Source organism: Medicago truncatula, chromosome 5 (assembly GCF_003473485.1).
Source record: "Medicago truncatula cultivar Jemalong A17 chromosome 5, MtrunA17r5.0-ANR, whole genome shotgun sequence".
Taxonomy (NCBI): domain Eukaryota; kingdom Viridiplantae; phylum Streptophyta; class Magnoliopsida; order Fabales; family Fabaceae; genus Medicago; species Medicago truncatula.
In genome coordinates this window covers 13,927,074-14,063,119 of record NC_053046.1, presented here as the reverse complement: position 1 = coordinate 14,063,119, position 136,046 = coordinate 13,927,074, and the positions used below count along the sequence as shown (strand labels likewise).

The 136,046-nt window shown below is 32.0% G+C and overlaps 8 protein-coding genes across 8 annotated transcripts; 3 read left to right on the top strand and 5 right to left on the bottom strand.

Moving 5' to 3' along the window:
* Window positions 1-21,836: 21,836 nt before the first annotated feature.
* LOC11411965 (BTB/POZ domain-containing protein At1g67900) lies at window positions 21,837-25,826 on the bottom strand. Its single transcript, XM_003613055.4, has 4 exons — window positions 25,308-25,826; window positions 25,134-25,203; window positions 23,600-24,874; window positions 21,837-22,544 (listed from the first exon to the last, which is right to left on the bottom strand). Exons 1-4 carry the CDS (start codon window positions 25,364-25,366, stop codon window positions 22,038-22,040), a joined length of 1,911 nt encoding a protein of 636 aa, XP_003613103.1. The 5' UTR covers window positions 25,367-25,826; the 3' UTR covers window positions 21,837-22,037.
* A 10,731-nt stretch (window positions 25,827-36,557) lies between these two features.
* LOC112422036 (uncharacterized) lies at window positions 36,558-39,459 on the bottom strand. Its single transcript, XM_024784749.1, has 3 exons — window positions 39,448-39,459; window positions 37,336-37,801; window positions 36,558-36,613 (listed from the first exon to the last, which is right to left on the bottom strand). The coding sequence occupies exons 1-3, from the start codon at window positions 39,457-39,459 to the stop codon at window positions 36,558-36,560; spliced, it is 534 nt and encodes a 177-aa protein (XP_024640517.1).
* Window positions 39,460-41,994: 2,535 nt separating this feature from the next.
* Window positions 41,995-45,566, bottom strand: LOC11407073 (protein YELLOW LEAF 1, choloroplastic). The gene is made up of 5 exons (XM_003613054.3): window positions 45,406-45,566; window positions 44,975-45,054; window positions 44,700-44,851; window positions 43,612-43,693; window positions 41,995-42,559 (listed from the first exon to the last, which is right to left on the bottom strand). Exons 2-5 carry the CDS (start codon window positions 45,030-45,032, stop codon window positions 42,357-42,359), a joined length of 495 nt encoding a protein of 164 aa, XP_003613102.2. The 5' UTR covers window positions 45,033-45,054; window positions 45,406-45,566; the 3' UTR covers window positions 41,995-42,356.
* Window positions 45,567-46,963: 1,397 nt separating this feature from the next.
* Window positions 46,964-51,517, bottom strand: LOC11426312 (protein DETOXIFICATION 27). Its single transcript, XM_003613053.4, has 8 exons — window positions 51,242-51,517; window positions 49,309-49,850; window positions 48,788-48,874; window positions 48,616-48,672; window positions 48,022-48,260; window positions 47,798-47,916; window positions 47,275-47,364; window positions 46,964-47,185 (listed from the first exon to the last, which is right to left on the bottom strand). Exons 1-8 carry the CDS (start codon window positions 51,515-51,517, stop codon window positions 47,126-47,128), a joined length of 1,470 nt encoding a protein of 489 aa, XP_003613101.1. The 3' UTR covers window positions 46,964-47,125.
* A 6,047-nt stretch (window positions 51,518-57,564) lies between these two features.
* On the bottom strand, window positions 57,565-62,544 carry LOC11415540 (protein DETOXIFICATION 27). The gene is made up of 8 exons (XM_003613051.4): window positions 61,978-62,544; window positions 60,968-61,509; window positions 60,745-60,831; window positions 60,515-60,571; window positions 58,726-58,964; window positions 58,495-58,613; window positions 58,298-58,387; window positions 57,565-57,826 (listed from the first exon to the last, which is right to left on the bottom strand). Exons 1-8 carry the CDS (start codon window positions 62,251-62,253, stop codon window positions 57,764-57,766), a joined length of 1,473 nt encoding a protein of 490 aa, XP_003613099.1. The 5' UTR covers window positions 62,254-62,544; the 3' UTR covers window positions 57,565-57,763.
* Window positions 62,545-77,989: 15,445 nt separating this feature from the next.
* LOC112421964 (elastin) lies at window positions 77,990-78,890 on the top strand. The gene is made up of 2 exons (XM_039834539.1): window positions 77,990-78,767; window positions 78,802-78,890. Exon 1 carries the CDS (start codon window positions 78,322-78,324, stop codon window positions 78,739-78,741), a length of 420 nt encoding a protein of 139 aa, XP_039690473.1. The 5' UTR covers window positions 77,990-78,321; the 3' UTR covers window positions 78,742-78,767; window positions 78,802-78,890.
* A 6,414-nt stretch (window positions 78,891-85,304) lies between these two features.
* On the top strand, window positions 85,305-87,738 carry LOC11410947 (esterase OVCA2). Its single transcript, XM_003613046.4, has 6 exons — window positions 85,305-85,566; window positions 85,649-85,747; window positions 85,831-85,872; window positions 86,837-86,981; window positions 87,131-87,232; window positions 87,356-87,738. Exons 1-6 carry the CDS (start codon window positions 85,351-85,353, stop codon window positions 87,433-87,435), a joined length of 684 nt encoding a protein of 227 aa, XP_003613094.1. The 5' UTR covers window positions 85,305-85,350; the 3' UTR covers window positions 87,436-87,738.
* A 43,497-nt stretch (window positions 87,739-131,235) lies between these two features.
* LOC11405810 (zinc-finger homeodomain protein 1) lies at window positions 131,236-132,542 on the top strand. Its single transcript, XM_003613044.4, has one exon. The coding sequence runs from the start codon at window positions 131,459-131,461 to the stop codon at window positions 132,275-132,277; it is 819 nt and encodes a 272-aa protein (XP_003613092.2). The 5' UTR covers window positions 131,236-131,458; the 3' UTR covers window positions 132,278-132,542.
* Window positions 132,543-136,046: the final 3,504 nt, after the last annotated feature.

The window sequence follows — 136,046 nt, the reverse complement described above, 5'->3', positions numbered from 1 at the left end:
CTATTATATTCTTAACTATTTATTACTCTTTATTTTTTCAATTCTTTCATTTATCTTTCCCATATCATTTATTAAGGATAATTTTGTAAAACAACTCATAATATCTATTTCCCACACAATATTAATTATATTTCTTAATATGTGTGAAATGCCCAAAACGTCATACAATTTGGGACGGATGGATTATAAGCAAAAAATTACATTTTAGGTTCATTCATTTAATGATATATGTGGTCTATAATAAAGATCATATGCATCATTAAATGAATGAATATAAAAAGTAGATTTTTGCTTATAATAGTGACCAGATGGTGTAATTACTATGATTGAAGATTTCAGATTTTTACCGAGCTGCGGTTAATTACGAGTAGTTTATCTAGTACTCCTACTATTCCATTCCATGAAAATGCAAGGAACAAGTTTAAGGAAAGACGAGGGAAAAAATGTAGGATCCTGTAAAAAAAGAAAAAGGGAAAAAATGTAGGAGTACATTTTTATGAAAATAACGTACTCATTTTTAACCATAGTTTTATTATTAAGAGAAATTTCAAAAATAAAAATATAAATGAACTTCAAATATTATTCAATTCAAAATGGTAAAGTATGAATTCTAATTGCTTGTTTTGTTTTTGTAAAAAAATACTTATTTTATGAAAAATGATATACTTTGACATTAAAATTTTGAAGTCAAATATGATGTCATCTAATTTTAATTTGTATTTTTAAAATAAATTTAAGTTTTAAAATCTTTCCTAATGAATATAAGAAAATTTGATATAACCACGCGTATCAACTTTTTAACACTCATTTTTTTATTGAATAAATTACATGTTGTCTAAAAACTTTGAGAGTAGATCCCATATAAAATATCAGAACTCGTATATAGAGTATTAATCCAATAAAAAGGATGGTAGATGTTAAAAAAAATTATTAAAATAAGTGTTGTTAACGTTATTTTTTAAGCATGTTTGTATTTTAGAGCAACACTTACTTGGGCACAAACCTAAATAAAAATTATTTAGACACACACATCAAATTATATATTGTTTAATTATTTATAAAATGGAGAATGCTAAACAATGCCTTAAGGGTATTGGTTAAGTAACCAAAACAAGTAACTTTTTTATAAAAAGTGGTGTAATTATTACTTCATAAAAAATCTAAACTTTTAATTTTAAGATAAATTTTCTATTTATAATTTTCTTAACCATTGTCATGAGATCACCGGTTAGCAAAATCTGATACACTTTCTTTAATTCCTTTTTATTTTACTTTTATTCATTCATGTAGGTGTGCTTAAAACCTTTATATTTGAGTTTATGACGGAGTAAGAATTGACATGTGTTTTGTTCTTCATACAGTAGGTAACATCTATATGTAAGCCAACAAAAACCAATACTCTCTCCGCCTCAAATTAATGGGCAGCACTTTCGTGCCATTGATTTTTGGTATCATTTTATTTTTGTGTCTATCTCTCTTACTAATATATTTTCTCTCATCTAAATAATTTTTCTTTTTTTGCTTTCGCATAGGTTTTCGATCCATCAATGGTGGACGATTAATCCGGCTCATGGATAGAAGCATGCACACTGGCCAAGCGTTGTTCCCTATGAGAATCGAACCCGGTATTCCCCAGGTACATCATTGGAAGGAGCTCCTTGCCACTGGAGCCGAAACAATCTGGTTTCTAAATAATTTATTTTAATCATTCATTCATTATTATCTCTCATCTAAAATGAACCTATGTCATCAATGACATCAAAAAACTATGATACCCAAGTATTTTCTCAAATTAAGTGTCTCTTTTGAGTTTTATATGATTATTAAAAATATATTTTATTTACTAAAACACTTTTATTATAGTTAGTACTCCTTGTAAATATACATCTATAAAATACGGATTGAGTACTAATAAAGGCGGGAGATTTTCATGTTCAGCATGGTGTAGACGTGTAGTGATAAAGCTGCTTTTAGCTTGGTGATATGATATGTGATTTTTTTATTTTAAATTTAAACAAAAATAATTTTTTATGGGAAGTTGGAGAAGTCTTCAAAAATCCCCTGTGATTATCATTTTGAATGATTACACTGACGGCGCTCAGAAATTGTTCCTCCTACTTTGGTTTATTTTGGTTATTTACTTCAATTTTATTTACCATTTTAGTGAGGTTGATTATGCAAGTGTCAAAACATTTGCTGATTTACTTATTTATCTTTGCCTTATTGATGTTGATTTTGTGAAAACCAAGAATTTAAATATCACATGGACTTGTCTCATAAAAAGGGGTTTATATGAAGATATGTGAGATTATTTAGGTCCTGTTGTTGATAGCTATAAACTGAAAAGTTGTTACTGCTTGTACTATTTCAAATCAGAAAAAAAGGACTAGAATGAAAAACTTGGCAAGACTTCACACGATCTCACCCATTCTTACCCTCAAATTTTGCCTAAATTTGTTACTCCTTAACTGACTAATCTTTGCATTACAACTGAATTCTCTCAAACTAATGCCTTTTTAACATTTCCCAATTGATAACAGTTTATTACTCACTTTTCAAGTTCATCAGTACATTTTTCTAAATTAAGGCGGTTACCTTTCTTGTTGCATACCACTAAAAAAATTCACTTGGTTTTTCTATAAAAAAAAGAAAAATGCTATTTTTCTTAAAGTATTTGTTAAGAAATTTTAAAAAATTATCTTAAAAATTGATTGTTAAGAAGTTTAAAAAAATAAAAAAAATGCTAATACATTTAGGGTATTTGGCTTGTATATGCATTCAAACCGTTTGAAACTTTAAAAATTTATTATTTTTCTACAAAGAATACATAATTTAATTTCTTTTAGACTTCTTAACAAATGCAATCCAATAAAAAAATATTTGATTTTATTTTTGTGTAAAAGAATGAAAAAGAGTTTACTAGTATCTAAATTTGCATCTTAAATCAAAACCAAACAAGGAGATTTTAAACATAAGTTTTAACTAACAAGTCTTATGTGGTATGCAACATGTTTTAACCGTTGGATTTATAGGCGCACCAAATCTTGTTGTCGGAGTTGTATCGGTAACCATGTCTATCATCACCCTATCATGTGAGATCAACCCATGTTCTACATATTCCTATTTTTTTTTTTAAGGGAGTGGATGTTTGACCATGTAATGTCTTCCAAATTTACCTCGTTTTTATTTCTCTCTAACCATTTTCCTTATCAAGCAACGCATGTAAGAAAGTTGTTGTAAGCTACGATGGACTTGTGAAAAGCTCATGCTTGAAGATCCTCTATCGAACATGCACTCAATTGTAAGATGGCCCAAATATGCCTTCTCGCTTTGCGTATAGTTGTCGGAACAAAAGGCCAAAACAGAGGGCTCACTCCGATCCATCATCCATAAACAACCTAAAAAGAAAGGATCCCTTAGATATGTAACATCCACGATGATTCAAATATAACAACATTGTCAACTAAAATCATTGACATCATTGACTAATAACTACTTGCCAACCATTACTTCTATAGCCACATTGCCTATTGTGTAAAAATGTCCTTGGCACATACACGCAATTTTGCATTTAACTCGTCATTCTTTTCTTTCTTGCTAACTTGAACGTAAAAGTGATTATGGATACTTATCTCAACTCACATCTCCGCTGTTTGTCAAATGCCATCGTTTTGATCAGAATATATCAAAAATTAAAAATGTGAAAGAATTCCATGATTTCGAATCTCCCAAATGCCAATAATTCATGTGATGGGTCAGTTCATAAAAAGTTTTGCTCTAACTTCAATTGAACTTTTGTTAATGAACAATGGGATTGGTCCTCATATTAGTCGGTATTTTCTATTTTGGCTAGATAATGAATTTCAAAAAATGGGAAAGCAATATTAAAACATAAAATCAGAACCATCTTTATAGAACTCAACCAATAACAATGATAGTGTACTATACAAAAACAGTTGAAAAACAACTATTGTCAAAAATAGAAAAGCAATGGGAAAAGTAGTGGCTGCGAATATGTGCAGCATGGAAGAATGAATCTGTGGTGTTAATTGCTCCAGTCTTAACGGATCCATGTACTTTTTCTACTGTGGCCTTCGATTTTACTACACACAATACAAATAAGGCACCACAAACCCAGGTAAATGCGTGCAGGTGAATATATATCTTTTCGTGTACATATCTGTGTATAAGGGACTTACATGTGTTTGGTTTATTTTATGGCGAAAATTGATTAGGATTATATTCAGAGGCGGCGTCAGAAATTTAAAGTAGCGAAGGTAATATTTACATATAAATTTTTAAAATAAAAATGGAATAAAATAGGTGTTACAAAAATATATTGACAAGAACATTTTCTTTTAGAAAGAAAGAAGTATTATAATTGTTATTATTATTTCAAATAATAAATAAATCATATAATATTGGGGACTGCTAATTTACACCCACCTAAATACACTAACATGTAAATTACACACACTTATATTTTACTAAAACACCTTTTTGTTTCTATTCTAATTAAATTTAAATAGAAGGGCAATTTCTTAACTATCTTAAGTAAGATCCTTAAAAAAAGAAACAAAAAAACATGACATGCTTAAGTATAAAACATGTGATAGAGACAAACTTTTAAGGAAACAATATTCATAATGAGATGAAAGTGATAGTGTAAATTAGTAAGGTGGTTGTAAACAATTTGATAAAATTTATAAAAATGAGTGTATATAATCAAGTGGGTGTAGGTTGCTAACTTACACCTTAGTATTTTTAGGTGGGTGTAGCTTGCTAATTAACACCTTAGTGATTTAGGTAGGTGTAAATTAGCAGCACCTAGAAGTAATGTTACCGAAAAATGAAGCTAAAAAAAAGAAACAACACATAGAGAAGAGGTGCATGTATTATTTATAATATGCAATCTAGTTATCATACTATATCATCATATTTATAATATTGTGTATATGTATGTGCTGGTGCTGGAAATCTATGATGTAGTATTATATAGGATGGATATGAAAATTTTAAAATTAGTGGGGGCACTTGCTTGCACAAGAGCCAACATGGCTCCGCCCCTGATTATATTGATTTTTGTCGAATTAACTTTAGTAAAAGTTATATTTACGGTAAAATAATTTATGTTACAAAATATTCATACAAAAATGAGTTATCTAGTAGTGTAAATTGTCCTCGTCAGCCTACTCAATTATGGAAACATGTAGAGGTCCAAGTTCAAATTCTAGATTCTTCCCTTATTGATACTTTTATATTAAGGAAAATGTTAACGAGTGCATCCAGGACATTTGTTAAGGAATTATAAAAAGACATATTATCTTGGAAATTGTGTATTCTACTTTTTGAAAGTTAAAAATATTCTTTTTAATTCAAAATTTGACTTTTCTTTCTATTTTTAACACCTTAATTAATGCTCTAAAAACACTGGTTAACAAAACTCATATATTAATTCAAACACCATACACTATACACTTTTATATGATATCAAATATGTTTTCTGACTTTTACCACGGTTATGACAGTACAATTTTAAATATGTGAGTTACAATATTGTATTTCTACGTATCTAAATAACGGCCAATTCTTTCATAGTCACAACCTCAAATAAATTTTATTTACCCACACATAACTGATAATTTTAAAAAAAAAAATAATTTATTCACATCATTTAATATAATCTTTTAAATTTTTGTTATTATTGATGTGTGTTTGACAAATAAAATTTATTTGGAGTTGTGATTATGGAATAGTCAGTCCTAAATACTAACACATCTCAAATCCAATAGGCAATAGCTGTACACACACAGTGTACACTATACTGTCCAGTGAAGTTGTTGTAGAAGATCCAATTTATTGTATCATAAATATCCCTGCAATAATATTTCATTTGCAATTGTACACCATTTCTCATCCCAATAATGATGCCTTTTTTTCTCTCTTTCTATGTATTACTGTCTCTATTACAACAATTTCTATCAGGCAGCTTTTCATTAAAATCCTCTGCTACTGATGTTTCTCACAGCTTCAATTCGTGTGAAAATTTCTTCCTTCTGGGAGTGGGACCCATACTTGATAAGAATAGAAGAAAGAACATTGGAGACATGTTTTATCAAGCATGCACCAGCATATCCCGGTTCAGATCTCTTTTCAGGATACGCTCTCTACGGATTCTTCTATAAATCTAATTGCCACATTCTTTTCTACTCTACTGTACTAATACTATAGATAGATATATAAAATTTTGATATTATTATTCAAAAAATTAATAAAAATATAAAATGTATTGTACTTGCAATGTATTATGCAGTGGTTTTAAGTTGACCTCCTGACACCCATTTCAATTTTAAGTTACGTGAGAAGCAAAAGAAAAATTTAGTTTCTCATTTACTTACCATAAACTCATACACTTTAATCTTGCTTGTGAATACAGAATTATTTATTATACTAATAAACTTATAAAACACACATCTTTGTTCTTATTCTTTTAATTACAACAAAAATATATCCTCTTTTACGTTTGCCAGCCTTCACGTCCAACTGCCCAAGTAACCATCCATGAGATGATCCAACTACCATTCTATTCTTTTGTACTACTCACTATATATCCCTTATTACTTTCTCTAGTTTTATATATAAGAAACAAAAATAATTACATGTTAAATTTGTAGTTTATTATACATTCAATTTTATGTACTTGAATGAGTCTCAACGTGGATATTTAATAAGTATTTATTTGTGCGTTTGAGTTTTCAATAACTATTATTATTTCGTTTATCCGACAAAAAGAAAAGAAATCAACCATTTTGCATATTGGTTCAAACTCATTTGAATTATGGTTAGGTTTGGTCGAAGTTAAATCGGTTGAACCCTGCATATAGTTGTTTCAATAAGTTTTCTATTTCATTATTAGTTATCCAGCCGTAATTTTTTTTTTCTTTACAAAAAATGAAACTGTAGTTGACACTTGACATTATTCAAATAATTGCACGTGACACAAAAGTCTTGCAAATCTGATTTTCAAAACATTCATTTAAAGCAATTAAATTTTCACACATGCATGGAACCATTAATCCAACGGTAATGGTCATTGCAGTTTGATCTAATAAGATCGGCCAGATTCAATTCTCACTATAATGATTTTCAATATTATGAATAATAATAGTTGTCTAATTGTTGTCCATCACAACTACATTTTGTAATTACATCATCTTACATTCTCATAATGAATACTTCATAATTGAGATAGTGTGAAGAATGGGTTTGGTCCACATGCATGCGCATTTGGGAGAAATCGTTGGAGGGCATTTCCATTAATTAATAAATTCATAAGCAGTAGAGACAATTAGAGACAAGAATACATCGTTTGTATATGTCGTTTTATGTCAAGTTAGTAAGTAATTTTACAACGGATTGAAAAAAAATTATATAATGGAGGAAACAATAAGATACACATGTTTGGATTGATCGTGAGATATTTGTTAGAATTACGGTTAACAAATGTGATTTGGATACATGTCATTATATATGTATATATATGATGTTTTCTTTTCCTCCCATTTTCTTAGTTGTGCATTCGTCTCAACATCCAAGAAATGATGGGTGGGACGTTGAAGCAAGATGAATTTTAGAACAATATCTTAATGGTTTTGTTTATAACAATGTATAGAAGAATAATTGGCATAATGATATAATTAAATTTTGACTTTGAAGTCAACATTTTGGCCCTGAAAGTCAATTATATGAGCAAAGAAGAACAATTATAATGCTCAAGAGAAGCCGATGGCAAAGTTGTGATATGAAGATGAACAAAAAGTCAAAGCAATGATAAAGTATTTATCAAATTGTCAAGACAAAACTCTAATCTGAAGTCAATGGTCAACATTTTGACTAGGAGAATCCATTCGTCCAATTTGAAGGTTTTGCCGAGGAAAATTCATTGATCAGCTCAGATCAACATGAAACACCACGAAAATTTACCACTTTTCACTTTTATTTTTGGACCTCCCAAAAATTAACATTTAATTTTTTGAAAACAAAACCGGTTAAATAAATATCTAACCGTTTAAAGCATATTTTTGAAATATTTTCAAAATCGCAAAAAAAATCATCATGATTCAATTACAATTTTTTTCCTTCACATTTATGCTCACATTGACGATTAAAAACACTTTAACAAAGAACTTTAAACAACAAAGCAAGAAAAATCACATTCCATTCAATAGGGCTCAAACCATGGTAAAAAGAGAGAGAGAAAAGGGAGATATAGAGAGAGGAAAATTTTTAAACAAATTCTTCTTGCACAATCTTGCCTTTTATAGATATTGATTGAGTTTAAAAATAAACCATACTTGATTCACTAATGGTTCAAGACATACGTTATTGATAATGCTTTGTTCTTATTCTTCGACAATATTAACCCTCTTAGAATATTTTAAAACTATATGAACACTCGAAAACCACTACTCACATGACAATCTATTTTCTCGAAAAAACTCTCGTTCTAGAATTTCAAAAATATAACGATGCAAACACTATTTTGTTGGCGAAGGGCTACAATCACAACCATGGGTAACATTGGCTACCCAAAAGAAAAAAAAAAATCTTCAATATTTAACTTATGTATATATGTAGCTACCTCATTAAGATATTATTTGACCACTCCAAATAATTTTGTTGGTTAAAACATAGATGATATTATAAAAATATTGATAATCTATTTAGTTTAGTGTCAATAATTATGGATAAATTTGACCTCTAAAAACTCCTTAGAGCTTAACTTTTATAAATAAGTATTGTTAGCTTTTATTTTCTTTGTTGCAGTTTCATTAAATATGAGTAAAATTAATTAAGTTTCATATATTAGTATACCTTTAGTTTTTCTTCTTCTTTATATTTGGCTCCTTGTAAAAATAGTGCCAGCTTCGCCGCTGCATACAATCGATTAAACTCTAGTTATTTACTCATTTTTATCCATTTACTCATATGTCTTTATCTTTATTAATTTCTTAGCTCATGAGCTCAAAAACTCCAAAAACACTATATGTAACACTATTTGGGATACTTACAAAACTCATATATGAGGGACAACTTTCCCCCTTAGCACAATCATTTGAAGAAATAAAATAAAATCAAAGATAAAAGCTATCAATCGATACCCAAACTAAATCCTTAATTCCACAACAGTTTGTAAACTATTCTCATACTCGCTCCGGTCACTATTACAAGCAAAAACATTATTTTTAAGGTTCATTGAATAAGTGATGTATGTGGCCATTAATTTAAACCACATACATCATTTATTCAATAAACCTAAAAAGTAGATTTATGCTTATAATAGTGACCGGAGAGAGTAATAACATTTGTCAACAATGACACTTAGTTTGTATTTTATTTAGGGTTAATACCTCTTTTCGTCACTGTAATATTAACGAATTCCGATTTTAGTCCCTGTAAAAAAAAAGATTTAGATTTTGTCCCTGTAATTTCAAATTCTTCCACTTTTGGTCCCTTATTCCACCACGTCACCAGAATCTGCATACATGGCACGTAAAATGAGGGACCAAAAGTGGAGGAATTTGAAATTACATGGACCAAAAGTGGAAGGAATCTGAAATTACAGGGACGTAATTTATGCAGATTCTACTGACGTGATGAAATGAGGTACCAAAAGTGGAAGAATATGAAATTACAGGGACAAAATCTAAATCTTTTTTTTACAGGGACTAAAACCGGAATTCGCTAATATTACAGGGACGAAAAGAGGTATTTACCCTTTTATTTAAGGCTAAATTGCATTTTTGGTCCTTTAACTATTTAAGTAGTATTACTTTGGTCTCTTCATTAAAATTTAATTTATTTTGGTCTCTTAACTTCTCTCTGTTACACATTTTGGTCACTTTTGTTAATTTTAATTAAAAAATATTAGGGTTTCTCCATTTTCTTCTGGAATTTTCTTGGAATTCTTGTTGTTGAACGTTGATGTAGATGATATAAAGATGAAAAAGAGAAGAAGATGAAGAAAACCTAATGTTTTTGAATTAAAACTAACGGAAAAGACCAAAATGTGTAACGGAGAGAAGTTAAGGACTAAAATAAATCAATTTTAATTAAAAACCAAAACGATACTATCTAAATAGTTAAGGGACAAAAATATAATTTAGCCTTTATTTAATTTTTTTTATTATCGTTGTAGTTGAGGTGGCACCTTTTGTTTGCGTCCTACCTTCTTGGCCATACATATATACCTTTTCTAGATCCAAAAATAACCAAGCACCCCTACTACCCTAAAATCATGCTATCTCTGCTACGCTCCCCAACGAAACAAAATCCCTACCATTCTGCCAAACAAACTCACTGTTTTGGTCATCACTCCTTTGTGCAATGCGTAGTGCCTGCCTACTAGCAGCTACCCAGTACAACCTTTGGACTTTTAGTTTACAAGTTTCAGTAATATTTTTGTCTTTATTTTCGGTATTCCTTCCTAGGATTTAGTTTTATATATATCTAGTGAAAAAGAATATTTAGTTCCATAATGATCTGTATACTACTTTTTTTTTAAGGGAATTTATCTTTATACTTTTATCTTGAATCTTTAGATAAAAGTTACCGGAACCGGGTTGTATAAATTATTAACTTAAAAATTTTCCTAAAAAAAATAATGTTAACTTAATAAGTAACAAAGTGACTAAAATTTAAATATGCGTACATAGAAGTATAAAGGACAAAATTCTACATATATTTTATCTAAAATAAATAAATAAATTCTACATACATTATATATATATATATATATATATATATATATATATATATATATATATATATATATATATATATCTTCTTATATATTAAAGTTAACAAGTAAGCCCTAATTTTAACCTAAACCCTATTGCATAATTTTACTGTTTTAACCCTAATGTTCACACCTAATCTCCTATTTTCATGAACAATCCTAATGCTCTCTCCTAATCTTCTTATCTTCTTATATATTAAAGTTAACAAGTAAGCCCTAATTTTAACCTAAACCCTATTGCATAATTTTACTGTTTTAACCCTAATGTTCACACCTAATCTCCTATTTTCATGAACAATCCTAATGCTCTCTCCTAATCTTCTTATATATTGAAGTTCTTCTTATATATTAAAGTTAACAAGTAAGCCCTAATTTTAACCTAAATCCTATTGCATAATTTTACTGTTTTAACCCTAATGTTCACACCTAATCTCCTATTTTCATGAACAATCTTCTTATATATTAAAGTTAACATGTAAGCCCTAATTTTAACCTAAACCCTATTGCATAATTTTACTGTTTTAACCCTAATGTTCACACCTAATCTCCTATTTTCATGAACAATCCTAATGCTCTCTCCTAATCTTCTTATATATTAAAGTTAACAAGTAAGCCCTAATTTTAACCTAAACCTTATTGCATAATTTTACTGTTTTAACCCTAATGTTCACACCTAATCTCCTATTTTCATGAACAATCCTATTGCTCTCACCTAATCTTCTTATATATTAAAGGTAACCCGTAAGCCCTAATTTTAACCTAAATCCTATTGCATAATTTTACCGTTTTAACCCTAATGCTCACACCTAATCTTATATTTTCATGAACAACCCTAATGCTCACACCTAATCTCATATTTTCATGATCCCTAATTTTAACCTAAACCCTGTTGCATAATTTTACCGTTTTAACCCTAATGCGCACACCTAATCTTATATTTTCATGAACAACCCTAATGCTCACACCTAATCTCATATTTTCATGAGCCCTAATTTTAACCTAAACCCTGTTGCATAATTTTACCATTTTAACCCTAATGCTCACACCTAATCTTCTATTTTCATGAACAACGCTAATGCTCACACCTAATCTCCTATTTTCATGAACAAAGCAAACCGGCATCGCTTTATTTCCCCTATTTCTTCAAAACAAATCGCCCTATTTCTTCAACAAAACAAATCGCCCTATTGGAATAAAAGGGTTTTGAAAGATTATAGCAACACTTTTTTTTGTTAATATTACACTTTTCATCCAAATTAGAACTGAACTCTCTTTGTTAAATATTTACCACAAAATGCACCTGAATTTTGCAATCTATATAAACAGGTGGAAGAAACATTTCAACAAACAGTTAAAGGGTATCATTTACGGTAAAGGCCAAATATTCGATAAAAGGAAAATTATTTAAATAAAACATTTTACATGTTCAGGTTAAGAATGAACTATTTTTAGGTACATAATATAACATTAACATATAATTTTTACAAAAGAATGAAGTAACATTTTTTTAAAAAAAAAAGAAAAATATGAAGTAACATACCAATAATATAATATTGGCATATAATTTTAACAAAAGAATGAAGTAACACACGATTGATAAAAATTAATATTTTTTTGGTGAATAAGCGTGGTGTCTGAGGTTCGAATTCCAACATCTGCATATATTTGGGACCACATATTTCATTCTCTTTGATATGCATTGAGATTTGTTTTTGTCTACTATACGCACGGGTGGAAAGTCTAGTATATATATAAGACTACTAATTTACACCTACCTATAAATATGGAGTAAGTTAGTGATATGCAACTACTTAGTTTTGACAAAAAAACCAATTCTCACCATTTTATATCATTTGAAATTAAAGGATAGTGTGGTCAATTTCACTTTATTTTTCAAAAAGTAAAAACATATAACCTTTAAGTACACCAAAATTTGATCTGTTTCGTGTTCTTTTAAAAAAGGAAAATGTGTTCTCGTCTGCTTAACTTAGTTGGTGGAAACAATAAATAATATATGCAAGATTCGGGGTTTAAACCTTGACCACCACAAAAAAAAAATGTTACTTGTTTCTTTTTAAGTTGTCGTTTATTGTCGAAGTGCATTTTTTTTTACGTGAATTAATAAAACTTCAGTTAATTTTTCAAAATTCTTACTAATGTAGATACGGTGTTTTCACCACCGTTTAACAATAATTAATATCATCTAAAAAATCTGACACACAAGAGTTTGAACTTTGAGATTGAACTTCTTTTCACATGTTTAAAGGGTTAAAATTCCTTAATTATCACTATTTTTTATGCTACAATATTGTACATGTGCAACTGTAGAGATTAATCTTTAAAATATTTGAGATCCATTTAAAATTTGACATTTTCCAACCAATATTTTTTCATATTCACCGATGAGAGATCGAACCTCGACCAAATGATTAAGAAATCCAATTATATTTTCCATTTGTGCCATATTATGTAATTGATTTATGTCTTTTAAATTTTATTAATACAGGCATTGTACATCAACTATTGATTTATTTATTAATAATTGATATTTTTACTTTATTTTTTTAGAAGTAGATTTTTTATTAAACTCAACCTCATAATATGAATGTATAAAAATAAATTAGAACAACTAATTGAAATTCCAAATGTCATGCTAATTCTAATAACAAAATCATATTTTTTTTTAAATTAATGAATAAAATTATACTCCCTCCGTCCCTTAATACACTGTGACTCCATTACGCATTCCAATGCATAATTTTGAGTTTAAATATCTTGAATAATATGTTAGAAAAAATCATGAAAATTTGATATTTTGAAAATACTCATCGAGACGAATCTTACGACATCTTATATGATATTAATAAAAAAATATGATCAAAGTAAACTAGATCAAAATTGCAAATTTTCAATTAGATCATCTATTGCGGGACAGAGGGAGTAGTAAGTATTAAACATTCTTTTTTGTTTTGAAAAAAAAGAAAAAAGAAGGTTTAATACTTACTATATTTGACCAAATTAGAGTTAAATATTTTATATTTGACCAAATTAGAGTTAGATGTTAAATAAAATGAAATATTACTCAGACGACATAAAAATAATCGAAAATTTATCTAGCTTACCGATAAAAGCTTAGCGTTGTAATACAAATAGTTCAAGTTTTCTCATGATATCGTAAAATAACCATTAATATCAATTTAATTAATCTTGTTAAAAAAAATCAATTTAATAAATTTTTTAATTGTCTTCTTTATTTTTAGCTTTTTTAAAAATAGGATTAAAACAACTAAAATTTAAATAATTAAAACAACTACTCCAGTTAAATCTCCTCTAAAAAAACTACTCCAGTTAATTGTATTCTCTACCCTGTGTTATGGGGAAATACTTGAGTGTCATGTTTTTTTGTGTCATTGATGATATAGGTTTATTTTAGATGAGAGAATAATAAATAAATGATTAAAATAAATTATTAAAATGAGAGAAAATAAATTGTTAAGAGAGATAGACATAAAAGTGCTAATAATATATACCAAAAAACTATGGCACCTAAATGCTACCCGTATTATGGATATACTGGATAGCATCCAAATAATAATAGACACACTTGAATTGATAACTTGCAAGGATTACCGAGGATGGATGTATTAGAATTGATTGATACTGGTATTGATGGAGACTGCATCGTAAAAAGCTTTTAGATGAGACAAGTATCCCTGTGGTTGTCGGTTTCAGAACTCAGATACTGTGGTCTATGGAAATTAAAGTGAATCCTTCCTCGAAACTTACCACCTTACATAACAAGCAACTTTTTATTATTAGTAGTATGGCTCTTAAGAGGGCCAAAGGCCCAAACTCTCTATTATGGTTTTAACCTAATAAAAAAAAATTAAAAAGGTGAGGTCTACGTTACTCCTTATTAAATTAGAGGTAATTATTCTTAGGAAAATGCTAGATATTAAGAATGATTTTATAAGAAAGATTCAAGAATGACATGGCACAATAATCACCTTTAGATTTCAATCTCATTTATTAATCTTTCATAAAAAAAAATACATAACACCCACCACCCCATGATTTCCGATCAGGCTGAGATTTTATTGGCTAACATTAATTTCAGGACTATTTCTTGATAAAATTTAAGGGTGATTATTCTGCCATGTAATTCTTGAAATTTTCTTGATAAAATCTTTCTTGATATATAACATTGCTCTTATTATTAATGATAAATATAATTCGATTTTCAAACAAAAAAGATGAAGATTACATGTTGAATGAAAGAGATGAGAAAGTTTGATATTCTTAAGATGAAAATGGTAATTGATTGTAAGAATAAATCTATCAACGAAGCTTGCATTACCCGGTGATGAATTGAGGATAATTTTACCCCTAATGATAACTATAATTTTATATTTTTAATTAATTCAATGATGTTTAATAGGTGAAGTTTTGATTAATATTATTATTTATAGTGCTTGTGCTTGAGTATTATTTTGTTGTTGAGAAATTATAATATTGATGATGATTAAGTAGTATTAGAATTTAAATAAAATGAAGGGAGGAGCCAAAATAAAATAATATAGAGTCAGGGTGTAGAATATAAGTTTTAAATAAGTGGGGAGGGTTGGAGTAAAAGAATAGCGAGTAGAGGAGAAGATAATCTTAACAAGTGATTGACCTAAATATAAAAAGAGAGGTTAAGAGTTATAAGAGTCAGTATTGCTGAACGTGGAAAAGAAAGAAAAGAGGAGCACATGAGGAGAAACCCTAGTGACAGCAAGGTCAAGCCACAAACTGGAATTTTCGAAGGATTCGAGGTAAGGGGGACAATCTCTTTACTTTAGGGTATCTTATTATTTGATGGGAGGGTTGTCTTAAATCTTAATATGTTGTTGTTGTTATGCTGTGAATTTTGATGAAGGAATAATGATGAACAAATTAAAAGATAAAGTTGAAAGATGAGAATTGAGGAAACTAGTTTAGGTTTTTAAAATGAGTTTTTAGCCGTAAAAAGAGTAGATAATTTGGTAGGTTAATGAAGAATTACTGTTTGGATGATATGATAATCATGGGGTGACAATTAGGAACAAGTTTAATGAGTTTAAGGTCGAAAAGTGGAGTCGAGGAGGCTCCCATGGTGGAACATCGTAAAAATTTGTGATTTCTGCATAAACTGGTGCTGTTAAAATCACGTCGCTATTTTACAAATCATGTAGAGATTTTGAGAGTAGTAGCAAAACATCATTTTGGGAATAAAATCATGCCACGATTTGCATAAACATTACACGATATTGTGAGACCATTTTCATCGTACTTTGCTGTTTTTAACACCCCTTGACCATCTAAAATTGTTGTAGACTTGATATTAACATCGAATTAAGTTATGTGAGTACAATAATTAGGCGAGGGAAGTATGATTAAGTGTTGTTTAGAAGTGATACCTTTCGAGCAATGGTGAGTCTAAGATAGTTCATGGTAGTTAACGACGACAAAGATGGGTCTAAGATAATTGTGAGATAGAAGAATATAAGATTAAAATAAATGAAGAATAGGGTACGATCATTTAATATAATCAATGATGCAAAGAGAACTAGTGATGAAAGATGAACATCTTAATTTAAAATAAAAGAAGTGATCTCTAGGTAAGGGGGTATGATTGGATGTTAAGGGAAGTTTCCTTAAAGTCAAGATGAGGACTAACTAGAAAGATGTAGTAATGAAGAGAACAAATGACGAGAGTAGATTTTAAAATGCAATATTGATTAATGAAGGAATGGAATATGTATAATAATTGTTGAACGACGATGATGAATGATGTAATAAATGATGCATGTGAATGACGAGTAATGATGTTGTCATACCTTGTTTAGGGTGACGAGTGAATGATGAAGTGAGTTATGTTGTGAGTAGGAGTTAAAGCACTGTGTAAGGTAACACCCTCATTCCCGCTGATAAATATCAAATAATAAGAATTTATTTAATAATAAGGATGTTACAAAACTTGACATTATATAACAAAATAACAAAATAATAATAAAATGTTTTCTTTTAAAATAAAATCCATTGTTGAAGAAGAAAATCATTCACTAATCACATTAATAAATCCGTACTTGCCTTTCAACAATCATAAATAGAAAATAACAAAGTTTTCAAGATTCAACTTAAAATGTAATCAGAATTAAATCGTCAACCCCAACCCTAATGTAACAATACCATAGCTCGTAGCGACTATATGATTATTCAACAACCAAATAACAGGGCTAAACGGAGGGCATCCCTAATCTCCACCAAGTAGATTTTTGGGAAACATTTCTTTAATTAGTAGGGTTTTAAGACTTCATTTTTAAATAACTTTGAAATGCATGTGAATATATGTGAAGTATAAAATGAACCTATAAAAATATTGGTCTATGATGGACCAATTTTTTGTACCATTAGATCATATGAACCCACCAAATTTTATCATGGTCTATAAACACCAAATCTCACCCATTTTCTCTATAACTCTCATTTAATCTCTCTACTTTTTTTTTTGTCACATATTTTTTGATTTAGCAATACAAGTAGTTTTTTCTTACGGCACTTTGTATCGATTGAGTTTTTTTAAGTAATATATGAATTAATTTATTTTGTTTTGAAGGGATATGAATTAAATTTCTTAAAAAAAATAAGTAACATGAATTAAATAAGTATTCAATTGATTTTTTTTTTACGAAAAAAAATCTTGTTGTTGTTGCTTATGTTATTAAATAACTTCTTTTTGAATTGTTGTTGTTGTTCTTTCTTTAATATTTTTGTTTTTAATCTTATGGGTTTCTTATTTTTTGTTTTGTTTTTAAAATAAAATTGTATATTTAAATATTAATGAAAAAAATCAGATACATGAAAAATAAATCTTAAAACTGAAATATTATAAAAAAAAAACTGAAAATGATTTATTTAATTGAAATGAAATATAAAGTTTGAAATGAATCAAATTAAAAATATAATTTAGTCAAAAGAAATTAATTAAGTATTTTGACCAAAAAATTAAAAAATTAATTTATTAATATGTAAAATATATATTAAATTGATTAATTTAATTAAATATCTTAAATATTAATTGATTTACATTTTATAATGAATCACGAATGTTCTTTTATATCATTTACATTTTATTATGTATTGATGGGTTGTATTTGGTGTGGATGGACCATGATAAGAATTGGTTGTTGATTCAATCTAAAGGTTAAAAAAAAATTGGTCCATCTTAGACCAAAACTTCATGGGTCCAAGCTAAATGGCACCGTGAATACATATTCTTTTAATGAAATTGTTAGTGAGCAATGACTAATTTTTGTTTTCTACATAGTCTTTAAGTATTCTTAATATCATCGTGTATATTACTCTCCTTTGCAATTGTCATTTATTTGTTCCAAATTAAAATAGTACTTAACTTTCTCCTATCGTGGAACCGGGGTTTGGTTGCATGGGCACGTTATGAGGAATTGGTGGGAAAGAGGGAGGAAAGGAAGTGGAACTTCGGATAGCCAATTTGGAACTAGGGCTGGGTTGCATGTGGAAAGGAAAGGGAGAGTGGATTATTTTTTAGGGGAAAAAAGTGAAAAAGTTTAAGGGGTGGGGATATAAAATATGCGAGGTGTAGTTAACATTCCCCTAAGGTAGATAAGCTGCAAATTGGTGGGTTCGTATATTGTTGGGCTACACAAGAAGTAAGCAAAGGTCCAGCAGTCATGACTATTGAATCTAACTGCTATCAAAACATATTGACTGTTTCTTTTTCCACCCTACCAGTCTCTCACGTTTTACTGATTTTGAATTATATAACCCAAAAAGGGTAAAACACGTGAAAAAAATGCTCCATTTTTTCCGAAATTTATAACTCAAACTAAGGCGTGCAAGGAAGGTTTATGGTGTGTTTGATCTGCTAAAAATGAAGGAAACCTGACAATTCAAGCTGTACAATGTTTGATTTGTAAGGCTGTTTGAGGGACAAGGCAAGCCGAAGACAAGAGATAAGACAAAAACTGAAATTCTTGTCCCTAACTATAAGGCAACACAACTTTTTGTCTCACACATTGTTTAATATATCAAAATAGTATTTTGTCCAGCAAAAATTAATTGTTTCATGGGATGTCGTAAATTAGCATCAAGAATATAGTTTTAGAAGTGAGGGAAATGTTAACTAGTAGCCGGAGATCAAACCTTGGATATCCTTCAACCCTAGTGTCACGTATGGTCATCGACCCTAGATGCAATCAGCTAAAGTTGTTATCCATCCATCTTTATTGAATTGATCAATGTTGTCTTTTTCTCAAATTCTCACTAAAAAGATGCTACCATCTTATCCATTAAGATGTGCATATATGATATGCTACTATTAAAAATTGAGTCCCACACAAGAAACAAAATATATTTGATACCCACTCCAATGTATGCCATCACAGGTGTGGGTAGTGGGGGACCCTTTGCAGATAGAGCTTGTTTATTTTTACATCATGATCCAATGAAACTCCACAAGAAAAAAGAAAGATATATAATTGAACAGGGAAAGTTTAGTTGATGATATAATTTCATGTCCCTAAAGTGGTCAAAATGTTATTGAGGTGGGGGAATTAAATAGAGTGCATTTTTCTTACCCGTGACTTAGAAAAAAAGAAAACTTGAGTAGCATATATTTATAATCTTAGCCTTAAATCATTTTATATGTGCCATTTTATCAACTCTATCACCCAATTCACTCTCTGAAAAAATTTCTTCTTCCTTAAATTTCAAACCCTTTGAGACTCTTTTCAAGATGACAACAAAGGAAATGAAAGTTCAAATTTCATCAAGAAATGATGTGATTCAACAAGGTGGTCTTTTGAGACAAGCAAGTATGAACAAGAACAATTGTTTATGCTCTCCAACAACACATGCTGGATCATTTAGGTGTAGGCTACATCGTACACCTAGTCTCATTAGGACAAAAAGTATGGAGTCCTCATCATCTACTCATGGTTCTGTGGTTGATGCTAATGGTGATGCCAACAAGGATTAGATCTTTTGTTGAATTCAATGTTCATTAGCATGCTGCTTTTATCAACTGTTTACTTGTGTCACAATTAGTATTTTATCAACTATTTTCTCCCTTGTTGTTTTTATGACTGATAAATAGTACTCTCTCCGTCCCAGAATAGTTGACATATTTGCAAAAAAATAAAAATCTTGTGCGAAAATAATTGTCCCTTTTAATTTTCTATGCGATATTAGTTATATTGTTTCAACTGAACCTTTGGTTAATACTACATGCACCGGTCTCAATTCAATATATTCAATTTTGCATGTATGGTAATTATAAACATACAACTATGAGGATAGTGTAATAAAAGTACTATTATTGTGTGTGAAATAATGAAATAGGACCATTATTGTGGGACTGAGGGAGTAGCATTTTATGTAAAGCAATTTATCTAGTGGACTTGGAATGATTGTGAAAATCTGTCCCCTTAGTCAATGGTTTTGGGATTGTTACAAAACTCATTAGGTGTCTCTTTCTGCATTATAGGCAAGAATCACTTCAGTGAGCTTTTTGCACTTTTTCTTTCTTTAATTTTTTATTTCTGTTTAGGAAGAGTACCTGTAAATTATATCCTGCTAACATAAAGTAACAATCTGATTATGATTTGAGAGTTGTAACCAGTGAAAAGATGCAATAATGTGCCATGATGCATCAAAACAAGAGTTCACACCCACATTTTATAGACTTTATCAACATAGTTAGGGATATGACGGGTTAGTTTGGTTCGTTTTTTTTTTTAATATTGTGATCTGAACCGATTAATAATAGTTCGTTTGATTTTTGCGATATTTTTTAATGATCATGTTATACGGCCTAGAGCTATTGAGACTCAGGCTGCACATAATACACATTCACACAAGAAAAGACTATTTGCAGTGCAGATGATTAACTTGACCAACAATTCAGTTGCTGCATAGAACTGTGTTTGTGACTGTGTGTTTTGTAATGACAAAGGTTTTAAATCATGATTACAGTAACAGCTACATAACAATCTTGGACATTATAAAAAATTGTGGTCGAATACGGTTGATGTGTCTCAATCGCGGTTGTGGACTTTCTTTGAAAAACCCGACAACTATCAGAGAAATAGGACAGTTACAGTTAAATTGCAATTAGATTCATTTCAATTACATTTTGCACTGCTGAGTGAGCACCAGTGTAACTAACTGAATGCAGTTAGTTCACTAGAACAACATTGACACGTCGATGCTGGTAATAATTTGAAAGAATGAAATTACTGATTGTAAGCACATGTGTCAGCGTTGCATTGGACACCAATGCGTGGCTGAAGTCAGATAGAGTGTCGATACAGTGTCGCTGTCAACTCAATGCAAAAATGACTTCAAGGCTTCAATTATTGTTAGACAAAGTTATTCAGTGATGCTGAAAAGATTTTGCTTTAAATGGAACACACATATTTGACCTCATAGTACTTTTTTCTTGGTTTAGTCAATACAGATAAATAGGTATATCAAAGAGTTTATTTGACAGGAACCATACACAAGTCAAGTAGTTCAATTACACCATTAGGTTGTATTATTATTCATAAATAATGCTACTTAGAAGCAAACATATCATATCATAGCAGATCTTATTCTTTTTTTGTACCAAGATCGGATTTATATTGTACATCATATTTAATACTGATTTATCTTAGTAATATTTCAGAGTATGATTGATCAAGGAACAATAAATACATGTTGAACCTTAAATTTATGTCACCATAACACTTCAAATCTTGTTAATAATTGGATACATATTCCTTAAGGACGAAATTTTCTATGTGAATACAAATAAATAAGACAAATGTAATCAGATACTATTACAGTATTGAATTATTCCAGACACATGAAAATACGAAATTTTTTGGCAAGACACAAGTGTTGCAGATTTGTAGACAAATACAGCAATATTGGCCCCATGATTTGTCACTGACACCAAAGATTCCTATTCCTATATCAACTTTTCATGACATAAGAATTAATTACCAAAGAGATTTTCCCTCAAAATTATTATTATTATTATAGGTTACATCAACCATGCACATACATTAAAAGATTCTTGTGGATTTTCCTACAAGTTACAAGGCTTTTTGCATAAAACAAAAATAGAGTATATGTTAATAATACCCTCTAAATTACCCTTACAAACATGAAAAAACTAACATAACTTAATTCTTATTCAATTTTTTTCAGTAGCAGTTCTATTAGTAGACCACAATTTACTAAGCATTTTTTTAGGTTGTGTAGGAAGAGCACAAATGGACTTAAATTTAGAGTTTCTTCCAATTCCATCATCATTTACCAAACCATTTTCATCAAATTCATCATGCTCCTCAGCTAGCTTCATTCTTAGAGTTGAAGACTTTGATTTTGGTGACTTGAAACCAGAAACACTCCAATTATCCTCACCTTGAATACTTGTAGTAGAGCTTAACTGTGTTGTTGTATGTTTTGATGGATCAATCCCATGTGTTGTAAGCAATGCTTTGATATTGCTTTGTAATTCTGTTACTTTGCCACCAGATGATGCTGCTCTAGCTTGCTCAAAGAACAGAACTTGAACAACAACTCTTAATGGGAGTAGCTCATTTTGTGCTGCATGCATGCACGCTTCCATTGAGAGCTTTTTGCAGTCAAGAATTCTACATAGTCTTTTCCTTTCACTCTTGTTGAGTTCTGGATGAGCCTGCATGTTTCAAGTTAATCAACACATCAATTTTTAGCAATAATAATAATAAATTTGTTGCTGCAGTCACATATTCACGTATTCGCACAATCAGCATATCTGTAATGAAATTTTTTTAACTCTACAATAGTGAGCTTGAAATATGGACCGACGAATTTCGGTCCAACAGCTATCAATGCACTGACGGCGTGAATGCGTGGAATTTGTGACAAGAGTAAGTCCAAATCATTATAATAACGCCTCAAGCTAGAAATTTTACTTCCATAGCCTAATTTCTTTTAGTTCTATATTAATTGAACATGGTAGCTCGGTTGGTGAGGTAAGAGACACCGAATGAGATCTAAACAGAAGGTTCTGGATTCAATCCTTGAAAACTAACTTAAATTAAAATTTACTAATTTGTATAGCCAAAATAAAAATAAAAATAAAACTGAACTTGAAAGTACATGTTACATCATTAGAGTTCATTGAGTGAATTCATAAATGGACAAAATTTGTGATGTAAAATTGAAGAGACACACTATCAATTCATGTGAAGGACATAATACTGGAACTCTGTAACAGTTTTGACAAGAAATTTTTCTTCACGTTTTTAGCCAAATAAGTTATGAAATTATCTGAGTACATACTGCAACTATATCAGTCAAGATAAGGAGTCAGTCAGGCTAAAATTTCTGGTGGGTCAGTCCACACCTAACTTCTAATAAATGTTGAATAAGACAATATTTTAAGGTCAAGAAAGTTGGTTATCCACTAATTCTGTTTCATATCCTAGAATTTGAAAATGAAGTATGAATTATGTACAGCCACTTTTTTTCTTTACATGTTTTTTATGTGTGTATTTTTTTATAGGCAAATGTTAGTGATTAGTAGTTCGTTACGAGAGGGAGAAATTGTTAATAGAAGGGATTAAGCATGGAGCCTCTTTCTTAATACTCCTTCAGGGTCCCAACTCCTATCACTGAGCTACACCGTCGAAGATAGATTTTTATCAAGGTATAAAATGGAGTGACTTAAAAAAAATACAATAAACATTTTATAGTAATGATTTTTACCTTGAGATATATGTCAATGGCTCTATAGAGATCATCATGATCATATCTTGCAAATTCTGGTATAATATCAGCAAGAGCAATGAATTTTGACAATGAAAAATTCACATCTCTTGCAACTTCCTGAAGGTACCTATCCACAAGTTTTGCCACTTTCAATTTTGAACTATGTGATGCTGAAGAGGACCTCCTACTCTCTTGTAATTCAAAGTTAATATTCTCAGCCGAACGCGATCGCCTTCTTTCAAAAGTTTTCAACGATCTCGGAGGGCTAGTTGGTGGACTTTGTCCTTGTAACATGAACTGTTCCAATATAGTCATCACCAACTCAACATCATAGAGTGTATCATTTGTATAAGAAAGTGAAGGTATTAATAGATCATTCACTGTGGCTTCCTCCAATTGAAGTCCTACTCTTCTTGCTAATTCCATCTTTGAAGATGAAGAAGCATTGAGAATATTGGATGCTTTCAATAGTTTCAAAAGAAAGCTACAAGAAACAGCGCCTTTTTCGGTTGGAAGCAAGCTTACTATTGACTCCAATAGAAGCCTATGCTTTGAAGTTATTTCGCTGGCCGAGTCTGAGTTAGACTCAGACTCGGCTAGTGAAACATTCTTCTTTCTATTTCCGTTCTTGGAAATATTTGGTAACCATCTAGATGCATAAATTTTCAATGCATCGCCAATGAGATTTGAAGGAACCTTGCCACCAGATTTGATTGCTATCATTGTTCTCCAATAAAGGTCTATGCTAAGCTCTGCTAAATCTTCAGCCCACCATCCTTTACTTCCTGATTTGATTCTCAAACTTTCTGTATCATTGCAAGATATGTCATCCCTCACTCTTCTAGAATGACTATGCGACAAACTCACCTTTGTAGGGTGGCTCAAGACTTTTGAGGCAATAGTTTCAATGCATCTGCTGGTAATTCCCAAGTCTTCAGACCACAAATGCAACGCTTTTGTGGTCTGAAGACTTACTATGGTATCCTTCCAACCATGAAGGATGCAAGAATTAAAGAAAACCTCAAGCTTGTGAATCAAGTTTCCTTTTTCAACTTCTTCAGTCATTTGGAGATATTCAGCAGCACATCTTGCAGCTACAATGTTGTAAGGACTTAAAGTAATTTGGATTCCATAGCAGAACTTAGCACACAACTCAAATGCTTCCACTCCACCCGGAAAATCAGGAAGTTGAACTATTTGGTGATGAGATGAATCAGGAGGTGATTCTGAGCATAATCTTTGCAGGCATAGGCATTTGGATAGCAGGGGAAACTGAAAAATATCACCATGAGCTTCAGATAAGTTACCAAAGTAAAAATTATAAACTTATGACGAACGGACACAGACACAAACACGGACACCAGAGACAATAATGATACTGACACATTGATACAGATAATAATTTGAGATTTTTTTCTGAATGTCACAAATGTGCCGGCGTCGTGTAAGTGTCAGTTCTACATAGCAATATACAATTGAATAAATAAGTAAAAGAAATTTGATGAGTTAATTCTACTTTCAAGAAACATACCTTGTGAAGAAGATATCTACTTCCCCTTACTTGAATTATGAGATCACTAGAAACTTCAGAAGAGATTGTCCTGCATATACAAAGAAAAGAAATCATGTTACAAAATTAAACAAGCCAAAAAGGAGATACATCATCAAAGAACAAAGATGAAATTTATTTTTGTTAATGTCTTACCTTATAGCTTCTGAAGTGTAGAAAGTATCTGGACGAGATCCAAGTTTCATAAACTTCATGGCTTTAAGTTTCTTACCTTCTTCTAAATCATGTGTTAAACAAAACTAAGCCACTTGCATAATTCAGTGTAAAAGAACACAGAACAAGTGCACCTAACAGATAGTAAAAGAAAATAAGTACAACACAAATACCAAGATGAAGAATATTTATTATTTGCTAAGCAAAGCTCAAGTGGACACTAGATGATGGTGAACCGACAGTGTTCTCAGAGTGTATGAGGATTTCAAGAAAAGTTCAGAATTCTTAGAAATATAAAAGAAGAAAATAAAGCAAAGATAGAATTTCTTTGGTGGAGAGAAGAAGGTGTATAATTTGCAAGAGGAAAGGAAAGGTAAGGAAGAGGCTTTGTAGTTGTAGGAGCAAAAATAATAATAGTAGCTTAAATAGGTAGGATAGATGACATTAATGGTATGAAAGAAACATACAAAGATCAAACACACCTAAGTTATGTCCATTCAGTCAAATAGTTATAACCTTAAGTGATTTTGACTTTTTAAATCAAAATATCTTAGGGTAATGTAATTTTAGAGAATAGATTCTCTAATTATTTTTCTTATTATTCTTTTCATGTTTCCTAATTTTCACCTTTAACTCTCCTCTATACTTTTATTTCATGGTAGTATCATAAATACAACTAAGATTGAAAGAAATTGAAAAGATATTTAATATATTAGAGTGCAGATTCAAACCTACAATGTCTCATTTTAGATGTAAACTATTTAATATTTTATTTTTAGATGTAAATTCTACAAATTAAAAGACACATGCTAAAAAATATGTTATACAACACAAATTCTACAGTAAAAGAGCTTTTTAAAAGAAAAGAAAAAACCAAGCTGCAACTTTTCATGGCTTATGTGTTGGATCATGAGGGACCTAAAACAGTGGAGGAACATCACATTGGGATATGAACAAGCTTACAAGTAGAATGAATTTGAATACCACATCTTAATCAAAATCTTAAGATATCATGTATATGAGTCATATCATTTATATGATGTTTAACATCCATTTTTTTATCGGATGTGATAATTTATCCAATGATTTAGGATTGCTCCCCATCTGTTGAAGGTTCTTTCATCCAAACACACGACTACATTTTCAAAAAGACTTTCGATACAATAAGTTGATCAAAACTATCAGTTTTGATACGAGTGTTGGATCATAAGGGGAGACTAAAACACAAGAGGATCATTACATTAGGGTTTGAGGAACAACATAAGTAGAATTATATGGCATATCACTTATATAGTACTCAACAATTTTTTTTTTTGTGTAGATAGACGAAATGACAAAGCCATTATAAACTCGCACACACAAGTGGAGGTACCGGGATTCGAACCCCGGTCATGAGATCCGGCCTAACAATTTCAATATTTGTTTTCTATCCAATGTAGAACGGTTACCCACATTTCACATACTAACACCGGTGGACAAGACTCAATTTAATTAAGATGGACTATTTATGAATGGACTAAAAACCCCACGAGTTATTTGGAAGTATACTTTTAGATTTTTTTTTTTAAGAAGTCAAATGAACCCATTAAAATTAACATGGGAGAGAATCAAATTTGAGACGTTGATCACATTCTAAGATTCATAGTTAACACCACCAAATCAACCCAAACTTATATTATACTAAGGTCATAAATTGTCAATAAAAAAACTAGATGTCTTTTAACAAAATTATTTGAACACCTTTATTTTTTGAGTAGTGATATTTGAACAACTCTTTTGGTAGAGCTTTTGGGACAACCTTGATGTGTTCTCTTCTTATTGGTCAAAAACAATAGAGAGAAAAAGGAAAAGAGAGAATAAGAAGATAAAGTGAGTATGAGAGAGAAGGTTGTATAAAAGTTGCATAAAATTGATTGTACAAATATCATTTCCCTTATTTTTTAAGCTAGTTTCTAACAATGGGATCTAAGTTCCTAGGTAGATTCTTAAAAAAAAAAGTTCCTAGGTAGATCGTTAGATATGTATAATTTAACACTTTAATCTTATGGTCAGTAAGAGTATCCACAATAGTGGGTGCTTCATCTATTTAGCACAAGAATTAATAAACACCTTCATTGTGGAGAGAAAATGTTAGATGTTTATAGAGAAGGGTGGCTATATAAGCTCCCTCTCTCTCTTTAATTTTTGTGGGTCATATGTAATAAATTGTACACAAATCATTAAACTTTGTTGAAATACAATGACATTGAGTTATTAATAGGATCTATTTATTAACATTTTTCTGAGGTGCTAGGTTGGAGAGATTGACTGCTTATTAAGTAATATCATTGAAAATTTTAAAAAAAATAAAAAATGATGTGTACATGTATGACCCACTTAAACACTCAAAACGGATTGCTTTGTTGTAGATGGTCTAAGATCTTTAGTCATTTAACATTTACTACAGCTGCAAAACGTAAGAGCATCTGGAATTCTGAATGCTCTCCCAACACAGAAGCAGCCAACCATTCATCTAGAAAATCGTATCTTATGGTAAAACTATGCAACTTTTTTTTTTCTTCCAGCAAATCTTGCTTTTATTATTTCAAAGAAGAATATAATATGTTCGAGGATTTTTTTTATTTGCTTATTTATTTATTTTATTTATTTATGCAACTAGACATGCTAATGCTATTGGCAGCGTGCAATTATAAAAGCAGCTTACACGTGCTTATCCTGTGCCCACCTGCTTCTATATAATCTTGATTCTCATCATTGCCACTACAATATTGAAAATTTTCCAATTCCCTTATATTTACTTATGTGTATTTTTAATTAAATCCAGTGTACTGCAAATTTTATTTTAGTCAAACACTATTTTATTTTAAACCACCATCATACATCTAGAATATGTATCTCCCTTTCCGTAGGAGAATGTTTTAGAGATGTTTTACCTAAAATAATATATTAAAAGCGCAAAAAGAAAATAAAGAATGACTAGAATATCAAATGAAAATTTGAGAGCAACCTTGATGAGTATTCTACCTATCAAACATGAATTTTACAACGTTTTTTTTTTCTTTTTACACCAAAAAAAATAAAGCATTCAGTTTTTTTTTAAAAAAAAAATAAAATAAGGAACTTAATATAGAAATTTCGTAAAATATCACATTTAACTTTCAAAAAGTCAAAATATTTTTATTTTCAATATAAAATTACTATTTTTTATGTTCTTTAACATGTTTCCTTAGATTAAAACTTGATTATACTTAACCGAGGTTGGCCTAGTAGTTGGCTTGAGATCTTAGAGTTGAAGTGTGCTCCTCTCAAGATCTTGGGTTCGATTTCCTCTGGATCTGGTCTCAATTTCAATAGACAAGTTCATCCAGAACTTCGTTGTGGCTTTAAATGAGACCCACACAAGTGTGCGGTGAAATTGGTTCCCTCGAATTAATCGATCCTTGAATCTGATACCGATATTCTTTTAAAAAATAAAAACTTAGCTATACTGATATCGGATTGTTTCTTGCAACTTGATCATCTACAGCTGCACAAGTACAACGGTACATAATCATTAGGATTAGAAAATTCAATTGGTTTCTTTTTCTTAATGAATTGGGCATAAGTTTTGTAGATAGAGAGCATAAATCCAACATATATAAACAAGGCATAATGAATATTGGGCATAAGTTTTTGCCCCAAGTTAGATCCCAATTTAAATTGTATTATGGATCTATTTGACAAAATCAATTTTCGAGCATTTTTTTTTTAAGGAATCAATTTTCGCGCTTAAAAGCAATTATATGCGACAACCAAAATAAGCTACTTCAATACTTTTTAAGGGAAACATCTATTAATAAGAGGGACATTACTAATCAAATTAGGAAAATGCTATGTATAGCGAACAAAAACGTTCCGAAACTTGCAAGAATGCACTTCATTGGCTAGTTAACACCACTACGGGGTGTATTCCACTATTTCTGAAGATTTTTTTTTGGTGGTGGCCGGGATTCGATCCCCGAATCTTGTATATATTATGCATTGTCCTTACCAACTAAGTTAAGTTCACGAAGACTATTTCTGGAGATTAATAACAAAAACGGGTTGTTTATTCCTATTTTTATTTTTAATACTTGTTTAAGATATTACAATAAACAATGGTCACATTCTAAAAAAGCAATATGCCTTGTATCATGAATTTTAGCGAAAAATGATTTCACTTGATATTGCAACGCCCATCAAATTATAACTGTCTTAGGTGAGATTCGAACATCTTTAAAAAGAAAATATATGTTGAATTTGATTGGTATGTACCCTCCATCCAATCAATGAATGTCAAGTCAAATTTTTATATTAATTTGTTTTAAAATAAATTTAAATGTTGAACAAATTTTGTCTAAAAGGTAGTAGTAACCAACCAAACTCACTTCAATAGCTAAAAATTCTCCTAAACGAAAAAAATTTAAGATAATAATCAAATTTCCATTAAAAAAAAGGAATGAAGAATGCGATCAAATTTCAAGAAACGAAAAGAAAAAGATTGCCATAAAAAATTTCCATCAATAACATAACTGCCATGCCTTATCTCTTTTCAAGGTTTCTTTACTTGTGTGATGTGCATTCATCAACATTTATTGCAAATGGTCCATAAGATTGAAATTCTGCCTATTATTGGAGTGAAACAAAGAAACCCAAAGTTGCTTATTTTTGATTTGTTTGCGTTTGATTAAGTCATAAAGTCAATCTTTATGGGTGGACATTTACTTTTTGGTGCTCTAATGAAAATGGTTAAAATGTTTTAATCTGGCAGTTGACGGTCGTCTTCAAACTTTGTTTGGCTTTGGATTCTCACGATGCAATGACTTATGACTTGTGCTATTTATGAAAAAAAATTCCTTAACAATGAGACCAATCTGTGTGGACCCTATTCATTGATAAACTAGAAAAGAAAATTGGTGAATTATTAGAGTATTCACATTCATGATTGAAAATTCTATCATCTAGTTGTGCTTGTGTATTTTATACGAATTTTATACTTCATAATATAATAAAAATTCGTTGGTATAATTATATGTCAAGAAAAAGCAAGATTGGCAAAAAGAGGAAAGGGATTTAGGGTTTAATCATAGACTTCATCAATTTGGACAAAGCGTTAAGAAGCCCCTACATTGTTAGGCTCCACTATAAAGCATGAACAACATTTAGTTTGACGGTTGCTTTTTTGACATTCAATAGTTTTTAAAAACACATGTAAAAGACTAAAAAACTGAGTGGTAGTTAACTGTTGCCGGTTTTCTAGTTATAAGCCAGCGGTAGTTAACTACCGCTGGGAGTATTTTAGTATTGGGTCATGTTAATCAGTGGGGGCACTGGTTAAGGAAACTAAAAGAAGGAAGTTTTAAAATGAAAGTAACACTTTATATGCTTTTGAATAGTTGACAATCATATTCCAAGGTAATACTTACCACATTTGACTCCTTAACTCTTTAATATTTTACTTGTGTTTTTAGAAAGATTTTAGGTTAAAAAAGCAATTGTCATTTAGTTTTACATAGGTGCCACCAAATGGACATGATGGATTATCTCAACTCCTCAAAAGTAATCATAAAATGAAACAAAATAGAAAATTTAGCCCTACAAGTTCTACGAGTAGGGATCATATAGTGTTTTAACTATATTCTTGATTCTTCTACTTTGGTTTCAGACTTCTTTACACAAACAGCTGGAAAATTGCTCTTCTCATTTTTTATTTTGCTCATTCATTTAATTTAGAGTGATGTATCAAATGCTAATAAAGCACAAGAAGGTTCATCTTCTTTTCACTATACTTGTGAAAATAATATAGACCAGATTGCAATGTCAAAAAATGTTCATTGACAAATTTCCTCTTTGGTTCAAGAAGCATATAATGTTCAAAATGACAATGTAGATAATCATAACAAGTACAATACTCCCTCCAAACACTACGTATCTGACCAAACACTAGGGTGATGAAATTGAAGACTTTTGTATCACAACTTCAAGTGATAACACAGATTTTGAAGGAAAACGTGTTTCTGACTTCACACCGATTAGATATAAATTTTAGAAATATCACACGAGGTTGAATACAACTTTTGTAACATTTGACTTTCTGCATGATTTTGGTTTTTTATCCCCCAGGATGTTGTATATTATTTTTTTCCAAATACATATTCTTTTCACTTCAGCTAAATTTATTAAAAGAGCAAATAGTCATTTTAATATATGAATGTCTAGCGAGTAAGTACAATACTCTTTAAATGTATCGGAATTTTAAAATAGTTCATGATCGTATAATTCATTAGTCAAAATAATTCACGACGTTAAAATAGTTCTTCAATGTTGATAATAACTCTTTTTATAGACACTGATATGACAGTAATTACTTTATAAGGCTAATATGACAGTAAATAAGTATATCGAGCAATTGATATGACTGTATTAACAGAGCATTTTATTGTTATAGACTATTTTGATTAACGTAGTAGTACACAATCAAAGACTGTTTTAAAATTTTGACACAATAAAAAACTATCGTGGTCACTTGTTACACATTCAGAAATAAAAATGACTATCTATCTTTTATTCGAAGCATATCTGGTACTAAATATTGCATCTGATATTCAAACCTTGACTCGACATACTGTAAGAGTATGATATCTTCCGTTAGACCTAATCCAATGATTTTCTTCTTATTTAATTAGTCACATGAAATATTCAATAAATCTATGATGCAACCTAATATGTGTTACAAATGTTTGCAATAGAAAGGACAAGTTCAGTTATGAATACCGTTACCACTCGGGCAAGGAACCACACAAAACATCAAATTAAACCCATCTGACAGAATCAAGAGCTAGAACAAAAAATTAAGGACAAGACGATATAGTTTGACAATGGTGGGTACTTGGATTTATTATGAGAAAAAGAGTTAGTGCTTAAACTCCAGTACTTGCTCACCAATTGTAAGTATAGCCAAAAAACATAAGTGGTCATACAACACTACAAAACGACACACTTGTATGGTATTGGCACAATCAATGTCTGGTAGATACCCATACTTTAGGTCGTGTTGGCTCGATCAACGACTCGTGTGTTTTTTAATTAAGGAAAAGAAAGGGTCAAAAATGAAATTGAAAATGATAAGTGGGAAAAAAAGTTACCACATATATTTAAGAAAAAGAAAATGTTTGATTAAAGATCTATGTGGGGATGAGAAAGGAGAACCACAGAAGCTGCTGTTAACGTGTCTTTCTCAATGTGTTACCCCATGATACATCAACCCGACAACGTGGGACCTTATATACTTTCCTATCATCCTAGCTTTGGGACCTTCTTCCACTTCAAATCTATCCATAGAGATAGGAGTGGGATCCAACAAAATCATCCAACGATTAATCTCGTTTATTGATTTGAGATTGAATAAATAATATTATATTTTCAATAAATTATTTTTTAATTGGCTCGGCTTTAGTGTTGGATATTTTTTTTTGGAGGTGAATAGTGACGACGGGTGGTGTTGAATATCGTTTTTATAATGATCGTTTTCGTGTAGGAGTTTGTTTTAGGTAGGAGTGGGATCCAACAAAATCATGCAATATGATGAATCTCGATTATTGATTTGAGATCGAATGAATGATATTATATTTTCAATAAATTATTTTTGAACAATTTTTATTTAAATATCAGACAATGAAAATTAATAACCAACTCACATGGTTACTAGTTGCACTCACCCTAAAAAAGATTTTTTAACATTACTAGCTACACTAACCTCAAAAAATAACACAAGAAGAAAGTGTTTCTTGAGAGATTGTCTATATACTAACTCAATGTATATGCATAGCACATTTATTTTTAGATGTGCTCATATTCACACTAATATTGAGTAGTTATTTTTTACTTTTTGATTTGGGGATATCGTTGATTAAATCCTAATATTGTTAGTATTTTAGTAATCATAGACTTAATAGAGTACATATCCATTTTTTTTATTCAAGTTAGTGTCTATAATTTTATCCAAAACATCTAAACACTTACGATTCTCACACACATGACACACTCGTTATCTCAAGTAAAACGAGTAATTTGATTAATAACTCGCATAAGTTATTTTATTTTCTTCAAAAACAAGATTATGTCACATAATTATGCTTCTCAACTTTAACTTCTTTAACTTAATAAAAGAGTGTTAACTTAAGAAATGGATGAAGAGAACTAATTAACTAAGAATAACATAAATTAAAAGCTAGCATATAAAATAGGACTAAATGCAAGTTTTTTTTTTGACCGAATGACTAAATGCAAGTTAAATAAGTTTTTATTTTTGAGGTGTGTTTAATGTGATATGTACATTTGTTAATTTTAATTTGACAAAAATGTTAAAGCATAATTCCTACCAACCATGACTTTGGCAGACTCCATTTACATCACCCTACACTTAAAAATAAGAAATTGAGCACGGTATAATCAAAATTATTCAATCTGTTTAAAGAGGAGATAAAAGAGATACATTCATCTAAAGGAAAAAAAATCAAATTATTTAAGAGGGCCAGAGAGAGAGAGAGAGAGGGAAAGATCAATCAGTTAAGGAAGGGAGTGAGTCTAATAATCGACGAAAGAGACATTGCAATCGTGCAAATTGCATTATTTAACAAGACAATATTTTTGCATTATTGCAATCAAAACAAGCAAGGTTGAAAAATCTTGGATTCATAGGGCCATGCAACTATTGCCAAGCTTGAAAATTTTAATATTTACAACTTTTTTAGTTGTTGAAATTTGACAACTTTGTTTAATTCCCTTGATGGGTAGTTGAATAATTTGTTAGACACCGAAAATTGAAATGACTTGGGTAGTTTTAAATTTTAATGATCTTGTCCATGAACAAACGATGTTACACCCGACATAAACATATCTAGCTAATTGCCATCTCTAATTGAATCTATCAATTAATGTTAAAAACGCAAGTCATGGAGTAAAGGGAAGGGAATCCCTTTTGTCTAAGAGCACTTAGATGAGATCACACGAGTCTCATCTATTTTAATCAAAGTTTAGGTTCGAATCCAGTGTGGGGCATGCAACAACGTTAAAAATTCTTAAGGACAATTTACCGCTCATTTAGGTCTCAAAAGGCTCGAGGGATTAGTCTCCGCAAAGAAATCCCTCTTTTTGGACACATCACATGGTGCCTAAAGCATCTACTATTGTCAATATTGATGCACCTTCTAATTTTCTATGAGTTATCACTATTGTAGCCCAGAAAAATTAAAAACCCTTTATGTGACACTTCAATTTTGTAAGCATTATACGATACTTACAAATCCCACAAAGCTATAAAGAGCCAGTCAATAGTGCATGGCATGGTATCTATCTAGGTGTGGTGATCAAGGGCAACAACTTTCTTTCTCAATATATGAGCTGTATCATTCTAGTGTCACACCCTACAGGACCAGCTCTGGTCAAAATGTATTGGCCATTAATATTATAGCTAGAGAATACCAAGTAAAGAGTTTCAATGAACTTTTTACTGATGTGGCTGCTTGACTCAAAATTATTTTATTTCGCAATTATAGATTAGGTTTGCCTATTATGTTTTTATTGTTGAAAATGGTTTAACTTATTTCTCTTTTTTAATGTTAGACTTGAGTTTTTTTTTAACCTCCCCTCACGTTAAATACAATTGAGCTTGGAGCGTGGATAATTTGGTGGGTGGTTTGGATGATACAATTGAGCTTGGAGCGTGGATAATTTGGTGGGTGGTTTGGATTGATAAGCTCTCATGCCATATTAGATTTTGATGTGTGTTTGTTTTTAAGGTGGTTTATATCAGAATCATGATGAACTATGATGATTTTTTAAAGTTATAAAGTGTAGATTTTGAAAATCATGGTGGTTCATTACGTTTTTGACAAAGTCACCGAGATAACAAACATACACTATATTGTAAATCGTGGGTTTAACAATATTTAAAAAACTTGCTAAAAAAATGAAGTGTTTTATCAAAATCAAACAATATACACACACAAACACACATATGAACATGATCAATTGACATCATGGTGTCAAATTTAATAGGGCAATGATACATGAACATCCCTATGTGGCATACCACCATCTACACCCTTCCATGTGGCATTTTTTTATTAGTTATAATGGGGTAATTTTGTCATTAAAAACAAAATGAGGGGCAATTTTGTCCAATACACTCACAACAACTTTCACACCCTCTCTTTTCTCTCTTTCTTCTCCTTCACCGGCCACCACCAACCCCCACCGGCAACCACTACCAACCCCACCTGCCACCGTTGTCCTCCGTTCTCAACCTCAAATATCACCACTACCACCACCATAGCCACCGTCCAAACGCTAGATCTCATAACCGTCGCCCTCGTCCCGAAGCTTAGATCTCACCACCACTGCCGCCACCACAACCACCATCGTTTTCAGATCTAAACACACCTATCATCATCTCTAAACTCTCATCTCGACGCCTCCACCACCACCGTCCTCACATTCTTCTCAAAAACACAACCACAACAAGAGACGGCGACGGCGTCTGGATTTGAGGAAACAAGTGGTAGAGAGAAAGAAGTGAGGGAGAAGAGAGAAATAGAGACAACGATTGAGGAGAAGGAGAGAAAAAAAATCAGAACGAGAAAATCAAATTAGGGAGAGAGAAAGATGAGATAAGATTTCAGGGGAGAGAGAGAGAGAGTGACAAAAAATTAAATTAAAATGCCATGTAAGAGGTGTATAAAGTGGTAGAGAAAAAAAGGATGTTTATGTATCCTTTTCCAATTTAATATTATGACACATGATAATTCTTTATTTTATACTCATGTTATAAAATCCATTGTCAGAATGAAAGTTATTAAAATATACACCATATTTATGAAATTTCACATAAATCTTAAATCATTTGATATGTCAATGACATACATCAAAATTAAATCGTTTAAATAATGTTATTAAAATTGGGTCAAAAAAAATAATGTTACTAAATTAAAATAGCAACAATTTTCTTCATTTAGTAACATTTTCCAAATGTTACTTAATTTCAAATATGTTGTAGGAATACCGAGAGAAATCACACTTAACCCTCTCATCTGTAAATTACACGCGAGAGAATCAATACCATGCAGTATAAAACGAGCTAAAGATCCTCTTGGCCACATGTGTTAACCTAATATGGTTATGAAATATTTTCTTTGTCAACATATATTTATTTCATTAGTGAGTACTTCTACCATCTTTTTCATCTTGTGGGGTCTCAATGTCCCTTATTGCTGTAGACACATACTTACAAGAAGTTGAAAAAGGAAAAAACACATCAGCCGCAGCAAGTGGGAGGCTTCAATCTAATCTACCTTAACAATTTCAATGGCAATTAGTTGCAGTCACTCACTCTGGCTAGATAGACTCCTCCTTAATTTGTTTTCTTCTTTCTTTTTAAGCTCTTGTTTTTTAGTGGTACAGATTTATATACTATTCTTTTTGCTTTTTTCTATGAGAATCGATCATAATCACTTTTTCTTTTTAAGACAATGGGGTGTCGTATGTGTTTTGTCTATGGTATTACGAATTTCACACACTGTTATAAAGACGTCACAGAAAAATGTACAACATATATTATATTTAAAAACGCGACGGTAACTGAGGCAGAGCGACTAGGGTGATTGTCCTAAGCTTAAAAAAATAAGTACAAAATTATATTTAAGGGAAATGTTAAAGATTTTAGTTAGTAAATTTTTTTTTTTGGAAATTTGTGCATTTAATTTATCGAAAATTAGAGCATTAGACTTTTTTAATAAATAGTTTCTTAATTGAAAATCCTTAAAGAGTAACCTTAGGACATTCGTTAGCAAGACCCTATATTTAATTAATAATACCGAAATCGATGATATTACTTTAATAAATAATTTTGTTTATTTTGGTTACAAGGGAAAAGAAACGAAAAGCAAAGAAAACAGAAAACATAAAAGGAAAAAAAAAACCGAGGCTAGCTTGCCCCTAGGGAAGAGAGTTTCCAAAGTATCATCTTTAATCAGTTGAATCATCCCATCAGGAGGTGAGGCATGAATCGTCAACACAGAGTCCGAAGCCGCTCCCAACTTTGCAAGAAAATTTGCGCAGTAATTTCCCTCACGGAGAGTGTGAAAAACAGAAGCCTTGCTAGTAATGATGAGGTCCTTTATGTTTTGAATGAGAGTGACATAGACATGAAACCTCATGGAAGGGTCGTTGATGAGGCTAACGTAGTGGAGAGAGTCGGAGTAGCACACGAAATCGGATATTCCCATATCTGAAACCATTCGCAGACCTTGAAATATGGCATGGAGTTCGGCCAAAAGAATGTCAAACGCGTTGGCAATGTTCCCGGATAAACCATAGACAAATAATCCTGCATTTTTCCTAAGGAGGCCGCCGAATTCGCTACGCTGAGGGTTGCCAAGACAACTTCCGCCAACATTTTCCTAAAAGCATGAAAAATATATTTTTATTTATTTTACTAAAATACTATCATTGGCTTTAAATGTGATTTATCTTAAAATTTTCAATATGTGTTAAAAAAAAGACATTTACAAGAACTAAAACGAAATAAATAAAATATATTAGCTGAGCCAAATATAAATTATTTCTTACGAAGTGTAACATTTGATTTTTTTTGTTGGATGAAACATTTAATTTGTGAGTACAATTTTACATTTGTATACCATAATCAATCTGCTAATAAAGAACAGTGCCTTATCATGGTCTATAATCATATAACATTTCATAAGTAGTTAATCATGCTAATTTTTATTTAGAGAAGCTAGAGTTAATTCTGCCCTACCATGCTAATTTTAATCATAAAATAAATTATTTTAAGGAAGTTTCTGCTAGACAGTTCATATGCCGTAAAGCTTTATGTTTTCTGATGAGGGCTGTCCTGCTGCATGTATGATTCCAGTTCATTTGCAGTATATATAACCACTACTATATATACTTTGAGGTTGATGTTTTTTGACAAAAATATTTTGAGGTTGATGAAAAGCAAAAAGACTATTGCAATATTTTATTCATATGGTGTTCGGCTTTTATTAGCCGAAAAAGCCAAAGGGCCATACAAAGCAGAAACAAAACATAGTAACACTGTTTGTTCAAAAAGGAAAAAAAAAACGGTAACATAACTAAACAGTTGATCGTGGGGTATATAGGGCAAATTAGGGTATGCACATAACACATCCCTCAAATTAACACCGAGGAGGAGAATCAAACCTAAAACATTGAAGAAGAGTACACCAAATCTTAGGTCAATGATATCAGAGCAACCTAGGTGAGTTCACAGCAACTAAATGATTAGCCTTATATATTATATTTTTTCTTCTAATCCATCATAATTTGTAGCAATGATCATAATATGTTCTCTAATATATATACTATCACTTAGGCCCTTGAAGTTTATATATTTACTTCTTCTCTTCATTAGTTATCCCAATCGACCCATGAGAAATTAGGTTTGTTTAACAAATAATTTAAAGCTAGTTGGGACAACGAGATCAATTCAGCATATACATACAGTGATAGAAGTAGGTATTAAAAGGTGTTCTCTTACTTTGAAAATTTCCTTCATAATAGATCATAATATGTCACCCCAATCATAACTTTCACTTTAAAAAAAATAGTTAACACAATTTTAGATCATAATACGATGAACCGTTTTGTCTCTCTATCAAGTTCCATCAAGGTGCTAGACTGCTAGTACAATTACACAAACTTTTTTGAGCCAAATTTACACAAAATTTAGAAAAGCTTACAATGAAATATTTTTCAATTAATTGGAGTTGTTAAATGATGAAGAATGTGTAAAACAAAAACAAAAAAAAAGTAAGTCACCCCACCATTGATGTGTCCATTAGTCAAAGATTGGCGTGCATCGCATGGATTAATGGGCACTATGAAATTGACACGACAAAATGTGTCTCCAACTTTAGATAATTATTGACTGAAAAAATACAAAAGGTGATGTGTGGATTTTTTATGTGTTCGATTGTATGATTAGTACACTAATCCAATTGATTATCATGTTCCCCTTTTTGAAATAAAAAACTGTTGTGTGACAAGAAAAAATTGTGTATACCTCAGCTGTCATCATATAACCTACCATTTGGTGGGCTTGATTGAAATCCTTACTTTTCTTGATTCAATTAGAAGAAAATTCTTTTAGGCAGTAAAGGAGAAAACGACTTTGGAGTATACCATGTAGAAATAAATTGTGTTAAGAATAATATTTTTATATGGTATGAATAACTTGTATTATAGTAAGATTTGGAAAGTGTTCCCTCTGCTAACATGAAGTGCTTACTGGATTTTTATGTTTTGGAAATCTCAAATCATATTATTCTAATTCAGATTATGGTATAACTTTTGTCCTAACCATGAAAGAAGCAGCATAAGAGGTTGTGAATATTTTGAAATCCTAATTTTCGGCATACTTTATTTAAAATTTAATTACTACTTGGGTTGAAAAGATACTTGAATTACTCTTATCTTCTTTTTATGTTAAAATTTACACTGCCATCCCTTAAGAAAGAAATGTATTACACTTCAATTCATTCTAACTTAAACAAATATTTTAATTGTTATGTAATGGGATTGATCTTGTTTTAATTTTGATTTTTCTATCCTCCAACCTTTTAGAATTTAGTGGTGGCTCTTCTTCAAAAAAGAGTTTAGTAGCCGTTTTCTTCTCTAGTGTTCATGTGGGAGATCGGCCTCTTTTCTAGAAGTCATTGTTCTTACCTCCACCCCCAAAGAAATTTGGAAAACTTTTTGAAGGGAATGAGATTAAGTGACTTTAAGGTGAAAAAGTTACATTGACTTTAGTATAATTTTGTGTGTTTTATAAAAACAACGACAAATAAAATAATAAAAAATAAGATAAGAAGTAATATAAGAGAGAGATAAACACAAAAATTATCGTGATTTTCCCACCATATAGTCACTCAATCTCAATCCCTTTGGACATGTATTGAGAAACTTTTTCCAAATTTTCTTTTATCTTTCACTGCCTAGTTGATTGATAGTAGGAATTCAAAAATACATGCTGATATTGTGCAGAAATCAATAATAGAGAATCAAATAGGTGTGCATATTCATAATTCCAATATTGGGCTCCATGTGACAGTAGGAAAAGGGCTCTGTAGTTCATAGAAAACCAAATAGTTGTACATATTCAGATTGGTTAAGATATGGACAAGACTAGAAAAAACACTGGGGTAACCCAAACAAAATGAGAACAAAATTGGTGGCTTTCTCTCTCAACAAATACAAAAGTTGCTCAACAGGAACCTCAATTTCGCTTCCGATCAAATCGTAACTCCTAATCGTCTCTTTTTATGTGTAAATTCCTATCAAATCGTAACTCCCGTTCGTTTTTTTTTTCCTCCAGTCAAGTGAGCCATTTTAAGATGCCTATTGAGCCATCAACAAACACTCACGACATAAACACATAGACCCACCCATCATGTGAAATTTGTCACTCGGCTTTTATCAATATTGGCTTGCTTTAACCATGCACTCAACAAATAGAAACAAGAGGCGGGCCTATTGGTGACACAACAAAACAGTGACAAAACATCCTACCAAGAATCTTTTATGGCACACGTGAGGTTCATCGGGTGCATGCACGATTTTGTAAATTGTATGTTATATATGGTCCCTTAACCAATTGTCTCATATAATACTAACCAATAATTATTTTATGTAGTGAACAAATCATAGAACCAAATTTATATGGACTACGAAACCACAAGGAATAGGTAATATAAATCAAGTAGTGCCTATTAGAATGGGAGCCACAGCCCAAAGATTGCGTTTTAAATAGTATTCGCAATGATAAATTTCCAGTGATGTAATTCAATATGACTAAGACAGATGCAATGATGGGTTTCGATCGAGTTTTCCCGAAGACTATTACTTTTTCCACCATATAGTCTTCTCCCACGCCCTGTAAAATTTGCAAAAATGCCCTTGTGCATTCCGGATTTTAAAATCCGGATTCATGTTTACTATTTCGGATTTTATAATCCGGACAATTCTTATTTATAAAAACAACAAAAAAAACTAAGTAAAAACAACAAAAATGCTAAAAATTGAAAAATGGGTCTAAACGATGGAATTTTGGATTTTGAGGGGCGGAGTCCCGTAAGAAGTCCCTTCTATGGGATTCATGGTCCTTGAATTTTTTCTGATTTTCTGGGGAAGTTTCGGAGCAATCCTATCAAGTAGTCCGAAAACCCGATTTTTGACTAAGAACAAGTAACAATAACCCAAAATAAGGATGAAAGTTAGGAAGATTAATATTGTCCCTAAAATGACTATCCATGTTACAAACATATTTAAAATTTGTGCTGATACACTTGAAAAAGGGTGTTTAGGGGATTTTCAGATTATGTAATCCAAAAACATCATGTAACGCGCCCTATTTTTTGAAGTTTCTGGATTACAAAATCCGTTACTCATTTGTATAGGATGGGAAAAGTAACGCTCTTTCCTCAATTAACTTCTTCTGGAGGAGCAAAAGATTATGGAGATAGCTTAAAATGCAACAATTACTACTACTACTACTATTAAACTCAGTTCACTCATCAACATTTTTGACAGCAACCAGATTGTGCTCAAGATAGAAAACTGAACGCTTGTATGATGTGCTTATCCAATATCAGATGCCTGTGTTACAATTTTATGAGGTTCCGACCCCAATACAACAAATACAAAATTTCACTATAGGTATGAGTAGATTTGCTCCACCCAAAATGGGACTGGAGTGGGCTAAGATTATGAACTCATTTATAATATGATGATCGAATTCCATGATTGTAAGTTAATAATATTTAGGATAACGAACAGGCATTTGTTTTTTTACACATCTCATTATTTAAAACCATACATCACACCTTTTGTCATAAGCTGAATCGATAACTAAGTTTAACTGTCCATTTTTTTGGTAAAATGTATATATGCTATCAAGTAATTTCACTGCCATTATCAAGCTTGATCAAATCTGGTATCTTTGACTTTGCGTTGAATTTCACCCTCAATGTCTTTAAGAATGTCTAGGACACCAAGAATACCCAAAAGCACTAGTCCACCAGAAAAATTACCACCACCACCTCCTCCATTACCACCGTTTCCATCATCGTCGCGAGGTGGCAATCCAGGCCCATTGTCATCAAGTCTAATCTTTTTGTCTGTCATTTCAGGAAAATAATAGCAAATTATATTTGTATACATAGACATGGAACATATAATTATTCAAAACATAAAGAATAAAAGATCAATTCCGGTGAAATGACATTTACATGTACATAATTGGTAACTTTTGTACAAAAGGTAAATGAATAGAGTTGAGTTGTGGATTTCAATAGTATCCGTCCACATAATATGCCAAATGCTATATATTATTTATTCACAGAATGTCAAGTTGTGCAATTTGTAGTAAATGTTTCCAGTACTATAAAAGAAACCTCCATAAGAAACCATCAAACAAACAAACACTTGGACGAGGAAAATAAAGCCAACAAAACTGCAACGAAACCATCCTAGGAAACAAACTACTAATCACCATCTACAGAAGGGAAAAACTAATAAGATTGTAGGAGCACCAAAAATAAAAATCCCCTGTTCCCTTCAGTGAAGTAGACAGATTTAAAACTATTTATTTCAACCTTCTAATATCAAAGTCCTTTATAACTTCACTGTTGTTGCTACTCATTTAAGTTCCTTATCTAGCCTCTTTACATTGCAGGTATTAAGCAAGAAAACTACCTCTATCGCCTAAACTAACTATATCCCATTGAGTCATGGAGGTTGTAGCTCATACCAATCACTAGGATGCATGATTGTAAAGGAAAAGATCCAAGAAAGCCATTATTTATGCACTTCAAATGACTTCTATTTGAAAGAAACAAATATTTGAGTATGCATACCTTAATTATCAAATATTCATATTTGTTTCTCCCATAAAAAACCTACACTTCGATATTGATTTAGTTATTTCAATAAAGACACGCTGATGTATGGGAGAAGAGAGAAGAATGAAATTTATATACATAAACTATTTACTATTATGCACATGATGACTAGTATAGAAAATGGAAGAGGCCAACACATTGGAGGTGCTAAATAGTCCTAGTTTGTCCCGGTATAAAACAAACAATACAATTTGGCAATCGAACACTATATATTTTCTATATTTTCTCTAACGGCATTTTTTGGCATAAGTTTTTAGAGTTGGGCTTACCAGGAGTAACAGTAATTGTGCGAGCATCGCGGGTTACAGTTTGGGTTGCAGCAGCAGCAGCAGCAGCAGCACATGCAACATTCTGTAGAAAAGGGCACCATACAAGACATTAGAATATTGTACACCAACAAACAATTTTGGATAAGTTTTTCTGTTAGTCAATGATTTACCAACAAAATCCAAAATTTCCATGATTTGGATTGAAAGTAAGGACAAGAGATCAAACAACATTTACTTCCATATTCCATCCTATAAAAAATGCCTAAAGAAAAATCAATGGAACATGCAGCGAATCAATCAACAGTCAACAAAAAACCATTAAACTTCTCTACTTTAAAAGTTTCATATGTATGAGAGTGGTACAAGAGGCAATGAAGAAATTGGAACTAAGAAGAGATTAAAGTGCAGGATTCAGATAGAAGAGAAACAGTGTAAACAGTTAGCAGCATGTGACGGGTAAGGATCTAGATAGGAACGTGATAAGATTCAACAGAAGTCAAAGGAAAATAACAAGAATTGAACTGTTAGTTACATTTCTATCTCTACATAATACATTACCCCTCCTAACAGACCTTTTGCACAAAAGTCAAAAGGTCTCCAATTAGAAACATATCTGAATGGCCATTGGCCTTGGTTGAAGACTCACTGCTTGTTGCAGTCTCTGCTAGGTATCATTTTATAATCTATTCTCCTACTCTATCTGTGTTTTTTGATCAGGTTTCTTCTATAGTAAGGAGCAATGTTGCCGATTGCAGTCCATGGCAGAGAGCCAAAATCCTGCCATACCGGACACTCTGTGGAGCCGTTATATTGTATTATGGCAGACAATCCTGCCATATTGGCCGAAATTGGGCATGGCGGTGAGCCCAAAAACCGCTGCCAATATCATGGCCGATATTTGACAACAGCAGTAAGGAGTTAAGCTCCCGCTAGATAAAAAAACTAGTCATCATTTAACAGTTTTCTTTTGTAACCTTATCAAGGTATCAAAAAGGACTCATTTGACATTGCAACAACACAAAACGCTGTTTACAGTTTCTAACAGGAATAACATGTAGCATAACAAATTCCAAAATGAAAAACCATACCCTAGCAGAATCGCATTTTAATCGAGGTGATATACTTTGAAAAGCTGAAGTCTGAAGCTGCCCTATTTTTATGTTATATGGTAAGCGTCTCATCGCAACAATGTCCGGTCTGGAATACTTAAGATGTGCTTGAGTCTGCCTTGTACTACTAACTGCATACAAGAAAATAACAATAAAAATCCATGAATGATTTACATAACTTCAAATACACATCATTCAAAAACCTAAGTTGCTAAAACTATCTCAACTACTGATATGTCAAAAAATCATTGTACCTGGTGGTGGTATTAACAGAGGTGAAATGCCAACAATATTTTGCATTGGTGTCAACATCTTTATTATCACCAGATGTTCCCTGTTAGCATAACAATGCCATAAAACAAATTATTAGTTTCAAATGCAAAGCAATCCCTCCGTTCATATCATCTACAAAATTTTCTAGATACTCTTTAGGGTGCAATTTCGGAATTGTGGCCAATTTAGGGCACAATCGCAGAATCTCAGTAAATTTAGGGTGGCAATAGCAGAAAAACGTTCAATTTAAAACGCAATAGCAGTATCGCGATCAATATATAGCGTAATCACAGAATCTTTGAGAAAAGCTGTGGCGGCTATCGATGCCGCAAAACACATCCTCGCCGCCATACAAGACAGGAGAAGGAAAATACGAAACAAATTAAAGAAAGAAGTGGACGGAATTTCTCACCGTTTCTAGCGTCCGACGAAAAACTCCGACGGCGTTTTACGGCCGGTTCGGTGGAGGGTAACGCCGGCTTGCTTCTGATACAAGGACAAATTTCCGAAGTGCTTCGAGAATGTGCTCAGAGCGACTCCAACTATGTTGAAAATGGTTTTATTTTCTGTATCTGGTGAATGACGGCGATTCATGACAGGCCTGAAGTAGATTGGGCTTGGAGTTAAAATTATTCTTAGAAAATTGCTCTTTGACACATCCATGTTTTGGTTAATTTCTGTTCGCAACCCACTTTGGTAGTTTCATGTCGTTGGCTTGTGACTTTGGAGTGTGTTTTCTCTCCACGACTCGGGTTTGATCTTCTAGTGTCAATTTTGATGGATTAGTTTTACTTATTACAAAAAAAATGTTGTACACTCACTCATCAGCGACAATTAATTGTCGTTTCGTACTGATCATATATCATATGCAAAAACAGAACCTCCACGTATTCAAAAAGGTTCAAAACACGTAGCATAATCACTCTAAACTCCAAGACATCAAACACCATAAAAAATACCCACGTGGACAAACATTATACTCATAAAATTTATGATTTTGATATATTTATCAAATGTATCGTTAAACATGATTTTGATCCATTTTCCAAATTCATTGAATAACCGGTGTATCTCGTCTATATTATAGACTAAATAAATCATTTATTCAATGAATTTGAAAAATAGAATTTTGCTTATAATAGTGATCAGAAGGAGCATTAATTAAGAATAAATATTTTTTTAATGACAAATATTAGTATGATAATTGTAATGTAATGTAATAGTGTCAAAAAAAATTGTAATGTATTAGTTTTTTTCTCCTTGTTGGAACTTAAAACCTGGACTTATAACTTCTTTTTTTTTTTAGATAGGCGGGATGACAAAACTATTATAAATTCACACATAAGTGGAGGTACCGGGGTTCGAACCCCGGTCATGGCATCCGGCCTAACAGTTTCGGCATTTTACCAATTGAGCTAGGACTTGTGGATCTATAACTCTTTAACCCTTAGCTCAAATCAATTGAGTTACCCAATCTCGTTACGAGTATAGATAATAAGTGGTTATTGTTTGTTGGCAAAGATCCTTTAAAATAATAGTGCAAAGTGAGAAAATTAAGAATTGTTATTGTAGCAAATTTATTATTTATTATAATATATCTACAATATCTAACTTTAATGTTTAAACTATTAATTTACGGTTGGTTATGTCCACTTTACGCTCTAAAGTGAGCAACTCACTTTAGAAGAGCCGGTTCCATTATTTGTCTGTAGTTAAGAGAAGAGTTTAGAAATGTGGTTTTAGGAAGGTATTGGTGTATTCTATTTAAATGTTGTAAAACTTGATTGAACCACCAAGAAAAATTCAAAACAAAAACTGAGTCCTTTTCTCCTTTATATCGAGATTTAGTCCTTCTCAAATAGTCAGTAATTTATTAATTAATTATATAATAATAGATAATAGGTAGTTATTAATTGTATGCAGAAAATGAATCGAGAAAGGTAATAATAGAAAATTATTGGTGTGTTCTATTTAAATGTTGTCAAACTTGAACCAATTCAGAACAAAAACCAAGTTCTTTTTCATGGAAACTTATTCAATAATTAGCTCCATCTCTTAGCACCCTGTATCAGATTTCCCAATCAAAACGAATTTCATAATCCCACCTATATTATTTGCATGTGCAGAAAGTATCACTTTTGTGCATGATTTGGTGCTCCCCATTTACTCAAATGCAACTTTGCTCTTTCGGCCTGTAAATTGTTAACAATCAAATTAGTAATAAGATAAATAAATGAGAATGCAAAGACATCAATAAAACATGTGTTAAAAATGCAGTTACCTCTTTGTTCCAGTCACAACGAATGGTAACCCAGGCCAATATCAAAGTTTGAATTGCTGGTCCACCACAAACTAACCCCGCCCAAAGTCCCTAATGGTTAATTAATATAACCAATTGATTTTGACAAAAAAGTAATAATTAATATCACCATTATGCCAGGACAAAAATCAAATAGAAGTGTTGCACTTATCATAATGAACATCTCTATCCCAAAACATAAATTTTGTGTTGTTTAAAAGTACACTTCTATAAATAAATATGTAAAAACTTGTAGATTAGAAGGATGAGTGAAAAGTATCATTATTACCCTTCTTTCTTATGAAATTGCTCATTCACTACATCAACGGCAGTTAATTGCCGCTGAACATTTTTAAGATCGGTTCAATCACTTTTTAAGTTGGTTTGACCGATCTTAAAAGTGTCCAACAACAGCTAACTGCGGCTGAAAATGCCGAGCAATTTCATAAATGAAAAGAGTACTTTTCAAAAATTAAAACTCCAAGAAGAAATGTACACAACTTACCTCAACTCCAAATTGAAAAACAAAACCCATCAAAAACCCAAGTGGCATCCCAATAAGATAGTAGCAACCCAAGTCAATGTAGGCCACATATTTTTGCCACCCAGATCCAATAGCCACCCCTGTTTGATATATTAATTGAAAGATGCAATATTTTAGTCAAACACTCATTGCTAAAATCAAATAAATGTAAAATGGATGGTACAAGAAGTTGGATTATATAGTACCTGAGAGAACAGGTTGAACACTATTGAGAAGAATGGTGAAGCCTAAGAGGGGTGACAACTTATTTACTTCTTCAATGACAAGTTCACTTGAAGTAAATAAATAGCCAATTTGTCTACGAAATATCATAATCAAGAGCCAGAAGAAAACACTTATTATAATTGATGTCACCACTGCCACTGCTGAAGCAAACTTTGCTGCTTGACCATTTCCTGCTCCTAGCTCGTTTGCTACCCTTACTCTGCACAATGTAAATAATAATATAGACGATAGACAATGTTTTAAAAATTGAGTCGAATAAAACAGTTCAATCGGTTCAACCTTAACTGATTTTTACAAACATGTGAAAAACCAATGTAAATAGTAGTATAGACGATAGACAACATTTTAAAAAGTAAGTCGAATAAAACAGTTCAATCGGCTGAACCTTAACCGATTTTTTTACTAGAGTTCGATTATTTTGGTGGTTTGGTCATGGTTTTGTCTTGATTCAAGTAGTTTAAGACATATGAAGCATGATATTATGACTTCAATTTTTTGTTGTTGTAAATGCACAAAAATAGTAGCAAAAGGGGAAAGTTAAGATGCATAATTACCCAGTTGCAGCAAGGAATCCCAGAGGAAACATCAACTCCCATATATTTAGGGTCAAGCTGCCACATCAAACAAAGCAACAATAAAAATAATAGAAAATTACTCAAAAAACCAATAGAAAATTAGAACCAGAATAATATTCATATGCACCATAAGATATTCTCACTTGCTTACCATATGGTTAAAGCCTCTACAAATTTCTTTGCATTATGTAGATTTCCAGTCATCAACATGAGTACTTTGTCATACCAAACCTCCAAGCTGTAAGAATTTCCAACAACTCATGATGAAAATACAATTGAAAAGGAGACCATATAATAATTTAATCAAATTATGTAAAGTTGCAAAAACATGAAACTATACTTGAGACCCTTAAACTAAATGGTTGGGCTCAATAATTAAATGAGCTTCAACGATGGTCAAATTGATCGGGAGTACACAAATTCAAACTCTAGCTAAAATAGTTATTAGTCAGATTTTACCAATCTCCCGATCGAATTCTAGATGATTATGATCATAAAAGGGTTAAGATAAAAAAAAAAAAAAAATGTATGAATCCTTAATTTAATAGTAGGGTTCGGAAAAATATGTCAGTAGACGCATTTTGAACGATGACACCGATATTATTTTATCTTCGTAAACACAATGCAATGACAATTAAGAAGTGAGAAATTGCTTATGAAAATAAAATGTACCAGAGCATAACCCCAGAAGCAGCAGAGAGTTTAGCAAACTCCCAAAGATCAAAGAAAGCCTCCATAGAAAAACCAGTCCAAGTTAAGGGACAACCACACAAAACAGCATACCCAAAAAAACCAAACACCAAAACAATCCAAGCCACATTCCCAGAAGCAACAAGAGCAATAACACCAAGCTTAAACTTCACAACAACCAACCAACAAAGAAAAACATGAACCAATAAAGCAACAAGAGAAACCCAACCAATGATGTTATTCTTGAGCTGACTTTGCAAGAAGAAATAAAGAGGAAAAAAGAATGCATAAGTCACGTGAGTTGGTATTAGCCACATTGAAATCACTCCAGCTAGCTCAGATATCTCTTGTGGTTGTCCAAAAAAGTTTAAGATTGGTGTTGCAAAGATGAAAAGAGGTAAAAGGAGAATTCCTGTGATGAAAAGAACGATCCATGAACGTTGCATGTAAATTCCTAACATGTTGAATTGTTTGGCTCCAAATGCTTGTCCACATAGAGTTTCCAAAGCGCTTGACATACCCAACTGATGCAAAAACAGAATGTTATTTACTTGTTTAGTACCAACTACCAAGCAAAATATTATTATCAAAATCATTACCAATAGAAGAAATACATGAAAGTAAATGGATGACATGACATGACATGTACAAAATTAATTTTCAAATCAAAGTAACAATCTCTTAATAATATTCTATTTTTTTATAATTAAAGAACAATATTAAAATCTACTTATTAAAAATCTTTATCATCTTAATGCTAAACGACTGATGATACTTCGTACCTATAAGATGATAATAAACAACATCAACAAATTTTGTATTAAATAATTGTTTTCTTTTTGTCAAACCAAGATATTTACACGTGTAAAAGTATAAGCTAATTTATTGAGATAGTTGAGTTCTATTCGAGTGGTTGACATCTTCCAACCTATATCTTTTATTTGGTTATCATTGGCTGATGATTTTGTCTTTAAATTTTGGGTTGACTATAAGTATGGTGGTCTTGTGTGCAACTCTTGTGGTAAACATCAGTTGATTTTTATGGTAGTGTGGGCTTATCCAATATTTTAGATGCAGAGATTTAAGCTTTATTAACATGAATTACTATTAGGATTAGGTTTTTCAAAATCTATTTTTTCAAAAACAAGGAGGTAACACATGAACTAGCTAAAATTATTCTTTTTAAAAGAAAAGTGATTTTTTGAAAGTAAACAAACACAAATAGCTTCAAAAAAAAATTAAAATCTCTAAAAAAAATCTAGATTTTTCTTAAATTAAAACAAACGCACCCATTATTAACCGATGTTGCATGAGTGTCCTTTATTAGGAGATAGTTGTTTCTTTCTGTTTTTTTTTTTTTTTTTTTCATGTCACGAAAAAAAGGTTAATTTTTTAATAAATTTTGCATCAAAGTTGTTTATATATGTATTTGAAATACAAACAGGACCAGCCTAAGATAAAAACAAATCCATTGATTTTAGGTCTCAAGCAGAGACGAATCAATGATCAAGAGCGATTGCTATCAAGATTTAAATAATGACAATTAACAACATAATATGTCAGAGTACTAGCAGATCTCAGTCTCTCTCTTTTTTTTTTTTTTGACATAACACATCTCATCCTTAACATCATAAAAAGCTCACATTAATTTGTTTAGTATTTGATTTTAAATTCCACGTATGTTATTAGGCACATCTCAATACCAAAACGCCAAATATAAATATGTCAAACTCAATTTTAAGTAAATCAGTTTTTTAACACCAATTTCATTCAAAATTAATTATATTGTCAAACACTCATCTAATCACATATACTCAAACTATTCTCTAACAACAATCACATAACACAAAAGAAAATGTTGAGATTCATCTATTTCTCTTGCAAATTAAAACCAAAATTAAAACATGAACTTTACCATGATACCCAAGTCGAGGCCTAGAATGAGATTCATAGCAATGGAAGTAGCAGCCAACTCCATGTCACCTAGGTGGCCAGCAAAGACTTGAGTGATGACTAACATGCTATAGTTTGAAACACGGTTGAAGATTGCAGGACCTGCTATGTGCCAGAGCTTCTTGGACTCATTCCAAACCCTTCTTCCCAAAACCTCATTTTCATGTTCATCAATATTATTTTTCAACAATGGAACTTTTGCTTCCACTAATGCTTCTGATGCTTCCACCTTTGACATTCTTTTGGACAAAATACAGTGTCAGTATATAATGGACTCAATCAATGTTAACTATCTTAAATTTGACAATATTAGGACAAAGGATACATGCAAAAAAACTTGACAATTTCTTAGTACAAATTTTTTTTATCATAACCAAGAAGTAATGAAAGGTTACATTACCTGCGGCTCTAAGGTGTTTTTCCCTTCTGTCTCTAAGAAAAATTATAGTAGTCTTTATGTTCCTCTGAATCACTCTTGATGAATTTGTTTTTAAGTACAACTCATTTGCTCGAATGTTATTGTTAGATTTTAATTATTATAGATTTTAATTACAAGCTCAAAAATACATCTTATTAATTATAGATTTCTATTTAATGCGCTGAAATATTTTGACCGACTTGAGTATGTTTAGTGAGGTTGGTTTGGAACATTAGTTGTGTTTCTCTCAAGATATTAGATTTAATTTTATTTAGTATCAATTTCTCCGAGTTATTTTATTTAGAGTTTTTTGTTGACTTTAAATCAATCTCTACAAGTAGATAATGAGATTCGGCCACTAAGATTAGTCGGTTCGTAGGTCGGATATCGAGTTTTAAAAAAATATTAAAAAAAAAATTAAACAACATTTAAATTCAACCATTTTGACTATTGATATTTTATAATTATCCTTTAATTAATAGTTTGACTATAATAAAATTAATTACGGGTATTTTTGGTAAAAATTAATTAATATATTTATATTTTCAAATACTATTTTTTTTCAAATGGATTTATATTTGAAAAAAAGTTGTTCATTGAACCTTTTTTTTAGGGATTGTTCATTGAACCTACAAATGTGAACATTTCTTTTTACCAAAAAATAATTTTTTTTGTCTAAATTAAATATCAACTGCGAGCAACTAGACTAATATTGTAAATTAAATAAAATTGCAATGGGTGACAAATCTCTCCAAAAAAATAAAAAAATAAAAAAAAATCAATTTTACCAATAAATAACCTTTCTACAAAAGAAATTACGAATGAATAACGGAATTACGAGTACCTCAAATTTATCGCAATGGTAAATATTTTTTTTAAAGGATTCAACGCTATATAAACATATTATTGCATTAAATTATAATTTTTGCGCTCTCGTGAGTTTGACTCAGTTGGTAACAATGCATAATATATGTAAGGTCCGGGATTCCCCGGACACAACAAAAAAAAATTATAATCTTTGTAACAAAACCCTTATTAGTAGACTAATTTTAAAAGAAAAAATAGATGGAGAGTTTCGGTAAAATTAAATAAGAAAAATGACAGACTGTACAAAAATATTTAAAACAGATTCCTTATCTATTTTTTTGGAAGGAAAACAAATTCCTTATTATATTTTCTGATTTTGTATCTTTCTTTTTAATTTTCCACAATTTCCCTTAATGGGAGGAAATTTTACTAATCATAGGTACTTTTTTTGACAAATAATAATTGTAGGTACTTCTCCCAGCTAAAATTTGAAATTTGGTTCATTGCATTGTAAAAGTATAATCCCTTTAAATATTTAATTGAATTAGTTACTACGAAACAAAGTGTTTATTCTAGTGTTAAAACGAAATTACGATAGAAAATTCAAATAGTAAATTTTTTCAATTCAAAAGAATTAGAGTTATGAGAATCAGTTTGGTCGATCACATGGATTAAATGACGTTATAATGATCAAATGACATTTTTCTAGGTCTTTTTCTGTCTCTATTGAGTTGATTGCCCTCCATTTTATCAAATATTCTTACTATATAATTTACACATTTTTTTCTCTACACATCTAAACCACCTAAGTCTAGTTTCCATGATCTTTAATACTATAAGGTATATCCCAACTCTTTCTTTAATGTTGTCATTTCTAATCATATATCATCTTCTCTTACGACACATCCAACACAATATCTCAATCATCTTTGCTATGCTTAATTTATTTTCTTGGTTTTTGACATCCTAATGCTTCGTCTCAACAACATCTTCAGTCTTACAATTGCTCAATAGGACTCACCTCCAACTTAAGTGGTACTTTCTAATCACATAAACACTTGAGGGTCCTCCTCCATTTCCCCCATCCAGTTGGTATTTGATGGTTCACATCTACTTCTATTTCTCTGTCGTTTTGTACTATAGAGCCAAGTTATTTAAACGTGTGTAGTTTATGGTATGATATGATCTCTAACTTTCGCCTTTAAGTTGGAAATTCTTCACCTTTTGCTAAAGTTATATTCCATATACTCAGTTTTACTTCTGCTTAGGAAAAATTTATTCGTTTCTATGGCTTGTCTCTAACCTCACATTTAATTTCTCCCTCAACTTTTCAAGTAGAACTATATCATCTACAAGAAAAACATACATCTCGGTGCTAGCTCTTGCATGTGTTTCATAAGTATATCCAAAAGTCGTGTAAAAAAATGAGGGCCTAGGGTTGAAACTTTGTGGAACTTTATTGTTATGGGAAAATCGTTAGTGTCTCCATCAAGTGTCCTCACACTAGTCTATACTCCCTCATATATAATCTCGACAGCTCGAATATAGGCAATACTAACTTCTTTCTTCTCTATGCATTTCCACAAAAGCTCTCCAGACACTATTATATGCCTTATCAAAATCAATGAAAACTAAGTTCAAGTCTTTTTAATCCATCTACTTTCATTGTCGACCTCACAGTCATAAAAACAACCGAATTGATTATGAGTAACTTGCGTCTCTTTTCTTATATTACGTTAAATCACTTTTTTTTCCATAAGTTTATGATATGACTCAAATTAAAATAATGACGTGAAGTAACTGACACTCAAGTTACTTCACATCACTTGTTAAATCATTTTTTGCATATATATCACTGTTAAATTATATATAGAGAACATATCAAGTGAGAGGAGTATTTATTGTGAGAGAGTGAGAGGAATAATTAATAACCATCTGATCTATATCAACGGTTGGCATTTAGTTAGTCACTACAGACTTAGTCACACTGTATCCCTCAATCTTCATCTCCCTTCCTGACATATTCTCCACGCCGTTCCAATTTTTAACATGCATCATCATAAGACACTTGTAATTTAAATTTCTGGAATCCATGACAAATGAAATTGATTATGACTAATTATCTAATTTTCAAATTGCAACTTTCAAATACTTAATTTTTCAAAGGGCTCTTCATCTTTACCCCTTATTTCTTCAACTCCATATCAATAACAATGGTTTTTTTTTAATCAAATCTACACCACAAGTCGAAACCCATTCATAGTTTGCTTTCTCAACTGAAGACCCATTTTTTTCTTCTTCAATTATTCACCAAAAATGAATGGGTTTTCGGTAAGATTCACCAATTTGATAGTTTATCCCAATTTTAATTTTTGGAGAAGTGGTGTGATTCAAAAGCCAAGGACTTTTTAGAAAGACAAAAATAAAAAGAGGAATAGAGTTGATGCAGCAAAAATGGCTTTGTGTTGGAATAGGAGAAATCAATTTGGAAAGAAGAAAGAAAAAAATTGAAAACGTAACTGAGAGAGAAGAAAGGAAGGCGAAAGGAAGAAAGGTGCATACGGAACATTTGAGTTGCTTCAAATAAATATCAGCCACTGGATTTCATCTAATGGTTGTGATTTAATCCTCTCACCCTCTCATTTAAAAAGTCCTCTCATTTAAAATGCCCTATATATATATATATATATATGACATATCAAGTGAGAGGAGTAGTTACAATGAGAGGATGACAGGAATTAATTTGGACCATTGGAACAAAATCAACGCTTCAGATTTAATTGCTCTTTAAAAAGGGTCATGCACTACAACCTCCACCACCTTTCATCCTCTCATTATAACTACTCCTCTCTCTTGATATGCCATAATTTTATTTAAAATTTCATAAAAATTACTGTTTATAATTTATATGCATTAGGATAATAAGATGATAGAATGGTGTAAACACTAGTTCTCATATAAAGGACAATATCAATACATACATACATACAAAAATTTACATTGTAATTAACGGTGGTTTTGATGTGTTGCAATGTTTAATCATTAATGTATGATAGTTGGTCGTTTTAGTATTGTTGCAAAACAAGCTCGCGACACTAAGATCTAAGACGATTATATCTCTGTGTCTTTCTATTTAAAAATTATTGTATTTTTTTCTTCATGCCAACAAAATCAAACACATCTTTTTGTTCGCACTGTAGTAACATTGGGCACTTTTTTCGTCTTGCAAACTTGTAAAATTGGATCAAGAGAAATTGGACACAAATGAGAAACATAAGCGTTTGGGAAATAAATCTATTCTTATTCATAAGAAATATTTGGTAAAGGAAACGGTTGAATGTGTAGCAAATGCAACTGAAACATGTGTTGATAATAATCATCTTTTAGGATTTGTGGATAGTACTAAACTGAAAGCCACGGTTGATGGAGAAGTAGTGAGTATTGATACCTTGCATCCAGATGACATGGGTGCCAACGGTAATGAGAATTTGAGTGTTTCTACTGAAGAGCATTGTAAAAAGGCTATTCATGATACCTTTGGATCCAACTCGTCTGATTCAACTAACAATGAACAACAAAGGGAGCATTATCCTGATATGCGCTTCGTTGGTTCATGGAGTGATGAAGTGACAAATTTGAGTGATTCAGCGACAAAATCGAATGAAATTGTCACTAATGACAATTTAAATCCCAGCGTCGCTCACGACTTGGAGATTTTGAGGCAATATGTTTGGAAGGGAAACGAAGCTACATACATTGGCCCTCGGGTGTATACCGATGAGGAAGAGAGAGCGGCTGCTATCAATTATCCGAGGAATCGTGCTGCTACTACAGAGGAGCCCTTCACTGAAGTGGTTTCAAAGACCGGGAAAAGAATTTGAAGAAGGGTTTTCAGATTCACAATACATGCTCTAATGGTAGGTTACCGGATTGACTTGTTTGTTCTTGCTCTTTTCAGTTTCCTTTTGGCTTATGTTCTTTTTATTTTCTTGTTTTCTTTTAGGTTTTTTTTATTTTTTTCCGCTTGAGAGGGTTTTGGTTGTGGTCCCCTTTCTTCTTTTGTACTCGTTTCCTTTTTATATATGTATCTAGATGCTGCAGCGGTTCTCTATCTGCACCCATTTTGCTTAAAAAATAAAAAAAAACATCTTTGTGTATGACCAAACAAAATTATTAATAAAATATTAATAAATTTTATATGGGGACGTTATTTAATGTTTAATGGAACTAAATTAAAATTATTCAATGCTTAATTTACAACAACCTGATGATTAAGCGGGATATAAGCCCCAATGCAATGAACATAGATTTACCATTGGTTTCACTTGTTGAGATAGTATATATCCCCGACTTTGTCAGGCTTGATAAGATACACACAAAAATTTGAGTGTATTGATACACCAAATTGTTAAATTAATAATCAAATAAGTTATTTTTTGAAGAAAAGAATTATTTTTTATCATTGACAATTATAATAATTAAATCTTATTTACCACAAAAGTCGACGAAATATTTTTATTTTTTTTTATTTTTACTACTCATAACAAAGAATATTGGTCCAACAAGAGAAAAATGTGGAATAAAAATCAAGTTACTATCGGTCCAACAAGTAATTTTTTGTGTGAATACACCAACGGTCCAACATTAGTGTGTAAGGGAAAACTAGTTAGAGATGTGTTCGCCTTAGTTAAAGTTTGGACAACCTCTTTCACTTGTTTTCTAGTAAACTCAATCTTAGAGTTTGTAATAAAATGTGAACAATGAATTCTACGTCAATCTTAAAGGATAACTCCTAAATCGGAATAGTCCCCTCCCTTGCTGTGATAATTGAACACCATATTCTTATAGTCTAGCTTAAAATCTACATTTGCAAGATGCAAATCTAGAACCCATTGCAAAACAAGAAAAAGTTTCACCTGTATGAACGTCCAAAGTTGGGGAGAAACTCCATTTTAGCAAACACAAAGCATGTGTGTTCATCCCTTATGCAAATTTCTATACCAACATTGTTTTAAGTAGTGGTGAAACTTTATATTGGATTTTAAAAATGGGCTTCCTGATTCATTAAAATTTATATTGGATTTAAATAAAACTATAATTTACTTTTCGACAATAGAACTATAGTAATTTATTGATGTAATAATTTTTAAGAATGAATAATAGTAATTATATCCCTTCAAAAAAAATTATATAATTTTGGTGAATAAAGCCCGGTACAAATATTCCAATTCCTATCCATTTTGGTTACGAAGAGAAACACTAGCTTAGTTGCTGTTGTTTTCGATCTGACCACTTTGTTATATGTAATTTTGCTTTCTCTGCCTGCAATTTTAGCCAACACAATGATGAAATAAAATTAGATTATCCAAATTCAAAACCAATATACCACAAGTAAGAAACCAAAGAATGCAAAGAGATTGCACTAGTTATAATAAAATGTCAAATGTTAGTGTAAAACTCATTTGCATAGATGATGATACATATCTTTTAGATCTAAATGATCTCAAAACTAAATCTATAATGTTTATGTATACACAATGAAAAACTTCTTTTAACAATAAAAAAATGATTTGACATTTTAAAAAGAAGCGTCTTGTTTGTATGTGTGCGCCTAAGCATCATATACTTAATCTTGTGATTATACAAGACTCTCTCCATCCTTTAGTGTTATGTTAATATTTTTCTAAAGACATAAGTTAAATAATCTAATCTAAATATAAAACATAAATATTGAAAATGAAAGTTTTAAACTTTAAAAAGTTGAATAAATAGATAGATAGCTAGTTAAATTACCTCTTTATCCCAGTCACAACGAAGTGTAATCAAACACAAAATTAATGTTTGAGTTGCTGTTCCACCAAAAATCATCCCTGCCCAAATTCCCTGATTGTTCAATTTCAATACCAATTAGTTTACATTCTAGAAAAAAAATTAATTAACAAATTTTAGAAACTAAGACAAAAAAAGAGTAAATAAAGAATTGAACATACCATAACACCTTGATCGAAGTACCAACCCATTAAAAATCCAAGAGGAACTCCAATCATATAGTAGCACCCCAAATTTATATATGCAACATATGATTGCCACCCTGATCCAACAGCCACTCCTGTTTTTACATCGTCAATCAATCATAATCGTCAGAACATTAAAACGTTTCAAAACTATTTTTAAAATCATGCATATATTTGAGATTGAAATGTTAATTGTTAAGGTGATACCTGATAGAACTGGTTGGACACTGTTGAGAAGAATTGTGAATGCTAATAGAAGAGAAAGCTTGCTAACTTCATCAAGAACAGGTTTACTAGTAGAGAATATGTAGCCAAATTTATCATGAAATATCATAATCAACATCCAAAAGAAAAGTCCAATTATTGATGATGTCACCACAGAAACTATAGTAGCAAATTTTGCTCCTTTTCCATTTCCAGCTCCAAGCTCGTTCGCAACCCTCACTCTGCAATATTGTATTGACTTGCATTATTATTACTTGTATTTTAATTTAGTTCGTAACACCATATAATTTTATTTCTCTTTAAAACATTCTTACAATGTTTTCTAGAAAGAAACGTTTTTTAATTTTTTTTGTTGGATTCTTAATTTGAATGTTATTCTATCAAAAAGTAAAAGAAAATTGTTAGGAAGTGTAAAAACTTAAGTTACAAACTAATTGAGTGATATACTCCCTAAAAAAGTATTATTTTGAATAAAAAGTTTGTTCGGAAGATTTCAAAAAAAAAAAAAAAATTGTAATTAGGTCATAGGTTCCATCTTAAAGCTCTTAATCTTTCTGAGTTCTTGAAGAACCTTTTGATCGGTTATATATATTTTGGTTTGTTAAATAAAAAAATCATGATCATTCCTCAAGAGTGTATATTATTAAAAGATTGAATCGCCTTTTGATCCACCCCTAAAAAGTAAACACTTCTTAAGTAATTGTGACACACTCCTTAAAAAAAAATTGTGACACACTATTAAATAATATACAACTATTTAGTATATGATATATTCCTCAATAGGTATTCTTTGTAAAATAAAATATAGACAAAAATGATTCAAAATATATCAAGTGTGTTTGAATCAAATTTGACTTCAAGAATATTAATATTTTATTCCAAATTGAGTAATCAATAAATTTGGTCATAGGAGTAATTAAAAGTAAATAAGGAATTTGCATAACGTCATTAGGAGGGGAAAAACATAGTGGCACTTAATGATTGTAACGCATTGTCTTTTTCTGCATCAAAAACTTTATGGCTCTATTCATAAAGTCTGTTTGTCTTTATTCTATTTAATGGATAACAATATTATAGTACTACTATTTAATGGAAATCAATATTGAATGTCAAATAAAATTGGTGGCTGTGTGGAAACATATACGTGGCCGTCAAGTATACCAATTAGTGACCAAAGCAAACATTTGCTCTTAGTCTTCTCATATGATTCACTGAATTCATGAAAACTACACCAAATGGAATGTGACAGCCTCCAATATGGAGCCATAATAAAACTCAATAATAATAAATCATTGTCGTCTTATTTAATATATGAGGCTAAGGTAGTACTTTACTATCAAAATCTAGGGACTTCAAATCATAGAAAACCATTCATATTTTGCTTACATGATTCACAATATCTTTGTTTGACTAGGTATTAACAATTTTTCTATGGCTACTATATACTATTATGTTTTTCTTTTTCAGGAAATATTATGTTTTTTTCAAAACCTTATTGGTAATTGATATTGATATATCGTCATAGATTCCGTGTGTTATTTGTATTTTTGCACAACGTACAAAAGTTTCAATCACCACCGCAATATAATTTTGGCCTATATTTGTGTTTGATAATTATTTGGTATGTCATGTTAATCATCCACCCAATGAGATTATGCAAGTTTGGTCTCATTATGTTTTCTTTTTTATTTAAGAAGAACAATCTACAAGAAAAAAAAAAACTGCAAAATTTAGAATAACATGTTAAATAAAAATAAGATAAACATGTTACCCTGTTGCAGCAAAGAATGCCAATGGAATCATCATTTCCAACCCATTTATGGTCATGCTGCCAAACAAAACATATGGATCAGCACAAAAAAAAATTATCAAGATAAAAACAAAAACTATAAGTTGGAAAAATAGGCAATATGACAATATTCAAAATGGAAACACTCAATTTTAATCAATTTCCATTTTCTCGATTGACCACAAAATAAACAATATTAAAAATTAAATTACCATATGGATAGAGCATCTACTGCAATCTCTGCATTTGGAAGATTCCCGGTCATTAATATCAGAATTCTATAATACCAATTCTCCAAACTGCAAACAGAAAAAATAAAATAAAAAAACACTATAAACAAAACAAACATATACCGTCTCGTAAACCAAATACATTAATTATTCAATAAATTTAAAAATAAAAAAATCTTATATACGAAACCCGAGAAAAACTTACCATAGCATAACACCAGAAGCAGCAGAAAGTTTAACAAATTCCCAAAGCCCAGAAAAAGCCTCCATAGAAAACCCATTCCAAGTCAAAGGACAACCACCATAAACAGTGTAACAAAAAAGCCCAACAGTAAGGGCCCACCAAGAGAAATTCAAAGTAGCAGCAGTTCCAATTACACCAAATTGAAACTTAAACACAAACAACCAGCTAACAAAAATATGAACCAAAAGTGCAAACAAAGACACCCAAGCTATAGCAGCTGTTTTGAGCTGGCTTTGTAAGAACCTATTGAGAGGAAATTGAAATGCAAATGCAAAATGTAATGGTATCATCCACATTGAAACTTGTCCTGATAACACTGCTAAATCCTCTGGTTGGCCCAATAGTCTTAACACTGGTGTTGCAAAAAGGTAGATTGGTAAGAGAAAAATACAACATATGAATAGTACTATCCATGATCGTTGCATGTATACTCCTAACATGTAATATTGTTTTGCTCCATATGCTTGTCCACATAAAGTTTCTAATGCACTTGCCATTCCTAACTGAAAAATCATTAAACAAAAATTGATTAGTTTAATAGTAGAAAAAAGTCATTAGCCATGAGGATACATTGAGGCGGTTACCCGCGGGGTAAAATAGGAATTATGATTATGTAAAATCGAAGATTTTTGCATTCACACAATCAACACATCAGTAATCGTTGACTCGATATTAGACTTAGATTTTAAACTTGGTATTTTTGTTTTTTAAAAAATAAATCAAATTCTACAGTGAAAAATGAATTATTTGATTTTGATCAAACGATCATTGATGTACTGATCGCGTAAATACAGAGGATTGTATAGAAAACCCGAATTTTTCAAAGAATCTAATTACGGTGGGTCGTAAACAAATATACAAAAATAAATCATAAATAAATGGATATATAGCCTAGCTCTTTATTTATTTGTGCTACGTTTGTGAAATGAAATACTAGTATATTCTATTGGAATAGTGTTATGTAAACGTACCAAGAGGCCAAAATCAAAGCCAACAACAACATTATTGGCTATGGAGATAGCTGCAAGTTCAAGGTCACCAAGATGACCAGCAAAGGATTGAGTGATGACCAACATCATATAAGATGCAATACGGCTGAAAATTGCAGGGCCAACTATATGCCATAGCTTCTTTGATTCAATCCAAACCTTTCTTGTAAGATCTTGTTCTTCTTCTTCTTCTTCATTTCTTGATAATAATGGAACCTTTGTTTCACCTAATGGTGAAGCTAGTTCCTTGCTTGGCATAGCTAGCTAGGTCTTCGTGCGTGAAGCACGAGGGGTTGTAAAGTTTGTTTTGGTTAATGAAAATCCCAAAAGTGAAGGAAAAAATAAAGATGAGAAGAATGAATGATTGAAAGGTTCTATTTCATTTCATTTGTGTAAAGTGGCTTTTAAAGGAAATTGGTTTTTGTCGGATTCTTAATTATGTTTGTCTAAAGTTAAAATTAAAATAAGGTTTTCTTTTAATAAGATAAGTGTCATTGATTGCGATCACATACAAATTTTATTACTCTCTTCGTACTATAGTAATAATCACCACCCTGATCATTTCAACGACTTACTAATAAAAAAGAGTAAATATTCTGACCAAGAAAAAAATAGAGTAAATATTATTATAGTACTAGTACGTGCATCCATAATTAAAAATTATTGAAAAAATATATATCCAAATAATCGAAAAAATTCATTTTTTAAACTTAAAATATTTTAGAAATATATCTAGAAAATACATGCAGAAGTTATTAGAATAGTTAGAGCATTCTTATGGTTCAGAAATCATATGGGTAGGAGTGTGTGATTGTTTTGGAGATGATGAGTTTACTTGTTTGTACGTTGCACAAACACAAAGAACACGAACATAAAGATCCAAGAATCACGAATATCTAAGTGGGTCAAGACAGGGCAAAAGAAAAGGCTGAGACTGTCACACACAAACAAAGCCTTGCTTGCCTTGCCCTTGCCCATAGAGTCATTGCTTACGTATGATACTTTTATATATAAATAAATAAAAAATATTATAGTCTACGTCTTCATCAACAATTGGAAACTACTTGTTTGATTCCTAACGATGTTCTAAACACTCTTTAAGAATTTTAAATTAAGAAAAATTATTTATTTAAAATGTTAAATATTTTAGTTTTCAATTCATTGAATACGTCTTTAAAAAAAATCATTGAATACGTTGTTTCTTATAAAATTTATCATTTAAGATTTTTAACGAGTGCGTCGAAAATACTCGTTAGCCTTTCTCTTTACGAACAAAAAATACTTCCTATTAAATTCTTATTAGATACTACACTAAATAATACCTTTTGGATTCTTTAAATTTTACATTTGTATTAAATTAATCCTTTAGAATTTTTAAGTTTTAAATTGATCTTTTAAGTTATACAACGTTACCTTTCTTCATTCAACTATGTTAAGAGATGCTTATGTGTGTGTTAATCGATGACATGGTAAGTATAAATCATTAAAAACAAATTGGAGAGGACTTTATTATTTCATTTTTATTAAACCAAAAAAAGTAAAATATTAGCAACTCATTTTTTGGGGTTTTCATGTACATTAAGATTCACGTTCTTCTCTCCATTTTCAAAGTTAAACCCAGTAAAAAAAAATCATCATGATAGAATATAGTGTCTCACTCAATGGTGAGGTCTTCACCATTTAAGACCTAGTACCTAATAGGTACTTCCATTGTGGAATTTTTTTTTTGGATCTTCTAAGATCCATGGTCTAACTTAAGACCCCATCTTTTAGTGGTCCCCACACATTTTTTTTATTAAAATAATATGTTAGTGGTGGAATGTAAATGAGGAAGAGTTAGTTGTGGAACCTATTTATACTTTTTGCTAAAAGGTCTATATTGAAGTGAATGAGTACCTATTAGATATTGTTATTAAAAAATAATAAAAAAATGATGTGTACAGGTGGGATCCGTTTAAGACCTTCAAATTGAGGGTCTCCATTGTAAATGCTCTAACCCATTGAGAAGGTCGGAAACTTAGAATCATAGTATGATGTGCACAATGATCTAATTCCTACAATTTAAAAGAAACTTTGGCGTGGAAGCTTTGTTTTTGAATAATTGAGAAACAAAGGCTATAGTAGACTGTGAACCATTACTTCACGAGAAGAACCAAAAGAACCCTCTCTCAAATTGTAATAGTATACGAATCATCATTTATATTATCAAGAATTGAGGGTTGCAACTTGCAACGCATTGAGATCTTAATTCATACATAGGATCTATAATTGAGGGTAGAGTAAGGAAATGCACATTCTTGGTTATAGACTATAGAGTAAGGAAATACATATGATCTATATTGTGTATGACTGGCACAAACATTCTCTCATATGTTGGAGTCCCACGAAACGATTCATTATTGTTCACTCATATGTTGTGAGTTAAATGACATGCCTAGGCAAGGTTATTAGGCAGTTTTTTTATAAGTTAAAAATTAGGGTTGTTGGATGGTGTTCCGGTCCAAGAAAGATAAGATCTTAAGGTTTAAAGAACAATTACATAGATATTTACATTTAGCTTCCTTTAAGGACACTAGCCAGACTCGAATTCTAAACCTCTAGATCCAAAGCCTTTCTTTTTACCACCAAATCTAGGGCTGGACAAGGACCCGTGGCCCAACCCAACCCGGAAAAAAAAAAAAACGAGCTGTGTGGGTTAATACGGGTTCGCAGGTCAAACGGGTAAAAAATACGAGTACATAAGGGTATAGATGGGTAGAGGAGCTTCACCCGCGGGTACCCGAACCCGCCCGTATATGATTATTAGAAACGATGTCGTCTTAGTATCAGAGAGAAGGGGAGACTCATTAACCCTAGATCTCACTCACTCATAGGGATGGCAATTGGACCCAGACTAGGGTTGGCAATTTGACCCAGACCCAATGGGTACCCGCAAAAAATGCCCACAATGGGTAGGGTAAAACCCCGCTTTTATGGGTCTGGGCACGGGTACGGGTAATACCCACAAAATTAAATGGGTATGGGCACGGGTAAGGGTACTATACTGCCCAGACCCGCAACCCCGCATATACATATTTATATAATATCATAAATTATTTATTTATTTTTTATGTATAATTAATTAATTTATTTAGCTATTTAAGCCTAGACCTAAACTTAAACCAAACAACTGCTTAATACAATAACAACTCCATCATGCCGGTGTATAATTTTTTAGGGATATTTTGGATGTTTTCTATTTGACTAAATACCACAATTCATATTATTTTATGAATTAATTTTAAAAAATTGGGATCGTAGTTTTATTTCATTTGTGATGTTTTTTTTGTTTTTTCATAGTTAAAGTGCGGGTAATGGGTACGGGTATGGGCACTTAGGTACCATAGGGTATGGGGAAGGGGACTAAAGTTGTTGCCTACGAGGGTACGGGCACGGGTACGGGTATTTTTTATAAATGCGGGTATGGGGACGGGCACTGTAGTACCCTACCCATTGGGTACCCATTGTCATCCCTAACCCAGACCCAATGGATGCCCGCATAAAATACCCACGATGGATAGGGTAAAACCCCGCTATCATGGGTATGGGGACGGGTCCGGGTAATACCCACGAATTTAAATGGGTATGGGTACGGGTAAGGGTACTATACTGCCCAGCCCCGCAACCCCGCATATACATATTTATTTAATATCATAAGTAATTTATTTATTTTTAGTGTATAATTAAATAATTAATTTAGCTATTTAAGTCTAAACTAAAACCTAAACCAATAAACTGCTTAATACAGTAACAACTCCATTCTACCGGTGTACAATTTTTTAGAGATATTTTGGATGTTTTTAATTTGACTAAATATTACGATTCGTATTATTTTATTAGTTAATTTTAAAAGATTTTGATCATAATTTTATTTCAATTGTGATGTTTTTATTGTTTTTTCATAGTTAAAGTGCGGATAATGGTGCGGGTATGGGCACTTAGATACCCATAGGGTATGGGGAAAGGCACTAAAGTTGTTGCCCACGAGGGTACGGGCACGGGTACGGATAATTTTTAAAAATGCGGGTATGGGGATGGGCATTGTAGTACCCTACCCATTGGGTACCCATTGCCATCCTACTCACTCATTCTCATTTCTTCTACAAATTTCTCTCCCTCGCCTCACACTCTTTCACCTTCCTCCACAAACCCTAGTGCCGCCGCCGTTTCTCACCACCACCACCTCGCCCTCAAATCCTCATACCAATATGAATCACCACTTTCCAACTTGATTCCCTTTGTTTTACGCCTTTCTCTGTCAGGACAACGCGAAACTTCGTCCTCCTCCTCCTTCTTCACTTCAGTCGCGACTTTCTCTTGCAAGGGTAAGACAACATAAATTTTTTTTTCTTCATTAGTCAGTCTTGTCCCCCTTGCACTTCCAAGGAGAGTTCACTATGTAATATCTGATTACAAATGCTCACTACTAAACTTAGTAAGAGACTTCAAATTGCTCAAGCACAACTGCAAGAGACTTTCTATGCTCCTGAACACAATCAAGAGACTTCTATTGCTCAAGCACAAATGCAAGACACTTCTGAATTCAAACAGAATTACAAAGAAAATTATTTGAGGTTGAATACTTGATACACAATCAGTGGTGTTCACAATACAAATCAGATAAAGACTCTTAAGACTCTAGAATTTCTAAGATATGAGCTTTGATAAGAAATTCTAAGTGAACTTTGAATGCAGAACAATTTCAACAGAGTTTTGGCTCAGTTAATTCTTGGTATTGTTCTTTTTTGAAACTCTGAGTCTTCACTTCTTTATATAGATGTGTGAAAGAGACGTTGAATTTCCAACACATTCAAAATAGAGTCGTTTGAAGCTTTTGATTAATCACCAATGATCATTTGCCTGATATGGTTATTGTCCTAAGAAGGATCAATTTCAAATGAATTTCATTGTGAAGGAACATCGTTGCAGGAAGAGATGTTTTTCTTGTCTTGTAGCAGAGACAAAAACAGAGTAGTGGAGGTAGCGGTTGTACACTTCGTACAAACGTACTTTGTCAACGCTCTTTTGAGGAACAAGCATCCAATGCATTCAAATCACTTCAAAATAGCCGTTGCTTCACTTTTCCAGTCTTCTGCAATCCTTAGACGAGGTTGAATCCCATTAAACAGCTTTTGAAGCCTTAAGTTGCATCCTCTGATGAACTGCAGCTTCTGGTAATTTTTAGCTTTTGATAAACTTGCTTCTGATGACATCATCACTTCAGGAGCACTTTGTCTTCAGGAGCAGTTTTCTTCATACGCTTTAAGCTTCCTTTTTGTTGATTCCTTTGCTCTTTATTGTTCTTCGAAGGCCTTTTTAAGATATCAAATTTTGTCTATAGTCTTGTACACTTGAACAAATATTAGCATATCCAATTGACAATTTTAATATCTTGTTATCATCAAAACTCTTAAGGATTAGTGTTAAACACATTTTGTTCCAACAATCTCTGCAAATATTTCCAGATATGAGAGGTAATCGTCCTTCTTGACATATTTCCTCTTAAAAATAGTGTTAATCTTACTTCCATTTAGTTTTATTCGATTCATTTGCTATTAAGTTTTTTCCTTTACAACAAACTCTCATTTTGTGCTTTTCTAACTATTGTTTTCTTGATTTTATTTGTTTATGATTTCAAATAATCGAACCTCTCCCTCTACTGCATCTATGAGAACTCCAGCTTGTCAAAGTAAGTAATTTTTAGTTGATTTAATATTAGCTTCAGTTTTGTTACTTTTTTTTTTCTTTCTTTTCTTTGTATATGTATGACAAAGATTATTAATGTATAGCTTCAGTTTAGTGATTTTCATTTTATTAAATTCTATAGCTTCTGACTTATTGATGCTTATGTTGGTTGTGTTTATGCATGAATATTAATGTATATAGCTTCTGACTTGTAAATGCTTATGCTTGTTGAGTTTATCCATGTCTTTGATGCATACTTTGTTGAGTTTATCCATATTTTGTTGATTCTTATGCTTCTTCCTTTGAGTTCATTGTGTCTTTGTGTCTTTCTTATTCTAATGGTCTGTTATTTATTTTGTTTTTTTAGACACATGGAAAGTGGTACTGCCAGTGTGAATCCTTTGCCTCAAATTCCAATTCTAGTTGCTAGAACTCAAGGAGTCTCGAGGCTGCTGAGTTACTGCGAGGCCAAGGACATGAACATGTTGAGTTAGTGCTAAAACTAAAGAAAAGAAAACATGATAGACATCCTTCAATGGCTTGGAGACATTTTACGAAGAAAAGAGACGCATACGCCGAATTTTGTAACTTCTGTTTTGCTTCTTTTGCGTCAAATAGTTCTAGCCATCAAACTAACAACATGCTTAAACATATGAATGTTTGTCCAAAAACATGAAGGTGATTCTTTTACTCTTTTAGGGTAATATTGGTTTAGCATTTTTGTTTTAACTTTGTATTTGATTTAGTCTATGTTTACTCTGTTTTGATAGTTGTCTTTGATTTTAGTTTGCTATACTGTCATATTTTATGGCTTTGATTTGTTAGTTACTAATGTATATTTTCTTTATTTTTTTTTAACAGGTTAACAAATATTCTTTCTGTGATGCTATGAATCAAGATATATAAAAGAGGACTTATTCCTTTAAAAAAAAAGAGGACTTATTATCATCTATCCAGTTCACTATTATTATTTTCAAGAGGACTGTATTTAGTTTTTAACTAGGAATATGTAAGTTGTTAAAGGACATCATCAGCATTTAACATCCGCATTTAACAATCTTTTTAAAGGAAAAACTTTAATAATTTACGACAACATGATCCAAGTAAAATAAACATAAAAAATTGGCTCAATGAGAAAAATTAAACCTGCAAAATTGATTGGGCCATATATTTCTAAATGGCTCGGTATAAAGATGATAAAAAAATGGTCCATTTTGAAGAAATAAAAAAAAAATTGCAGCAAAATCCGTTTGTCCAGAACATTCTGAATGACCCATTAATCGACCCAACCTGTATTTACCCAACCGTAGGACCCGCAACCCGAATCACCCGAACCCGTCTAATCTGAGTCCAATTTTTCGGCAGAAAAGGGTCTGTACTTAGGGTTGAGAATAGGCCAGGCCAGGTCAGGCTTTGATAGGCCTGAGCCTGACGTATGGCCTTTCATAGGCCTATTTTTTTGGTCTGGCATGGCCTATTTAAAAGTCTGGTCTGGCCTATTTAAAAGTCTGGTCTGGCCTGAAAGCCTACTTACTATTATAGTCACTAAACATTCCATTTTATCTACTTTTAAATAGGCTTAATAGGCCTCAAAGCCTATTTCAGTGTAAGACTTGTCTATCACTACTATAAGACCTTAAAAGCCTATTTCACTATAAAGCTTTAAAGCCTATTTAAAAATTCCACTATGAAGCCTAACATGCATAAACAGGCCGACCTATTAGGCTTCATAGGCTTTTTAGATAGCCTAAATCTGACCTATTTACTTAAATAGGCTTTTTAAAAAGCCTAAGCCTAGCCTTTTTAATAAACAGGCCAGACCAGGCCAAGCTTAAACAGGCCAAGCCAGAGGCCCCTGTAGACCGGCCTGGCCTATTCCCAACCCTCTCTGTACTCTACACCCGCGGGTTCATCTGGATGGGGGGTTTGGGCCCGAACCCGCCCGATGTCCACCCCTAACTAAATCATTCAACTCATGGAAATTTAAGTCACGACCTTCAGATAATTGTGTTTAATTTAGTTGTTTAAATAATGTATGTCTATAATTTAAGCTCACAGCCTTGATATATTTTGATTCTTTCTCATCATAAATTCATAATGTGTTTTTTTTTGATGATTTTTTTGACAAAATAAAACTATAAATTTTTATCATGCAACACTCGATGAAGTTAAAAAGAAACAATTTTTGTATTTTAAGCATTAATATAAAGAATAAATCGTTTCATTGCATAGGAATGAAAGTATATGTAATGCTAGTGTTAGTGTTCTACGAGGATAAATGAAACAATCAACGGACTAAAAGAATATTGAAAATTGCATTTTACTTCTCCAATTTTACTTGAAAAATGCATTTTACAACTCTGGAATTGTCAATCAGAGCTGTAAAAATTTTGTTTCAAGTTTAGTATAAGATGTTAAACTTCTTATAAATCAATCTTGACAAATCCCGTCTGGATTGTGCAAGTGGAAACCATTTTGAGAACGAGGGGGGAGGAAATTTTTTCAATTACACATAGTATTATGAAACAAAAATTTACTCTATAATTACTTTCCAATCCATATATGATATATCCATCCTACCTGATATAAATTTTGTGAGATCTTGTGTTAAGGGATCCTGCAAAACTTAAACTCGAAGAATAAAATATGATTGCACAAGTAATTCTAAAGTGTCTATGAACACTCTAAATTATATACAATGGGTATAAATGTGAATTCATTTTCATAGTGTGTGTTTGGTTCTGAGGTGTGTAGAATTGATTCTGAAAGAATTGATTTTGACAGAATTGATTTATGTTTGGATGCAATAATGCAGAATTGATTAAACAGAATGATTGTTGTTTGGATAGTTTTGATCAAAATTACTTTTGAATGTATAATTACCAAAATAGACATAGTTAAATACAAATAAATAGAAATTACTAAATTAATGAGGGCAGGGATGGAATTAATAGAATTGAGGGTGTAGAATTGATTCTAGGAAAGTAAGAAGCTAGGAATTGTAGCTTCAACTAGAATTGCTTTTGGAGGATAAAAGCTATTTTAAAAAGTCAAACCAAACATGTTAAATATTGTAGAATTGCTTTTGAAATGCTCCAGAATTGATTCTGGCTTTGCAAAAGCCAAACCAAACAGAGGCATAATACTTTAGAAACCTTGAAGCGAACTATACACTCATTTTAGATTCATTTTAGACGTATCAATCAATCAATGATATTCAAACGTATCAATCAATATCAATGTATAAAATATATTAAAGTTATGGTTAGCCAACTTTAGTTTTGTAGTGAGAGAAATTTCTCTCTAAACTTTCTTTATCCTTCGCTCATCGAGGAGAAGTGGTTTTATGTCATTTTTTGACTTTGAATCACCCCCTCTACATATTTTTTTTCCTTTTATTTCAATCTAAATAAGTGGCTTTCACATATATCAAGTTTTTCTTATATTTTTTGTGATTTCATCGTCTAAGTGTGGCGTTGTGTTGTTCGTCGTCTTGTACGGCGTTTGATTTCGTATCTTGTCGCGGTGTTCATTTAGTTCAATTACAAATCCAACCAAAGATTTGGGCATCAACGTTGCAGATCCGGAAGCATGGGTATTTCAATGACTTAGGTTTTATCATATTATTTGTAGGCATTTTGTCGTTGTATGCTATTAACTTCGATGATGGGAGTTTGTTCGCAGATTCACCCTTTATGTTTTTAGCGATGTTTGTATCTGATGTGCTCTATCGATTTGAATGAATGGATATCGTTTTGTTTTTGTTAAAAAAAAATTATTAAAGTTTTATTTAAAAAATATTAAACATATTGAAGTATTCTAGTAATACAACAACATATTGAAGAATTTAGACGTTGGGTTTTATTAGGCGACAAGTTAACCGAATTGCACATTCCTTGACAAGGGATATTTTTTTACAGTAATTTCTAGTTTTATTAAATGTCACCTCTATTGATGATCTTGTTTTAAATGAAATGCTTATTACAACAGTCTTTGTACATTAGCATTTGTGTGATGAAGAAACTTTTGTTGAGTGCATATTCAAAGGACACTAGAGGCAACCTAATTACATTAATATATTAACCATAGTCATCATACCAGTATAAAAAAATTTACTCCGGTAACCACACGAAATCCACTAAATTAATGAAGTTAATTGTTATTTGTTAGCAAGATAATTGATCGTTGATCAGATCCCAAATTGATTGCAATAATACAAACTCTTGTTGGGGGTATCTATTTGGCTACTGGCTAGTACGTGCTTGCCACTTTTCATAGAATATATTATTATATTTAAAATAATTTATCTTGGCATGTCAATTTTTCATGAAAATTGAATCAATTGATTAAATTAAACTCATTATACTTGCATTGAAAAGAAAAGACGTGTACCCACGTCATATGCTTGAGGAAGTTTATAAACTTTTTATAAAAAATAAAGTAACTTTTTTTTCTTTTAACCCTTTGGTTCATAGAAAGAAAAAAAGAAAAAAAAAAAAGAGTTTTGTGTTTGCTTGATATATAAATAAAGTTTGATTAAGAATTATTTTAGTTTAGAATTAAATTTAGATTCTCTTCAACAATTCGTAATTTGGTTGAACTCATTAACAATTTCAGCCCAATTGTTTAGTTAAAATTAAACAAATTTGATTCTAATGAAAGGAGTTAAATTCACAAAATAACAAATTATGATTTAAATCATACTCAAGAAAAATGTTTATATTCAGTATCCGAGAAGTATTTAAAGAGGATAAATAGCATTCTAATTTTTATCCAGCTTCCATTTAAGAACTGCCTTTTTTTTTTTTTTTTTTTCTTCCTGCACATCCAACAAATGGGAACCACCCTTATATAATTTAATCAATGTGTCAAAGGTTATAAAGTAGGCGCAATCATGCTAACATCTATGTTGTTTTTATACCGAAATAATTCAATCAGCTTTATGGCTTGATCACATGTGAGAAAATAACTAATTTCTTCCTACAGTGTGAAAACCAAAGGTTTTGAGGTTTCACGAAGCATGTCTCCTTTCAATGGTGTTTGATAAAAACGTCTTATTAAATAATTGAAAATTTAAAAGATAGCTAAAAATTACTGTTTCAAAATATGTAATAATTATATTAAAAAAATATGTTGGATCTTCGGAGGAGTCCAAATGATTATCTACATTGAGTCAAAAACAATTGCACAAGTGGACACCACATTAGGTTCCTTTTCTTTAGGAAGCTATATTTTTTATTGCTTCTTGGTCCGTACTCCTCCGGTTAAGGATTGTGTAGTAATTGGGCAAGATTGAGCATTTTCATCATCGCTTTGCACAACTTCGGGTACACTATAGGCTATTTGTTCATTATTGGATCTTACGACAATCTCAACCAAGTCGATATCTATCAGAGCTTTAATAGTGGTCAAGAATAGTCGACCAAGAAGGAGTGGGGTATCAAAATCATCCTGTTACACACATCTTTTACTATACCCTTAGGATTCATGTATCTCCATCACCATAAGGGTATGCATCGGACCGTAAGGAGATGAACTTGACCAATCACCATAAGTAAACATGTAACGCCCACTTTTAATTAATTAATTATTTAATTGAGTCTAGACGAGTTATATTATATTTATATAATATATGTGTGATTTACGATGATTTGAGATGATTTATGTGATATGATGATTTTCATGAGGAGATGAGACTTATTTTGTTGTTTAATAAAATAAGCTTTGAAAATAAAATAAAATATTTAGTTAGGGGCTGTTTTGAGATTTTAGAGAGTTTTGGGGGAGAAAGAGAGATAAGATAAGATATTAGGAGAAGATATAAAAAGGAAAGACCTAGGTTTTTAGAAACACTTTGTACGTACGACTGTTTTTGGAGAAAAGGGAGAAAAAGCCAAGAGAAGAGCAAGAGAGACCTAGGGTTGCGATTTTCATCTATAAGGTAGGGGTGAGACTAACTCTGCAATTTTATTAATCATGTAATCCATCTGGTTGTAATTAGCAAGAAATAAGATTGAATTGGAGAAGTCGAGAATTAGGTCAAATTGTTAGAATTGATGATTAAACGGTGAAAATTGGTTAGATTGATGTAGAAACTGTCCTTTGACCTTAGAATATGATTAGGATGAATTATGGAATTGAAATTAGGCTTAGAACCTTGTGAGATGATGGATTTTCGTAAAAACTGCACTTCTGCCTGAGCCTATATTCATCGCTCGCCCTCGCGAACGATGATCCTCGCCTCGCGAGTTGCACGTCGCAGCTCGCCACAACGAACAATGTTACTCGCCGTAGCGAGCATGACCAGAGAGCATGTAGAATTCTGTATTTTTGACTTTTGAGTTCAACCTTAGATGTTTTTGAGTGCCTAAATATGTTAATTAATGATTTAATGATAACTTAGAATGAGATTGAACCTGGTTTAGCTTAGAACAACATTAGTTGGGAATCTGGCTAGTACTCGCCATGGCGAGCAAATGCTCTCGCCTCGCGAGCACTTCTAGAACTGAGTGCAAGTGAGGATGTTGCGATCTGTGTCGCATAATTTGATTAGAGATGGACCCCTGGGTAGTAATGTGACCTATTTAAGAAGTTAACTGCAATCTGTGAAGCTCTTATGAAATGTTAATGTTGAATATGATGTGATTTAATGATTAATTGCATTACTTGAGTTATGAATGAGTGATTGAAATGTGCTTTTAATTGATATCGTTATGTGATGTCATACTGTTGTTGCAATCTGCCTATGCTGCTATTGTTATTTAACTATGTTGCATGAATTGATATAAGATGATTAAGATGATGTTGAACCTCCAATTATTGGATACATAAGAGATGATGATTAAGATGTTTTAAGAGATCGAGTCCATGCATTAGCATACATGTGTTGGGGGCTCATGCCCTAGAGCTTAGTACTCAACACGATGGAGCATTAGCTCAAATTAACGATGGGGGCTTATGCCCTGGAAGTATATTAATACTCAACTAACGATGAGGGCTCATGCCCCGAATTGGTACCACATGCATATAAGAGGTCTAAGTTGCATAGTCGCATAGTCGAGTCAATGATGAATGATATTAAGATGCTATGAGATTTATGATGCTTTAATGTGAAGTTATTACCTATGATGTTATGATGTTTAAGTTGTTTATGTCAAAGATTTATGTTGTTAATTACGATTGTTGAATTATATTAATTAATATTATTGTTTTGTGAAATATCACCCCTTCTGCTTGGAAATGTTGCTCTTCGTATGAGTAACTTGCAGGTGATCGAGCTTAGAGTGTTGTGTTGCTGTCGTGAGTGACGTGTTCCTCACCGAGTCGTTTAGGTTGCTCTGATACGTAACGGGATGGGGTTTATGATTGCATGCTTCATTTCCTTTACGTATTTGACTATGATATTTATGCTTAAGTTGTTTAACTGAGATATTATGACGAGGCCTGCGTGCCAAACTTATTTATGATTAATGAATTTATTCCGTTGCGATGATTGAAGTATTTTGTTGGAAGTTAGATTGTTATTTAACTATTTATGATTATGTGAAATGTGATATCCCGTTTTATGATGTTTACTCTGATAATTGTTAAGAAATTTTTATGTTGGGAAAACGGGATGTTACAAAACATATCTACATGCAACAACGTATCTTCTACTACAACATAAGAGTATGCATTGGACCCATCAACATGTCTAACAACTTTCTTGATGAGTTTCACTTCTAGATCAGTCATCTTTCTCAAATTGGAAAATGGTGAAACTTTAAAAATACGCTTCGTATTCTAGAATCCAAACATAGGTAATTTTGTCGGACATCAATCCTAGGAATGTTATCCTCGGGACCATCTTGTTGGAGTCTTGTGGGATTCACATTGAAGGCCCGCCCACCTAGCAACTATTTGACATAGCAAAAAAAACTATAAAAATATTGATGGCCAAATATTGGTAGAAAAATGACTATATAATCAACTACATGTCACTTGGACGATGAGTGCCTAATGGACCAATCGCCTCGTGATCGGTTAGATTTCTTTATAGTATGACGTCTAGTAGAAGAGTGACCAACTATTGCACGATGAGCGCAATATTTAGGTGTCCGGGTTGAACAACCAAATAGTGGGTCAATAACTAACATCGTATGTGATGCGCCTGGCAAAAACGAATTAGTAGTCAAATAAGACTTCGACTTATTGGTGTCAACGTATTGTTGATATGATCCTACTGACCAAAGTCCCAACATTGGATGACTGACGTATCGAGTCTCTAAGCCTTAATTGTGACAAAATCCCTACTTTGCTTTTGGTTTAACATTATGTGATTACAATGCATCATATATCAAACAATCTTCAACATCAAAGCTTTCATCAATCAAACATCCAAATCTACCTAAGACTTTTTTGGATTGGTTTTAATGAAATTATCCACTAACATAAGGTTTGTGAGACGTTTGAGAGCACTTATAAAATAATCTATGTCATTGTTTATAAATTGCTTTCAACTTATTTTATAAGCTTTCTATTATGACTTATGAAAATAACTTATAAGTTGTACGAAAATAATTCGTTATTTTATATTTTATTATAGAAATGATTTATGTCCTCGTGAGCATAGATCAGTTGACAGGGATATGCATTGTTATATGTAAGAGTCAGGGTTCGAACCATGAACACCCCACTTATTTATTTTATAAAAGGTGAATTCTAACCACTAAACTACTTGAAGAGAAAAAAAAAAAAATTATAAATGAGTGTTTAACCGTAAATAAGAGGTTTAGCCAAAGAGAGTCAACCATCAAAACCACAAAAGCGTTCTTAGCCGCCCTTGTCCATTGATACTTGATAGTTGATAGCCAGTTAAAGCCTATTACAGTATCATCTTCCCTTTTGGTAGGTGGAGTTACCCATCTAAGCCCCCTTATCACCATTTGGCCCCACTAAGTCCTAACTACAACAAAATCACAAATTTGAGCTGCCATAATTATGGAGTTCGGATATGCTCCATTTAGGCTAAGTTCTATTTACTCCATTTAGGGTTTGGATGCAAGACATGTGGCAAAAAAATATTTAACGGTTGAGATTTTAAATTAAAAAACAAATATTTTTTTTAATAAAAATACATAATAATAACAAACAAATTATGTTCCCTTCTTCTCTCATATCGCAACAACCTTTTATTGTTTTTTAATTTAAAATCTCAACCATTAGATAATAACAAACAAATCATGATCCCTTCTTACCCATCCAAAATCCCTTATCCCATTTAACCCACCATTGGACCACTGCCATTGTCTTATACCTCTACACAACATCAATGATAAAAAAAATCGACCACATCACTCTATCAATGTCTCCACATTGTCCGTGAAATATCTTGTGAACAAATTAAAATAACTGTACACGTTATTTTAAATGAAGGTAGTCATAGCAACAATTACTGAATTTATGATGATAATGTTTTTTTGTTAAGTTTCTACAATATACATTTGATATCATGGTGCATTTTTTGAAATCAAAATGAATCACTGTCATTTTGCTAAACTATGACTTTGTCAAACTTGACACAAATTCAACCATGCACCTAACTCAAGCAATTCCTCACAAACAAAATCGCTTTCATTAATTAGAAGGGGATAATCGCAAGTTAACCCAAAATGAAATTCAACTTCAACACTAGTTTTTTTTCTCACCAAATGTAATTCAACACTATAGAGAAAAATTATAAATTTCTCACCAAATCTAACTACTAGTGATAAAGAAATTCAACACTATCCTTCAAAAAAAAAAAATCAACACTAGTTTTTTCTTCTTCTTTTTTCCTAACTACGTTTTTTTGCCAATAATCTTTTTTTTTTTGTTTCTAATAATATTATAGTCCACATCAAAACTATACCAGCCGAGGTGTATCCAACTAAATTTCTGACCTTAGGTGTAACCAAAAATTCTACAATTGCAGCCATATCAAATGCATTTGCTTGTACTTTTTTTGTGTTGCAGTGTCATGAGATAGAGGCAACTAGAGCCGTAATTTTAAACATTGACTATAAATTGATCTACTCCATTAAGCTATCTCCAATGATGCAAATAAAATGAACAATTTTACATTTTTTTTCTTATAAAGTAGTGTGTTATCTAGAAACTCATATTTAATGAATAATTGAGATGTTTGGAGTTGGAATCACAATCCTTACATGGATAATGCAATCTCCATCTTATCTTTATAGGAGTATTAAACATCATAATTCAGACAAAATAATGAGAAAATTTGACACAAGATAAGTAAAAAGAATGACAAACAGTTTTATTCTATGAATTAATGGATGTACAATGAAATGAAATCATCATCACGGTCATCTACATACACGTGTGAACACCAAAACAATGAATCACAAAATAAATCATCATCAGATCGATCCCGTCCGTCGAATCAACAAACACATCAACGACAAGTATAAATAGAAAGATAATAATAATAACACATCAAAACAAAAACGCTAACTCAAAATAAAACCAGAGGAAAATAAATCAAATCGATCCCATCCGCCCGTCAAAGAAAAGTAAGATCAACGGCCAAAGAGCCTCCACGTGGAAAAACCCTAGAAAGCAATGGCGAAGATAGCAGCAGAGAGAGCAGTTGCTGCCATGATGGGTTTGTTGATGGAGAATGCTGCTGAGGGTGAAGGTGGGGCATCAGTACTGCCGGGACCGGGTGCTGGACCACCGGGACCGGGTGCTGGAGGAGAGGAGGAAGTAGAATCTGGAGTGGGTGCATCAGAAGTAGGTGTTGGTGCTGGAGGGGAAGTTGCTGGTGCAGGAGTGGCTGGAGTGGGAGCAGCTGCTGGTGGTGGTGTGGCTGTTGGAGGAGTAGCTGTTGGTGGAGTGGCTGTGGGTGGAGTAGCTACAGGTGCTGGGGTTGGTGGAGTTGGGGTTGCTGATGGTGGTTGTGTTGGTGCAGCACCTGGTGCTTGTGCAAAACAAGAGGTGGCTAGAAGACCTAAGATGAGAAAAACTTGTACTGCTGCATAGGAAGCCATTTTTGTGATGGAGAGAGGTTTTGGAGTTTGGAAAGGGAAGAGATGTTTGTACTTTGTAGGAGAGAAAAGATGAGAAATTGAGAGAGTAGTGGACAATGAATGGAAAAGGAGGAGAATATATAAAAAGAGGGGTAAGGTTTAGGAAGTGGGGGACTTGAAACAAAGAAGTGGATGGACAGCTATGAATGCATCAATAATAATGGGGTTAAGATTCCTCCAAATTTGTGAGTATTATAAAATTGAAATGCTAGCTATTTTTTATATACTCCTATGCAAATGGTTAAAAGCATCTAGTAATATTATATTCTAGGTCTAGTGCTAAAAGAAAAGATAAAGTATTCTAGTTCTAGAAATAAAAGTTTTTCTTCTTTTTTACAAAATTAAACTAATATTAAATTAATTATACTCTTCATTTCATTTTTTCTTTGCAATGACAACAGGAAAGTATGTATTCAATGACCTCATCCAAGCACAAGACATACTTCCTTTTAGTTTAGCCCCGTAAAAAATATATATTCTAGGTTTGATATCTACAAAATTAAGTCAAATGATGCATCACTTCACTTCAAAGGTAATTGTGATAACTTTTTTAAAGGAGTAACTGTGGTAATTGTTAACTTGAATTTTTATGTGCTGATCAGAAAGGAAAAAAAAAACTGATAAAAAGGTTTGGAAAATTCATACAAACTTTTTTTGAGACAATTTTTTTTTAATATAACTAGACAATATGAATTCTATTAAAGAATGCTGTTATAGGGGTTCTGTGTCTCGGGTGTCAATGTTACTCATGACTTCAATTAATTGCTTTATATGTATGTCCCATATAAAATTGAATTATAATTTACCCAATAATGTGCATTGTCCAACACTACCACTTAAATTATGTTGCCTGCACATGTGCGCCAACCTTTGTATCATGGACTTACTCTGGCCGGTGTGATGGGTATAATTATAATGGGTCAACATCCATGATACAAAAATTTACAAGATATAATTCTTTTGTTTCTTAAAAAAAAATACAATTCTTTGATGTGAACCACTTACCTTTTACACGCAAATGCATATACTAATTCTTCAGTTGGATAGTTAGTACTAATAGGTGACAAAATAAAAGATTTAACATGGTTTCATTCACAAACTAAATTCAAATTTAACACTTACAACTAAGTGTCTGTTTCGATGGACGGTTGGAAATCACGTTTTTTTAAAAATCACATAAAAAACCACTTTAACGTAGAAATTACAATTTTTAGCTTCTTAAAATCATAGAAGATTTACATCAAATAACATACATATGTGTTTTTGCTTCATGAAACACCATTCTAAACTAAACATCCACTAAGTTGAAAGAGATTTTTCGCTGTCTCATTCAAATATTCTTAAAAAATTGGTACCAGCTATATTTTTCTTCATTTGCTTTCTTTTCCACGAGCACATGGACAAATTAATTTACACTGTCATTCATCAATTACTAGCTGGCAGATGTTGAGCTGTGTCTAAATTGGGTATTTCATATTTGGCAACGGGCATTATGGTTTTTATGAGTGTACTTGTTTGTCTTATTGTTTATTTGTAGTTGTTGAATATTACCTGAACCACCCTTTACATCACGGACATGTGTCGGTTCTAAGGGTAAGTGAGCAGTCCTTGTCTTACGGCACTACTGTTTCAAAGTACAGTAATTTTCCAGCCACTTTCCTAATCTTATTTTTATCATAGCATTGATATTTGAACAACCATTTTATACGATTTTTAGTGGTTAAAAACAATGGAAAGAGAAAAATAAAGAGAGAGAATAAGAGGATAATGTAAGTATGAGAGAGAAAATTATCAAAAGGTTGTCACAAATGGATGTACAAATATCATTTCTCTTTTTATCAACAACCTTCCCACTTTGTCTTCCTCATTCATGACTTCATCTTTTCACTCAAATTAACTTTTTACATCACTTTAGCATCCAACTATGGTTTTATAGTTTAAAAGTACGATCATGTTCTAGCAATAAATAGATCAAGGCCACACGCGTGGCAGTTTGTTTGATGTGTTTGTTCTTGTCAATATGGCATATGACAAGATAACGTTTCTTTTTCTAGCACCTTAGCTTAGGATACTTTGCATTAGCACTAGGGAGTATAATATTTGTTCTTTCTTTTTTCTTAACAAAAAATTAGGACTAACTTTGAAATCAGCTTTTACATCACATGCTTGGTAAATAAAAAAAAGTCGGTTTTGAAATTTATGCACCTTTTCCTATTGGTCCAAATCAGCAAAACCCAACTTAACTTTGAGGTTAGATATTTTTTTAAGAGTAATTTTAATTTAGGTGAAGACTTTCATACTTTGGAGTTTGAGTAAATCACAATTCCTTTCTTGAAATTGTCGCGGTTTGACATTGATCTCCCTTAAATTGGTAAATAGACAAAAATGATGATGGTTTTGAATTATTTTGAGCAATACGGTTCTTCTTAATTTTTGTATGTAACTTATAATCAAATTAGTCATTGGATTACATCACTTACAAGCAAATTACTAGTCAATGAATTATATCACTTTGTTGAGGGTGACACATAAGTATAGAAGAGGGGCGATGGAGTTGGAGCTAGCGCAGCGTTGCGGAAGCTTCCTTCACCTCTGCCCCAATATTTGGCACAAACGTGCGCTACGTTCAACTGTCTCTTGTGGGGGCGACTGAGAGTGTCGGGGCGCTAACTTCCACAGTACGGTTCAAAGGTATTGTTGTAATATGGATTGTTGTAATATACATGTCTTGTAAATGTAAATTCTAATTCACTCAAATAGTATACGGAACTACATTTTGGACTTAGCCCTCTTCTTGTACTAAAAAAACAATTACTGTAATATCAAAAATAGTACACTTGACAGAATTATATAAAGAAACGATCATGTTCCATTTTTTGCGATTTATGTTTCTTTATTCTTCTTTTGCTAGTTGATGAGCTAACCCACTTATTGTTTAACTAGTTGATGAGAAATTTATACAACCAAAACTTGAATTCTTCTATAAATTCATCACAAAATTTTTGTCTTTAATTTTATTTTATCTCATTCAAATAGTGAATCTACATCTCCACAAATCATAATTCTCCTTTTTTTTTATCAGAAAATCATAATTCTTATTAACGCTAGTTTATCATCCATTTGAGTCTCATAATACTCGAAGAATTAATCTCCGCACGTGTTTAGAGGATATATACCCTCCTACATGTATCATCTTGTCTGCGTCTCTCATCCTCAAGTCCTCCTCTTGTATTTGTTGACCTTGTAGGTATCAAAAAGTATATGATTAAGGATGATGTAGACAAACCTTCATGTTGGCTCATGGTTGTATTCCTCTTAGTGTCATGTTGCCCTTGTCCATTGAGCCAATTTGGTGCGTGGCTCCCTTCTTTTCTAATTTCTAGCACCGGACCCAGAGTTGAGGAAATAGGATCAATTCGAGTAGCAATTAAGTATTAAAAAGAACTGAGGAAATTGGGCAAAAATTCCATTTTAAACCAATCATCTAATTCTTTTTCTTTAAACGTTATTTGTTGGTTTTGTAAAATGTCTCAACTGACTTAAAAACTCGTGTTAAGAGCATGCTTAAAATATTACTTTGCTCATGTTTTATGTTGGTTTTCTTTCGTTGGAAGAATATGTTAGTTTGTTGTTAAAACCCAACTTAATTGTTTTATTATTATTTTCTTAAAACTTTTTTTTTATTTTATATAATGAACAGTTACAGCTGAGATAAATAAAGATTGCTAATGAAAGTTTGCTCAATTGGTAAGAAGTTAATTCACACACAAGCTCGTGAGTTCAACTCTTGTTGTCGATGTAAAAAACTCTTTGATGAATGATTTATAAGTACCTCTGTAAACACTCTTTGAGTGGGTTCAACTTCGGTTGTCGATGCATTAACTCATGAAACATTAAACACATGAACAACGTCTAAAACCACTTCACTAGCTAACACAAAAACTAGAAAAACATTTAACACTGAAATGCTACAATAACGTTTGGGAAATATCCTCCCAAACGTGCTCAACGAAAACAACCTGAAGAACAAGCATGGGAGTGAAATTTATAGAGTAACAAAGGTAATAGGTGAAGTCGATGTGTGTGAATGAACAAGGAAACATCAAGAAACGAAGAAGAGGGTAACGACGAGAGACGATGAAAAGGACAACGACAATAGGAACAATAGTTTCTTTCAAATTGGGAGAGATAATAAATGAGAAATGATATTTGTACAACTATTTTGTGATGACAACTTTGGGACAACTTTCTCTCACACATACTCATATCATACTCACATGATGTTCTTTTCCTCTCTCTTACTTTTTTTCTCTCCATTGTTTTTGATCAATAAGAAGTGAGAAAAACAAAGTTGTCATCAAATGGATGTACAAATATCACTACTCATAATAAATATAGCAGGACCTTTTTTACACGACTTAATATGTATGTTTTAAGGGGGTTGTCTAAATAAGCGGCTTAAATGTGTAATATTGTTTTCAGCTTAATTTCTAAAATGTCAATGTCCATACACGTTTTAAGCTGATGTTTAGACAACCAACTTAAAACGAGTTTTTTTGTACTCCTTTACTTTTTGCACCCGAAATTAAATCCGTTTCGTGTTTGCATTCATATTGAACACGGATACACTTGTTCGTTGTTTTTAAATATTATAATTTAATTACAAAACACATTGCATTCATATTGAACACGATTATCATCATAACAGACTTACAGTGAAAATGTTTTAATCCTTATTTTGTACTAGTGTGGTCAGACACATTGGAAGGTAGTGTTCACAAACACCCATATTTCAGACGTAAGTTGAACTTTGAAGTCTCGAGTTTGCTAGAATAATTCCTTATTTTTGTGGAAAATGACTTCTTTTTTTTAAAATGATATGTATGAAAAGAATGTTAGATCGTAATAAATAAATATCAATCATTTGTTCAAAAAATAAATATCAATCATAAAATACGTGTCATGTTTTAATTTGTTGTTTATAAGAATGATAGTTAGGTTCGTTCCTACACAAGAATTTCTCTTGTTATTATATGAATCATAAATAAATAAATATTAATTACCCAACGTGAATTACAAACCATCCGGAAGTAAAAAATTCCTCCTTTATATTTTGAAATGTTAACGTTGTAAAGGATTAATTATACATGAAAAGGACAACGACATAGGAACAATAAATATCCAATGGAAACATGTCGAATTGAACAGAATACTCAACTACCTCATCTAACTATCAGTTTTGGTGGCTAGGCTCTTGTTTGATTTTCATTCTATACTGTGTCATCTCATATTAACTAGTACTATGGTTTAAATTTTGAGTCTGACTTGCTTTTGAGGCACTCTTTAAAAAATTTAAATAAAGAACTTATTTCAATCAAAATTAAACATTTTAATTTTCAATACATTGAATACATATATTTTTATAAAATCTTAAAGAGTGTCTTTAAGGTATTCATTAACATTTTACACGAACAATCAATCATAGCTCATTATTTAAAAATAACTTGCAAAAGATAGTCAGTGATGGTGCCGACACTTATTTTTGGATTGATAGTTGGATGCGGGATGCTCCCCTTTGGGATAGGTTTAGCTAGTTATTTTGACTTATATGAAAATCGGTTATTAAAAGTTGATGGGGGAAGAAGCATGGAAGCGGGGGTGGAGGTTGTTTTTGTGGGAGGAAGACCATGTTAGGGAAGCTGTTTTGTGTTCCGTAATATTGTTTTGCAGGAAAACATATTAGATAGGTGGAAGTAGCTTTTAGATTTGGTTAAAGGCCATTCAGTTAATGATATTTATCATTTCTTCATGGCACATGAAAAGCCCAATGACCATTTTCTGGTGGATAATATGTGGCATAAACATGTTCTTTTAAAAGTGTTGTTTTTTGCAATGGCGTCTGTTTCGTAACCGTCCACCAACAAAGGGCAATTTATTATTATGTGACATTATTCAAGCATAATCTTCTTCGTGTGTAGGCGAGTGTGGTATGGAGGGAACAATTAGTCATCTATTTTTGCGTTGCACTTATTTCACCAGCATGTGTCATCTTATTCGAGATTGGCTTGGTTTTTCTTCAGTCGAATTGGCTAGTTTAGCATACCATTTTTTGCAATTTAGTGTGATAGGTGGTTTTCAAAGATCTATTCGGCCTTTTATGCATCTGATTTGGTTACCTTGTGTTTGGACAATATGGAAGGAAATGAATAATAGAATTTTCAACAACAAAGAAGTCCATGTGCCCTAATTACTAGATAAAATTAAGCTATAATCTTTTTGGTGGTTGAAGGTAAAAAATTGTAATTTTACTTTTGATTATCATGTTTGCTGGCTTTATTCTTTTAATGTACATGGGTTACACTATGTAGTTTTTCTTATATTCTTGAAATATTCTTTTTAATAATCCAACTATTTTTTTTATAAGGAGTAACTCTTAATTTTTTTTCAACTTTTAAAATAATGTACTAAAATATATTACCTAAAAACAAGAAAATGTGACATGTCATGATTATGTCGGTTGAGGCAATAAAATCCAACATGCTACGAAGAAAGTGACAACATCATGGAAGAACAAAGTCAGAAGAAACCGAAAATCCTCTGCCTCCATGGATTCAGGACCAGTGGTGAAATCCTCAAGAAACTAGTTTTACGTTGGCCTGAAACTGTAATACAAAAATTGGACCTCGTTTTCCTCGATGGTCCATTTCCAGCACAAGGAAAATCAGATGTTGAAGGCATTTTCGATCCTCCTTATTATGAATGGTTCCAATCAAATGAGGTTATTTTTTGAACAATGAATCATAATCTTCTGCATTTATTTGTCTTTGTGCTTCAATAATATTTTATTTATTTGTGTGTAGGGTTTCACTGAGTATAGGAATTTTGAAGAATGTTTAGCATACATTGAAGATTATATGCTGAAAAATGGTCCTTTTGATGGTGTACTTGGATTTTCTCAGGTATGTTTTTTATTAATTGATAATGAAAAATGAAGTTTTTTATTTTTTTTGCTTTTGATTAATTGTGAATTAATGTCACTCAGGGAGCATTTTTAGCGGCTGCATTACCAGGAATGCAAGCACAGGTACTCATTAACAAAGAAACACAATATATTTACTTAATTGTTGGATTCACATTTTTGTTTAATGATATGTTTTGACATTAGTTTTGACATGTTTTAGGTATTCTTGAGTAGATATGTTTGTCTTTTTAAATTCTAAATTGAAACACACACCATGTGTTTGGCTGTGAGGTAATGAAATAGATTTCGACTTAATTGATTTTATAAAATTGATTTAGCCTGTGTTTGGAAACATTTTTCCACGTTTGAAACTCACGGCAAGCCAAAAGCTACTTCACATAGCTTCAACCTGAACACACGTCTAGTGATAATCAACTGGTTTCCGAACACACTAGTCGTTGAAATTGAGTATCATGTAGAGTGATTTATTTTTTTAATGCATTTTACGAAAAAAGTGACTTCTAACAATTTATGGTTAGATAGTTTGGATCACAATTGCTTTCATGTGTATGAATTAGCTTTTAGGTTGAATTGATTTTGAGGCGAGAATCAATTTTGGCATTGGAAATCAAACATATAAATTTGCGGTCAAATCACGTTTAAATAACCCAAAAGTGATTATAGAGAGTTTAAAAGTGGAACTAAACACAGGCTTAGAATTTTTACCTAAGACCATGACTAGTAATCTATAACTATAGTCTATGTTTGGTTTAGCTTGCAGCGGCTAAATGCACAGTGATAGGGCATTCTATCAAGAAAGCAAAAACAAACTATTTTACATTTAACTCACTTTTAATCAAAATCAATTTTACCTAACCATTTCATTAAAAAAAAAAAAAATCATTACTTCAGAGCCGAACACACACACTCTTTTCGAACCAACAAGTTGACCCTTTTCTCCATCCATTATCATAAATTATAAAATGCTTTATTGGTGAAATAATGAAGGTTAAACTTGACTTAGAGGTTGATGTTAAATTGCAATTGATTTGATTGAACATTGAAGTGATGATGATGATAATTTTAGGGAGCAGCACTTCAGAAGATAAGCAAGATCAAATTCCTGATTCTGATATCAGGTGCCAAGTTTGGTGGCATGAACTACGGAACACCTAAACTAGCTTCCAATGCATTTTCAAAACCAATTGATTGTCCCTCTCTTCACATTATAGGTAGTTTCAATAAACAGTCTCTTCTAATTATTTTTTAAATCAAATTTTCCTTTACATTTTGCCTTGAAAAGTCACATTGGTATCTTATATTGTTTATTTAGTGCAGCATTGTACTTACTAATATACTTCATTCATATAATGTGATTAAGGGGACATGGATTTCTTGAAGCCGGAAAGCATTATTTTGCGAGAGGGTTTTGTCGACCCTGTTGTGATTCATCATCCAAAAGGACATACAATCCCAAGACTTGGTTAGTCATACTCATATAGCATCTTTACTTTAATTGATAATTTTGTACACTTCAAAAATGCATGTTTCTAGCTAGGATGTATTTGAATACTATTTGTTTTATGTGTACAAAAATTGATTTCAGATGAAAAGAGTCTTCCAACCATGCTTGGTTTTATTAACACAATTCAAGGGATGATTTCAGATGATCGGAGCAAGAATTGAATCTTGAAGTAGAATTTTTGTTTCCTTCATCAAAATATATAGTGATTTTGTGGAAGAAATATCTTTATTCTGTTATAACTACTGCTTCTGTGAGCATAGCAGAAACAATTAGAAATAAGAGTTTGAGATTGTTCACATTTCATATAGTGAAATTTGTTGTTTCCTATAGACATAGTCCAAATTGGGTGAACCACCTTATTTTGATGTGTCTTGATAAGCTGTGAAGATTAACCTGATAAGTAGCAATGATAAGTGATTAGCAACCTGTTAGTTAGTTATCTAGCAGTTTTAGTTAGTTATGAATTTCCCGCATTTCTAGCTTTTCAGTTATGACAGTTAGTAGCTGATTTCTCATGTATTAATACCGCAAAACCTCTCCTTCGTTCATTAATGAGCATCAGATTGCTCATTCATATCACTTCTTTGCTCCGAGGTTTATTTTGTTAATCTGGTATCATTGGTATTTTGAGAGCTTTTCTTTGCTGCACTCTCATCATGCCTCGAAATTCTTAACTTTATTCCACCATACTCATTAATGGGAATGTTGTTTCCGATCCAACGACAATCCATTTTTCCTTCATCCAAGCGAAAGTCCTCCTGCGACAATCTTGGTTAGGCTATTAATAGCCTAATTGTGGTCATCTTGAAGAGATGCTTGTTTGATCTCTAAATATATGTCACTAAAAAATCATTTGGCTGAACTGATGTAAAAATCCAAGATGGATATTATTCTCATAGTATCTCATATTTAGAGGTTCTACCATCATAGGTTCGAGTTCAGCTTCATTAGTTGAAAAAGATGGTCTAAATTGGACAATTTTGTGGCACATGCGCTATTGGAACATTATGAAGGAAAAGAATGAAGTCTTTAAACTTTTCAAGCAATGACTATCATAAATAAATAAATCCTCATCCAAGGTAGAAGAACTTGAAATTGACTATATCTTAAAATTTTCCTCTACATATTCAACATATTTTGCCAAGAAAAAGAGATTGTGAGGATCACTCTCTAAAAAAGCACCCAGAACATAATTGTGTTGTTGAGTATACTCTAAAATGTTGTCACGCGTAGGTAGCTCAGTTAGTCAGTTAAGAAATGAAAGAGATGATGAAGGAGTCTGCAAGGGAAGTTATTGGGTTCGATCCCCGAAAACTAACATTTCTAACTACTAATGTTACAATTAACTATAAAATATAAACTCTTGTTTCGATCATTGGTTAGAATTAAAATGTGTTATCAATGTTTCAAGGAAAATTCGAGACAACCCTATCCTTGTCTGGTACTTCCTCCGTTTTTAAATATAAGCAAAAATTACTTTTTAGATTCATTCAATTAATGATGTATGTGATTCATAATATGGACCACATACATCATTAATTGAATGAACCTAAAAAGTAAAATTTACTTATATTTAAAAACGGAGGGAGTATATCTAATAAAATTGGAGTAATAGACTCAGTTCCTCCTCCTTTATAGAAACACCTAGCCATTGCGTGTCAACCATACACTATTTCACATTAGCACAAACTACTACAAGTAAGATTAGTATGACAAGGAACACAATAAGTCCTCCACTTTCAAATAATAACCACTCACTCTCCATGTATGGTTAGCCATAATCTGATCTGACAAATTTCCTATATTTATGTATTCTTCTCTTTCTTGTATAAATCATTTGTAACAATTAGCAATGCTCTTTTAATTCCATACATGAAAGAAAGCGATGATGATGAGATACAAGAAAGATTTATACAAGAGCATTGTATAACCTTATATTAGTCTCTCAAAAAAAAAAACACATTAAATTATATTATAAAATGATGAGATACAATGTTAAGGATTAATTCAAAAAAAAAAATGGTAAGGATAATATCATGGATATGATGACCTCCATTTATTTATGTTTATATTAGCTGTAAGTAATCCTCATTCCTACATGGGCTAGTGGAGCAATGAGCTTAGTGTCTCATTTCAGTTCCTCTAGTTTTTTGTTTTTAGAATTTTGTTCTACTCACTTTCATTTTTGCTTCCACAAAGTGCAAAAATTCCAAAATACCCCTACAAAAATTAACTGCAACTCGGTAAATGTTGTTGGAAAGTGAGCGACAGTTAACTGCCACCGGGGTAATTTTATATTTCATGGTGTTTGAAGAGAAAAAATGAAAGTAAGAAGAATAGTTATCTTGTTTTGAATATGGGCCGAGAAGGCGACATAGTGGCCCATTTCTTTTTGTTTTTGGACAAATAGTGGCCCATTTGTCGTTAGCCTTTTCTCTTGTAGAGCCATATAGCTTTCTTTGACAAAAAAAAAAACATTATTTTCCCATCTATGAGATATTTATGGAATGTTTATGCTGTTCGGATTATATAACTTGAACAACATAGGACAGGTGAGAGATCAATAAGGTGGAAAAGGAAGGAGTAAAAAAAACATAGGTTTTGGTATAGAAGTTAGAGAAATTCTAATATCCTTCGCCTTCTTAACTGGTCCACTCTGAACTACTTAAAAATGTTTAAAATTCTAATGGAGATAGATATTGTCTTTTGATAATATATGTTAACGATCCTCCTCATTTTTACAATTGAAATAATGGCGTAATTGATATAAGTTTGATTAAAACAACGAAAAATAAATATATAACTCGTATGAATCAACATCACCTCTTAACCGTAAATATGAGATATGCCATGAACTTTTATTTCCAAGTACTACCATAGTTCATCGTTAAAAATTTGATAATTTTAAATGCTAATCCACGATTGACCACTTATAAAGGTGGTCCATCGAACAACTCATACAGAAGATAAACCTCTTATCATTGTATAATATGTAACTTCACTATAATTACAAATCTAGACTATTGCTACCGATGTCATAGTTTCAAACATTCATTTAAGTTTATTGAACAAATAAGTATTTATTTTTTAAGAGAAATATCATATTTTTAATTTCGGTGTTTACTACGCGGCTATCATTTTATTATCACGTTATTTTGTGATGCAAGTGCTATTATTATTCATTCCAAAATCCATGTTTTGAAAGTCATATCCCTAATCATATATTTTACTATTATGAGTTTGCTTTCAAACTATCAATGATTACACAAAGGCATATTTTTACTTTTGCTTATTAAGTCAACAAGAAGATGCAGAAAAATAAATAAGTGGGACTTCATTATTTTTCTAGAAACAAGTCCCCAATCCTCCAATGGCAGTACCCATTCTCTTGCGGAATAGAGAACAGAGTAACACGTCTCATATTTAAACTTTTTTTTTTTTTTTTTTCATTTTCAACAATTTACCATATTATCATAAGAATTTGATAAATATGAAAAATGATATTTGAACATCTATTTTTTAACAACTTTTGAAACAACACTCCCTTCCATACTCATACGTGTTTTTATTTTCTCTTCTTATTTTTCTCTCCATTGTTTTTGTCCAATAAAAAGTGTAGAAAAGTAGTTGTCATAAGAGTTGTACAAAATTGGTTGTATAAATATCATTCTTTGATAAACATTTGTGCGTTTGGAATTTGGATATAATTTGTTGCACATGGAACCCCGACATCCAATCAATTAATGTCAAATCAATTTCTTATACTTAATTATTTTAAAATAAATTTAAATTAGTTTTGTTTAATTTGGTCCTTCCGTCAAGTCTCGTCGTTAACAATGTTGACGTGACACGTTAAGCACTGATGTAGAATTCCAAAAGTGTGTATCTATCATTGGTTTAATTTAAACACATTCTTTCACATTTTTGCATTTATTTGACGGTATCTAGGATCAATTTGATATATAAGATAAATAATTCATAGAATGATTTGATATTGAATGACATAATTTATGGACCAACTTGATTTTCAATGAGTAATTTAGGGATCGATTTGACAGTGTAACGATTTGTAATTACTTTCGTTTAAAAAAAAGTCCAAAAAAATTCAATCAAATTTGTCCATGCATGTACATGTGGAAGTTGACTTGAAACTCCATGTCAGCGTTTAACGAAATGTCAATACTGTTTATGGTGAGACTTAACGGAGGAACTAAATTAATTTTTTTAAGAAAGAGGAACTAAATTGATTGATATTTATACAATTCAAATATGTATTGGCGATTTCTAAATATTGAAGAATGAAATTGACCCACATTACAATTTAAGGACAAAAAGCTTATTCACTTCAAAAACAATTCATGTCAAACTTATGATAAACTATCTTTATAATCTCTTTTAAATAATTACACAAATATATTTTTTGTTAGAAAGAATTACACAAATATTTTTGTCATTAAATTTGCTTCAAAAAGTAATAATTATATTTAAAATAAGATCTTTCAATCGAAAGAAATAATTAAACTTAAAGTAAGATCTTTCAATCGTCTCCTTGATCCAAGAAAAAAAAAGCTCTTATAATTTAGATATAAACATGCACCGTGGATTGTTTACCTATTAATATTAGAATTTGGATTGAGTTTAATATAACTTAAAATCGACTTGTACGGTAAAAAAAAAAAAAAAAGGGTTAAAGTGCACTTTTTCCAGCGTAAGTTTTGAAAAGTCATGATTTTGATCCTTATGTATAAAAATTATAATTTTGGTCTCTAAGATTTAGCTCATTTGCATTTTTGATCCTTTTGACAAATTTTTACTGGTCAACGCCTATGTGGCATGCCACGTATATAATTATTGAATTAAAAAAAACCACATAATCATGTTTTAATTAAATAAATGAAAAATCTAATTAAAAATATTAAATAAATCATAAAAAAAAATAACTCAAGTCCCAATCCTCATTTCTTCATCTTCATTCCTTCCTATCAATCTCAATCCAACCCAGAAAAATTTCTTCATTTTTTTGTAATTCTGTTCTCCTCCTCGATGTCAAATTTAACCTCATCTTGATCCATAGGATCATTGCCTTCAATGACAGCCTCAACCGTGATGGTTTCGAATCCGACGTTTCAAGTCTCTTTTCAAGAGGCGGCTCATCTTGTGTTGATGCTGTTTCAGGAGGATCAATTTGATGAATAAAGTGGGATGCGGCGCAGGGGATCTGTGAGGGACAGAGGAGGGGGTGTATAAATCTCCAAATTCGTCGTTGTCATCCATGGCAGCAAAAAACTGAGATAGAAGGGATTTGTGTTGTGTTGTGTTGTGTTGTGCTGTGTGTACTTTTTAGAAGAGAGTTTTGTTACTGTTGTTCAATGCCCCAATCTGCTCTTCCTCTCTATCATTCTTATGTTAACTTAAGCAAACCACCATTATTTTCTTTTTCTTTTTTACAACACATCTTTCTTTTTCTGGGTTAAATTTCATCTTTTGTTTTGTTAAAAAATAAATAAATCTGGGTTGGATTGGATTGGGATTGTTATGAAGATTGGGATTTGAGTTTTTATTTTAAATTTTTTAATTACTTTTTCATTTATTTAATTAAAAAATGATTAGGTGGCTTTTTTTAATTTATTTTAATTCAATAATTACACACGTGACATACCACATAGGTGTTGACTGGTCCCTACGTCTTAAGAGACCCCAAAAAAAATTCTTCGATGAAGGTACCTATTGGATACTGAATCTTAAATGGTGAAGACCTCACCATTGAAGATGGTCCAACTATTAAGAAAAAAAATGATGTTTAAGGGGGAGACATTTCAATATAAAAAAAAAAAACTCCTAATTTTTCTAATTGGGTCAGTTATTAATCATTACAAACTTCTATTGATCCCATTTTTCCCTAGTAGGATACCCGCTTGGTCGAAAGTTTCTTCTCTAAACCCTTTTAATTACATGAATAAGGAAATTTTTAAATAGTGCCTTGTGGCAAGAAATCATTTGCTACTAGTCTATGAATAAACTAGGCCGGTGTTTAAGGCCGGACAATGGCCTATACAAACCAAATAGCAATTCATAATTTAGAGAAATTCCCTGAAGTTTTCCTCTCTGATGTTAAAGCCACAAAGTGGGGGGAATTGTACATCCCATTTTTGCTCTTTTAGTATATAAGTAAAATGCTTTGCACTAATCATTTTTAGATTGCTATGATTATTGAACATGTAATGTCTTAATCAAGGAATCCAGTTAACTTTGCATAAAGTATGATTAGACGACCCACTACATCTTTCATTTGCATGCGGGAATGTCATTTCTTAAGATTTTTCATCACTTTATAGTTCCATCTTTATGTTAAATTAAAGCTGCAAGTAAAAAAGTGAAACCAAAGCAAAACAATTATTTTAGGGAAGCATGCAATGGTGTTAGCATTACCATTTAAAGCTAATGCTTAACTGCTACATAACCATGATTTAATTTAAAGAAAATTGACCTTTAGCCCGTAGTTCCTATTGATTAATCAGCAATATTAAAAGTCAATTCTTGAACAAGAAAATTTAAATCAATTCATACATTTTATTTCTGATGGGTGATGGATCAATAAATGGATAAACTTTTGACAATGTTGCTTTGGAATAGGCTTTTCAGTTCTTGTATAACTAAACCTGTCTTATACATTTTTATTTTTTTTGAAGGGGTGTCCTATAAATAAATTATTAGCTTCAAGGAAATTAGTTGTTTTAAATATAGTGTCCAATATGTAACCCATTACCCTTTTATTATCTTAGTTACCTTATATTGACGTTGGTTGTTTTGGAATAGGTTTTTAAGTTGATATATAACTATCCTTCAAAAAAAAAAAAGTTGATATATATAACTAATGTGTCTTATAAATTATTAGCCTCAAGGACATTAGGTGTTGGAAAATTATTTTACCATCTAACAATGTCCAATATTCGGCCCGTTGCATTTCCTTCAATAATAATAATAATAGTTTTATCTCATCTATATTATAGTTTCATACTTATATAGACAAATATTAGCGTGGATCGCTTTGATAGGTAGTCCACCATTATTCCGTATTTAAAATTCATTGAAAAGTTTAACGATGATAGATGTCATCTTTCAAAAGTAAAATTTGTGGTTCTCTTTATTGACATGGCAAAGACAACCATTTAATTGATACCAATTTAACAAAAATAAAAGCAAATGGACATACGTATGTCAAAATTCAACTCATTTTGATTCATCTTCTCCAATTGCTAAGGAGGAAGGCCTCCGTGAAACATATTTAAAGAGAAGTCGATAGGTGTGCTAATGCTTTAGCTCTTAAAGGTCATAGTGGGGAGTATTCTCTTCATGTCCTTGAAGAGATGTATCCAAGTCTTGTTTTGTTTGACACCGATAATAGGGGCCTTAATGCTTCAATTGCTAAGGGAAGGCCTCCGTAAATCATATCTAAAGAGAAGTCGATAGGTGTGCTAATGCTTTAGCTCTTAAAGGCCATAGTAGGGAGTATTCTCTCCATGTCCTTGAAGAGATGTATCCAAGTATTGTTTTGTTGTTTGACACCAATAATAGGGGCCTTAATGCTCCAATTGCTAAGGAGGAAGGCCTCCGTGAAACATATCTAAAGAGAAGTCGATAGGTGTGCTGATGTTTTAGCTCTTAAAGGTCATAGTGGGGAAATTCTCTTCATGTCCTTGAAGAGATGTATCCAAGTCTTGTTTTGTTGTTTGACGCCGATAACAGGGGCCTTAATGCTCCTATTGGTGATGTGTGGTTTTTGTGTTTCTTTATTTTTTTATTAAATAAAATCAAGTCATATTCACTTTTTGTTTGTTGTATGTACTAACATCGCTCAAATCGTCATTTCAATCATCTCTCAGATCATGACTTCAGTCGTAAAGATGCAAAACAATAAATTTTTATTCTCGAAATAGTCCATCATATAGAACCCATCTACGTATAGATTGCAAAATTGAAGTGTCTAGACATTTTTTTATTAAATATTGTAATTTGGAATCCTTAGCAAAACCCTAATATGTACCTGGTCCTTTCCCTGCTGTCTTTTTTGCTTTTTTAAATGCTTTTTCCGAGCAAGAGTAGCTACAATAGTCTATAGATAGAGTAATTAAGGATGGTTAGGGAATATGATTGTGTTTACCAACAATGCCTACCTAAATATCCCATTTTTTATGGAACAGTGTCATAGTGTTTTAATCGTACCACAACAGTGGCCTCAGCCATTTAAACAAGTTTATTATGGTATTGTCACACACCAAAAGAATATGATTCCTCTGTGCCACTAAAATAATTGTTCTTTTGCTAATGATTCAGTAGTTTGCTTTCCTATCAATCCAACATCTATGTTGTTAGTTAATGTCGGTGTGCTCTATGTATGGCCTTTTTCTTGACTTTGTGAAAATCAATTACTCCCTCCGTCCCTTAATAAGTGACACAATTGACCCAATTATGCATACCAATGCGTAATTTTGAGTTTAAATATCTTGAATAATATATTGGAAAAAATTATGAAAATTTGATATTTTGAAAATACTCATCGAGACGAATCTAACGACATCTTATATGATATTATTTATCTTTGTATATTAATAGAAAAATATGATCAAAGTAAGTTAGGTCAAAATTGCATATTTTCAAACAGATCATTTATTGCGGGACGGAGGGAACTAATTAATGGTCTTATGTTTCAACAACGGTGTGGGGTGTAAACTTTCTATTATATCTGGGCCCTTGAATTATTACAATATTAAGATCACTTTAGAGTGTAACGTAGTATTTGTTCTCATTACATCTTTAATAAATTCTTTATTGCATATATCATATGTAGGAAGGGGCAACTTAGGTATAGCATGCCGCCTTAAATTTTATTTGTTTATTCTGTCATTTAGTTATCATATGTTATAAGGTAGTTATTTTTTTCTCTAAGAAATGTTCTAAGGTGGTTTTCTGTAGGGAGTTATAAGCTAGTTGAATTTGCTTTAATATACATACATACTAGTATGTAATAAAATTTATAGTCTATTTAACATCTATTGATGAATTATCTACTGTCGGCTCAATTAAGTTACACTTATTAGGGATGTTTAAAATCGGATCAACCTAATAGAAAATTGAAAACTAAACTTATTCAAACCGAAAACTTCAAAAAAAACCGTATTATGTTTGAATATATCCAGGCATATTTTTCATTCAACTATGAGGCTTGGTTTGGGGTTTTTATTTTGCCGCCGAATCAAACCACATGTTCATCGCGTATTAAATTAGTAACTCAAATTAAACAGTCAATCGTTTTCACATACGCTCTTCACTTCACATGTTCATTAGTAACACTCATAAATCCTAGTGTTTCTCTCCTGTTTTCAAAAACGCTCGCTTCCTCCATCGTATCAAAGACTAAAATTAATAACTCAGTTTCATTTTTCGCCGTTAGTCTCCCTCTCCTTCTCTCTCACACACACATCTATGTCGCCATATAAAAGAAGGAATTAAGAATTTTCGGGGCATCCTTAAAAAATATAGTTTAGGGGCACCACCATGCAAATATCATAAATTTACACATGGTGGTGGTCATGATGCAATGGATGGGCGTGGATGAGGAATTTGATTACACGCAAGAACTGAATAGTCACCTGTTAGGGGAATACCTTCCGTTTAGATGTAAGTTGAATACTAGTGGAACGAGCATTTGACTTTGTCACTCCAAATACAGTAACATATTATTAAGTGTTTGAGGGTTTTTTTTTTTTTGAACAATATTAAGTGTTTGAGGTTAGTTTTCCCTTTTCACCAAGATATTCTACATCATTTAGAACGGTAAGTCAAAACGATGTTTTGGAGAGCCCGAGTTTTATTTTCGGTGGTCGGTCAAAATGATTTTTGATCGGACTTTACATACTTCCTAACCGAACACTAAATTATCGGTGCCCTTTCCCTGATAATTGGAGGGTGAACACCATAAAATAAAATAAGTTAACCTTTGTTGTTCCAATACCCTTTCGCTCCCTCTCAAGGAAACAAGGTTTGCATATTTCATTTTCACCTTCCTTGTGTGTCCCCTTTGCAAGAAAAGCTCCTTCAACCTACAATTCGTTGGTGTGACGTTGCAAAAGTATGTTTATATCTTTATATCTGGATCTAAATGAGTTTCGCAATTTAATATAAAGATATTAAATATGCATATGCCTTTTGATCTTATCCTAGAAATATCCAAATAAAAAGTTATTAAACTCTTTTTAACAATTTTTTGAACCGTTTGTTTTAAGATTAACTACATTTTTCTAAAGTATTTAGTTTTTATATATCAAAAGAAAAACAATCTACTCAGTAAACAAAGAGAAACTCTATAGTCCACAATCACGTCAAAATAGTTTTATTTAGTAAAGAACTCTACAATTTTAATATGTTTTAACTGCAAATATCTTTCATAAATGAAGAATAGCAATGAATTATTAATGTTTCTTATACATCTAGGTATTTTATTTTATTTTTTAAATTTAAGTCAAATAGCATTTGTGAACATTTAGATTAGATGATTATATCAAGTTAATCTTAAGTTTTTTTAGTTACAAATTAATCCTTTCAACCATAAAATTTCTGCACCATTATCATATTTTCATCAAACTCAGTTAAAAATATTAATGTTATGTTTAATGTTAAGTTGGAATGCCAGAATTCATCGTTATCAAAATTAGGTTCATAGATGTGTTATTTAGTCTTGATTTGAGAAATAAAATTGATCAATTACTTGATTTAATTTTGTTAATAAATATTTATCAATAAAATTAGACTTGAATTTGAATTCAAAAACAAGAAGTAAATGTGTGATAGTGTACATATTTATCAATAAATATTTACCACAATTTAAATGATTCATAAACACTTTTTAACGAAGTTAGCTGAAAAATGTGTGATAGTGTAAATACTAAATGTTCTATGATTTGAGGACTAAATTGTAAATATACAACGTTAAGGACTAATTGATGATAAAAAAAATTTAAAAGACTAATTTGTTATAAAATCTAACTTAAAAAAGAATCGTGAGAGTTGTTTTGCCTAAATTTTTTTAAGAGATCAAAATGGTATATATTAACAGCGGCGGTGATAATTTCTTAGAAGTACAAGATGTATCAGAGAACTCACCCTGAAAAAGAACTGTTTAACAAAGTAATTACATAAAAGGTCAATCAATACCCAAACAAAATAAAGGGTCCGGCCACCATCTTTGAGAACCATACACAAAATTGGTGTTATTATCTTTCAACCACCAAAACGAATGATATTTTGCTTTTTCTAGAAGTTGTATAATCAATGTTTCTATGTTCATGAACAACCTGTTGTTACGTTCATTCCAAATCAACCAAAATTTTATCAACCTATCTTGACTTGAATATCAAAATTTATGAGTATCCATGTATATATATCGTATCGCACATGGACTTCACTTCTGCACCATTAAGGTGAGAATGTCACATGACATTGCTCAATACAATTGCAATACATAGGCCAATTCAGTTATTTTCTCTCTCACTCTTTCACATCTTTTTATGTTTAAAAAAAGGGAGTTTCTATGGTACACCCTTAAATTAAAGTGTACCGGTACACCTATTTCATAAATCAATAAGTTATCGATCATTTTTCTGTAATAAAGAGATATTTATCAACTTTTATATTTTAGAAAATATTATTTTATAAGAAAAAACGTCATTTCATCCTTTATAAGAATCATACTAATTTTTTAACATTTTATCCAAAAAAAATAATCAATATTCACTATTATGGGTATTAAAAATAAAAATAAAAAATGAATTTTGATTTGCCGACACTTTTGAGAAATAAAATATAATTATTATAATTGTAACCAATAGAAAATATATTTTTTCTAAAAAAAATAACTCATTAAACTATTCATTTAACATATGGGTATACCAGTACGCTCAATTTTATTGAGTGTACCATAGAAATTGCCTTAAAAAAATTATACTATCACAATTGAATTGATTAATATCCTATACTATAATGTCACACAAGTGCAATCCATCGCATTGCATCTGCTTAGGCTTCGTGGTTGTTTACGTGTATACGATGGATGATGAGATTTCTTGCATTCTAGTTTTGTATTTGAATATTGTTTGTATTGATGAATTATATTGGACCTGATAGTGGTGTCCCGAGAAGCAAGCTGAATTCTAGGGCAACAGTTTTCAGTGTATATACTACGTATTCATGTACTATAGCATGAGAGAAAAAAGCTGCAGAAGAATGTAGAAATATGCAAATCACGGTCGTCCCATTCTTTTTGTTTGTCTTGTCACCATCTTACTTCTCTTTTTCCGCAATACTCTCTCTCTCTCTCTCTCTCTCTCTCTCTCTCTCTCTCTCTCTCTCTCTCTCTCTCCATTTGCATTGCAACCTCCACGGAGAGAGAACTTTAACTCTTTCTTTCATGCATATATTCTTCTGTAATGTCACTTTGTCCATTTTTTAGACTAAAAAGCAAAGTGAAGGAAGAATGGCGTCATGCATGGCGTTTTAGCGTGCAAGGAAGAGATTGAAGAGTTTCATGGTTCATACAAATATTATTCTGTAATCATGGTTTATTACTTGGTTTCATTCATGGTCATGGTTACTTGGTCTCATTCTGTTTTGTTTTTTCTAAGGTTTCTGTAATCATGGTTTAAATTAAGTAATCCTTAAAGTATATAAAATGGTTTAATTTAATTTAGTAATATGTTGGGAACTTAATTGACTGATTTTTATATACTTTGAGAATTAATTGATGAATTTCATCTTTACTATATGAAATATTTCATATAGTTTACGAAGAACAAAATTGAAGGAAAAGTGATCGTTTAAGATTTTTATTTTTTTTTAATTATGAAATTGCATTAACTATCCAAATCGATTGGATTCACACAAGAGGAATCCTAGCATAAAGGAATATTTAATAAAAGAAAAGAAAATTCCATTATAACCGTTAGGTTTGTAGACTTGTGTTGGCTGCATTTTGTTTAAACAAAAATTCTAGCAAGATATCGGATAAGATGTCTTGACATGTTGGTACGACATCATAGCGTGTCTTGTTCCGCTTTCTTAGAGTTTGTTTTTAAGCATGAAATTCCTATAGATTCTATGAAGATTTGTTTCACGCGAAGAGTTGACCAAGAAGCGTTTAGTTTCTAGAAACAGAGAAAGACGATTTTTATCTAGCATGTTTCTTAAGTATGTTGTTGCAACGTTTAAGGAAACAGCTTATCTGCTTCAATCTGCTTCAAAATAATTGTGTTGAAATATCGTGATTCAGCTGGATGTCTGGTCCAATTTATGCATCAAGTCCATTCTGCAATCAGACTATATAAAGGAAGACTCAAGACCTAATTTACAACTTTAAAATTAGATTCAATTAGCACGTGTTGTAAGTGTTGGGATAGAACAAGTTGGAGGCTAGAAAAAATTCTCCACAATTCAGTTGAAAGGGTCTTTATAGAGGTAATTCTAAATCTAAAGCTAGACATAAATTTACCATATTTCACGAATGAAAACACCACAAGTTGAAGTTCCATGGATTGTTTAGGAATATTAAATTAGTGGTTTATTCAAAATTTTATACACATTTTTTACAGGATTTTACATGTAGACATAGGCCGTCATCGCCAAATGTGATGTAAAACGATTGAGTTCATGTCAGTAATAACTATGCAAATGTGTAACTGTATATTTGTTTATGTGAGTAATAAATTCCCTCTATAGTTCGTTTTGTACTATACTATGAAACAAAATTATTGTTTTGACAAAGGAAAACCATGTCTCTCTTTGTTTTCACATGATGAAATTCAACATATACCAACTTCCGAACAAGGATTGGGTTTTCTAATGAAATCAAAGTTTTTTTTTTTATAACATATTGAATCAAAGTTTGAATATTGGTCGGAAGAGATATTACATTTGATCTATAGTATATATAAAGAAAATAGGCTATTTTGCGTTGATTGTTTCATATTTCAATTATACATTTAAGCAAAGTTGATTATAAGATGTCATTTTTTTTTGTTTCACTCAAAAGATAAGAATTTGTGCAATATGAATTTTGTTGGTGTAATTTTTATTACATTTTGTTGCTTGATAAGAATTTATTATATTTTTTTAAAGATGTAATATTTGTTATATTGTTGGTATCATTGAAAAAGATAATTATAGTTTGTTATAATATGAAAGTGCAAAATATCTATTATCTATAGCTATAATTTTAATCAAAGTTAAAATAATTTTAATCAAAATTTTATAAAAAAAATTGTTTATAGTTTACACGTGCAAGCACAATAAAATTCGAGAAGAACACGAAGAAAGCCTAACGTTTTTGAATTAAAACTAATTGAAAGGACCAAAATGTGTAACGGAGAAAAGTTCAGGAACCAAAATAAATCGAATTTTAATTAAAAAACCAAAACAATATTACCTAAATAGTTAAGAGACCAAAAATACAATTTAACCTAAAAGTTATCATTTAAGCTCTGAAATACTTGTTAATATTTCCTACAATAACCTAAAAATAATAACACGACAAGCATACAGATTGATTTTTTTTTTTTTAATTGATAAAGAAACATGTGTCCAAGAATGAAATGAGAGCCAAATTATAATTTTGATAGTAATTATTTTTCTTAGGTCTAGTAGATACCGGATATGTGTATACAAAATTGCTTTATCCTTATCTGGCGAAATCAATTTAAGTTTAATCAGAAAATAAATAATAAAAAATAGATATGATTGGATTGGAAGTTTCAGGGATTGGTAGATAGAGTTCAGTTCATCATGTGATTCTCTAAATTCAAAAACAGCCAAAACGGACGGATGGACGTCTGATGAGACATTCTGACGCAGGCACATAGTGGAGTACTCAATCTCCTTGTCGTGTACCCATGAAATATATTTAATTGTTTTTTCTTTTATAAGAGGAATGATTTTTTGAAAAATATATGCGAATATAGTAAAGAGAAATGATATTTGAAAAATCATTTTTTATAATTTTTGTGACAACTTTTTCTTTTATACTCACATTATTTTTTTTACTTTCTCTCTCTATTGTTTTGGTTTTTGTGCCACTACCTCATTTTCTTTGTAAAATTTTGGTTGTCACAAAAGTTATCACATATATGGATGTTTGAATAACACAACTCTATATAAAACCCAACAAATGCTATAAGGTGTACTAAAGATGTTACAATAACATAGACAAGCTACTACATAATTGTCGAAAGAAAATAAAAAATTATGATACAACCTGAAAGCATAACAAAAAGCTCAATCTCCGAACCGTGTATTCAAAATCGAAAAGGATATAGAAAAAGTTTGAAGTTTGCCTTTTTCCAATAAAGAGAAAAGATGTTCCATCTTATTATAAAAATATATACTATTGCGATCCTTTCAAATAACAAAAAGAACTTAAATCCAAATCATGTTAAAAGTCAAACGAGACTTGTTGGAAAAGCCTCCTAGACCTCCAAACTAAGTCTAAAGCTCAATTAACAAACCATGAAGAGCATTAGAAAAAAACCTAGCTAACCCGATATCAAAAGCCAAATTTAACTGTAAAAAGCACAAGTATAAAACAAATGGTCTTGATCCTCCATGATGTCATAATGAGTCGTGCACTAAGAATCATTGTAATCTAAATGTTTCTTCTAAACAAATTATTATTTTTGCTAATCTCTTCATGAACAAACGCCAAACAAAAATATTGACCTTAAGTGGAATTTGCTTAAGCCACATAACATGACTAAAACAGTCATCAACACCAATTTCACAAGTTTTCAAAAGATTATAAGCATTTTATTACTGAGTATCGATGGGAAGAATGAAGCTTCCAAATTCACCTGTCAGTCACACCAACCTATAAAATAACAAGTGACAGCTGCTCCACACACTCCTTCACCAACTTCTCCTTCCACGCAAACAATCTCCTTCGCCACTAATGTTAAAAACATTTTGATTTTATAAAAAGTGGTTGCCAATGAGCGTTAGTAAAAAAAAATCATAGCACTCATCTTGCAAAAATAATTTGATTACTCCACTATGTTAAAATATTTATTTTTGTCATGGTAGATAAAAGTAAAATATATTAAAAACAATTTGATTTTGTGTGTGAATATGATTTGATTATTAGCTTAAGTATATTGATGATATATGTTTTAAATAATGGAAATGTTAACGAGTGTCTCTCAGACATTTTTAAGGGTCTTAAATGGTATTGTTCCTATAAAATTCGAAATTTTTAAGTTTGGTCATTACTTAATTTTAATAGTTCTTTTAGTTTTTATATAAAAAAAAATCTGCATCCCATTTTAGTCCTTACTAAATCCAATTTTTTTTTTATTATGCTAAACTCTTAAGTTTTTGAACAATTTTTGGAACACATGTTAAGAACATTACTAAAAGTTTCTCCACAAAAATTATCTCAAAATTTGATTTCTACGTCCATATTTTTGTCGTTTAAAAAAATTTATATTTAATTCATTTGATGTTAAAAAATTTTAAATATTAGTAAATGAACTTTTCGTAATGTTCTAAACGTGTATTAAGAAAATCGTTCAAAAATTTAAGAGTTTAAGGATGATTAAACAAACTTTATTTTAGCAGGGACTAAAATTATATGTAATTTTTTTGTAGGAACTAAAAAAAACTATTAAAATTAAGTAAGAATTAAACTTAAAAATTTTCAATTTTATAGGATCCAAAAACATATTTAACCTCATTTTTTATTACTTTCTTTTTAAAAGGAAAATATATTAATAACAACAAGAGGTGAAAAACATACAAAGAACAAAAAAAACTGCCATAAAACCAGCATGAGAGACACAAGAGATACCCCAACAACCAAAGGAAAAAAGAAATACCATAAGTACAAAATACAAAATAGTAAAAACACCAAAACCCACTAAACAACACCACAAAAAGAAACAATGCACCCACGAAAGGCCAGAATGAGAGATAATAGCATACCAACGTCCGAGAACTGGATGTGTAACGCCTATTTTGATTTATTTAATTATTTAATTCAGTCTAAAAATTATTAAGAAGAGTTTAGAATATATTATATGATTATATGATTTATTAGGTGGTTTATTATATTATTTAATAGAATAAGATTTGAAAATAAAATAATATTGAGTTTAGGGGTTGTTATGAGATTGTAGAAAGTTTGGGGGGAGAGAGAGAAATACGATAAGATAGATGGTGGAGTTATAGGAAAGACCTAGTTTAGAAAAACACCAATTTTGAAGAAAAGGGAGAAAAAGCCAAGAGAATGGAGAAACACCTAGAGAGCAGCGATTTCATTCTATAAGGTAAGGGTGGGATTAACAATCAATTCTCTTAAGCCTGTAATTCTGATAATTGTATTTAACATGTTGTAGGTTTAGTTTTTGAAAATTGGAGAATTAGGTTAAAAGTGAAGGTTTTTATTGAATCTTTTTATAAATTCATGCTCTAATCTGATACTATGATTTTGTGTATATTATAATCTCTGAATCCATGATTCTGACATGTTGAATCCGTGTTTAAATTATAGTTAATGTGTCTATCGATGATGGCTCCGATTTATTGAATATTAGTTCTTGTGCTGTTGCTGTGTACCCTAACCTTTGTTATTCATGCGTGTTACTACTTATTATTGTTGCCTTATCCATTTGAATTCAGTCCTTGTTATTTGATGTCGCTGCTACATACGAAATTAATCCAAATCAATTACTTGTTGCATCTCTCTATTTCAATTTCCATTTATTGATTTCCGTACTGCAATTTTATTGGTGTTGTATTATGCATGATCTATTCACTACTAATGATGTTTCAATTCAAATTGCCTTGCATGTTATTATATGATGGGATTATATCGAATGAAATAAAGTAGAACCCATACAGTGTGGAAAACATAAGCTATATGTGTTTATCATTTCAAGATCATAATTTCTTTAACCTAACATGATTGATAATATTTAATTCATACTTTTAAAATTGAAAATAATTATTCTGTGACTAGTTGCTAATTTGCATAGTGTATACACTGCGTATGTATATGTACATGTGTTCTATGAAGAATTGATAATATATTAGCTCAAAATAATATACTTCTTTTCCAGGTGATTGTATAGAGATAAATTATTTGACGATTATTTGACAATGTGTATTTGTGAGTTATTTGATTATGTATGTTGATGTGCTATGTGAAGATGTGTGCTTTAAAGATGTGTTATATAAATATGATATTATGATGCAAAGTTGTTGTTGTTATCGTTGCCGTTGTTGTCGTCAATGTTGATTAAGTTGATGAAGTCATATAAGATGTTTAAGAGGTCGAGTCCATGCATTAGCATTTTAAAGTTGAGGGCTTGATGCCCTGGGAGCCTATTTACGCTCAAATAAAGTTGAGGGCTTGATGCCCTGGGAGCCTATTTACGCTCAAATACGTTGGGGGCTTGATGCCCTGGATTGGTACCACATGCATATAAGAGGTCTAAGTTGCATAGTCAAGTTAGAGTCGCATTTGTCGAGTCTAAGATGTTTAAGTTACCAAGTTGTTGAAGCTGTGATTTCTTTATATGAACTATTAAAGATGTGATACATGATATATTAATGTCTATGATGAATATTATGATGATTTTAGGTTGTTAAATATAATTGTTGAATTGTATGCTTAATATTATTGTTTTGTGAAATCTCACCCCTTCTGCTTGGAAATGTTGCTCTTCGTATGAGTAACTTGCAGGTAATCGATAGTAGGTTGCTGGTGTTGCCGTCGTGAGTGACTTATTCCTCACTGAGTCTTAGGATGCTCTGATACGTAACGGGATGGGATCTTTTGTGGCTATTTTCTATTCCTTTACGTATTTTGCTTATGTTTTTAATTTGGATATTTTAAGAGATGTTTTAATGAGGCCGGCGTGCCAAAGACTTATCTATGTTAATGAATTTAATCCGCTGCAAAGTTTGAATTAATATGTTGATGATTTTTGGAAAGATAATTAGTTAATTATCTCATTTATGATTTTTAAGAAGTGTAGCATTCCGTTATTTGTTGAATACTCTGATAATTGTTATGAAATTTTTATGTTGGGAAAACGGGGTGTTACAGGATGCCCAACCATACAAAACACACCCGGATCTGACCCCGGCACTACAAAACACTATTGATACAAGCACATAACGACAGAGACCTCTCAATCATAAAAAGGAGCAGAGGTTACCAAGGTTTTTACCCAGATACCACTCCCACAAAGACAATTTCGCCATCCACCAAATCCTTGACATAAACTAAATCCCCCGCAAATACAATATCTTTACAGGAGCTCCAGATAATCCACATAACAACATGTCAAACAAGGGTCAGCCCTAGTCTCACCTGTTTACTAGAACCCAATCCCGTGAAAGAAAGGAAAAAAACGATCGACATCCATATGAGGAACAAATTGGCAACCCAACCAGTGAAAAATGCCTAACCACACCCTATGTGCAATCTCAACGAAAGGAACAGGTGAGGCACCAAATCCAAATGATCCCCACAAAAACTAAACCCATAAAAAAATTGACTTTTTGTCCTTGCTTTTAAGCAAACTCATGTGCATCATTTGAATTTTTGAATTTTTTTCGTAGTTATGTTTAAAATATTAAAAGAATATCTCCCAAAATAAGTTATGATTTTTTAACAAAACATTAGTTACATATTTTATGTATTTGAAGCTTAAAAATTATATTTAATTTAAGTTTTATTTAAAATTATAATTTTTTTGTGAGAGATTCTTATAATATTTTAAACATGCATGTAAAAATTCATTAAAAAATTTAAAGCTTACACATGACTTAAATTAAAAAGAAAAACCAAAGGTGGTTATTAAAAAAAAATTGGGACTAAAAATCTAAGATTTTTTTTTATAAAGACTATAAAAAAATGTTTGAATATTTGTAGAAATTAAAAACTTATTTAACTATGATTATTATATGAATATATGCGCTATTAGGGCACAAGTGAACGAATCCCTTAAATTAATTTCACATCTACACTATACAGACCGCAAATTTACCTCATATGGAAATGACATAAAACACTTCAATTTTTCCATGGACTGGTCACTTTGGATCTTGTAAGAGGATTAGCAAGAGCCACCTTCTCTCTTCTCCTGATATTTTCCCCAGCACTGTTTTGTAATTATTGTCTTTATTTACTTATTTACTTTTTTTTAGAAAGCTTATTTTTATTACTTGTTTTGGCTAAAGTTTCTCTCACTCGATGAAATGATAGAAAGTTAAAACGCTTTGACATTTAATTTTGCTTGCGATTAAATGAAGCGACAATGGATTCAGACCATGACCTGTGCCCCAGTGATCACAATTATCTTCCCCAATGTCCTTTTTGAGTGAATAATATTTGTCCCCTTAATACGTCCAAATTACATTATCTACTTTTGATAAGTACAAAGTTTATGGTAGTATAAATACTTTGAATAAGAAATAACCAAAAAGAAAATGAAAGATTTTTTTTGACAAAAGAAGAAACTAAAAGATTAAGGTATTGAATAAAGGATATATATGTGACAAACATGGGGGATTTGATGGCTATTTGGGGTAGGGGTCATAAGTTGCATATATAATTGGAATTCAAGAGTTGTAATATGATAATGTACCAAACAAAGTAAGGAGTCGTGTAACCCCATTCTGCATCCATAACTGGGGGCCGGCCGTTTGTTGATTTTGGTGTGATTAGACTGTCCAAACCCATGCCCTATCACCTCCTATTTCCAACAATTTCATTTTATTTTATTTTTTTAAATTATGCACATTGCATCCAACTATAAAATTCTTGAAGACTCTTTAATTATAAGTCTCATATTTCGATATCAAATTTTGTACAATCCAACTTCATATATTTTTCTGGTATATCTTGTGTTAGAAGGTTTCATTTGAGAAAAAAGGTATCAAATGGTCAAATACTTCATGGACATGTTAATGTGTTTGAGAGGAACATTTGTGTGATGATAACCCCAAATACAAATTATTTAAGCACACATGCATAAATTGAATAAGTAAAAAAAATTTGTATTTTAAAAACAATTAAATAATACTCGATCTCTAAGTTATTGGTCATTCTAATAAAATTTATTTGTCTCAAATTATATGTCATTTTACAATATCAATAAATAATTAATGCTTATTTTTCTATTACACCCCTTTATTATTTATTTATTTTATTTTTTAAAAATTCTTTTGATATATGTTTTCTATACCAAGTAAGGACATATTCGCAAGTAACTTACAATTACTCTTTTCTATATAACATTAAATTTATTTCTTGCTCTATGTAAAAAAAATTAATTGACATATAATTTGTGACAAATACGGTATACATTAATATATGTGAGGGTGCCTAAATGATTTTCATTTAATGTGTATGTAATCATACTAACATTTCTCTATATTGCAACATAGTACTTCTAATCTACGATGTCATTTTTATAAAACTCATACATAAGTAAATTAGTCGAAATTTGAACCACATTCACAACGTTCAATTCAATAATTTATTTTTATATGGAGAATGATAACAGTGTCCCAAGGACATAAGTTTTTATAAAAAAGTTGTGTAATAATTACTTGATCAAAAGTAATATCTTATATTTCAAGAAAAAAATTTATTTGTAGATTCCTTAACAATTGTCCTGATGACATTAGTTAGCAAGACCTTTTTATATATTCCCTACGTCCCTATATATAACTCCGTTTTACTTTTTTCACATTTCTTAAGAAAAGTTGTTAATGCAGTTAATATGTCTATTTTATGTATTAATATTATCAAATTATCATTTATTTTTATGTGTGTTAAATTTGACTTTTCATATTTGAAGATAAGTTAGCAGTATTAATTAGGGATATATTTAGAAAATAATAATAAATACATTTAATAATTTAAAAAGAGATTTATATTTAGAGACAATTTTTTTATGAAATGAGTGGTTGTATATAAGGATAGATGGAGTATACTCCCTCCGTCCCTGAATAAGTGACCTATTTGATCATTTCACACGTATTAAGAAAAGTGTAAAGATGAAAGAAAGAGAGTGATACTTTACTAAGTTGCCCTTGTCATTATTTTGAAACTTTTTCACTTTTAAATAATGATTACTTTATTTGTTCCACTACAAACTTTAACATGGGGACCACAAAAAGTATTTATAAGAGGTAAATCTGTCAAATTTTGCTTAGAAATCTGAGAAGGTCAAATATTATGGGACAAATATTTTTTACAAATAGGTCACTTATTCAGGGACGGAGGGAGTAATACGTAAACATTTCATTATTATAAATTGGAGAATTGAGTAAAGGTGATGAATGATGCATGATGACGCAAAACACTGGTCACATGTCGGAGAAGACCGCAACGCACTTTAACATTTTATAATCTCCAAAATCTATAAATTCTTGTGTCCCTGTCTATCTCCTCTCACAATTATGTCATGCTACACGACACTAGTGCCTAGTAGTAGTATCTAATGTTAAGTTAACAACGACGTAAACCACCACGTTACTCCATTTGTTTCCTCCCATGTAGGAGCAACAAACAGAGAACAAATCTTACATAACTCAACGCGCCATACCACGCGCCACCGTGAACAGGTCCAATCTGCGCCAGTTTGTTACAGGTACGGGAATGCGTGAACTATGGAAGCACCCTGAAATTAGCTTACAGCCTTTCGGTTTCAGTGTAGGAGTACTGTTTTTGTCTTTGAAGTTTCCATGAGCGCGTGCCACATGGCGAATTTTGTTTTATTTCCATTTTTTTATTATTACAACTTTTTTTCTTTATACTTATTCAAAAATGTTAACGAGTACCTTGAATATTTTTTTAAGCATTTTAAATATTAAGTTTTATATAAAAAATTGTGTATTAAATGTAATGAAAATTGTGATAGTTGACTTTTTAAAAGAACCCCTCCAATCTTAAATATAAGAAAAAAAATAAAATTGGTGGTCTCAAATATAAGAAAAAATATAGCAAAATGAACAAATTAAATGCGACAATTTTAAGTTTACCCTCATTAAACTCACTTCATCATTAATGTCTACTACTCCAAGACAAGGGTAAAATTGAAAAAATATCACTTTTTATAATGTCTTAAATATGGTCAATCCACTTTCTTAACATGTGTGTATTATTTTTTTGTTTCTTACATTTGAGACCGGAGGCAGTAATTGCTAAATTTAGGATGCTTAAAAAGTGTCTCAGGGGCACTCGTTGAGAAGACTCATTCTTATTTTCGTTTTAGTTTTTTTTTTTAATTTTCCTTCAACTTTTATATACAATAAAATTTTCAATCACTACTTTTGGTCTTTAACTTTAAGTTAATTTTTGTATTTCTCAATGAAATTGTGCAGAAATGTGTAGAATATTATAAAAATATCAAAAAAAATTAGAATGTTTTAACAAAACATAAATTAAATATAATTTTTTAACCACAAAAAATATAAAAATTCATATTTAATTCATCTTTCGTTAAAAAAATCTAATTTTTATGAAAGATATTAGTATAAATTTTTCTGCAAAATTTTATTCAAAAATATGAATTTTACATAGGAGTTTACTTTAAACGAGGAACCGAAAGTGAAGATGAAAAACTTTTGGGGGATTAAAAGTTGAAAAAAATGTTTAGAGGGACTAAAACGAAAATTTGACATGTTTATAGGGACCAAAACATATTTAACTCTTCTATTTTTTGTATGTTTTTTTTTTCTTGAAATGCTAACCAGTGTCCTATGAACATTCTTTAAAGACTTTAAATGACAAATTTTAATAAAAATTTGTATAATCAATGCATTGGAAATCAAAATATTTGACTTTTTTAAATAATAATTTATTATTTTAGAATCTTTAAAGAGTATCCCGGAGACACTCGTTAGTAAGACTCTTATTCTTTATCCTATTTTGTTGTTGTTGTTATAAAGCTAGGGAAGTCCCTATAGTCACATTTATAAGCAAAAAACTATTTTTTAAATTCATAAGATACTTAATGTATTTGGTTTGTAATGTATATCAAAAACATTAAGTATTCAATGAAACTAAAAATTAGTTTTGCTTATAAATGTCACCGGAGGGAGTATGATAGTTCTGGTTGTAGAGAGGGGTAAATCGAGAGATCTAAAAAGGAAGAAGCTCACGATTTTGCTAAGAAGTTAGCGTTGACTATTTCATTCGCGAAGAGTATACTATGGTCCATTCAAGGTTGAGAAGATCCGTGATGTCTTGAATGAAAGTAGAAAATTTGCAGAACACAAGGAGTGGCCTCCTTAAGAATGTTAACACAATGGAGAAAGTATAAAGTGAATTACATCTTGAAGGTTCTAGTGAAAATCCTCGATGAATATCATAAAGTTCAGTAAAAAGGATGTTAGTGGTTCCTGCAATGTAGACTAAGAAACTAGAAGACATAATTAGCCCTTGTAGCTTAATGTGATGGGTTTACTGAGACCGCTGCCATCCACATTGATAATCTTGAAAGTATGGTTAGAGGAGTTTCTCTAGACCCATCTATCTTGAATGTTAGTAGTCGACTCGTGATGTAAGTAAGAAATTAGTGTGGAAGACAAATTTCTAGCTTCCATGGCAAGACGTTAAGTAGATATCGGAGCATTTGAGAAGCAAGTAGAATTTATATTTCTCCAAGACCACCACAATCCACTAGAGATGATGTTGACATCAGGCGAGGTAAGGCCAATCTTTAGCAACTTATGAGGGTCCATATTGTTGAAAAAATCAGCAGATTTGTAACCTAGATTATGAAGGTGAAAAACACAAGAAGGGGGGGGGGGGGGGGGTTGAATTGTGTTTTCTTTTTCTCTTAAAAAAGGATTCTTCTTCTGATAAAACTTCAGAAGCAGTTTGATTGCTTCTGATGAAATGATCAGAGTCAGATTGCAGCGGAAAAGAACAGAGCAGAGAAAAGAAAGACAAAGACACAGGCAGTTATCCTGGTTCCTTCCACAACACGGAAGTAGTCCAGTCCCCCTTGCACTTCCAAGGAGATTTCACTATAATCACAAGATTACAACTGCTCAATACTTTCAAAGTATGAGACTTCACAAAACAATGCTCAAGCACACACGCAAGAGTCTTCCAATGCTCAAGCACTAAGCAAGAGACTTCTAATGCTCAAGCACGCAGGCAAGAGACTTCTAATCAAACAAAAATACAGAGAATTGAGTTTGAATTGAACACTTGATATACAATCAGTGGTGTTCACAATACAATACAGAAAAGACTCTAGACTTTGAATTTCTAAGATGTATCAAATCAGTGCAGAAATTCAGTGTGCTTTGTAGAATCAAATTGACAGAGTTTTGGCGCTTTTGAACTTATGTATCTCTATCTAAAATCTTCAAGTCTTCATTCCTTTATATAGAGGTGTGAAAGAGACGTTGAGATAATCAGCACGTCTAAAGAGTCGTTTGAAATCCTTTGATTATCCACCAGTGATCCTTTGCCTGATTTGGGTGTAGTCCTTTGAAGAATAAACTTCAAATTCATTCCCATCTTGAGTGTACAAATTCTGCAGGCATGGCTGTTGTTTTGTCTTGTAGCGTAGACAGAAAACAGAGTAGTGGAGGTAGTGGTTGTACACTTGTACTTTGTCAACTCTATTAACGAGAGACAAGAGCTCAGTGCTATCCATATATCCGTTGATACCTCCCTTTCAATTCTTTGTTCTTCTTTGATAAGACTGAATTGAGAATCAGCAACTTTGAATCTTCAGTTTGATTAAAGGATCAAAAGTAGCTTCTGGTGAAGATATTGCTTCTGATGAAAACTTTTGCTTCTGATGACTTTCTGCTTCTGATGACGTCATCTCTTCAGGAGCAGTTTAGCTTCAGGAGCAGTTTTCTTCAGATGCTCAAAATTTCTTTTTTCTTTCCATTGTTCTTCCAAGACCTATTGAAATAACTTGAGTAGCCTTTGGTCCTGTACACTTGAACAATTATTAGTAATAACCAATTGACAATTTTTAATACCTTGTTATCATCAAAACTTAATAAGGTTCATTGTGAAACACATTTTGTTCCAACAATCTCCCCCTTTTTGATGATGACAAACAATAGTATTTAAAATGTTCAATTGTTGTTGATCTAATTAATAAGTTGACTACTGGGACAGAGGTTTGTAAGCTCCCCCTGAGTCTAATAGTTCTTTAAGGTGAGGTTTGTAAGCTCCCCCTAAGTTCTATTCTTATTAATTAAATTTCAATAAAATACTTATAAAATCAAATCAGAAGTATTTAAAAGAAATTTAGAAGTGGTTATAGTAGGGCTCAGTGCCTTAACAAATACTATACATTTACTCCCCCTTTTGTCATCAACAAAAAGAATAGAAACAAAAGAAAGAGTATCAGAGCAAGCAGCATTAAACAGTAAATATCATCAGAGTTAAAGCTTGTAAAACATATTGAAGGTGAAAAAGCACAAGATCCAGAAACAATGATAATATATATAAAGAAGATTAAGATACAAGGACACAGCTACGAAGAACAAAAGTAAAAAACAAGCTAGAGTTGGGTGTGCAACTAAGGTTGGGCTTGCTTATACAACTGTTCTAAGAGATACTTGATCTGATCATCCTTCTTCTGAAGTAGCTCATCCTTTTCCCTCATTCTTCGTTTAAATCCAGCCTGAATTCTAGCAGCCCTAGTGATGTACTCTTCTTCTGGATAGAAAGGAGTGATGTCCAGCAGAGGCACAAAATTCAGCTCTTTCTCCTTAGCTGCTTCATGCATATCATCCAAAAGCTTTTTCAGCATAGCAGAGTGAGATGACACACATTTAGTTCTAAGCTGATCCAGCAGCTCATCAAAGCTCTTCTGTAGATCCATCCACTGATCATAATAGTGAATAGGAGGTGCAGGAACTGTTCTGCGAAGAATCAGTGCCTGAATTTCATCACTAAGTCTAATCAGCTGTTCCTCTATATACTCAGACTCCAGGATATGGTCAGGGATGGGTGAAGGTTCAGTTTGAGTTGTATGTGATGTGGAAGGTTGGTTAGAGGTTAAGTCTATTATAGTGGGTGAGTCTGGTTGTTGTTGTTGTTCTGTTGTTTGGTCAGAAGTTGTTTGGTCAGGAGCAACTTGTTCAGAAGCAGTTTGCTCCTGAACAGTTTGCTCAGGGATGGTTTGGGTTTCTGTTTGGGTTTCCAAGACAGTCTTTTCAGAAACTGTCTTCGAGGCCTTAGTGGGTGTTGGTTGCATTTCACCACCTAGATGTTTTTCTAAGTTGTGAATGGTTAAGGATTCTTGGTGTTGGGGGGTTTCTGAAGTAGTTGCATCTGAAGCTACTTCAGAGGCTTTTTGTGGAGTTTGGTTATTTGGTGAGTTTGTTTGGGTAGGTTCAGGTTATTGTATACTAACAGGTTCTGGAGTATCTGGATATAGTGGATGAGTAGTAGGCAAATTGAATTTCTCACAAAGTTTTATCCTATTTTTTGAAAATTCTATTTGAGTACTCTCATAGTCAAGTGTTCCATACTCTGTTAGTTTGGTAGGTTTGGTTTTTAGAAGCTTGTTTATATGTTGGCTAAGGGGTTGGTCATCTGATTCTGTGGATGATGAAGAGGGTGAAGAGGGTAGAGATAGAGACTGAGTATTAGTTGGAGCTTTAGATGGATTACCTGAGGACTGAGCTTCTGGATGAATTGCTTCTGGAGCTGTTGAAACTGGATCTGATGAAGTTGCTCCTGAAGCTTGCTTATTCTTCAAGGCTTGAGAAAGCAGAGTTGCTCCATACTGAACTGTTTCTAACTCAGACGCTAAAGCAGCAATGTCAGGAGTAGGCACATACCCTGCAGCCTTGAGACGCTCATCTCTTTCTTTCTCAAACACTTCCTTCAACCTTTTCTTTTCTGCTATCTTGGATGCAGAAACCTCTCTAGCGTACTGCCTCATTTCTTCAGTCATTTCGAAACTGGGCATGACTATGGGCTCAGAAGTTGCAGTCCTTTTTGCCTTCTTGGGGCTAGAGTCTTCATCCCAGTTCTCTTCCAGTTCTTTCAACATTTCTTCCCTTCTTCCTTCAGCTGTCTTCAGATTTCTTGTTAAATTAGACCTCTTCCTTTTGATGGTCTGAAGAGCAGCTTCTCTTTTATTTTTGGGACTTGAAGGCTTTTCAGAAGCAGCTTGATCAGAAGCAGCTTGTTCAGAACCAGCTTGTTCAGAAGCAGGCTGTTCTGCTGTTTCTTGAGTACTCCTTGTCCTTTTTCTGATAAGAGGGACATCATCCAAATCCTCCACTTCCTCAAGAATGGTGGACATAGCAGATTTTTCCTTCTTAGCTTTCTTATGCTTCTGAGCACCCACCTCAGTAGCATCTTCAGCAAGGTATTCTTCCTTGGTGATCTGCTTCTTTTTAGATTTTCTGCCTTTGGCCACAGGCAGATCACCACCATACATTTCTTCTGGGATATCTTTCAGGCTGATTTTCTTGTTGTAGCTCTTGTAGTAGTCCAAGATGTAGGCCCTCTGCACATCCAGGGGATCTTTCTTGCAGATAGGGATGTGATGAGTGACTAGATCAGATATGACATCAGATTCATGCATATCTGTATCTAGTTTCTTGCAAGTTGAAATCAGCCTCATCTTGACTAGAGTTGCCCCATTGATTATTTTTCCTGTGACTGCTCCCAGCTTCTGATTATCATAAATACCCACGTCTTTCAGGGCACTTAGGAGTCCTCCTTCTTGAAAGATTATGGAGAGCAGCCTTCCATAGGGAACAAACTTCCTGTTCTCCATCTGGCTCTTCTTGAGTTCCTTGATCATGTATTTAAACATATACTTGGGAACGTTCATTGTTGTTTCCTGAGAGATGGTGTGATGCAGAAAGACTTTGTGACCAAGTGAAGGTTGATCATTTCCTCCACCTTTGGGAAAAATGTTTTCATTTTGGATCTTCAGCAGCATTTTCTTTTCCATGCTTAAGGTGCTGTAAGGCTTAGCATCCTTTGATCCGTAGATAGTGTTGTTTACTATCTCCTTCCATGGGCTTGTTCTGGGGTTAGGAATCTCTTCTCCATCGTATGCCCCAGAAGCATCCCTTCTCATGGCTTGAGCAATCACATGCTCATTGATTGTTACAGGAATCCCCATGACGTTTGATCTAATCTCAGTCCCAGTGAAGGCGAGTAGACCCATTTCTTCTCTGGTTTTTCCCTCCAAAGTAGGATCAACCAGAATCATCTGAGCTTCTTCCTGTTTAGCAGCAACTTTGTCAAACACTGAAGCTCTTACCCAGAATTGTCTGACAAGCACTTCATAAGTAGGACCGTTGAGAAGACTGAAGTAACTCATCAGCTTCTGCTTTTTGTAGAATCTTACCAAGTCACATCCATGATGAGTTAGAGAAGTGAAATCCACTGGATTTTCCGCTTGAATGATTAGATCCCATTCCTCAATCGACATAGTTCTTCCTTTGATTTCATAAGCAGGAGTATCTATATCCATATTCGATGAAGAACCACCGGCAGAACTTGAAGATGCCATGATTTTAAGTAGAATTAGGGTTCTAAGGTGTTTTGAGAGGTTGAGAGAATGTGCTTACTTACACAGAGGGTTGAGAAGAAATTAGAAAGTGTTTGTTGTGAAGTGAGAAGTGTGTGAAATGACTTAGTGTTTTTTATTAAAACGTTTGTAATTCAGAAGGGACAAACAAACACAGCATTAATGACAAATTGGGGGCGCGTGTAAGTATGTTAAAAAGCGAATAAAACATCATTGCCCTTTTTGTTATACTCCAATACAAATAGACCACGTCAGAGACTCTTCAGAAAACTACTTTTTGGGTAATGGGACAGCTGTTTACATAAAGTAACTACCAACGTTCCCACTAACCAAGCTATTCAGAAGCAAAGAATAACACTTCTGAAGTTTTAGTGCTGACGTCATCTTCAGAAGCACATTTTCCTCAGAACCTCAGTTAAGAGCTTCTGATGAACCAAAATGCTCCTGAATAAACTTCAGAACCAAACTTCTTATTCAGAGGCAAGCAATTTTTCAATCAGACACAAAATGCATGTTCAAATTTTTCTTAATAAAATCAAATCTTTCAACAGACAAAGGTTTTGTAAATATATCAGCCCATTGATGTTCAGTATCAATGAATTGTATATCTAAAATTCCTTTTTGAACATAGTCTCTGATAAAATGGTGTTTGATTTCAATATGCTTGGCTCTTGAATGTAGAATTGGATTCTTTGACAAACAAATAGCAGCAGTATTATCACAATAAATGGGAATACTGTTAGCATTGATCTGATAGTCTTCCAACTGATGTTTCATCCAAAGTAGTTGTGTGCAACAACTTGCAGCTGAAATGTACTCTGCTTCTGCTGTAGACATAGCAATAGTTGCTTGTCTTTTGCTTGCCCAGGATATCAGATTCTCTCCCAGGAATTGACAATTTCCACTGGTTGATTTTCTTTCAATCCTATCACCAGCATAATCAGCATCACAGAATCCAATCAACTTATAATCTAGGGATTTCCTATACAGGAGTCCAAGATTAGTTGTTCCTTTCAGATACCTGAAGATTCTCTTAACTGCAGTTAAATGAGATTCTCTAGGATCTGATTGAAATCTTGCACACAAGCATACACTGAATAAAATATCAGGTCTAGATGCAGTGAGGTATAACAGAGAACCAATCATACCTCTGTATAGCTTCTGGTCTACTACTGTTCCAGTATCTTCTTTGCTTAAGGTGCAGGTTGGATGCATTGGAGTGTTCATCACTTTACAATCTTCTAGCTTGAACTTCTTCAGAAGCTCCTTTGTATATTTTGTTTGATGAACATATACTCCTTCTTTACTTTGGTTGATTTGAATTCCCAGAAAGAATTTCAATTCTCCCATCATACTCATTTCAAATTCATCCTGCATTAACTTAGAAAATTCTTTGCAAAGAGATGCATTAGTAGAACCAAATATTATATCATCAACATATATTTTCACAATCAAAATATCTTTCTTAAGAGTCCTTCTGAAGAGTGTTGTGTCAACTTGTCCTCTTTCAAAATCATTTTTAATTAAGAAATTACTTAGTCTATCATACCAAGCTCTGGGAGCTTGTTTCAAGCCATATAGTGATTTCTTAAGTTTATAAACATGGTCAGGATGCTTAAGATCCTCAAACCCAGGAGGTTGTTTAACATACACTTCTTCTTCAATGACACCATTAAGAAAAGCACTTTTGACATCCATTTGATATAATATTATGCCATGATTAATTGCGTAGGATAGAAGTAACCTGATTGCTTCCAATCTTGCAACTGGAGCAAATGTTTCAGTGTAATCAATGCCTTCTTGTTGACTGTAGCCTTGAGCAACAAGTCTGGCTTTGTTTCTGGTTACTTCTCCTTGTTCATTCAGCTTGTTTCTGAATACCCATTTTGTTCCAATAATGTTCTTCTGAGAAGGTTTGGGTACCAGATCCCACACATCATTCCTTTGGAATTGATTTAGCTCTTCTTGCATAGCTAATATCCATCCATCATCTGAGAGAGCTTCTTCAACAGTTTTAGGCTCAATTATTGAAAGCAGTCCTATTAATGACTCTTCTTGTCTAAAATGTGATCTTGTTCTTCTAGGACTATCTTTGCTTCCAATGATTAGCTCCTCAGGATGTGAAGATTTGTGCTTGAATTTAGGTTGAATAACCTGCTGAGTGTTATCTTGAAAGTCCTCAGAAGCACTTTCATTCTGTACTTTTGGGCTAGGTTCTGCTTCTGAATTAGACTCAGCTTCTGGAGTGATTTCAGCTTCTGGACAAGATTCAACTTCTGTATACTTTTCAGAATCAGAAGGTTGATCAGATTCTGATGCATCTTCAGAATCAGTTGTACCTGCATTACTTTCACTTTGCTCTGAAGTTTTACTTCTAGGCTCTCTATCATCAAATTTTACATGCATAGATTCTTCAACACATTGTGTTTCTGAATTATACACTCTGTATGCCTTTGACCTTTCAGAGTAACCTAAAAAGATTCCTCTTTGAGCCTTGGCATCAAATTTCTTCAGATAGTCTTTAGTGTTTAAGATGTAACAAGTACATCCAAACTGATGAAAGTAAGAGATATTGGGTCTTCTTCCTTTAAAGAGTTCATATGCTGTTTTCTCCAACATAGGTCTGATATAGATCCTATTTTGAATATAACATGAAGTATTGACTGCTTCTGCCCAAAAATGTTTAGCTAAGTTGTTTTCATGGATCATGGTTCTGGCCATTTCTTGTAAGGTTCTGTTCTTTCTTTCTACAACCCCATTTTGTTGTGGAGTTCTAGGAGAAGAAAACTCATGGAGAATCCCATGTTTTTCACAAAAAAGTTCAAATGGCTCATTTTCAAATTCTCCACCATGATCACTTCTGACTTTCAAAATTTTCAATTCTTTTTCAGATTGTATTTGAGTGCAGAAGCTGCTAAACACTTCACATGCATAGTCTTTACTTTTAATGAATTTTACCCAAGTCCATCTGCTGTAATCATCAACAATGACTAATCCGTATTTACTTCCATATAAAGATGCAGTGTTAACTGGACCAAAAAGATCAATATGGAGTAATTCTAAGGGTCTGGAGGTTGATATAATGTCCTTAGATTTGAAAGAACTTTTCACAATTTTCCCTTTCTGACATGCACCACAAAGTGCATCTGAATGATAATCAATGTTAGGCAATCCTTTGACCAGTTGTAACTTGCTAATTTTAGAAATTAATCTCCAATTAGCATGTCCCAACCTTTTATGCCATACCCATTTTTTATCATTCATTGACAGAAGGCAAACTACCTTCTGATCAGCCAGATCAGAGAAATTTATTTTATAGACATTCTCAACTCTCTTTCCCTTGAATGTAATGGATTTGTCATCCTTGTTGACTAGTGTGCAGTTGGTCTTACTGAACGTTACATCATACCCATTGTCACAAAATTGACTAATGCTCAATAGGTTATGCTTCAGACCATCTACTAGCCACACATTATTAATTGAGATGGAGGAATTACCAATAGTACCTGTACCAATGATCTTTCCAGTTTGGTTGCCACCAAACTTCACTTCTCCTCCATCTTTCATTGTAAGGGTAAGGAACAAAGCTTTCTCTCCAGTCATGTGCCTTGAACATCCGCTGTCTAGGTACCATGACCTTTGTTTCTCTCTTGCCCTTAAGCACACCTGCATTTTTGGCCAATTCAGATTTAGGTACCCATATCTTCATGGGTCCTTTTGGGTTAGTTTTGGAGGTTTTACTTTTCCTCCCTTGTACCTTAGGGTGAATGCTGAGTGGCTTCTGATCATTCAATACTTTAGGTTTGACACCTTTTGGTATTGTTTTCTCAGAAGCAGTAGCTGCTTTGTTCTTCTGATCCTTTTGTTTTGGAATTTTAGATTCTGGTTTAATCAGATTCTGATGAACAGGTTCTGATCTTTTCAGAATTTTAATCTTTTGACTCTTAGGATCAGATTTTGTCATTACCTTGATCTTAAGATTCTCTGGCTTTGATGTGATCTTAGCCTGTGAACCTGAAGCTTCAGGTTTTGACTGAACAGCAGTTATAGCATTTGTACCTTCAGGCACAAAGGTGGATTTCAATCCATCCTTGATACAATCACAGTAGCTCTTGAGACTGTATTCTTTGGATTTCTCCTCAGAATATCCAATCCCTTTGCCTTTGTTCTTGTATGTGCTGTAGATCATAGAAGCAACTTTGCTTCTGTCTATTCCAGCCATAATAAAATCATCCAAGGCAATCTCATGTTTATTGCCTGAACCTTTATCACATTTTTCTTGTAGCTTCTGACAAAGACTCTTGAGTCTATCTTCATATGTTGTTGATATGAGGTTAAACCCTTTGAGTTCTTCTTCAGAAGCTTTCAGTTCCAATAGAGTTGATTTTTGTTGTTTCATCAAATCAACATATTTTTCTTTTAAATCTGTCAACTCATTGGTTCTGTGTTCAAACAGTGATAAAAGTTCTTTTAGAGAATCAACAAGTTCTTGTCTAGGGATTTTGGAATATACCTCATTTTCATCTTCTGAATCTGATTCAGCTTCTGATACTGCTTCTGATGATACTGTTGCCACTAACCCAACGGCTGCCTTAGCATCATCATCAGCTTCTTCTTTATCAGAACCAGATTCACTATCCAAATCTTCCCAGGTCGCCATCAAGCTCTTTTTGATTTGCTTTCTGAATTTACTGGAGTTGAAGCTTGATTTCTTGGATTTGCCTTTAAACTTCTCCTTCTGAAAATCAGGGCAATCAGCAATGAAATGACCAGGCTTCTTACAATTGAAGCATCCCTTCTGATCTTCTTTCTTGAAGTTCTTGTAGCTACCTCTCTTGCTCAAAAATTTCTTCTGCTTCCTTGCCAGATACTCAAGCTTGTTGGACAGCATAGCCATCTTTACAGATTGATCTTCATCAGAATCTCCATCAGGTGATTCTTCTTCAGATTCACTGGCTTTGTAGGCTTTGGAAGACTTTGAGGTCTTTCCTTTAGATGGTAAAGCAATGGATTTACTCTTCTTAGAGGTTTCATGCTCATTTAAACTCATTTCATGCACTTTGAGTGAGCTAACAAGATCTTCAACACTTAAAGTATTTAGATCCTTAGCTTCCTCAATAGCAGTTACTTTGGGTCTCCATCTTGAAGGTAAGCTTCTCAAAATCTTACTAACATGATCAGAAGCAACATAGCTTTTCTTCAGTATTTGCAATCCAGAAACTAAAGTTTGAAATCTTGAGTACATTTCTTCTATACTCTCATCATCCTTCATTCTGAAAAGTTCATACTAATGAACTAGCATCAAAGCTTTAGCCTCTTTTACTTTCTTGCTGCCTTCAAAGTTTGCACATAGAGAAGCAAACATGGCCTTCGCAGTAGATTTGTCACTCATTTTCATGTATTCGGTGCGAGGTATAGAAGCCACAATGATTCCTCTTATCTTGTGATGTTTCTTATAAAGCTTCTTCTGAGCAGGAGTATGTATTCTTCTGTCTATAGCAGCTCCTTCTTCATCCAAATCCAGATCATCAACTCCATCTTCCAGTATATCCCATAGCTCTTCATCCAATCCCATGATAAAGCTGTACATATTAGTTTTCCACCATGAAAACTCTTCTGGATCTCCATTAAACTTTGGAGCTTTTCCAGAGTCTGTTTTCTTGTCAGCAGTATCATAGTCATGCTTGACACTTGTGTATTTTGTAGTAACTGATTCCTCATCTCCAGACATGTTTTTCTAATAGATCTTGAACTGTAACACGGTTAAGTGCTGTGATAACAGAGCAAGCTCTGATACCAATTGAAGGTGAAAAACACAAGAAGGGGGGGTTGAATTATGTTTTCTTTTTCTCTTAAAAAAGGATTCTTCTTCTGATAAAACTTCAGAAGCAGTTTGATTGCTTCTGATGAAATGATCAGAGTCAGATTGCAGCGGAAAAGAACAGAGCAGAGAAAAGAAAGACAAAGACACAGGCAGTTATCCTGGTTCCTTCCACAACACGGAAGTAGTCCAGTCCCCCTTGCACTTCCAAGGAGATTTCACTATAATCACAAGATTACAACTGCTCAATACTTTCAAAGTATGAGACTTCACAAAACAATGCTCAAGCACACACGCAAGAGTCTTCCAATGCTCAAGCACTAAGCAAGAGACTTCTAATGCTCAAGCACGCAGGCAAGAGACTTCTAATCAAACAAAAATACAGAGAATTGAGTTTGAATTGAACACTTGATATACAATCAGTGGTGTTCACAATACAATACAGAAAAGACTCTAGACTTTGAATTTCTAAGATGTATCAAATCAGTGCAGAAATTCAGTGTGCTTTGTAGAATCAAATTGACAGAGTTTTGGCGCTTTTGAACTTATGTATCTCTATCTAAAATCTTCAAGTCTTCATTCCTTTATATAGAGGTGTGAAAGAGACGTTGAGATAATCAGCACGTCTAAAGAGTCGTTTGAAATCCTTTGATTATCCACCAGTGATCCTTTGCCTGATTTGGGTGTAGTCCTTTGAAGAATAAACTTCAAATTCATTCCCATCTTGAGTGTACAAATTCTGCAGGCATGGCTGTTGTTTTGTCTTGTAGCGTAGACAGAAAACAGAGTAGTGGAGGTAGTGGTTGTACACTTGTACTTTGTCAACTCTATTAACGAGAGACAAGAGCTCAGTGCTATCCATATATCCGTTGATACCTCCCTTTCAATTCTTTGTTCTTCTTTGATAAGACTGAATTGAGAATCAGCAACTTTGAATCTTCAGTTTGATTAAAGGATCAAAAGTAGCTTCTGGTGAAGATATTGCTTCTGATGAAAACTTTTGCTTCTGATGACTTTCTGCTTCTGATGACGTCATCTCTTCAGGAGCAGTTTAGCTTCAGGAGCAGTTTTCTTCAGATGCTCAAAATTTCTTTTTTCTTTCCATTGTTCTTCCAAGACCTATTGAAATAACTTGAGTAGCCTTTGGTCCTGTACACTTGAACAATTATTAGTAATAACCAATTGACAATTTTTAATACCTTGTTATCATCAAAACTTAATAAGGTTCATTGTGAAACACATTTTGTTCCAACAGATTATGCCATAATTTTTTGGAGGTCATATAGTCTCAAATGTAATGGAGTAAGGACTCACTAAAGGATGAAAAATGAGGACAAAGATTGTGTGCGGCAATGTTTTGATGATTCATCAAAGATAAAGTTATAACAAGCAAGCTAAATCCAATACCATGAAATGGTGTGGCATCTGCATAATAAGTGCCAAATTACAAGTATTTTCTTTAGCACTATGTAACTTTGAATGCAATATATCCATAACAAAATCATTTACTACATAACAAAGTCATTTACAACATACTATATTTATCACATCATAAAAGAATTACAATGAAATCATAACAAAAATATGATAACATCAACAATTAGCATATATTTGATAATACTTATTTTAAAATAAATCGCGCAACACCTTAATACAACTACTAATCCATATTTTAGCATATTCAATCAATATTATTAGCTTCGGTAAGTTAAACACTAAGAAGAGTTCAACATTGGGTCGAAATCCAAATAAGGTGGGGAGTATAACTTGTTGAAATTTGGGGCCTAACTGGTCCTTAAAAAACTGACTTGTAAGGCGAGGAGTGTCACTCTTTATAAACTCTACCAAGCGTCATATCTAACCGACACTAGGTAGACCAACACAAGGTAACTAAGGGCAGATTGCATTACAAGTGAGATTTCATTACATGTGGGATTATCAACACACTCCCTCACGCTCGGGGCAGGATTTCCAACCAACTTATACTCCCCACCTTAATTGGTATTACATAATTACCCAATCACAATTCATCTCACATATGTCATTACCATTAGTAAAGTTTTACTACAATAATTGACTTTGGACACCAAATACCAAGTGACAATACTAGAATCAACCATCTCTAACAATAATCAAGAAAATGCATTAGAATAATAACTTATCAAAATCTAAATCAAAACGAAAAGGTATAACACTTACTCGCTTTAAGAAAACAAGATCCAGTACCTCCAAATACATTTAGTGAGATTTGCAACACTCAAGAGATAAAATATAAAGTATAGAATCAATAGACGAAAGGATTTTATGATGAAATGTATTTGAATGTCACACACATACCAAAAATTACCACCAATATTCTACCAAAAAAGAAGAAGACTAAAACCTTGATTATGGTGAAATTTTTCTTTAAAGATTGATTCTTTCAATTTACACCTAAGTAGTCATACGTGTTGTGAAACACAAAGCTGATCACATTTTGATTTTCAATTTCCCGCTTTTCTAATGCACAACGTCACATTTCTCGTACATGCGACTTCGATGTTTTAAGATGATGTCATGGTCTCTCGCGTATGGCTTTAGCTTTTGCGTGCATGAAACCATCGCATAGGGGCGGATCTCTTTGGAGACCCCCAGGTGCAACTGCACCCCCCAGTTTTAATATAAATATCATATTAGGCATGATAGGTTAAGTAATATATTGTGTTGCATTGGTTATATATGCGTTCTCTCAATCCATTTTATGTCCCGAGTTTGATCCCTCTGACACCCTATTTTTTAATAATTCTTAGTGAATTTTTCATATTTTATTCAAAAAAATGGTCCCAGCTAGATTTGAACCAACATCCTCCTTGTAACAATACGCCAATTTACTATATTGTATATTCTTGGAAACCGTTTAATATATAATTCATAAATATTTGACACCCCCAATTTTTTTTTTAAGATCCGCCACTCCCATCACAGTCGGATTTTTCTTATCAACCATCTTCACAAGACTTCCTTACTCTCGCCACTATTACTTTCAAGGTTCAACTAATATACCTATATTCATAGGTAGTATAATACTAGAGGTTCAACCAACTCTATTCAAAATAATTCCACAAAATCACATAATTAGACACACGCTTTACTTAATATTAAATTTTCATAATTATCACAATACAAATAAATACTACAAAAAATGGGATGTCGAATGGTGGAGGTTGTAACACCCCATTTTCCCAACTTAATTTTTTTTACATAATAATCAGAGTAATCAACTTAAACAGGATGTCACACTACTTTAAAAGATAAATAGAATAAAATTAATATTTGTTTAAAACATATGTTTTCAATAATTTTCAATAAACGTCGCAGCGGAAAATAATTATTCTTTCAACAAAATTGGCACTAAGGCCTCAACATAAACAACGTCATAAAAATACAACAAAAAAGTTCAACAATGAAATCATAAGAAATACGTAACAATGAAAATAAATATCAAAGTCCCCATCCCGTTACGTATCAGAGCGACTCCTAAGACGACACAAGGAATCAACTCACATCAGCGATTACTTTTGGTTATCTGCATGTTACCCACGTAGAGGCAACATTCAAACAGAAGGGGTGAGATTTCACATTCAATAATAATAATGATATAATTCTTAAAAGAATTCAACAACACATAACAACATCTATTCATCATTAGTAAAACTAATAAACAATAATTTAAGTAAGAGAATTTATCAACATAAACAACAATTAAACAATGTTAATGCTTCACATAATTCCAACTATAAATCATCAATTAACTTCAAATCATCATTAACAATGCTCACAAAAACAACATAAACAACAACAATAAATAATATTGATACTTCACATAATTCTAACTATAAATCATTAATTATTTCGACAACTTGACAACACGACGACAACACCGACAACTCGACATCAACGACAATGCAACATCAACTTGACAAATGCAATATGCATGTGGTACCAATCAGGGCATCAAGCCCCCAATGTATAGAGAAAATAGGCTCACAAGGCATCAAACCCTCAACTTAATAGAGCAAATAGGCTCACAGGGCATCAAGCCCTCAACTTTAATGAGTATGCATGGACTCAGCAACCAACAACTTTAAGAACTTAGACAGCTTCGACAACTTCAACAACTTAGAACAACAACTTACAACTTTAACGACATTGACGACAACAGCGACAACGACAACAACAACGACTTCGCTTCATAATATCATAATTCATCAATTATGAACAACATCATGTAACATCATATTCATCAACATATACATTCATATATTAATTCATCAATCATGAACAACATCATATAACATCATACTCATCAACATATACATTCATATAATAATTCATCAATCATGAACAACATCATAGGACATCGTATTCATTAACATATACATTCATATAATACTTCATCAATCATGAACAACATCATATAACAACATACTCATCAAGATATACATTCATATAATAATTCATCAATTAAAGATATTCACGTCAAACCAAGATAGATTCATTACAACATAGGTTAAATACTCTTAAACACCTTAATTCAACTCATAGTACACAAGATTTGAAGTTTGGAGACAATCCATATGTTTTGGGTTGACTTAGAAATAGTTAGGCGGGATTTTCATAAAATTTCACTAAGACCTCCTTGGAGTATTTTCATCATAACTCAAGAACCAAAAATCATTTTCAAGTCAAACCAAAGCCACTGGAAATATAACATAATTATCTAAAACTTTCATGTTTACACCAAAGGCCAATTCAAAACAGAAACATGTGAAAAAGACACAAGAACATGAAACAGGAGATGCTGTCACTCTGCAGCTCTCGGGAAAAATCCATTTTTCACCCCAAAATCCCAATTTTGACTTCCCAATGCCCAAATTTGATTCCAAAACTTGTCTAACCATTTCTATACATGATAAGGCACTCAAAACCATATAAAACTTGACCCAAAACATTATTTTAGAAAATCACCAATTATCAACCTAATTCATCGGATTATCTACTCTTTCTACGATCAATTGTAGTTTCAAACCCTAATTATACAACATCAAAATCTATTAACAACTACAAGGTTAAACCCTTTTTCAGGATTACATACTTATGATTAAAGAAGGTTAGTCCCACCCTTACCTTAGATTAGATGATCGCAAGGTTCTACCGCTTTCTTTTCTTTGATTCTTCTCTTCTCTTGGTTTCTCCCTTTTCTCCCAAAAACTGTTTTCACCTATTCTGTTTCTCTATTCCTAACCTCTCTTTTTATAAACTTAACATATTCTCCCTTATTTCAAATCTGCCTCTCACATCTCAATATTCTATATATATATATAATATTTCTATAACAAATAACAAATATATCTCTATAACAAATATATTTCTACACCATAACAAATATATTTCTACACCACATAACATATATATTTCTACACCAAATGACAAATATATTTCTACACCAGATAACATATATATATTTCTACACCAAATAACATATATATTATACTAATAAATACCAACATATAACATGACAAAATATCACTTATCAAAATAAATCGACTAAATTATCAAAAGACATCTAAACTCAATAAAATAAATAAATAATAAAATAGGGCGTTATAGAGTTGACCCATTTTACCACACTTATAGAAATGACAAATCAAAATTTAAATCTCAACCAATAGATGTGTACATGTTCAATATGTAGGCAACACATGAAATGAATCTTTTTTTTTTTTTTTTTGGGTACAAAAGAGGGCTCTCAGAGCCCAAAGGAAAGAAAACTAAGAAATTAAACGGACGTTCTTAGGCATGCAAGCCCCGGAAATATCATCAAACAAAAGACTCTGAAGCTCACTAGGAGGAGTCTCCAGAATATGAAAATCTAGAAAATCCGTCGAAATGCTGAAATTAGCAAGCCAATCTGCACTTCTGTTGCCTTCCCGCCAAGTATGGGTAATTTTGACAGTCCAACTCAAACTCAAAAGTTGTCGAATACGCCTGACCAAAGTAGGAGTAGTTCCACTAAAATTGCAATTTTCAGTAATCATGTCGACCAAAATCTTTGAGTCACTCTCCACTATAAGATGAGTGGTATTCTCCCTCCACGCCATGTCCAAACCAAGGTACATGCCCCACATTTCAGCATGAAAAGCATCACACATTCCAATCTTCTTGAAGTAGCCTTTGATCCATCTGCCATCAGAGTCTCGAAGAAGCCCTCCACACCCTGCAAGAGTACCAGATCCCTTCCAAGCACCATCACAATTAAGCTTAACCCAACCAAACGGAGGTCGCATCCAACCGATGTATATAGTTTCCTTTTGATGCGAACTTTTATGCACCAACTTCGTATTGTCTTCTATCTCTCTAGTAAACTTTTGAATCACCAGTGTTGGATTGCTTGGTCTTTGAAATCCTATTTCAAAAATAGATTTGTTTCGCCAATTCCATAAATACCAACATGTTGTCATGAAAGTAGTCTGCCAAGTAGCAGGATTATCTCCAATCCCTTTTTTATTAAGGTTGTTAAAAACCCACTCCCTGCAATCAAAAGAGAAGAAATTAGTTATGTAATTATGTGGGATAAGTCTGAGCCATACCTGAGTAGCGTGCACACAATCACGAAGGACATGAATGACTGTTTCATCCTCTCTCGCACAACAAGGACAAGTAGGGGAGATACCAACCCCCACTTGCTACGACGATAATTGGTAAGGATCCTTCCATGAGCGGCCAACCAAATAAAGGTTTGGATACGATGGGGACCCTTCCAATTCCATAAGGTCTTCCAATCACCTCCTACAGCAAAGGGGTTCTCTTGCTGCAAATTGTAAGCACTTTGGACAGTAAACTTGAGAGTGTTAGTTCCTCCCCATCCTATAGTATCTGGCCCATCAAAATCAGAAGGGGTTGGGAGGGCTAAAATCTGGTTAACAATGTCCACATGCAAGTTATCCATCAAAAAATTTAGGTCCCAGACACCAGAAGTATTAATAGCATCCCTAACTGAATCTTTTCTTATGTAGAGGGAATGCGACTTACCAAAAAAGTTAATTTTTTTTTTTTTTATTGTTTGTCTATCATGAACACAATACATATATTATTATTTTGCTATTTTAAAGTATAGATGAGTTGAACTTCAACCAAGTGATTGAACTCAATTTGCAAATGAGCTTTCTCTAAGACGAATCTTCTGGGAGAATCCGAGTTTGATTTATCATAAAAATAATAATCAATTAGACTTTACGTATTACCTCTCAATCAAATTTCAAATTACTAGAGTTCTTTTTCTCTAAAAACCAAAAAGTTAACAAAAAAAGAGAGTTGTATTTCAAAGGTTCACCAACATTAGAGCATATGTTAAAGCTCTATGAATGTTAATTTACATATTTATAGATCTTCTACCATAAAGATCTTCCAATCAACGATAAAAATTGATTTTACATAGATAAACCAACTTCTTTTTAAGGTTAAATACCTTTTTTGGTCATTTAAGTTTGATAAAAATATCAAACTAGTCTTTTAAGTTTTTTAAATTTTAAATAGATCTTTTAAGTTATTAATTTAATGCATTTATTTGAAGTTTTTTAAGTTTCAAATAGGTGTTTATAAAAAGGAAACGGTGTATTAAGGCCCAATTTGTTTTAGATTTTTTTAGTAAAAAAATTCACTTTTGTTAAAAAGGAAACGGTGTATTAAGGCCCAATTTGTTTAGGATTTTTAGAAAAATCATTTTACCAAAATAATCTCTTTTGATTCAAAAATGAAAAGCTGTTAGGACTAGTTTTTCTCAAAATCTTTTTTTTTTTCAAAAACAAGGAGGTAACAATTGAACTAGTTAATTTTTTTATTTTTTTTTAAAAGTGATTTCTTTGGATAGTGAACAAACACAAATAGTCTCAGATTTTTTTTTTTTTTTTTAAATCTCTAGGTTTTTCTAAGACAAAATCTATTCTTTTTAAAGTTAAAACAAACGCACCCTAAATTAACAAATTAATAATCTATTTAATTTAATTTTTTTTATGGTGCCCGAGATTTGAACCTCAAATATGCATATATTATGAATTGTATTCCTACAAACTGAACTAAGCTCATGAATATTTAAAAAAGATTAACTCGTATTTTTTTCAAATAAAATAACGACCAAAAAATATATTTGGCTTTTTACTAGACAAGTCAACTTTTATCGGCAACATAATTGTATTCATTAAACAAAGAAAAAAAAACATTGTTGTGTATAAAGAACAATAGTTTGTTTATTAGTTGTTTTGCTGTTTTCCTCTTTTGTGATTCGTCCTTTGCCTCATGCTACTGCTGCAACCAGAGCAGAGTACTATTGTCCCCAAAAAAGTGAAAAAGTTAAAACCTTCACAGTTAAATTTACTCATTCATCTCCACCAGTTAAAAAAACCGAAAGTTACCAAGTAACCGGATATAGCCGGTAAAAGGTCATCATCAATGGTCCAAGACAAAGCAAGAGAGAGAGAGAGAGAGAATTTGTATTTGTATATGCTGTTTGTTTATTTAGATTAAGACCACACATAACACAGAACCTCAAAAGTATATGAATATCAAATGAAGATTGAAATTTTCCTTTGAACAAAAAAAAAGCACATAGAGAAAAAGAGTGAAAGTGAGAGTGAATGTTCCTTTGTTTTCTTTCTTCTTTCAGCTCAAATTATTATTCACTACATCAAAGCAACCATTGATAACCTAACTTCAAATTTTGCTACAAAAATGGATTTTGATGAAGATCAAGAAGAGGAACAAGATGAAGAGTTATGTATGGGTGGAGGAAATTACGACTCTTTACCTAACTCATCAAGAGTTGTTAAGATGCCTGGTGGAACTGAACCTATCATGGTGACTCATCCACTCAGAAACATCCTCAACAACAACAACAACAACAACAACAACAACAATGGAAACAGCAACATAGGTGGTGTTGTTGGAAATGGTAAAGCAAGGTATAGAGAGTGTCTGAAGAATCATGCTGTAGGTATTGGGGGTCATGCTCTTGATGGTTGCGGTGAGTTTATGCCGGCAGGAAGTGAAGGAACTTTGGAGTCACTAAAATGTGCTGCTTGTAACTGCCACCGTAACTTCCACCGAAAAGAGTCATCGGCAGATGTTACTGCCGGTGACCCTTTTCTGTTGACACACCATCATCACCATCCACCACCTCCGCCACAATTCGCGGCTTATTATCGAACTCCAGCGGGGTATTTGCATGTTTCTGGACAGCAGAGGACTGGGACACTTGCTTTGCCGTCTACTTCTGGTGGCGGTGGAGGGACGCAGAGTACGAGGGAAGAGCTTGAAGATGTTTCGAATCCAAGTGGTGGAGGAAGTGGTTCAAGTAAGAAGAGGCATAGGACAAAATTCACGCAGGAACAGAAGGATAAGATGTTGGAGTTAGCTGAGAAATTGGGTTGGAGAATTCAGAAACATGATGAAGGTTTGGTTCAAGAATTCTGTAATGAAAGTGGTGTTAAGCGTCATGTTCTTAAGGTTTGGATGCATAACAACAAACACACTCTTGGTAAGAAGCCCTAGATATGAAAACAAAAACCCAAATAACAAAATTTGAATATTTTCTTTCCTAGGGTTTATTGAATATTCCATGTCATTTGAAGATAAGATAAGGGTGCAAGTGGAATGGAACATTATAAATATTTATGCTACTTAATTTGTCTTAGTGTTTAAACGTTTAGGTAAGATTCTAGTACTTTAATTTGATTAGATGATCTTATTATTGTTGATGAACTAATTTGAGTTTAATTTTATCTAGACCTTTGGTCATGATTTAGTTTTCTTTGTACAATGTACATGCTCTAGTGTTTTTTTTTTTTTTTTTTTTTTTTTTTTTTTTTTGTTTCTTTAATTTGCAGTATTGTTTGTGTTGTGGTGATGGTGATGAATGTGAATGCATTTTTGGATTTGGAGTGAGGTTAAGATTTAAGAATATGAGATTTATGATGATGAATTGATAATGAAGCTAAAAATAGATGACCCATCTAGTTTTAATTTTGTTTGTCTATATATTGAAACACTCCATTTTATGACAGTTGTTCTCGAAAGCATCAATGTCGTTTTAGCACACACACCTGCATTTTCCGTTTTTCATGTCTTTCTCTATCTATTTGCTTGTCTCTTTTTCTTTAACTTCTTCATCTGATGGCAAAACCTTTTTGGCTCTTTCCACACACCTGGAACAGTGAGAAAAATCTTCCTTCTAGCCACTGTCTAATTAAGTGCATTTGGAATTTACCTGAATTTGAAGAAAATAAGGTCATAATGTGATTTTGTCAAAATTTCTAAATGTAATTTTTGCTAAAATTACTGTCACATTGTTATTTCGTACTTACCTTGTTTGTAAAAAAAAAAAATACTATAATCTCAATCAAGTATTTTCAATAATGTATCTAATTTCTTTACTCATTATTTTATGAAAGGAGAAATTGATAACTATATTTGATAATATATGGAGTATATAGGACACACATCCTGGGAACCAGTTTTTTGTTAGTATTATCAATAGTTGGGATTTTCATTTCATCTTTTTCTGGATGATACAAAGAACTATGCTAATTAATATTTTATTATATTTCATGTGATTTGTATTAAATTTTAGAAGTACTACAATTAATTTGTCCATGTTTTCTTCTGTGTTGGGGAAGAAAAGTTGGTAGACTCATACAAACCCAGGCGTGAAGTAATTAAACTCATCTATTGAAGAAATACTTTATAGAATAATAATATTATTAGTAAGTACAAAGAACATATTTTTTTGGAGTACCAATAAAAAGAACAATATACTGTTTTCACCTATTTTTCTTATAAAAAGGAAAAACAACTTTTATGAAGAGGGTCTTAGAAATAAGAACGCAGGTAATAATATTTATTTTTTTCAAAAAAATATAATAATCTTTATTATATCTTCAATAATTTTTTCTTTGAGAGGATTATAGCTTCCCTCAATTGCATTAATATTAAAAAAATATTAACACATTTCTTATTATTTATTTAATATTATTTTTCCTGTCACAAAATTTATTTAATGTTATTTTGTAAAGAAGAAATTTTGTCTATGTTCTTAATTTGAGTCAGGTAGAGACTGACATTTTTCACCCTTTCCCTGAATTTCCCAAATTTTTTACTGTTATTGTTGTCAGTCCATTTAAACCGTTGGATAATATATCAACGGCTCACATTGTTTCTTTGATAGTAACTCAAAATTTTAACCGTTTGTGGTGGTGATGATTGTTGATGATAGCAATGTCATGGTGTATTTGTTTTCTTTCTCTTCCTTTTATTTTTCGTTCTATATCTGTTATTCACTTTGAAAATAATTATCTTTCCCATTTTGACCAACCCTACTCTTCTATAAGTTAAAAACCAAGCTATATGAAAATAGATGTAAAATAGAACAATAGGGACATGACTTTTATTTTGCAGCTTTCCAACTACTACCATCAATGGCGTTTTGAGAGACATGGGGTAGAGAATCTATTAGGATCCCTAGAATCTCTGTTATGTCAGTTCTCTCCTTCATCACAATCATGGTAAACTTGTTGACTTGTTGCATTTAATTGACTGTGTAGGATGGTGGAGCACTAATTAATTCAATAAAGTTATAAAGTAGTAGTAATACATGTAACTAGCTAGTAATCAGTGGATTTCGATTTCTTGGTAGTATAGTGTTTGGATTGAAATAGGATGATCTATATTCCAAATTTGTATTTAAATATATTTTTAGGAGAATCAAAAGACAGGATGAAATATAAATTATCGATTTCAATCTAACGATCACTGATATTTTTTAATACTTGAATGCGTGAATTGTTAACGATAATAACTATCGTTGCGAATGAGAACTATTATAGTATATGGTTTATCGTTGACCAGTATTTTGAAATTGTTTAAAACATGACAACGGTCAATGTCACAATTATAAAGACTAGAGTCTTTAATGTCTTTACGTTTAAGATAATTTTTGTTTACCATAAAAGAAAACATATATGTATACTACTAAGAAAAGAGATGACTAGATCATAAGGCAAAATGAATATAATTTGAGTTTTGAACCACATATTGATTTATCTTAGTTTTTGTTGAATCACACCGATTAGGCCATCGTTTTAGTCCTGAATATGAGCTATACTATGAGTTTTTATTTTTGGAGATTGACGCGGTCATCGTTAGAATCAACATTTTTTTTGGCATGATACTTCTTGGTAGGGGTGAAACCTCTTCAACTTTTTCAAGATTATTTAAGTTGTCCATGCAAATCGATCTTAAGGTAAACCAAATGGGGTGTTGACTCGACGACGAATAGCATTGGGAACTCCAATGGAGGAGGGGTATATTTGATAGGGAGGAGCAAGTTTCGAGCGCGTTACAATTCGTTTTAGTGAGTCAACAATTTGGTAACTCCAAATGGATGGATAAGTGGAGTTGGGTGCTTAAACCATCAAAAATATTTTCGGTTAAATCTCGATATGTTATTTTGAGTGGGAAACTTTTTTTGCCTTCTTCATTAAGTGACATTAGTCAAAAGGGTTTAAGGGGAATTTGGACCAGTTTTGCGCCTAAAAAAGTTTAAACTTTTGTCTTGGCAACTCATCCTTGATAGAATTCGAACCAGTGGAAACTTGAGAAATAGGGAGTGTCGTTGGAAGGAGTGTGCTCAAATTGTGCGTTGTCCCAAAACAACGAAGGCGGATGACCACTTGTTTAGTAGGTGTTCGATCGCTCAGAAATATTGTCTTTCTTCTTGAATACGTCTCTTCTTCGTCTTAGAACAAAAAACACCGAAAAATAGCCAACTCTTATTTGACATTAACTATTTGAAAGATTCCGAAGATCAAATATACAATAGATACAAATAAATTTATCCCTTGGAGGTTGTCTCTTGTTAGAAATAAAATTAGGGTGCTTGTTTTTTAGGAACGAGCGCCCCTTGTATTTTTCTTGAATTATGGGTTAAATACTTGTTGTGCTTTTATCCTTGATCGAATTAAATTTTGTTGTCAAACATTTTCGTCACCTAGATGATGCAAGTAATGAATGTAACTTGCTAGTTAAATAGCTTTATGGGTCAGCTTTAATATGCACGCTAAAGGGGGCACTTGGTTGATTACTTAAGGAAAGAAGAAAAAACGTGCTTAGTTTGGAAGCTTTCCAATAAAAACACACAATAGGGGGGGTTGATGTTTCAAGTATAGTAGCACAGGATATACTTTTGTTGTAGACAGCTTGCTTGTTAAGTAGTCCAAACCTTGCCCATTACCAATACACGTATAAGATGCTTTGCTTGTTTTGG

Excerpts from the sequence above, each read along its gene's own strand:
- LOC11411965 (XM_003613055.4), bottom strand. The coding sequence starts at position 25,366 with ATGAAGTTTATGAAACTTGGATCTCGTCCAGATACTTTCTACACTTCA. Across the intron at positions 24,875-25,133 it reads GTAGATATCTTCTTCACAAG|TTTCCCCTGCTATCCAAATG; the intron begins GTATGTTTCTTG and ends GATATTTTTCAG. Across the intron at positions 22,545-23,599 it reads CCATTGACATATATCTCAAG|GCTCATCCAGAACTCAACAA; the intron begins GTAAAAATCATT and ends TGAAACATGCAG.
- LOC112422036 (XM_024784749.1), bottom strand. Across the intron at positions 36,614-37,335 it reads GGAAACTCTCTTCCCTAGGG|CAATAAGGGACATTGAGACC; the intron begins GCAAGCTAGCCT and ends ATGTGTCTACAG.
- LOC11407073 (XM_003613054.3), bottom strand. The coding sequence starts at position 45,032 with ATGTTGACACCAATGCAAAATATTGTTGGCATTTCACCTCTGTTAATA. Across the intron at positions 43,694-44,699 it reads TAAAATGCGATTCTGCTAGG|AATGTTGCATGTGCTGCTGC; the intron begins GTATGGTTTTTC and ends CCTTTTCTACAG. Across the intron at positions 42,560-43,611 it reads CACAATTACTGTTACTCCTG|ACAAAAAGATTAGACTTGAT; the intron begins GTAAGCCCAACT and ends CTGAAATGACAG.
- LOC11426312 (XM_003613053.4), bottom strand. The coding sequence starts at position 51,517 with ATGTCAAAGGTGGAAGCATCAGAAGCATTAGTGGAAGCAAAAGTTCCA. Across the intron at positions 48,875-49,308 it reads GCTTCTGGGGTTATGCTCTG|CTTGGAGGTTTGGTATGACA; the intron begins GTACATTTTATT and ends AAATTCTTACAG. Across the intron at positions 47,186-47,274 it reads GTTGTGACTGGAACAAAGAG|GCCGAAAGAGCAAAGTTGCA; the intron begins GTAACTGCATTT and ends AACAATTTACAG.
- LOC11415540 (XM_003613051.4), bottom strand. The coding sequence starts at position 62,253 with ATGCCAAGCAAGGAACTAGCTTCACCATTAGGTGAAACAAAGGTTCCA. Across the intron at positions 60,832-60,967 it reads GCTTCTGGTGTTATGCTATG|TTTGGAGAATTGGTATTATA; the intron begins GTAAGTTTTTCT and ends TTCTGTTTGCAG. Across the intron at positions 57,827-58,297 it reads GTTGTGACTGGGATAAAGAG|GCAGAGAAAGCAAAATTACA; the intron begins GTAATTTAACTA and ends CTAAAATTGCAG.
- LOC112421964 (XM_039834539.1), top strand. The coding sequence starts at position 78,322 with ATGGCGAAGATAGCAGCAGAGAGAGCAGTTGCTGCCATGATGGGTTTG.
- LOC11410947 (XM_003613046.4), top strand. The coding sequence starts at position 85,351 with ATGGAAGAACAAAGTCAGAAGAAACCGAAAATCCTCTGCCTCCATGGA. Across the intron at positions 86,982-87,130 it reads TCCCTCTCTTCACATTATAG|GGGACATGGATTTCTTGAAG; the intron begins GTAGTTTCAATA and ends AATGTGATTAAG. Across the intron at positions 87,233-87,355 it reads ACATACAATCCCAAGACTTG|ATGAAAAGAGTCTTCCAACC; the intron begins GTTAGTCATACT and ends AATTGATTTCAG.
- LOC11405810 (XM_003613044.4), top strand. The coding sequence starts at position 131,459 with ATGGATTTTGATGAAGATCAAGAAGAGGAACAAGATGAAGAGTTATGT.